A 144,179-nucleotide genomic window follows, 5' to 3' on the forward strand; every position below is an offset into this window, starting at 1 on the left:
ATAATCCAGGACCTGATGTATTTCTGTCATCACTTAATAGGTAAGGATTTTGTCTCCACTGTCCAAAACTTTATTCAACTACTCACATAGAATTTGACTCAGGGTTTGAGTTCAGGTTTAACAGCTAGGTGACGAACTACGTTGCAAGCTAACTAAAGTAGTAAATTCTTTCAAAACGAGAAAAAAACAATCTTAGTGATTCCAAACTCCTGAAAAGTTGTGTGTTGCAAGTAGTGGAAAAGCATTTATGTACTCATTCTCACATATTTACATTTTCAGAATGGAAACCATGCATAGGAGTCTGGAGTGGGCAAGGGGGAGGTTTATAAATGCTCAGGCTGCAGATTAAATAATCCATGGGATAACAGAGTTTATTCAGGTGGTTCAGAATTTAGACAGGAGAACACATAATGGAAAATGACATCACACTGAAATGAAACTCATTCAAAGATTAAAAAAAAAAAAAAAAAAAAAAAACACTGTTCAGATGCACTTCGGATTGCATCATTTATATGTATAAATGTTTTCCAACTGAAAGGACTAAATATTAAATTTTACAAATGACAATAAAATGCAAAGTAATCTCTTCAGTAATCAAAATACTTTTTGAATGTAACTGTATTCTAATTACCAATGATTTAAATTGTAACTGTAGTGGAATACAGTTACTTATACTTTTGTATTTTAAATACGTAATACCATTACATATATTCCGTTACTCCCCAACCCTGGATACCCTTTTTGTATACCTTGATGGTAATGCACAGCAGTTCACAAAATTATATGCTTTGTTGTCATTTGCAGGGAAAATGCTTATTATTTTTAAACACTGATAAAGTCTCTTAGTAGAAACGCTGATTTTAATAAAGTGTCTTTAGACTTCTTTCCATCATGAACATTTCTGTGCTTTATCAATATTTTAATGACCCAAAAACAAATAAAAGATCACCTAGTGGCGTAAAAAAATGGTGATCTGAACGAATCAGTCAACAAATATGAACTAATATTTTGTATAATATATATATATATATATATATATACACAGTTGCAATCGAAATTATTCAACCCCCCCACCCCCAAGACATTAAGGATTTACAAAGGTAAGCTTTTCTGATGACCCAGAATATCAGTTGAATGACACATTCTAAGTCAAAGTGTGAATATATAACCTAATATTTATAAATAGCAGGATTTTTTTTTAAAAATCCAACCATGTCATAATTATTCAACCCCTATTGCATGTAGCTGTTTCTTAAATATGTAAGGCTACACAAGTAATTGTTTTAAAACAAAATTAAGTCATCAATCTGCAATGGGACTTATTTAAGTTTTAAAATTTAAGTTTAGCGTTGTAAGCAAAAATGTATTTCTATGTAAAAAATGCAATGAAAAATAAGCTGTCTCAAAAACTAATAGAGGAGATTATTTCATTACACAAGAAAGGTCATGGCTAAAAGTAAATTTCCAAGGCACTTCAATTTCCAATAGACAAAGCTGGCAGCACCATTCATACATTTTTTTAAATATGGTACAACAGCAACCTTCTTGGGGTGTGGAAGAAAGCAAAACTTCACCAAGGGAAATGTTGACTTGAATATTCAAGAAGTAATAGGAAAGACCTGTGGAGTCCTGGAAGAAGGTTTTATAGACATATGACACTAAACTGAAAATGAATTTTAGACCCATGGGTCAGCAGTACATCTGGAGTAAGATGACAAGGTGATGACAAGAACGACACCATCCCCACAGTCAAGCATGGAGGTGGGTCAATCCTGTTATGGGGGTGTTTTGAGGCTGCAGGAAACGGCTATCCTGACTATGTGACTGATACCATGGATTCTTTCAGGTATCAGGCCATTTTGGCATGAAAAAAGTGATGCCTTCAGTGTGTAAATTGAAGCTCGGTGATCATTGGATTTCCAGCAAAACAATAACACCAAGGATACATCCAAGTTGTCCAAAATCTGGTTCAGGGATAGGTCGTGGAATGTCCTTAAATTGCCCTTTCAGTCCATCATTAAAATCCCATTGCAAACCTTTGTTGGGATTTCAAGGAAGCAGTGGCAGCACAGAAACCAAAGAATGGCAATGAGCTGGAAGCTTTTGCTTATGAGAAATGTGTAATAATTTTAATAGAGAGGTGTCCGAAGCCTGAGCACACTTACCTGAAACATTTATTTGCTGTTATTAAGGATAAAGGAATCTCCACATATGATTGACTTTGGGGGTTGAATATTTTTGACATGACATTTGTGGAGAGAATTTGTTAATTTTTAAATAAAAATTGGGTAAACTGAACTCTTTGTTCTCAAAATCACTCAAATGTGTATTAAAAACTGTTTACTGAGGTTTTAGTTGATGTGTTTTAATTCACATCACCAGAATGTATTGCTGGTCAGGGGGGGTTGAATCATTTTTATTGCAACTGTGTGTGTGTATGTATGTGTGTGTATATATATATATATATATATATATATATATATACACACACACACACACACACACACACACACACACACACAGTTGTGCTCAAAAGTTTCATACCCTTGGAGAATTGGTAATATATGTACCATTTTTAAAGAAAACATGAATGAGCAGGCAAAACACATTTCTTTTATTTCTTATGGGATTCATATTCAACTGTAGGTTATAACAGAATGGCACAATCATAAAACAAAACATGGCAACAATGAAAAAAAATGAAATGACCCCTGTTCAAAAGTCTGCTTACCCTTAGTTCTTAATACTGTGTATTGCCCCCTTTAGCATCAATGACAGCGTGCAGTCTTTTGTAATAGTTGTCTATGAGGCCCCAAATTCTTGCAGGTGGTATAGCTGCCTATTCGTCTTGGCAAAATGCCTCCAGATCATGCAAAATCTTTGGTCGTCTTGCATGAACCACACGTTTGAGATCTCCCCAGAGTGGCTCGATAATATTAAGGTCAGGAGACTGTGATGGCCACTCCAGAACCTTTACCTTTTTCTGCTGTAACCACTGGAGGGTCAACTTGGCCTTGTGCTTAGGGTCATTGTCTGGTGTGAAAGTCCAAGAGCGTCCCATGCGCAGCTTTCGTGCAGAAGAATGCAAATTGTCTGCCAGTATTTTCTGATAACCTGCTGCATTCATCTTAACATCAATTTTCACAAGATTCCCCGTGCCTTTAGAGCTCACACCCCCCAAAACGTCAGTGAGCCACCACCATGCTTCACAGTGGGGATGGTATTTTTTTCTCTATATGCCTTGTTGACCCCTCTCCAAACATAGCGCTTATGGTTGTGACCATAAAGCTCTATTTTGGTCTTGTCACTCCAAATTACAGTGTGCCAGAAGCTGTGAGGTGTGTCAAGGTGTTGTCGGGCATATTGTAACCGGCTTCTTTCTGGCAACTCGACCATGCAGCTCATTTTTGTTCAAGTATTGTCGTATTGTGCTCCTTAAAACAACCACACTGTCTTTTTCCAGAGCAGCCTGTATTTCTCCTGTGCTTACCTGTGGGATTTTCTTTGTATCCCGAACAATTCTTCTGGCAGTTATGGCTGATAACTTTCTTGGTCTACCTGACCTTGGATTGGTATCAAGAGATCCCAGAATTTTCCACTTCTTAATAAGTGATTGAACAGAACTGACTGACATTTTCAAGGCTTTGGATATCTTTTTATATCCTTTTCCATCTTTATAAAGTTCCATTACCTTGTTATGCAGGTCTTTTGACAGTTCTTTTCTGCTCCCCATGGCTCAGTATCTAGCCTGCTCAGTGCATCCACGTGAGAGCTAACAAACTCATTGACTATTTATACACAGACACTAATTGCAATTTAAAAAGCCACAGGTGTGGGAAATTAACCTTTAATTGCCATTTAAACCTGTGTGTGTCACCTTGTGTGTCTATAACAAAGCCAAACATTCAAGGGTATGTAAACTTTTGATCAGGGTCATTTGGATGATTTCTGTTATCATTATGATTTAAAAAGGAGCCAAACAGCTATGTGATAATAAATGGCTTCATATGATCACTATCCTTAAATAAAAGACAATTTTATTTTTGCATTATCGGTCATATTTTCCAAATCAATGCCAAAATTTCACAATTTCTGCCAGGGTATGCAAACCTTTGAGCACAGCTGTATGTATATATATATATATATATATAATACCTTTATTTTACCAGGGTTATTCTACTGAAATTAAAATCTCTTTTTGGAGTGATTTTCTCTTTTGAACGAATTCAAAAGACTCAAATCACAAGTTAAATGACATACATAGAAACATTATCAACATTATATATATATATATATATATATATAAAAGCTGACATCTACTTTATTAGCAAGTTCTACAATGGTATACTAAATTAGGTCAACATTTTTCATGATTCACATGAATAACTTCAAGCTTAAAGGAATGTTTTCAATTCAAGAGAAGATCAATCGTATCGCATAATGCTGATTACCACAAAAAATATTTTATACCCTATAACAGAAATTTCATCACACTAAAATTATTAACATGTTAACGTATTATGTTTATGTCTTATGGCTATAATTTTGAAACAATGTGTTTTTTAATGTTTACAGACTGGACCCATTTACTTCCATTGTAAGCATCTGTAACCACAAATGTTTTTTTAATGATTATTTTTTTAATTAACGAGGGATGAATTGAATTTCTTTTTTTTTTTTTTTTTGTGGTAATCAACATTACAAATGTTGTCGATTGATCTTAACTTGTATTTACCAAGGAACATTCCTTTAAGTTAAACTAAACTAAATGAAAATAAATTAAACTAAAGCAAGAGTCACCCACATTTAGCAGCCCACTTGTGTAATAGTGTGTCGATTACTTAGTGTGCGTTGTAGATACTGTTTGAACTCATCCACCCTTTAAAGCTGGCCTCCTTTTCTGATGTTACCATGGTTAATCACTGCTGCACAGAACCAGGGCTTAAATTGAGTTTCAGCACAGTGCTGATAGACATTGATATGCTAGTACCACATCTTTACATAACACTCTCCTAATATGTGTAGTGATGACAGAAATCCACTAAAAAGGTAGATCAGTTGCATGGGCTTATACAACTCTAATAAACTGAACCCCTTATCACACATAATAACTGGTCCATACAGGTCAAATTATGATGAACACAATGATATGGCTTAAGTCCAACTTCAGTCATGTTTGTGGTCATGGTAGACCTGCCATTTGCCAGGTATGGTCTCAACAGTCTGTACTGGCAGGAAAAGGCCCAGAACCCATCGGGAACCAAAAACGTCACTCATGTTGGCCCGCCAGGTACCACGGCACTCTGAAAATTGCCCTTTTTGCAGCTCACACCAGGTCTGCCCTCGGGCCACTAGTAGAAGCTGTTGGCAGCAGAAGCCAGCACTCACCAGCCCTATACCCAGCCAGACGTACAGCATTATAACCAGAAAGAACTGAGGACCTGAAATCAAACCTGGAGGGAGAAAAAGAAGGAATAGTTTTCACCAAAGGGTTAAAGAAATAGTTGAATCAAAATGTAAAATTCTGTCAGCATTTACTCAACATCATGTCGTTACAAACCTGTATGATTTTCTTTCTTCCGTGGAACACAAACTGAGGATTTCTGAAAACTGTACCGATTGCTCTTTACTGTTCAATTACATTGAATGGGCACTGAAGCTTCAAAAAGGATGCAAAAGCATCATAAAAGTGGTACATGGGTGACTGAAGTGACGATTTTTTTTGGTCCAGATCTATTAAGTTATTCAAAAATAATAAATATTCTGGGTTCAATACAAGTGAAGCTTAATTACAGCATTTATTCCACGGTTCTGGAATACTGGATTCTGATTGACCAATGGCACCATCTAGCAGTCTGATATTTCTCTGTAACAACCGCACCTCCACGTATTAGACCGCTCATCCGGGTATTGCAAGCCATCTTTCCTGCTTCTCGGATCACTGTGCGTTCTCTAAATAACTAAATAAACAACAACAGAACTCCAACGCAACCCAGAGGTGGATTTAGCCTGTTCAGCGTTTTCTTTCTTGTCACATAATTAATCCTAATCTCCGTGTCAGGGTTTATTTTGCAATAACAACCGGCTGACTGTACGTTATCCCTTACTTAGCCTACGATGGAAGTGAATGGGGGCCAGTCTATAAACATTAAAATACACTCTGTTTCAAAAGCAAAGCCACAAGATGTAAACACTACACACTTTAATATGACTCTAGTGTGATAAAATCTCTGTTCTGCATAATTTAATTTGATAAAATTGCTTATACGGATTACCGGCATTACGTCGTTAAGCTAACAAAGTTGTACACTGAACAAAAATATAAACGCAACATGTAAAGTGTTGGTCCCATGTTTCATGAGCTGAAGTAAAAGATCCCAGAAATTTTCCATACGCACAAAAAGCTTATTTCTCTCAAATTTTGTGCACAAATTTGTTTACATCCCTGTTAGTGAGCATTTCTCCTTTGCCAAGATAATCCATCCACCTGACAGGTGTGGCATATCAAGAAGCTGATTAAACAGCATGATCATTACACAGGTGCACCTTGTGATGGGGACAATAAAAGGCCGCTAAAAAATGTGCAGTTTTGTCACACAACACAATGCCACAGATGTCTCAGGTTTTGAGGGAGCGTGCAATTGGCATGCTGACTGCAGGAATGCCCACCAGAGCTGTTGCCAGATAATTGAATGTTCATTTCTCTACCATAAGCCACCTCCAACGTCGTTTTATAGAATTTGGCAGTACATCAAACCGGCCTCACAACCGCACACCCCGCGTAACCACGCCAGCCCAGGACCTCAACATCCGGCTTCTTCACCTGCGGGATCGTCTGAAACTAGCCACTAGGTCAGCTGATGAAACTATGGGTTTGCACAACCAAAGAATTTCTGCACAAACTGTCAGAAACCGTCTCAGGGAAGCTCATCTGCGTGCTCGTCGTCCTCACCAGGGTCTTGACCTGACTGCAGTTCGACGTCTTAACCGACTTCAGTGGGCAAATGCTCACCTTCAATGGCCACTGGCACACTGGAGAAGTGTGCTCTTCACAGATGAATCCCAGCTTCAACTGTACCGGGCAGATGGCAGACAGCGTGTATGGCGTCGTGTGGGCGAGCGGTTTGCTGATGTCAACGTTGTGAACAGAGTGCCCCATGGTGGCGGTGGGGTTATGGTATGGGCAGGCATAAGCTACGGACAACGAACACAATTGCATTTTATCGATGGCAATTTGAATGCACAAAGATACCGTGATGAGATCCTGAAGCCCATTGTCGTGCCATTCATCCGCCGCCATCACCTCATGTTTCAGCATGATAATGCACGGCCCCATGTCGCAAGGATCTGTACACAATTCCAGGAAGCTGAAAATGTCCCAGTTCTTCTATGGCCTGCATACTCACCAGACTTGTCACCCACTGAGCATGTTTGGGATGCTCTGGATTGACGTGTATGACAGCGTGTTCCAGTTCCTGCCAATATCCAGCAACTTCGCACAGCCATTGAAGAGGAGTGGGACAACATTCCACAGGCCACAATCAACAGCCTGATCAACTCTATGAGAAGATGTGTTGCGCTGCATGAGGCAAATGGTGGTCACACCAGATACTGACTGGTTTTCTGATCCACGCCTCTACCTTTTTTTAAGGTATCCGTGACCAACAGATGCATTTCTGTATTCCCAGTCATGTGAAATCCATAGATTAGGGCCTAATGAATTTATTTCAATTAACTGATTTCCTTAAATGAACTGTAACTCAGTAAAATCTTTGAAATTGTTGCATGTTGCGTTTATTTTTGTTCAGTGTAATATTGGATCAAACGTTTACACAGACAAGGTTAGTAAGTGATTTTTATCACACTTAGATCATGTTAACAGATATAATGTTTACATCTTGTGGCTATACTTTTGACACAATGTATGTTTTAATGTTTATGGATTGGCCCCATTCACTTCCCATTGTAAGTGCCTGTAAGGGGGTTTAGAGGAAAGGAGGAGGCGAGAACCGGCTTGACAACTTAAATAATAATTTATTAAACAAAAACCCAAACAAAAACACACAACTAAAAACACAGGACAGCTGTCTGTAATTCTCTCTCTCTCGAACTGTCGTCCCCGGCCGCCTTTATCCCTCGCGCGCCCCATCAGGCTGATTGGGGACCGGGTGTGTCTCATTCCAACCCGGCCCCGCCCTCCTCGGCTCCACAGTGCCCTATTCTGTAACCGCCATTTTTGCTTTTTTAAAATAAACAATGGATAAGTTAAAAATATTTTTTTGCGGTAATCAATATCATGCCACAAATGCTGTTGATTGTGTTGAACTTTTATTGAACCGGGAATATTCCTTTAAAAATTTAATTCACACTAAAACTATTCCTGAAATACACCCCTACTATGATGAACATTTCATCATAGCAGGGGTGTATTCAGTTCCTGAGTTAAAAGCCATTTTATTTTGTATAAGTACTTTGGAATAATCTTTTATTATTATTTCTTATCTTTAAATTGAATGGTTTCTTAAATTTTATTTACACTTTTTTTTTTTTTTTTACTTTTGACCACAAAATCAAATTCATACAGGTACAAACATACAGGTGTCTTATTCATGTGACAAAAAATGAATAAAATTAAGATAAATAAAACAGAGGACTGCTTTAGACCTTAATGTCTGCTTTAAAGTTTTTTTTTTGTTGTTGTTGTTTTTTTTTTAAATTAAATAGACATTTTGACATTTTTATGAAAAGGCACATTTTGTTCCAATCAAATGGAGTAACTCTAAGAAAACTGTGTTTAAACCTTAAAAATGTTTTAAATTAATGATAAAGTTGTGTACTCTAACATGTATTCAAGTAGTAAGGAAAGTAATCCCTTTTACTTGATGGTTACACCACTTGACATTTTGAAAGCTATTAAATTCTTCTTTTTTTTTTTTTAGAAAATGATACAACTGTTTTTCAAAACTGTATGAAACCAACATGGACACAAAGATACAATTTCTACAAACTTGACACACATTTTAAACTATATTTTAAAAAGATTTAACATTATCACATTGGACAACTGTTTTTGTCAATGACCCACATGTGACTTGTGCACTATACTCTTCTGTGTAAGAAATAGACCTAAATTTAAGTCTTTATTCTCCTTCTGTTTTCCACAGAAGAAACAAATTCAAACAGGTTTGGGACAACATGAGGTTGAGTAAATGATGACACAATTTTTTATTTTTAAGTGAACTATTCCCTTACGAGAGAGGGAAGAAACAGGTAAGTTTTAAGCCAAGCTAATCAAACTTACCAACGAAGAAGTAGCCTGTGGACAGGGGCAAAAGTGTGAGGAATGTCAATGGGTTCTCAAAGGAAATAGAGTACTCCACTGTGAGATAAGCCACCCCAATTACCAAGGAGTACAGACAACAACAGGACGTATAGATGCTGAACATAATAAAGTAACGCATGTTCCTATTCCCGATACAATTTCCTGTGAAAAAGCAATGGTGGTCCCGTTTTAGAATCACCTTCTTACACACTTTACAGAAGTGCCGTCCATTCAAGAGGTAGTGTGCGTCTATTCTGTCTGGGCAATCGGGTGAACAGACCGGAATAACTGTCTCATTGGCACTCTCAGATGGGTACCATATAGTCATAATGTAATTTCCCAGAGCATTCCCCATGAGGAACAGAAAGACGGCAATGTGGACCAGCATGGTGGGACTTAACGTCACACCTGGAGTTGGGAAAATAGTGGGCATGAACAGGAGGAAGTAGAGGGCAAATGTGACCACAGTGGCAGTGTAGAAGTATGCAGGTGCAATCATGTTGAGTAGTCGGAGTTTTACCATCCTGAACAACATACCTGGTAAATTAATGAAAGTGTTATGAATTAAACAATGAACGTGTTAAACAATTATACCATCCTGTATATTGTATAGATTGTACCATCACAATATATCATATTATCAGGACATGAGCTAATGTTCTTGGCATAAAATCATACATTTCATCTTGTTTTATTATTGCAGGAAAGTGAATAGATGGTATACTTTGACATTTTTATTATAGTATTATGCATTATTTGTGATTAAGTATTTATTAAATCCAGAAGCCCTCTCGCGTAACTTTATATTCTGTCCATTGCGGTGTCCAAAATAATTTTGCATGCTTAAAATATACCACCCTTTAAGCCATTCATAGGTTGATTTTTGCCAGTAAAATAGAAACACTGTGGTGCTTTCAAAACATTGCTATGTTTGTATGAGCAGCCTGACATGCCAAGTTCTGGCTAAACCAATAGGTAAGTGTGGGGCAGGACTATATGTTTGTCCAACCAATGGTGGATGGGGGAGGGACTGAAGGGGAGGTAGGAGTGTTGGGAAACCTGTTTGGAAATAATCATTGTTTTTGCATGCAATGCAATTTGTGCCGCAAAATGTATACAATGCATCTTTAAATTTTATACAGCACGTTATAAGTGCATTTAAAAATAATAACCGTAAAAACACCAGTTTGCTCAGACATATTCGATAAAATATGCATTGTCGCACTATAGTATATTTTACATTGATAGCTTTAACATTCCAGTTAATACAAGTTGAAACCTATGATAGATGTGTTACATTGTACCATGAAGCAAATATGCATTTCGTTGTCAGACAAAACACAGTTTCACTCAGTAATAGAAACATGTGGAATGCTTTGACGCATTTTTTTTCTTCTCTTACCCCCCCCCCCCCCCCCCCCCCATGCATTTTAGGCCTATAGCCTACTGTATTACCACAATTTGTAAGGTCTAAGACATGTCACAGCGGGTTTTAATTTGACAGTTTGTGTACATGGTTATGTTTGTGATTAACATATTTAATAAATATAAAACCTTTAGCATATATGTTTAAAACAGAAGCTTATTGTTGAACAGAATGAGGATGTTGCTCGTTTATCAGCCTACCTGACGCCGGCCAAATCAAAGGAGCCGTTGTTTTAGCGCATCCCTTCCTCGCGCAGCTTGAAGATAAACACAGCGTATTTATACGCTTATAATGCATAGAGTAAAAGCAAATCTGTTATTTTAATCTATCGCCGTGATGGTATTTATCTATTTGCAATGTCTCTAAATGGTTTAGCACCCCCTGTTGGTGTGGATACAGCCTCCTTTACAAGAAAGAAAAATACTACACTGGTTATACTTATCACTATTTTTTATTTTTTATTATTATTATTATTTTAATTCTATACTGTTATATAAGATGGTTTGTGTGTATATTTTATCTGTAAATATTTATATAAAAACAAACAAACAAACAAACAAAAAAAAAAAAACCCGTTGAATTATATTATTTAAAGCCTAATGTGCATGTTGACTGACTGGTATGGACGGACTCTGCGCACTTACACTTTTCACCAGAAGATGGCAGTGTAAATTAACACTTGTTGTAGATAAATCGATTCCTTTAAAGCTGCAGGTCTCACTACATAAATCATGCCTGAAAGGGATAGTTAAGAAAATGCTCTCATCATTTACTCACCTTTATGCCATCCCAGATGTGTATGACTTTCTTTCTTCTGCACACACACACACACACACACACACACACACACACACACACACACACACACACACACACACACACGTTGGTGCAGCTATCATTATGAGGACTCTCCATAGACATAATGTTTTTTATACTGTACAGACTATAGATTCTATCCTCTAAACCTAACCCTCACAAAAAACTTTCTGCATTTGTACATTTTCAATAAAACATTGTTTAGGATGTGTTTTTTTTAATTTTTATTTTTATTTTTTTAATTTTTTTTTTAAGCGATTTTAAATTATGGGGACACTAGAAATGTCCTCATAAACCACATTTATAGCACAATACCCTTGTAATTACCAGTTTGTAACCTAAAAAAAGTCCTCGTAAACCACTTAAACCTGCCCACACACACACACGCACACACACACAAAGAATGTGAATATATATAGACACAGGCAGCCAAAAGTTTGGAATAATGTACAGATTTTGCTTTTATGGAAAGAAATTGGTACTTTTATTTACCAAAGTGGCATTCAACTGATCACAATGTATAGTCAGGACATTAATAACATGAAAAATTACTATTACAATTTGAATTTTTTTTTTCAGAACTTCTTAAACTACTTCAAAGTGTTCTCATCAAAAAATCCTCAATGTGCAGCAGTGACAGCTTTGCAGATCCTTGGCATTCTAGCTGTCAGTTTGTCCAGATACTCAGGTGACATTTCACCCCACACTTCCTGTAGCACTTGCCATAGATGTGGCGGTCTTGTTGGGCACTTCTCACGCACCTTACAGTCTAGCTGATTCCACAAAAGCTCAATGTGGTTAAGATCCATAACACTCTTTTCCAATTATCTGTTGTCCAATGTCTGTGTTTCTTTGCCCACTCTAACCTTTTCTTTTTGTTTTTCTGTTTCAAAAGTGCCTTTTTCTTTGCAATTCTTCCCATAAGGCCTGCACCCTTGAGTCTTCTCTTTACTCTTGTACATGAAACTGGTGTTGAGCGGGTAGAATTCAATGAAGCTGTCAGCTGAGGACATGTGAGGCGTCTATTTCTCAAACTAGAGACTCTGATGTACTTATCCTCTTGTTTAGTTGTACATCTGGTCTTCCACATCTCTTTCTGCCCTTATCAGAGCCAGTTATCCTTTGTCTTTGAAGACTGTAGTGTACACCTTTGTATGAAATCTTCAGTTTTTGGCGATTTCAAACATTGTATAGCCTTCATTCCTCAAAACAATGATTGACTGATGAGTTTCTAGAGAAAGCTGTTTCTTTTTTGCCATTTTTGACCTAATATTGACCTTAAGACATGCCAGTCTATTGCATACTGTGGCAATTCAAAAACAAACACAAAAGGCAATGTTAAGCTTCGTTTAACGAACCAAATAGCTTTCAACTGTGTTTGACATAATAGTGATTTTCTAGTACCAAATTAGCAATTTAGCATGATTACACAAGGATAAGGTGTTGGAGTGACGGTTGCTGGAAATGGGGCCTGTCTAGATTTGATCAAAAATTCCCCCTTCTTATGGTTGATGTAAACATTATTAGATAATCACATGAATAAGCAGAGGTACAGGTGTGCCTAATAAAGTAGCTAATAATATATATATATATATATATATATATATATATATATATATATATCATATCATATATTCATACATACACGCACACACACACACACACACAGTGAAAAATTTCTCTCTTTTTTTTAACCCCGACCCCTTAATCTTAATGTCTGTTGGTGGAGTGTCACTTTGTACACGGTCCCTAAACAGATGGGCGCTCCCCGTGCGTGCTGGTGCTGATGCAGACAGACACAAGCATCAACCGGACATAAACCACAGGAGGTGTTGTAAAGGTAAGTCGCACTATTGTTCTATTCACATCGGTTACAGTGAGCTATACTAAATTAGAAGGAATCTAGAAGAAAATTACAGCTCAATCAACCTTGACAAATTTGAACTGAATTTGTCTGAACTTAACAGGGTTTAAAAGTGGGCGTATTGATTTAACAGTTGTGGACAATGAATATAAAAAATCGCTATTGCAGATCTGCGCTTGGGTACTGAACAGAGAAGGAACAGAGGCGGGTGTCTGAAAATACTACAGGTGTATTGATCGCATCAGACTGGTTTGTTTTCTTGTTTGTTTATCGTCGCAGGTTCAACATCACCAAGAGCCCCGCTGTTTTATTGTGCCATAGGAGTGTGCACGATGTTAATTTATTGTGATCTTCTGATATAATCATATTAAGTTATGATTGTCCTGCGGCTACTGATAATAACCGTATTTCCCAGTCATCTCATACTGACAGCAGAGAGTATAATGCCTGGATAATATATTGACAAGTCAGATGTATTTCAGATCAGAGGACGGGGGCGGATAGATTTCTCCACGCTGTTGCCAAGAAGCTTTGATGATGCTCAAGCACATATCCATAACTTTAAGATTCAGAAATGCTGGATCTCATCTTCCCTTTAAGAATCAGATAACATTAACATGTACAGATTCGTAAAACTTTAAAAAGGCAGCACTGTGAATCTCAAGAACCTGTATTTTCACCCCAAAATAAAATACTCCTTATTCAAATTACTGTAATACAAGCAAAATCTCATTCAGTTACAGTAATGCTAAAAAGTAATGATATATTTATTCTATATGGTAAAATATTTATATGGTAGTATTTAGTGTACTGTCGATAATTTATGTTAATTTAAATAAAATAAAAATCATTGTATAATAGTCATTTCTTTTCTGTAATGCAGTAAAACTTACTGTATTACAGTAATGGGAATCTCATGAGAATCATCATTACGAATAATAGGAATTACAAAAAAAACAACAGCTCAAAAGTAGGGCTGGGGAATTCATCACGTTAATTTCTACGACTAATACTTGACTGTTTCATGCATTAAAAAAATAACACAATTAATGCAATGTACAGTTAAGTTTATCTATCCACTAAAGCTTGATATGAATTGAATCTGCCCATTTGATCCTGTTATTTAAAAAGTCCACTGGAAAACGGCAACTTGCCCAACTTTTAATTACACTTATTATGTCCACTGATTTTATGGTATGTAAACATATAGCCTACTTGTATTTAAGATTTATTCCTGGAAAAATGTGTGTAAATAACTCTATCTGCAAAATACTAAACATTATAACGTGTATATTTAAATAATTAAAATAAATGATAACTTATCAATTTTTTGCAAGTTCTTTGAGACAAAGTATAAAGTAAATATATTTATAATGATATTTTTTATTGTTTCTTGTAATGTATCATATATTATTATTAATCACGATTAATGACAGACCCTCATGTTGTTCCAAACCCTTATAAACAACTTCTAGGGAATACAAAATTGCTAGGCAGAAAGTTAGGGACTTTTTTTTTTTTTTTTTTTTTTTGTCTTATGTTCCAATACAAATGCATAAACACTTTTAAAACAAGATAAATTTACCTGAGAAGCAAAATGAAATAAACAAACAAAACAAAATTATTCAATAGGAATATATATATATATATATATATATATATATATATATATATATATATATATATATATATATATATATTATTTTTTTATTTTTTTATTTTTTTTCTTGTTTTAAGTATAAACCCCACAAAATTTTATTGGATTTATTGGATTAACAAAATATCGTATGTCATTCTGCTTCTCGAGTTATTTTTACTTTTTTCTTGTTTTAAGGATGTTTAGGTATTTTTTACCAGAAAATAATAAAAATACTCAGTAAAAAATATATATATATTTTTTTTGCTTTGTGTCAGCCTCAGTCACCATCCACTTTCATTGCATTTGTTTTTCCGTATAAGTGAATTGTGACTGAGTAATGATGAAAGAATTTTAATGTTGGGGTGAATTAACCCTTTTTTCCTTTTGATTTTGGGGAGAAATGTGTCCTGTACATGTTTTCATGAGATTCACCCAGTATACAGTAGTATATTTATCACAAAGTTGTTTATGTTGATGCTGATGATCTTGTTAATCCCCAACCCCATCTTAATTCTTTGTGGGGATAAGACATATTTTTTGCTCTGACTTTACAAAACAAAATGTATTTTTAAAAACATGTTTTTTCCCCCTGCTACTATTCAGTTTTTCAGTTTTACAGCTGCAAAGAATTCATGGATGATGAAAGTCAACATATGTGGTAATACTGTAATGTATTGTTATCGAGATTGAGTAGGGACATTTTCAGTTCCCGGCATGCTTTGTGTAGGACCGGAGGGAAAGAATTAATGTAGAGAGTTAAGTGTTATTTGGTGTGTCTTTGAGTGAGATGAGTATGGAGAGAGATGTGTTAGTGATTGTGTTGGGCTTTGATAGGGGAAAACATGGCTCGAATTTTGTGTTTAGGTTGAGAATGGGTTAATGAGTTGTGAGACTGATTTAATAAAAGATTTTATATTTTTCATATGAAAAATGAAGCCTGTTTTTATAGTCATTAAGATTTTTTACATTGTGACATTATTTTCATGACAGTTACGCATATTTTACCCCTCAAATCTCATTACTGCAATGCAAAGCAATGCAAAAAGAAAAAAAGATGGTCATTATAGTATTCTCATTACCGCAATGTTGAATTTTCTTCATTTTTTTATTTTTATTTTTATTTATTTTTTTATTTTGGGGTTAAATATTTGTAAGGGTTTTTGTGATAAAGGAGGAGGCGAGAAGCGAGGTTTCCCAGTTCAGGTGGGTGCTTTAATTTATCCAGTTTAATGTTTTTACAGCTTTGCAGGAACACTTGTTGACTTTAGCTACACACAATTTCACAGTAACTTTCGTGCTCGAATTGTATTTCTTATGCTGGTCTCCCTCTCCCTCTCTACTGGCGGTGTGGCTCCTTTTATGCTGCTCTCCCTGTGCTCACTGAAATTAGAGACAGGTGTTAGACATAATTTAGCTCAGGTGTATGCACCCTTACCGCTTTCTCTCTCTCCGGAGAAATGCTTGACCATGCCCCCGCTACCACATATCCCCACCACCCGACTCAGGCCGGGGCGGCGTCCGGCCTGCCTACCACTCCCCCCAATTCCTGGAAAGGAAGTCGGCGACAGCCATCTGCGCCCCCGGTCTGTGGACCACCTTGTACTTTAACGGCTGAAGAGCCAGATACCAACGGGTGATCCGGGCATTGGTATCTTTCATGCGGTGGAGCCACTGGAGTGGGGCGTGATCGGAACAGAGGGTGAAGGCCCGCCCCAACAGGTAGTATCGGAGAGTGAGGACCGCCCACTTGATGGCGAGACACTCCTTTTCTACGGTGCTGTACTTAGTTTCCCTCATGGAGAGCTTATGGCTAATGTACAGCACTGGGCGCTCCTCCCCCCCACCACCTGCGAGAGTACGGCCCCCAGCCCCCTGTCTGAAGCATCTGTCTGTAAAACAAAAGGGAGAGAGAAGTCAGGTGAATGTAAAAGCGGCCCCCCGCAAAGTGCAGCTTTAACTTGCGTGAACGCCCGCTGACACTGCTCCGTCCACTGGACTGGGTCTGGAGCTCCCTTTTTAGTGAGATCAGTCAGCGGGTTGGTGACGTCCGAATAATTCGGCACGAACTTTCTTTAATAGCCAGCCAGCCCCAGGAACTGTCTCACCCCCTTTTTGGTCTTGGGTCTCGGGCAGGTCGCATTCGCCGCTGTCTTGTCATTTTGGGGACGCACCTGCCCGTGGCCCAAGTGGAACCCCAGATACCGTACCTACACCCGTCCAATTGCGCACTTCTTCGGGTTCGCTGTGAGTCCCGCTCGGCGCAGCGATCTCAGAACCGCCCTCAGATGTTGCATGTGCCGCTGCCAATCATTGCTATAAATGATGATGTCATCTAAATAGGCAGCAGCGTAAGCTGAATGCGGTCTGAGGATTCGGTCCATGAGACGCTGAAACGTAGCCGGGGCTCCAAACAAACCGGACGGAAGTGTCACAAATTGGTGTAATCCAAACGGTGTGGAGAAGGCGGTTTTTTCACGGGAAATTGGTGTCAAGGGGATCTGCCAATAACCCTTCGTCAAATCCAATGTTGAATAAAATCGAGCAGTGCCCAACCGATCGAGCAACTCATCAACGCGAGGCATTTGATACGCATCAAATTTAGACACCGCGTTGACTTTCCTATAATCCACACAGAATCGTACAGACCCGTCACTCTTAGGCACTAGAACAACTGGGCTGGACCAATCGCTGTGGGATTCTTCTATTACCCCCATATCGAGCATTGCATCCAATTCTTCCCGAACGATTTTCTTCTTGTGTTCAGGTAATCGATAGGGGCGGCTACGTACCACGACCCCCGGCTCGGTCTCGATGTGGTGATGGATGTGGTTTGTACGTCCCGGTAGAGGGGAGAACACATCCGCAAACTCCTGTTGCAACCTAGAAACCTCCGCAAGTTGACTCGGTGAGAGGTGGTCTCTGCAAGTGACCGGGGTGAACTGTTTATGTTTTGAACTCACCTCTGGTCCGAGCTCCGCCTTCTCGGGAACTACCGTAGCCAACGTCACGGGGACCGCCTCCCACCACATTTTCAGGAGATTGAGGTGGTATATTTGACGTGCACCCCCTCTATCGGTTCGTTTAACCTCATAATCGAGATCTCCCACTCGTCGTGTGACCTCAAAGGGTCCTTGCCACTTGGTGAGTAATTTAGAGCTCGACGTGGGAAGCAATACAAGCACTTTATCTCCCGGTGCAAATTCCCTTAGCTGAGTTCCCGTCATACAGTCGGCGCTGTCGTTCTTGAATTTCACTGTATATGTGCAAATGTATAATGTGTTTATAAATAAATTAAATTATATAATTAATTAGCGTCATCTCCTGTCAAGGGGTATTTACCAAGTGGTCACTTCATGCGTTTTTACTGATCGGATTGCTATCAGATTGAATAAGCACATTCCATTTACACTTGGCCACATCAATGTGTCTCCTCCAAGTGGATATATATCTTCAATTCCCGTGCTATATGCAAATAAAACAAGGTTAATTTCTGAGATTATGCTAATGCCGGGCAACAAATTTAAAAGATGTATTTAGTATTTGATTCCAAGTGACTTTGCTCCATGTGCGCATATCTATGTGTGCACGCTTGCAGCCACGCACTGTGTTTTTGCTGTTGGGGCTTGACGTGGGTAAGATACGTCCATGCACCTCAGCTGCGCTCATCTGAGCAGAGGTGGGTAGAGTAGCAAAAACTGTACTCAAGTAAAAGTACAATTTCTTGAAAAAAATAATTACTCAAGTAGAATTAAAAGTAATGAAGTAAATAATTACTTGAGTAAGAGTAAAAAAGTATCCAATATTCCATTACATAATACACATTTAATAATAATAATAATAATAAGAAGAAGAAGAATTTAATAATAATAATAATTATTATTATCATTATTATTATTGTAAATGTTTTCATCATTCACCCTCATGACTTTCTTTCTTCAATGCAACACAAGGGGATGTAAGACAGAATGTTATCCTCAGTCATCATTTACTTTCACTGCATGTTTTTCCCCCCTCCATACTTTAAAAGGGAATGGTGACTAAGACTGTCAGTCTTTAACATTCTGTTTAACATCTTTTGGGTTCCACAAAATTCAGAAAGAAGGTGGTTTAGAACAACATGAGGGTGGGGAAATTATGACAGAATATTAATTTATGGCTGGACTATCACTTTAAGGATAATGTCAGATTTGGACGAATCTGTAAATTAGAAGAGAAGTTTGGAAACCAGTTTCTAGTAATTATTACGGTGAAAAATGTAAACAATATTCCACAGGTCCAATCATACATAATGCTGAATAAAATGAAGCAAGATTATGCTTTATTAATGACAACCTTTACTATTTCACAGCTTTTTAAAGTCCTGCATGGATTCTTAGTTACAGTATTTTCAGTGTAGGAAGAATTAAGGTAATTAGTTATGTACAGTAAGGGTAAACTGCACCTTATCTTGGAAGCATGTTAGGCTTGTTTAAGGTCAGAGCTTGTTGTCTGTTGCCCATGAGAAAAACGCGCCACATCTGTCAAACGCAAAGTTGCTGTGCAGAGATGCGCTCCAGTAGTCAACCACGCACGCGATCGGCAAAGCAAAAGGCTTACACTTAATGCGAATGTTTACATGGATTTATAAATTAGGCAGTGTTATAAAAATTTATACTTAGAAACATAAGAGGTCATAAGAGCATTACAGAGTCAGCCTGAAAATGACCATCACCACGACACAGACAGGCTCATGTTATCACAATCACCAAAACTCACCTCACTGAGTTTTTTTAAGTTGGAGCTGCAATTCTAATCTTGAAATATCCGCTTGTCTTGGTGTAAAATGAAGGCATTGCGTGATGAATAAGGTGTTTGTTTTGAGCGCTTGCTGCTGTAGTGATGAGCTTGACTCGAGTGGCAGAGCACAGCTGTTTATTAAATTGATTACATATAAATGTATTAAAACGTATTTAATTAAAACCAGTAATGTAACGAAAGAAACATCACCCTTTGTAATGAAGTAAAAGTAAATTAGAAATTTAAGAGTAAAAAGTACCCACTATTAAACCTACTCTTAAAAGTATATTTTCTCCAAAAATGAGTAAATGTAGCGTGTTACTACCCACCTCTGCATTTGAGAATTTAGTTTCAGTTTCATCAGCGATCTGCATCAAATAAATGAAGAAAAAAGTTCTGCCTCTCCTACAACATGCATCTGTTTCTTAATTTGGTATTATTTATTGTGCGATGACAACCCTATGCAAATACGCTGTTACAGCTGTTATGTTTCACATTTTCCCTAAAAAGTTTACATATGTGACTAAACAGCCAGATGCATTTATACTTTACCGAGTTTTGTCTGGAATGCATCTGAAACCAGCTCCGGAGGATTTATATCCGTCTTGAATCCGTCTTGGAGGGCATTCACACTTAGTCTTTTCATGATCGGATAGCTATCCAATCACTAAAACCACATGAAGTAACCAAGAGTAAATACCTTTTCACACAATATTGTATCATTCCAGTGTGTTTACCTTCCCTTATGGTGTGACTAGAAGCACAATGCGTCAAGAGTGTGGGAGACCGGGGTTCAGATCCCACGTTGAAACCAGTAAGTAATCGTGTTTGCATAATCAGGGACGAGCGTGATTTGGAGGTTGCATTTTACTCCACATTTACTCCATAAAATTTTTTCTCCACTGATAGTTAGGTTTAGGTTTGGGTTGGGAGTACAGTTTATAAAATATGTGGACAGTACACCAGGAAACGGAGCTCACAATTGCCCATACGTCCAACAAAACGTATCACTTTGGCCACTTGGGGCAGTATTTTGAATATCTGTAAGCACAAACCGATTTTAGCTTAAGAAAATCAACCTACTGTCTCCGATTTCACTGTGAGATCAGTCTGTCTTGACTTGGTATCGTGAGAATCAATCAACCTAGTGCTGGTTAATTTGGCGGACTGACATAGCCATGCTGGACAACAACAGTACTTTGCTAGTGAAGCTGGTTGTTTTACATGGTTATTAAAGTGAAGATGACCACCACAGTGGTCCTTATGGTAGTCCTTTCACTAGTGAAACAGCAGGTTCTTATTGATTGAGCTGGTCAGCTAATGTAGTCTTGCTGGTTTAGGAGACAGAGCAGGCCAGTTGTCTGTTGTTAAGCGGCCTGGCTGACAAAATTACCAGACTACCATCCAACATATGCTGGTGAACAGCTATGCTAGACATTGTAAAAGGTTAAAGCTGTGTCATTTTCTTTCAGTGTTAAAATTATTTCTTGGATCCCAGCTTAATATGCTGTATTAACTATAAGTAAGCCATTTGTTGGTTGATTTCACCTAAAAGTGTATCACTGGGTCTCTGTGACGCAATCAATACATTTGTTTGAGTGGCCCATCCAGCCTGTCACAGCAACAGGGAGAGCTTTCTGGAATTTGAAAGCAGTGGCACAAAAATTACAGACTTCAGCTTTAATTTGCATTGAAATGGTGGCAAACAGCCTCATCACTGGTTACACATTCTATGCTCTCCAACAAGCTGAAATAAGTCCGTAAACCTCAGTGACATTTGCAGGACTCATGCCTCTTTCAAAAAGAAGTCATCTGTAAATCGATGGTTCTCCGGCAGTGATAAATGGCTGACATTTGCAGTCTTTATAAATGTCCAGTGTCTGTCTGACTATCAAGGATAAGACACATTTATGGCACCAGTTTTCTAGTCACCAGTCAGATTTTCCATCTGCTTTACATATAAATAGAGCATCTTGAAATGATGTTCATAGCAATGCATGATTACCGAGCCAAATGTATGAAGCAATTAATGCTAGTCGAAATGTCACTGCACTTGTGACATAATGTTGGTTGAAGCTCATAATTGGATCATGAATAAATCATCAGAATGAACACCTGCTCTTGGCTAATGTCTCCTAGTCCTTACTATTCTCATTAGTGCAGAAATATTAATGGCATCTTGCTTGCACTGATCTTTGCTGCGCCATTTGCATCATGGTGTGCAAACAAAGGTTGGATTTCACATGCAAAAGCATCCATTTCCATTAGTTTTGAAGTCACAAGGAAGGCTGTTAAAATGATTTCTACAGTATGTCTTTGTTTAGGTATGGGTGGTTTGACATGACATTTTTCACATGGCCACAGTGTCTTATGTAGAATGGCAAACAGTAATCTGCACATACTGTAACAAAGCGTTACACAGACAAGAACTGACAACGAATGAACAAAACTGGAGGGTATATATACAAAAGGAACTAATGAGGGAATAGAAGACATGTGAGGATGATGAGGAACAGCTGGTAGTGATGAGGGCAGTGCTCTATGGGAGATGTAGTCTGGGAGAACACTTCAAAATAAGAGTCTTAGGGAAACATGGTGACAGAACGTGACAATTATATATATATATGTCTAAATCGCGTTAAAGGCATCTGTATCCAGTACAACAAATGGGCTTCATTAAGTTCATTCAGCAGATTTACCTCATTAATATAGTGTGAGGGAAAAAAACAGATGTGCATAAACGTTCACAAATGAATTCTTCTTTAAACATTAAGAACAGTTGTTGGAAACAGTTTCTTGGAATTCTGCCAAGACAATTAATTTAGTCTGCAGGTGTGACTACTGTATCTTTATTTTTGTTTAACTTTAACTGTATATCATAATTTGGTTTTACAAAGTTTGTAGTAATGTTGCTAACACATTCTACTAGGTTTCTTTTTTCTTTCCAGTTGTTCAGTGATCAAATCTTGTAATACATTTCTGAAAACCTACAACAAATAATCTCAGCAAAATGTGTAATTGGCATCTCCATGCAGCAGAGGCATGAATATTTGATGGGGCATTTGGCTGAGATTGAAAGTTGATCCATCCCGCTGCAGTACAGCCAGAGCCACAGAAGCTGGAAGAGTGAGCTTTTGAAATTTCACACAGGTAGTGGCTAGATGTGGTTAGATGTAGCTGAATAATTCAGCTAGGATGCTCAACTTCTCTTCCCCTTTGCAACACAACAGTCATGGAAACATCCAACATCTGGCACGTAAACCGTTTCTGGATCTGTTTTTCAGTACTTTGTTTATCAACATCCTTTGCAGGATTTGTTGTATAAGGACCTTATAATAGTTGTTTCTAATATTATCTTTGGTGCAATATTGTCTTGTTCACACACTCTCACCCACATGCACATACAAAGATTGAGGCTGGCACCTGACCCGAGGCCTTTCACAAATAATAACACTGACTGTTTATGAATAGGCAAAAGTAGTGTCCTTGCTATTAGATAGAGGTAAAAAAAATATGAGACTGAGTTATCAGATGAATGGCCAATTTATGATAACATCTTAAAGCTTAAGAATGAAAATCTTAGCACAAAAAATCTGTTGCCTGGGACAATGGTCATTTAAACTGTGTGTACATATATATATACACTATTTTATGCTATTTTCACTGGCCTACAGGACAGGGAGGGTGTTATAAACCAATTTTATTATAGTTACATTTGCCAATCTAGAGTGATTTCATTTCACATAGAAACTTCATCAAAGCGGCAAATATACCATTTGTTTCATTATGTTTTACAATGATTTTCATTCTTAAAGTTTAAGATGTTTTACACACACACACACACACACACACACACACACACACACACACACACACACACACACACACACACACACATATATATATATATATATATATATATATATATATATATATATATATATATATATATATATATATATAAATGAATGCTATGATGACCAATCAGAATCAAGTATTCCAGAGAGCTGTGTTATACATTTTCATAATACTGGCTTGGCTGCTGCCACTTGTGTGCATGTGTGTGTGACAGAGAGAGAGTGAGTGATTTTGCCAGATTGCTGCTTAGATTTATTTATGACTAACATCCTTTCTGTCAAGAATAGACCTAAACAGAACATAAAGCACATAGACAGAAACAATCTCCACTGCACAGTTTATGTAATACAGTGCATTTATATATTTATATATAGGTGTTCAAACCTTCGCCAAAAGGACAATGGCATCCCTTTGAACAATGGCAATGAGGAGGATTGTTACAGAGCTTATTTTCAGGGCAGATTAAACTCAGGCGCACAATTCACCCCGCACCATTTGTGCTACAGACATGAATGATACCTCAAATCCTCTGGCTTGTTGAGGAGAGGTTTACGTTTCTAAGCAATTAGACTTATGATTTTCACTTGGAGGATGATGAAACAGGTGGAAAAAACCCATAGACTTATATTGAGGAAGGGACACAAGACATATATATCTAAGGCCCAGAATATGCTACATGGTCAAAAGTATATGGGCACCCCTTATCTAATTAATGGGTTTGGTTATTTAGCTATCATTACACAAATGTTTCACTTAACATAAAATGTATATTGAATCCTTCAATAAGTTTTTTTTTATATCGTAAAGGAATAGTTCACCCAAAAATTAAAATTCTCTCATAATTTACTCACCCTTATGCCATCCCAGATGTGTATGACTTTCTTTCTTCAGCAGAACACAAACAATATTTTTATAAAAATATCTCATCTCTGTAGGTCTATACAGTGCAAGTGAAAGGTGATCAGACCTTTGTAGCTCCAAAAAATCACATAAAGGAAACATAAAAGTAATCCATATGACTCCAGTGTTTGAATCCATATCTTCAGAAGCGATATAATAGGTATGGGTGAGAAACAGAACAATCCTTTTTTTGTTCTAAATCTCCACTTTAACTTTCACTTTCAGATGTGAAAGTAAAACTAAACAGGCACCAAATGCGACTTTCAGATGTAAAAGTGAACACCTATTAATTTTATGTTCATTTTTGGGTTAACTATCCCTTTAAATTAAGTTAATTGACACAACATCTGTCTGACATTGGCAACAAAAAGCAGAGCTCTATAATAAATAACTTAAACAACAGCACTGCATTTCACTACAGATTGTCATGAAAAAAAATTACATGAATTCACACAATTTCTTGTTTTTCTTGAGAAAAAATTGTTTGTCTACATTCAAGTCATTTTTATTTGTATAGCACTTTTCACAATACACATCATTTCAAAAAGCAGCTGTATAGAAAATAATGCCTTATTATCTTTAAACCCCCAGTGAGCAAGCCATAGGTGACTTTAGCAAGAAAAAAATAAATAATTCAATGTATGTTAGTGGAGAGAAAAAAAACTTCCAGATTAAGGAACCAGATTCTGCTTGGGGAGCATGTCCTCCTCTGGCTTTACGATAAATGTACATATGGCAATATTATTTAGTGGTTTATAATGACTGACGTATGTAGATTTTTACCCATTATCCCAATTTTGCATTGCATGTAAATACCTTTCGTTCTTATACAATGTGCGCAAGTGTTGTGCTCATACCTGATTGCGTTTTGATCTAAAAACCAGACAATAAAATGTCTCATGTTAACGCAGTTTTTGATAGTTATCAGCATTTTGCTGTGCATGTAAACATGCTCAGTATCGGCTGGGAGAGAATGTCTTATAAATGCAGCAGTGAGTCTAACTGCGTTTTTGCCTATGTACGGAATTGTCGCCGTAAATGAAATTACATGTTTGAGGTAGCTGCACTGGGACATGACACTGATGTTTGGCTAATTCAACAAGCTGTAACTCTTCAATCTACTTGGCATTTGCTTTCAGTGTTTAAGCTCTCATCTTGGCTATCTAGACTTGGCTAGCTGTTTAGCATGCAAATTCTTATGTCACTGCAAAATGCTGCTCTGTTCTCCTGTGAGCGCTTAACGATGCCACTCCAGGGAGAAGACTGTATTTCGCCACTTTCAATGTTGCATTGCGTGTCAGTTTGAAACACTTCTTGTGCAGTAGCCCTATTAGCACTACCAGTTATGTATTTATGTATCGAACGATGCATACAGGCATCGAATCAAGAGCGTCGTATAGAACGTTACAATAAATGTTATTTTTTTTTTACATCCCTAGTACATAGGCTATGCATCAGATGGACGCTTTTTGGGGAGTCTCACTTTGGTTACGTCACGTCTCACAGAGTAGTTTAGGTTGCTGCGTCAAAGTAGTTTAAAACTTTGAGAAACGTATCTCAAGACACCTGCATTGTGCTCTGACCAGCTGTCAAGAACGCATCCTGCATGACTGGCTCTCATTCTGTTACTGACTGGCTGTGCTGCCTACCCTAAAGTGAAGTTTATGAGACACATTACCTGTACAGCTGTGGTGGCGCTGACTGCCCCCTGCTGACTGTGCCTTGCAAACATCGACCACATTGTTGTGGTAGCTTGCATGTGCAAGCACCACTCACATTTTTCTCAAAAAAGTGTAAACATGGTATAATTTCACGTGGTATTTGCTATTCTTTGTCTTAACAAGTGCATAAAAGCAGCTTTTATAAAGTTGTTTTCAGCTGATTAGCATATTTCATTTAAGTAAGCCTTTGTCATCTGCCTCTGCAGATTCATTATGTCACCAAGTCTTCCTCAGAATCCTCTGGTAAACACTGAGAAAAATCTTTCATTTATATGTGCTCTTTAAGACCTCTGGATCAGAGACTCGAAGATCAGTATGTCAGACACGGATGGTGGGTCTCTGGTGGAGAGCTTCTTTCATCTTGGCAGCAAGCTCCCTGGATATTCTCAGACTAATCCAGCCATTCAGTCACAGCGAATCAAGCCCAGGGATTCCCATCTAATGTATGGGAGGGGAAAATTGGTATTGCAATATTTCCTGCCTAGCGGGGATTTTCAGAGTGAAGCAATAAAGACGTTTTTTTTATGTTAAATATTGCAGCCTTACATGAACTCATCAACAGTGAAGACCCCATGAAATCGCTTGAAGAATAAAGTTTTCTTTCCTGTGTTGACGTCCTATTTGCCATTTGACCATTTCAAGGATGTAAACAATAACAAAAGAATTAGAACGCTACTGACCCTGAAGCATTTCTGGTATCATTACCAGATCCTTTACAAAAGGCTCTGAGTTAAAGGGTTAAAGGGATAGTTCACCCAATATTCCTGATTTTTCAGCTGAGCAATTAATTGTGAGCATCTAAACTATGCTAAAAAAAAATTCTCTTGAGTAGATGCTCAGTATCAACAACACGTCTGGATATGTCACTTCAGGTAAATGTTTGATTGTTCTTTGAGAAAACATGTTTAAGGGATAGTTCACCCAAAAATGAAAACTCTCTCATCATTTACTCACCTTCATGCCATCCCAGATGTGTATGACTTTCTTTCTTCAGCAAAACACAAACGAAGATTTTTAAAAGAATATTTCAGCTCTGTTGGTCCTTACAATGCAAGTGAATGGTGATCAGAACTTTGAAGGCCCAAAAGGTAGAATAAAAGTAATCCATAAGTGGTGACTCCAGTGGTTAAATCCATATCTTCTGAAGCAGTAAGATACACTATATTGCCAAAAGTATTCGCTCACCCATCCAAATAATTTAATTCAGGTGTTCTAATCACTTCCATGGTTACAGGTGTATAAAATGAAGTACCTAGGCATGCAGACTGCTTCTACAAACATTTGTGAAAGAATGGGCCGCTCTCAGGAGCTCAGTGAATCCCAGCGTGGTACTGTGATAGGATGCCACCTGTGCAACAAGTCCAGTCGTGAAATTTCCTCGCTACTAAATATTCCAGAGTCAACTGTCAGTGGTATTATAACAAAGTGGAAGTAATTGGGAATGACAGCAACTCAGCCACGAAGTGGTAGACCACGTAAAATGACAGAGCGGGGTCAGCGGATGCTGAGGCACATAGTGCGCAGAGGTCGCCAACTTTCTGCAGAGTCAATCACTACAGACCTCCAAAGTTCATGTGGCCTTCAGATTAGCTCAAGAACAGTGCGTAGAGAGCTTCATGGAATGGGTTTCCATGGCCGAGCAGCTGCATCCAAGCCATACATCACCAAGTGCAATGCAAAGCGTCGGATGCAGTGGTGTAAAGCACGCCGCCACTGGACTCTAGAGCAGTGGAGACGCATTCTCTGGAGTGACGAATCACGCTTCTCCATCTGGCAATCTGATGGACGAGTCTGGGTTTGGCGGTTGCCAGGAGAACGGTACTTGTCTGACTGCATTGTGCCAACTGTGAAGTTTGGTGGAGGGGGGATTATGGTGTGGGGTTGTTTTTCAGGACCTGGGCTTGGCCCCTTAGTTCCAGTGAAAGGAACTCTGAATGCTTCAGCATACCAAGAGATTTTGGACAATTCCATGCTCCCAACTTTGTGGGAACAGTTTGGGGATGGCCCCTTCCTGTTCCAACATGACTGCGCACCAGTGCACAAAGCAAGGTCCATAAAGACATGGATGAGCGAGTTTGGTGTGGAAGAACTTGACTGGCCTGCACAGAGTCCTGACCTCAACCCGACAGAGCACCTTTGGGATGAATTAGAGCGAAGACTGCGAGCCAGGCCTTCTCGTCCAACATCAGTGTCTGACCTCACAAATGCGCTTCTGGAAGAATGGTCAAAAATTCCCATAAACACACTCCTAAACCTTGTGGAAAGCCTTCCCAGAAGAGTTGAAGCTGTTATAGCTGCAAAGGGTGGGCCGACGTCATATTAAACCCTATGGATTAAGAATGGGATGTCACTTAAATTCATATGCGTCTAAAGGCAGATGAGCGAATACTTTTGGCAATATAGTGTAGGTGTGGGTGAGAAACAGTATTTAATATTTAAGTCCTTTTTTAACTGTAAATCTACACTTTCACATTCAGTTGTGAAAGTGACTTTCACTTTCACATTCAGCCACCTACTGTAAAAAAAGGACTTTTTCTCAAAGAACATCAAACATTTACCTGAAGTGACTTATCCAGAGGTGTTGTTGATACTGTGTCTACGCAAGAGAGGCGATGAAATTGTCTCATAGTGTAGATGCTCACAATTGTTTGCTCAGCTGAAAAAACGGGAATATTGGATCGCTCCTATTATAATCAATGAAGCCATTCAGTAAAGCTCTCTGCGTGTGCACAACGCGCTAATGGGCTGGGTTAATTGCAATTTAATTCCAAGGTTCTTCTCCGGTTATTGCAGTGTCTGTATCCTTTTTTAAAGTCCATTCCCTTAAGCACCAGCAATATAAACAAAGACAGCACATTCATAAGTAGTTGGTAGTGTAAATGGACTTTGCAGTTAATTAGAACTATAGATGCAATTATGCAATTAATTAGAATAATAGAAACATGGACATTCTCCTTTTATATGCTTAGAAAATGTTCTTCTTGTCAGGATTTGAATGTACGCTCCAATAAATTATAGGGAATACAAGTATTATTATTAATTTTCATGTACTGACACACAAATCATGGCTAGTATTAATAATGATTGTATCGGCACGTACTTCACTTCTACCGGTTGATTTTGATTTTGATCAATTAAATTCATTTACTGAAACAGGAAATAATTAAACCAAAAATATTTCTAAATTCAAATGACACTTCAAACAAAAAGAAAAAATATCAAAATAACGAAATGGTAAAAAAAAAAACATACCAAATGCAAACATTTTATCCTCACAAACTTCTTTGCACCTTTTACAGTGACTTAAAAATAACTCTACAACAAAAAGTGGAAAAATACCAATACAGATTAGATCATAAATACAATAAATATAAACATAATAACTCAAATCTCATAAATGTTGGTTTCATAAGATGGCTACACAACTCTGATCATCACAGATGTAATTTGATGATCCACTATATTTTCAGAGTTTGGACATGAACTTTATTACCACCTGCTGGTGGAATCTTCAAACTGCAAATGTTGGAACTGTATTTAGACTTTGCGCTGAAAACAGACCTGCTTTTGAAACTTCTTTTCATGAAATTTCTCAGAAAAACAGCAAATTGCACTTTGCGCCACTTCATTAGCAAACAATACACCCACAGTTTGCGTGCATACACCAACGGATGGCGCAAGAACTCCCACCCATGCCCAGTTGCGCTTTGCGCTGGCACGAAATTTGCACTTAGAATTAGCTCACTCATGAAAATTGGAGAAGACGTAGCCCATGGTCATTGCGCATATCGCTTCGCTTTGCACACTCATGAAAATAGAGCCCTACATTTAATAATAAATGACTTGAGCAGCTTCATAAATTATAATGGGAGCGATCTATAGTCACTTTTAGAGCTCTACCTATAAAACTTATAATTAGTTGGCATACATTTTGTTCAACTACCAGAGAAAAGATGTGTGCTACAGGTGTTAGTACTAACTGCATTATTCTCACTTCGTTGCAGCGGTTCATGCATCCATTTGTGGTTGCTTTTTCGCAACCTAAACACTTTAATTTCCGTTAGTTCCAGGCATTCAGAGACTATCCAGCCATCAAACAACATGGTCCAAATTTTAATAATGGCATTCTATTACAATCGTTTTAACATTAATAAAGATAATCGTGTTAAAGTCACTATGAATGAAGCGGCTCCCGCTGTTGATTTGAATGAGTTTGACAACTAGCAGAAAATGTTCAAAGGGCAAAGACTTCACTTCCTTAAAACGACGAAAAGTCCTTGAATGGTCTGAGAGGGGTTTCATCGAAAAAACGACATCTGGCAGCAGGAATTGCCTGCCAGTGTCTGTTGGAAGAGTAGGAGGAATCTGCTGCTGGCAGCCACCAATTATTAGCGTCCAAACAGAGACAGCAGCCAATTGAATGACAACAGCAAACAGACCATTTCTCATTGTTAGCGGTTGAAATAATGATAACATATTTCTTCAATTGTATGTATAAAGAAGATTCGACTTAATATTGTTAGCATTGTTGCTATTATTATTTGTCTTCTATCCTGAATTAGATTATTTGAAATTACAACTGCACTACACAATGTAAAACTGAACCTAAAATTATCGAATGCAGGTTAAATAAATGTCAATGGACAACAACATATTGTCATCAGTCATTCACACAACTTTTACAGTATTCCTATTGATGTATGATATAAACTACATAACTAATTCACAGGCGTTTCTGCTCAGTATTACAATATTTAATGGTCTCAGAAAGACATGCAATAGTGATGAAAGGCAAATGTCAAATAAATGTTTTTGATTATTGAAAAAAATATAGTTTTTTGATTTAGGCTTAATTGGGACTTAATTTAACATGTTTACTTTACTGTATGCTTAAGCTTAATTAGGCTTAATTATACTGCCCCCAAAAGACAAAAATCTGTATTCAATTTTGTCACTATTGCTCAGATTCAAGAAAAATGAATATTCTGGATTATAATTTATAATCCAGTGTAAATAATTCAGTGCTGGTGTGTCATTTGGCTTTGTGTGGCAGTATAGTAAATTATTTTATACTGTTGTAGGTCTTCTATTACTGTCAAACGTATTTGTGCTTTTGAGTTGTATTGAAAACTACCCAAATGAGTGGCACCCACATATAATATTTATATTAATTGTCAACACAATGAAACACAGTTAGCGTACATAAAGTCGGTATCCTCACTGTTTCTGTCATTTTATCTAATCTTACATCATTACACCACAACTGAGATTAAAACAGTATGCTACAACAACTTCAACAACGTGGGCAGGGGTGCATTAACGCATGGGCTAACACGGGCTGAAGCCCAGGGACCCACAACTTCCATGGGGGTCCATCTCGTGGTGTCTGCCACCCCATTCTCCCCTGTCGACGTTCGTGGGATGAGCGCTTGTAAACGCTTTCAATGGGAGATGCTGTTGTAAACACTGAGACGGTGCGCAACTGTATAAGCCGTCCGTGTAGCCCGAGGTACCGTAATGCGCCCCTTAACTTGGGTAATCACATTATTCACAAAACATGGGTCATTATTGTCATGCATGACATTTAATGAACCAAAATCTGCTTAATTAAATAACACATATGCAATTAAAATTTTAATTTAAACATTAATAGCGAGTAGCTCAGAACTGTCAACAATATGATGGGCACCAAATTAACCATTTATACAAAAGACATTTAAAAATGTTGCCAACACTTTCTATAAGTAAGTTGCATTTTGAACTGCTAGCATTAAACAAGCCCTCAATTTTAGCTGTTATGCGAGTCATATGACAACCTCCAGTCGTGATTTAAAAAAAAAAATCTTTAAAGAAAATAACTGAAGTAAACCAAAGATGACAACACAGAAGCATTGGTTTATTTTAAAACATGTTCAGTTTTACCTTTGTGCTAGCACTTTCAGCGACTTGTAATGTTAGCATTTTTATTATGGAGGAAGAAACGACTTCCGCTCAAGCATACCAGTGATTGGTGGCTGCCAGTGATAAGCCCCTCCCACTTCCTGCTATTTTGGCAGGTACTTCCGGCTGCCAGCTGCCAATTTTCTCTGAACCCTTATTGAATGGTCTATTAAAACAGGATGTTATTGCAGGACATTGTGAAGGCCATCACAGTCATGAACCATGATTTGATACTTGTTAGACAGTTGCAGGTGGTATTATGGAGATGGACAGTCTCATTCTAGAGAGTATTTGATTGTACAAACATTTTTGTATTTTTAGATGAGTTATTTATAGTTTTGGTCTGTTTTACTGGAAGAAAAAAAGTGTTCATTTTAATTCAAATATCTGTTAAAGTTGATTTAATCATCTTTTATTAGTACACTAGCTTATAACTGGCATCAAAGCTTATAGACATAGATTAAAAGCCACAAAACTCTAATTGTGATTTCATGGGGTTTTTAACATTTCAGGCGTTTTATGTCAGCTTACTGCTGAATATTTTGTCTTACAAATTCACTTTAAACAACCTTTCTATCAATTCAAAAACACAGCAGTAGCCTGCACCTCCTCATTTTGGAAGCTCGATTACTCTCAGAATGCATCAAATGAATGCAATACGAATTCAACACTGGGAAACCTCATTCATATTCAGGAGCTTTGAGGATTTGAGGGCTGATTTGCAGAGAATATAAATGTAACCTAGATTTTGTGACTTTTTGCAGTCAAAAACATGCAAGTTCACAACACAAAAGGACACAAACAACAAGTAGTCCTACTGAGAGGATAAAAGCATTTTGAAACGACACTCATCTCCTTGGTAGAGCAAACAGACAGAGAAATTCAAACCTGATATTATAGATTTATTAATTGCAATTGTTTGCATGGGGCTTCAGCAGTCTTTTGTCTTTAGTCTTCTTAAGGTTCATCTATGAGTTCTCAATGTTATTTATGTCTGGCTTTTTTGCTGTCTTTGTCATACATACTCCAAGATCATCTGCTTGCCCTAGCACAGGGGTTCTCAACGGGGCGGTACCACCCCCCAGGGGGCATTCAAAGGGTGCCAGGGGGTGCTGAGAACAAATTAGTAGAGAGGGGGGCATTAGGTTACAAATGGGGGGTCATAATCAGTCATAATAATCAAATCTATCGTCAAGTTCCTCTTTGCATTAAAACATTTATCTAGACTTGGAGTATATATATATATATATATATATATATATATATATATATATATATATATATATATATATTTTTTTTTTTTTTTTTTTTTCTTCATATAATTGAAAATAAGCCTCTCAATGGCCTACAGTCCGCAGAAATCCATTCTGACACATTAATGTACACAGGCGTCAGACGGATACTTTTGGAGTGTCTCACTTTGGTTGCGTAAACACAGGGTTTTTGTCAAGTTAAACGAAGTTTGAAACTTAGGAAAACACGTCTTGAAATTCCTGCATTCAAAATTGCACTCCATCCAGTTGTTTGAGCGCAAGAACGCATCCTCATCTTGTGCTGTCCCTGGTGTCAAGCAAGCCTGAGTGTGGTTTGTTCTCTGTACAGCTGCATGTTGTAGTGATGGGTTGTTTATGAACGATTCGTTCATTTTGAACAAACCTTTTATGTGACTCAGAAGAGCGAGTAGTCTCAGAGAGTGATTTGTTCATTTTGTGTGCATTGCGCAACCTCCGTTCGTTTGTTATGTGAAAACCGCATAGGCGCTGTATAGGAAACAGAAATGACTAGTTCACCTTTCAATTCTTTTGGTCTGAGTCGTTCGTTCTTTTGTCACGTGACAGCCGTGTATGCTATGCATTGCTCACACAGGAAACAGAAATGATTAGTTCAACTCTTTAGTCATCTGGGCGAGGACCAAGATGGCGCCCTGACTAGTTGTGCTTTTAGGAGCTCTGCAAATTAGAATTAATAACTTGATTTGTAGTGCGATTTGAAGGTCTACCTCGATAATATCTCATAATTGCAACATTTACTACATAGATTAAGATGAATAGTAATACGAAAATCTGAGAAAAGGAAGAACAAGAGCATACAGCAAGTTAGGGCTAATTCTGCTGATACAGCAACCTCGGCAATACAGCAATGTTCAAACAAAGTCTTGGATGAGAATAAACATAATTACCTCAAAGTAGATGACTTAGAGGACACCATGGTCGTTGAAGAAGAATACCCCCTGCTTGCTACTCCGGGTAAGCCTGTAACTAAACAATGGAAAATTGATCCTGGCAGCGCTGACACTGCTAACATCTCTTCACATTTCAAGGAACTCTCGCTTTTAATTAATATTTGATCAGATGCTTTGGAGAAAATGGTGGGGGAGAATGCACGAGAGATTGCGAGTCTGAAAGAGTCAATCAATGAAAACACCAAACAGATTGCCGATGTGAAATCAGCTGTTGAATTTGTCAGTGCTGAGGTTAATGATCTTAAAGTTAAGCTTGGTGTAATGAAGTGAAGTTCTAAAGTGAAGAAGTTCGAGGCAAATTCATGTGAGCAAGAAAAACATCTCTCTGACCTTGAAGGATATTCATGTCGGTGGAATTTGAGAATCTACGGGATTCCAGAAAAAGAGAGGGAAGATGTTCGAGATAATGTCATCCAGGTTTGTCAACAGCATTTGCCAGAGGTTAAGGATAAAATTCCATTCACTGTTGATACACTGCTGGTCGTAGACGTCTGAACAACAACAAACCTAGAGGAATCATTTTTCAGTTCGCCTCTCGCTTCTATAGAGATGCTGTTTGGCGAGCGGCGAAGGAATCTTCCTTTCTCAGAAGAAACAACGTAAAAATTTTGGAAGATTTGTCACTGGCGGACAGAGAAAGGAGAAACAAATTGTGGCCTCTTGTGGATAAAGCTAGGAAAGAGAACAAGCGGGCTTACTTTGTTGGAGGAAGGACCTTTGTGGATGGTATGGAAATATTTCCTCCAACATGAACTCCTCCTCGATATGTTGCTCCTTTTTCTACTATAATCTGAAGCAAAATAGCATACATACTTACTGGAATTTAATATAGTCTATTGCTGTTTCAGGACCTCGATATATGAGCCAGGGTACTATGTCTGCATGGAGCTGGAGCGCCCTTGTAGGGCTTTACTGGTTGTTTAGATCAGTGTTACTATCAGAAATAATTAATAATTATTTCTGTAGTTATTAATTCATATTTAGATTAATCAATTGAATCTAACTCATTAAAACCTCATATGGGGCTCCAGTAAATGTAGTGTGCTACGTTTAGGAGCAAGTTTGGTTATTAGCAATAATTAATAATTATCAAAGATAATAATTAAAATCAATAGAACATTGATGAGAATCAATGTTGGCTTTTTAAAATCCTTTAAATCAACAATTATCAGAGATAATCGTTAATTGTTAACATCGATGAAACATTAATTAAAATTAACACTAGCTTATTGATCATTCAAATTCAATCATCAAAGATAATTATCAATTATCAAAAATCAATAGAATATTAATAAGGATTAACATTGACGGGGCACCACCCTGGAATTAGGGACTAATAACCAAATAGTAAAACAGTCTCAATATTAGATTGTTTTCTTAGGAAAATCGACATCCGAAGAATATCGATTTTCGGGAAAAAAAACAATGAATGAAGGTTTGAATCCGAGCACTGACATCCCGTCAGCATGACACAGGCGTATGCAAAACAAACCAAAACACTTCTCTTTGTAATATAACAAAGTTTATTTATGCAGTAATATCAATTAATAATTAATACAGTGTAGTCAATAAACTTCCGACTTACAACTACAAACTAAACAGTGATATGATTAGATATGGAAATAAAATAATCCTATAACACATAAGTTGTGTGTGTGACAGTGTGTGTGTGTGTGTGTGTCAGTGAGGTTATTACGAGAGAGAGAGAGAGAGAGAGAGAGAGAAGTGACAGCCCTAAAGCCGATTTCGCTATAGTGGGAGAGAAGGCATCTCTCAGTTTATCACTCAGAGACACGGTTTTACCAGCGGGGCTCGTAAAAGTCCCACGTTATTTGACTCTTTAATGGATGAACTCAGTTGCTGTCTCACCCGCGATGGCGAAACTGCACAACATTTAAATTTGGTTGGACCACAATACAGCAAAACAAGTTTGTGATAATTAATACCCTGAGTATTAATAATGAGCGGACATGGTGGTCCGTAAACTGTACACAGGTAGAATGTGTTTTCCTCCGTCCTTTAACTCTGACCCGGTTCCTTGAGGCTCGGGTGACGACGGGAGGCCGTTTCCTCGCTCTGTCGGTGGGCGGTACGGCTGTTGATTCTCAGCGGGCTGGCAGAATGTCGACTTGATTGAAGATGGAAGAGAAATCTTTAATCTCTTCACTTCTGTAGGCAAACAGATGAAGATGCGAATTGCTCGGCAGTCTCCTTCGGATCCGTTAGAGTGTTCGGTTGAACACAGAGTAATCTCAACTCATCCAGCGAGATGGAGATTGTATGGCTACAGTTTCAAGTCGGACGTTACTTCCTTGTGCCACGAGATTGCACCTGAGAGCAGCAAAGAGCTACGTCTATATTCGGTGAACAAAGTCGCTGGAAGTAAATTCTGGAAGCATTTCAGAGGTATTTCAACTCCTGATGATGTCATGTTTGAGGGACGTTCTGTTGTGTGCCTCATCCAATAGGAGTTGAGAGTTCGATCCTTTAGTGAGCAAGGCTTCATGGATTTGTAGTCTGTTTTGGACTCCCTTTGTTTGATTTTGGCGCGATTTTTATCAGTAAGATTTACGACTTGGAAGGTGGGGGCTTGAGTTAGGTTTTTATGACTGTTAGGCCTGCCTTTGTCTTCTATCTGAATACATGAGGCCCAACACCCTTAAACAGAACTAAAGGATTCGTCACCGTAGTTTTTTGGACCACAGTTGCTGTTATGGCTTGTTCTTTTGCGACTATTTTGTTCTGAGGTGGAGAATCTATATACCCAACACTGCACTACATCAGATTAGTATTTCTTTACGGAATTTGCTCTGTTCATATTTTTGCATAGTCTTAAACAACTGAAATTTCAACAGTGATAATATTTTCTTATACCTTAAGCAATTTAATTCCGATTTTTGTTTCCTACAAAATGTCATTCAAGTAATGAGGATTATAATTTCTGGAGATCACAATGGGGCATGGATTTATGGATGTCCCATGGAACAACAAACTCTGTGCATTTTACTAAATCGTTTTAAGGGGAAAATCCTGTCAGTTAACTGTGACCCAAATGGACATTATGTTTGCCTGGTACTTAAAACTTCAAATATGGTACTCATTGTTATTAATGTTTATGGGTTTGATCAGCACAAAGCAAACGAAGATCTTTTTTGCCGAATAGAAGAGCTTATACTTACATTGTTAAATAATCATCCCAACTCTTTCTTGGTTTTTGGAGGAGACTTCAGCGTGGTTCTGGACAATAGCATTGATAGATGGCCGATATAACTTAGTAACCCCAATCCTTATCTAAAGATGTTCATGCAAAGATTTTCATTGGTTGATAGCTGGAGGGAAACTCATCCATCTTTAAAGATATTTACATGGAGCAATAATTCTCTCACACATCAATCCCGCATTGGTTTTTGGCTTACTTTTAAGGAGCTTCAAAACATATTAACAGACATTGTTCCCTCACTTTTATCTGATCATAAATGCATTACTATTCACATTCCTATGTCAGTTACTGATAGATTATCTAATATGCCTTCCTATTGGAAGCTAAATAATTCAATTCTTGCATATGAGGAGGTTAGGAATAAAGCTGATGACATTATTGCAACTTTCTGGAATAAAGAAAAGGAGGAAAATAACTATTGTAGCAATTGGGAACTAACTAAATATGAAATTGTCAAATACCTTAGAAAATTTTGCAGAGAATTAGCTAAAAAGAGAAAACACAATGAAAATATTATTATTAATAAGATTACTAATCTTTTAACTAAAAATGTGGAAGAGCTTACTGCTTCTGAAAAAGCTAATCTTGCTGAACAACAACTTCAATTAGATAATATGTACAGACATAAAGCTGAGGGAGCATATGTTCGATCACGTAGAAAGTGGCTTGAGGAAGGTGAACAAAATTCAGCCTATTTTTTATTTATTTTTTAAGATTAGAAAAGCAGCAAGCAAGGAATAGTTGTATTGGAAAACTCATGATTAATGGTATAGCTAATGAAGATCAGAAATCTATTGGACAATTTTGTGCTAAATTCTATAGTGACCTATATACAGTACATCTAAATTCTGCTACCAAGACATCATTGATTTTTTTGAATCTTTTCAATAAGAAAAGCATTTGGACGGAATAGATCAAGCCTTTTGTGAGGCCCCTATTATCTTAATAGAAATAGTTGAGGCGATTAACTCTTTAAAAAATAACAAATCCCCTGGATCTGATGCACTCAGAATTCTATAAATTATTTAACATAAATATAGCACCCTTTATATTAGAGGTATGCAAGGAGAGTAGTGAGAATATATTGCTTCCACCTTCTTTATATCAAGGAGTAATTACTTTAATTCCGAAACCAAATAAAGACCCCCTATTAATAGATAATTGGCGTCCGATCACCTTATTAAATAATGATTACAAAATAATTGCTTTAGTTTTGGCGAAAAGATTAAAGCATGTCATAAATTCCATTATTGATGAGACACAGTCAGGTTTTTTGCCAGAGAGACATATATCAAACAATATACATTTAATTTTAGACATTTTAGGCTACTCATACTTAATTAATAAAGAAAGCGTTTGACACACTAGAAAATGGATTTTTGTTTGAAGCTCTACATAGAATTTGTTTTCGGGATTCATTTTGTAATATAATTAAAATGCTGTACACAAATAGCAATAGCTCCATTAAATTAAGCAATGGTACTTCACCTAGATTTTTTTCTACAGCGTGGAGTTAGACAGGGATGCCCAATCTCCCCTGTCTCATTTTAATTGCAACACAATTTCTTAGTTCATTTATTAAATCAAACAATTTAAAAAGAATCACTATTGATGATAAGGAAATAATTATTAGTCAGTTAGCTGATGACACAGCTCTTTTTTTAGAAGATTCCCTGCAAATACCGGTAGCTCTAGGAATTCTTCAATTTTTCTCTAAATCATCAGGTTTATGTCTTAACCTTAACAAATGTGAATTGCTCCCAATTAAAAATTGTGCATTTTCAATTAATGGTATCACCGTCAAAAATTGTTACATATTTGGGTATACAGATAACTAAGGATAATTCCAGAGGTTCAATACATTAATAGACTTAATTGTTGGTTACAAAGAGATCTTTCTTTGAAAGGTAGAGGTTTGCTTATTAAAGCAGAAGGTTTGTCTCTTCTAACCTATGCTGCCCAATCACTGTATGTTGATAAGCACACGTATAAAACAATAGATGGAATTTTAACTAAATTTCTTTGGAAAATCAAACCTCATTATATAATAAAATATGGGGTTGAATTTTATTGAATTTAGTTCCTTAAATAATACACTTAAAATAAATTGACTTAATTTCTTAAACATCCAACATCTATCTGGAATATTTTCCCTCAATTTATTTTCTCACAGCTTGGAGGCATTAAGTTTGTTTTAATGTGTAATTATGACTTTCAAAAACTTTCCATCAAGCTTTCTAATTTCCACCAACAGGCACTCTTAGCATGGCACCTTATTTACAAGTATAACTTTTCTCCTCTTAGATGTTATATATGGAATATTTTATTTAAAAATAGATCTTTATTTTATAATTATTGGTTTAGCAATGGAATACTTCATGTCAGCCAGCTGTTTAACAGTGACGGTCAGCTCTTCAGATATGCAGATTTGTTTGTGGAGTATAATATTCCAGTGATTCCCAGAGAATTCGCTATAGTCATGGATACAATCCCTTCTGGCCTCTGTATGTTTTTCAAAAATATTCACTCTTTAAGGCCAGCAGTTCCCTATCCTGAACCTATTGACACACCAATTGGTAATATATGCTTTACTGAAAAAAAAAAAGGAAGAAACCATAAAATAAGAACTATTTTCCTTGAAGAAATTACCTCTGCCCCTACTGTAATCTCATATTGGAACAGTTTATTTGATAAATTAAACTGGAAAGTAATTTGGTCCATGCAACAAAAACTTTTTCTTTCAAATAAGGTAAAATAAATATCTTTTAATCTAATCAATAATATTTACCCTGTCAAACAATTTTTAGGGAAAAGATTTAGGCTTTATATTGACATGAATTGCTCCTTTTGTCAAGTTGGTGTTGAGACTCCTCTTGATTTATTTTGGTCCTGCAATTATACCGTGCAATACTGGAAAGACATTAGTTCTTTTATTTCCAACAATGTCTTACAAGGCTTTGTGATGTCACCCAGAAATGTTATTTTTGGATTTTTTAATGCTGATTCAAATACTTGCTTTATTATAAATAATTATTTTTCTATGCAGATCGTATATTCACAAATGCAAATTTTCAAACTGCAAGCCTATCTTTCTGGTATTCTTAAAAGAATTTAAACATTATTTGAATACTGTATCATTTTCGGTTAACAAAAAAGCAATCAGAACATGTATTATTTGTTTAGGATTTAATTTATTCTCTGTATTGGAAAATTGTTTCAATTAAGCAAATTTTTTTTTTTTTAAAAAAACCTCTCGAGGCATCTGGTCCGAGTCGTTCCTTTTTTGTCACGAGACAGCCGTATGTGCATAGCGTATACGAAGATTCCAGAGGTGAACTAATCATTTCTGTTTTTCATAATTTGTCATTGGCTGAATTATAATTTTTTTCTTATTGGGACTATAATCTTATTGGGGGTTGGGGGGGATTTGACTATTGAAAATGTAACATTTTAATTTAATTCTGCTCAAATGAACGAAATGAACGAAATGACTTGAATAAAGATTAGTACATTTTGCTGAACGAGACTCAAAGATTCAAGTGAGTAAAATGATCTTCCCATCACTAGCGGGTTGCCTATACAGCTGGAATTTCGCTTACTGCCCCCTGCTGAAAACAGGTGGTACTTCAAGCTTGAATTGCTCAGATGGTGGGAATGTTCCTGATTATGGTAAAATATCTATATCAGAATGAACACAGTTGCTTTATAGCATTCACAAAACATTGTGTGCAATCATGTGCACATTTCATGTTTTTCTAGTGCATTTAACAAGCAAACTAATGTGTTTTCACACACAAGCTTTGGTATCATAAAGAGAAAGTAAACCAGTAGTCTGTAGCAATTCAAATGTGTTCATCTTTTCCTGTGGCACTATCAAGAGCACAAAGTAAATACTAGAGTTGGGGTACTCGAGTCCGAGTCACGAGTCCAATTTTAATGGACTTGGACTTGTCACAGACTCGGATGCATTTTTACTCAGACTTGGCTTGGAGTCGAGCCTTTGGGACTCGGGATTTTTTTCAGAGTCCAGCCGAGTCCATGGCATTTGATTTGTGATGCAATGAACAAAATAAATTAATAAAAATAACGAAACAGAAATAAATGGACACTCTGTCTGCAAGCAGTTGTAGCACCCCCTGATGTCGTAGACGTAGCCAGAGTTTGTTTCACCGTGTTGAGCAAACACACCTGCAGAGCCGCACACTCCAATATGCTTGAATGTTACTACAGAGACTGCTGTATAACATCGATTACAGAGGTGGCTGGCACAATGAACACATAAAGATGGGTATGTAGCCAATGTACTAGAAACTACAAGGCAGTTTCACACGACACGGGACCTGACAACTGGTAAAATTACACGTGCCGTTTGTGCAGACAAGACGGTACTCACATCGCGGTTTCGTCGTGGTTAAGAACCTGATGTCATCCTGTCAGTCGTGTAACTTCTTAGTGAGTGCTAATTATTACTGTGTTGACACATTATTTTCCCGAACCAGTCAGCAGATAGAGACATATTATTAGAGTACATATTATTTCTTTAGATAGGGATCATTTTAGATAATACTAAACTAAATTGAAAGGACAAATTTAAAATGAAGTTGAAATAAAAAACAAAATTTAAATTCGAAACAATAACAACTCTGGTTTTAATGACTAACGCAGCTTTCAATTTCTTTAGTCTATGTTTGAGTGGAGGGGAAAAAGCAACAAATAACTGAAATGTCAACAGAACGCAATAAAAAGTGCTGAAGGACAGTTTTGTCTTCATACACCTAAAGCATATGCTTTCATTCTGAAACCACTTTGAAGTTTGTTCAGCAGGAAACTAATAAAATATAAAGGTGTTTTTGTTACATTCATAATGACAAGTGTGTTTTCTTAGTTGTGAAAGTTAAAATAAGCTTAAAATATTGGTGTTGCGTTTATGGTTACAATTTGAATTCAGATTCATGAACAGATTCATTCGGTCTCGACTCAGACTCGATTGTTTAAAAACTCAGACTTGACTCGGACTCGAACCCAACACTAGTAAATACATTAAAGGTGCACTAAGTAAGATTTTAGCTGGCTCTTACTCGGCCCATCGGTCCCAGTAGTACTTCTGGTTTTGGACTCTATACTGACACCCATTGTCCTGGATACTGGAAGTTGGTTTGTCAAATGCAGCCGCTTTACACCGAATATGTTTGTTTATCTTCAGTTTTGTTACTTTTAGTCTGTGTTTTTATCCATGTCATACTACACACATCCCTATAATGGACATTCTTGTATCCAATCCAAACAAATAATAGAGATGTTACATTCCTTTCTATTATCAAGATCACAAGTGTGCTTTAACTGAAATTGGTTGCTTGCTTTTTATTTCACATAAGAAAATGATTTAAAATTAAACAGCTTTTATTTGGTTTCAGATATGACTGGAGTCTTTATCTGTTGTGAGTGTACGTCATTATCAACATATTCTAAATAATGCTATTCATGTCTTTATGTGTAAAACGTTTTTAATTAGAAAAACTGAATGCAACTTTAACCCTTCGAAATCATGCCATATAGGCAGCAATAGGCGAGGACAAATACAAAACTGACTCCCATTTCAGGCTCAGCTAATGGTGTGAGTTTGGTCAACATGATGACATGGGAACTCGACATGTAACTACTGAATTTTCCAGTACCGTCTCTTATCAGATGTCTTTGCAACAATTCAAATGTGTTCACCTTTTCCTGTGGCGCTATACTGGTAGCACAAGCAGCCTCGGAGACATGGATTCTGGTCCCATGGAAACCAGGAAGTATTCACATTCACATAATCAATGACGAGCATGATTTGAAGGTTGCAATTTCCTTCTTACATTACATTTTTACTCAACTGACGGTTAGGTTTGGAGTTAGGGATATGGTTAGGGCATATGGTTAATAAAATATGCATTTCTGTTGATTGTATCACATCATTTACAACTAAAAACAACTCGTTTTACAACTCACTTTTGGACCTCACATGTACTCATACGTTCAGCAACACTTTCTAGCTTGGCCACTGGTGGCAGTGATTTGAAATTCAGTAGGCACAGACAGATTTCAGTTGAGAAATGTTCAAACCTACTGTCGCTGAATTTTACATTGAGATCAGTCTGGTGCAGGACTGTTTGTCAGATCTTATTATAAATGGGGGACAGCAGGAGTCTTTGGGAAACCTGTGTGGAAACCATTATTGTTTTTCAATTCCTTTGGGTGCTGCTGGTGGCCCAGAAATTACACACTTAACCTTTTGATCTCCTGTTACTGGGGCTTCCTAGTTGTTAGGGCCCTGTCGTCCATTAGGTTAACGCTGCTATTAAGAGAGTAAAATAGGATATATTTCTTTGTTTTTGAACCTGCATACCTACTTCAGATTACTGCTTAGGTAAATGTGAATTTTAGTCAACAAGGTTTGTCCAACAGAATTCAGTCATAGAGGGTAGAACATTATGAATTTTAGAACATTATGAATTTCCTCTATGGTATTACGCTTGTGAAGATGCAATTAAGGTTCTGTCTGGATTGTACACTTAGCAGAAAGCTCACGTCGGGATTACAACCAATGTTTGTCTGCCGCATGAGAGGTGCTGTGATGTTCTTTATATTGTTTTTTTTCAGCATTTCATCTGAGCTCAGGTGGATTTATCTCTTTGCCTCTGCAGCTGCTCACCACCACAGCCACTTTAAACGCCAGTGTGTTTCTTCTTTGACCTTCTCAAAGAACTGCGAAACACCCAACACCTAGATTAAACTTTACTAACACTTTATTACGAGAAGCACTCTTTATGTATCTCATTTTAGGTTTCACTGTTTATAGTGTATTATGTTATAATTGTATAGCTCTTTAGGAAAGATGCTTAGAATGAACACAGTTGCTTTATAGCATTCAAAAAACATGGTGTGCAATCATGTGAACATTTTATGTTTTTCTAGTGCATTTAACATGCAAACAAATGGGTTTTCACATACAAGCTAAGGTTTCATAAAGACAATCATTTAATTTATGTATTAAAAGTATTTAAACCAGTAGTATGTTTTATCTAAAGCAGCAGTAGTGGACTTACTGTATGGAGCAACCTAGGCTTAAGTGTCTTTCTTAAGGGCACAGTAGTGATAGTTCATGGATCACTCTTGAGTTATCAGCCCAGACTGTCCACCAGTACCAATGTCCCTAATATTTAATAAAATATATATTCTTCATTATAAAATATATATTCTTCAATGTTCTTCATTATTAGTATATTATAGTAATTTATTGTTTAGTATAGTAGAGTATGATGTGGTACTGTACGGTATAGTACAGTATAGTAATATATAGTATAGCATGGTATAGTAAGTCTGGTATGGTTTGGTATGAACTGTACGTTGTGGTATATTATAGTAGAGTATAGTATAGTGTAGTGTAGTGTAGTGTTGTGTTGTATAGTATTGTATTGTAAAGTTAGTGTTGTGTGGTATGGTAATGTACGTTATAGTCTATTGGTATAGTATAGTACAGTGTAGTGTGCTACAGTTTGTTATATCATGTATGGAATTGTTTAGTGTGATATGGTGAGGTTCGGTACAGTACAGCATGGTATAATTAGTATAATAATAGTATAATTAGTGTGATACGGTGTGGTATATCAGAGTATAATATTTTATAGTATTGTATGGTTTCGTGAGGTACAGAATTGTATGTTGTGGTATATTATAGTTTAGTATTGTATAGTTAGTGAAGTGCGGTATGGTACTATATGGTGTGTTGTGGTATAGTATATTGTTGTATAGTATAGTATAGTTAGTGTAGTCTGTTATGTTCAGTATAGTATAGTATAGTATAGTATAGTATAGTTAGTGTGCTGTACGGTTTAGGAAATCATGCAGAGTATCGTTAAGTATGATATGGTGAGGTTTTGTACAATACAGTATGGAACAGAATGGACAGTGTGGGACGGTGTGGCATAAAGTATAGTGATGTGTTATATAGTTAGTGTAGTGTGATATGTTACTGTACGGTTTGTATAGTATTGTGTTGTAAAGTATAGTGAGTATTGTGTGGTATAGTATATCACAGTATAGTATTTTATAGTGTAGTATGGTTTGGTGGGGGACAGAACTGTAAAGAACTGGTAAATTATGTATGTATGTATCGTTTAGTATGTTATGGTGCGGTTCGGTACAGCTCAGCATGGAATAGTATAGTCAGTGTGATACGGTGTGGTAAATCATTGTTTAATATTTTATAGTATAGTATGTTCTGGTAGGGTACAGATCTGTACGATATAGTATAGTATAGTATAGTTGGCATATCTGTATGAGGTAAGCTGTGTGTGTGTGTGCGCGGGCGCGTGCACGTTTAGAGGAGGGAACTGCTGACTCATGGTCATAATTTCTTAGCCTGTGACAAATGTGTATTGGCTGTTTAGTTTATTTCTAACCCAGAGGGAGAGAGTCACGTTGTAAACATAAAGAACCGTTTAAGCACCATCTGGCCCATGGAGATGCTCATCTCTGTCAGCAGCGCAATGACCTTGATTACTATTTGCCTTTTCGTCTGTATTGTATAAAAGTAGTGAGTAACTGGAGATGTTCCATTCCTTTCTATTATCAAGATCACAAGTGTGCTTTAACTGACATTGGTTGCTTGCTATTCATTTCACATAAGTCTCCAAAACAATTTATCGCTCAATCTTGGGCCCTATTTAATGAAATGACATTCAGAAAGTGACCATATTCCCTAAAAGATATAGTCACTGTAATGCATGTCTTTTGGCATGTCACTTCTCTATAGATTTACTTCACTGGAGTTTATAATGCTTCATAGACTGCACATCTGAGTGTTTATTCATAGATGTAACAATAATCTAGAATAAAAACCTATGTAATTTCATGAGCAGATTGTTTAAATGCTTTTAAAGTTGATTAGATTACCATATATGGTGATTTTTTTAAATTGTATTTATTTTTTATTCTTTTTTATATTTTATCCCCTTTTTCTCCCCAATTTGGCATGCCCAATTCCCACTGCTTACTAGGTTTTCATGATGGCGTGGTTACTCACCTCAATCCGGGTGGCGGAAGACAAGTCTCAGTTGCCTTCGTTTCTGAGATAATCAATCCGCGCATCTTATGTGGCTCGCTGTGCATGACACCGCGGAGACTCACGGCATGTGGAGGCTCATGCTATTCTTCGCGATCCACGTACAACTTACCATGCGCCCCATTGAGAGTGAGAACCACTAATCACGACCATGAGGAGGTTACCCCATGTGACTCTACCCTCCTTAGCAACCAGGCCAATTTGGTTGCTTAGGAGACCTGGCTGGAGATACTCAGCACACCCTGGATTCGAACTCACGACTCCAGGGGTGGTAGTCAGCGCCAATACTCGTTGAGGCCCCACATATTTGGTGATTTGAGTATTTCAGTAATGGATTGTTATTGTCAATGTTTGGCTGCCTGACAGTTAAGAGTAACTTCAGGGCAGTGTATCCTCTTAAAGTGATTTCATGGTGGATTAACTGACTGATGTGACATGTCTTTGTCTAGATGTTTGAGTTGGGTAATGGTTTTTTACTACTATGGCAACCAGTAGTCTAAGGCACATGATGATCTGTAATATCAACAAACAAACCAATAAATGTTCACCCTGCTTTGTTTGCACTGTTCTGCATGTGTAAAGTTTAATGTGAAAGAGCTTGAGGGCAATATTCAAAAAAGTCATCAAAACCTATACAGTATGTTAAACTGAACACAACGGACTTTTGAGCCTCCTTGAGCTCACAGTTAGGAATCTTCTATTTTTTTTTTTTTTTTTTTTTTGCAAACTGAATGCACACACCAGTATCAATTTAAAGTTTTAATATTCATTGCTCTTGACATTTGTTGAACACTTTTGTGTTCACCTAGATGATGAAAAATAATCTAACAGATCTTCTTGTTGGAAAGAAATATCACAAATGAGATCTCTTTAATATCTCAGTTGTTTCTCCTAGACAGGAATGAGATTTAATGGATCTCATTTGTGATATTTCTTTCCAACAAGAAGATCTGTTAGATTATTTTCCATAATCTAGGTGAACACAAATGTGTTCAACAAATGTCAAGAGCAATGAATATTTCACATGTGTGTGTCCCCTTTAGAGTTTCTGAAGAGATCTCACATGACACAAAATGTGCTCAGATTTGCCAAGATACCAATGCCTGCAATCAAGTCAGAGATTTTAATACAAACTCAAATATTTCTCATCAAATTTCTCCCAAGACCAAATAATCTGAGCTATGCTCTATACTTTTAATATATGTTGAGAATTATTGTCATTTTTTGTTACAATTTCTCATTAAGGTTTTTTTTTTTTTTTTTTTTTTTTTAAAGAGAAATATATAAGAAGCAGTTAATACTGAAACACAACTTAGAAGTCTTGAATAGTTTTCTGAGCTATAAAACAGCAACTTCTGAGCAATACAATGTTCCTCTTGCTTTCTGATTGATTAATATATGACCTGCTCCATATTTTTTTTGTCACTTTGTACCAGAAACACATTTTGAGTTTTATGAACTAAAGTAAAATGAAAATTCTTAGCTTTCTCAGTCTCTTTCTAATAATATGTTTATTGTTTAATTATATAATTTCATATGATTTATTTTGTTTATTTATAATTGCATGATATCATTATTATATATAGTATGTTTAAACGTTATATAAACGTTGCAGAGATATAATAATTTAAAGAGGTCATGACATGAGTTTTTTTTTTTTTATTATTATTATTTTAATATGTTCCTTGAGGCTCACTTATAATATTAGTAAAGCTATTTGCACACACACACACACACACACACACACACACACAAAACAAAACAAAAAACAGGACCTTTTTCCACCCTCATTTTGACCCTGTCAGAAACGCTCTGTTTTGGTGCTGCTTCTCCTTTAACACTTGTCAGTAAACACCCACTATCCTGATTGGCTCTCTGCTCTTGACTGACCTGCTCTCTGCTTGCCATCTCACTGCTCACCACAACTGGGAGGGGCTACAGAAGTGATAAGGTAAAGTAGGCATTGATGTGTTGTTATGGAGGTGGTCAGATGCAAATGTCTACTACAGTGTGGAGGAAGTAGAGAACGAGTTGTTTTGGCAGCTTGGTTTCAACAAATTCTCTTTTTGCAGTGAGGAGGAAGTTTTGAGTTCTGAAACTTACAGTATGTTTTTATAGTACAGTGACCTCTTATTTGTTAAAAGATCAAGAAAAATATGATTCCTCATATCATAACCTCTTTAAATGCTGGAAGTGAATTAAGTGCATAAAACTCAAAATGTGTTTCTGGGTCAAAGTTACTAAAAATGCAACAGACCACATATTGTACTTTCAATCTGCAATTGACATCAATGAGTATAACAGCTCCCATACACTGTTATTATCTTCTCCACATCCTCTTGATTGCATTCATACTGTATACATGTCTTCTTTCCTCAGTAATGCTTTGACAGATTGAAGGGCTTCCAGAGACCTGCACCACTGCCATGGCGGTGCGCTCTGACCTGTTGGGTATAGCTCAGCCGGTGTTTGAATCCTGGCCTGCAGGAGGCGGCAGCCCTGTGGAAGAGCTGGACGTCAGGAGTTTCATGGGTTCCCTGATGGAGGAGAACAGCACAGCGGAGAGATGCTATCGCTCTCATTCCCACAGCAGTGTGCTGCAGGGTCTGCCCTTTGGAGGAGTCCCCACTGTCCTCGCCATTAATGTCGTTCTGTGGCTGGTAAACGATTCCTGTTAACATGATTACAATATCATGCTGCAACTGCAGGATAGGCACTTAAAGGAATAGTTCACTCAAAAATTACTTTTCTGTCATCATTTACTCAGCTTCATGTTGTTCTAAAGATGTATAACTTTCTTTCTTGTGCTTAATAAAGGACCCAGAAGTCCTTGAAAATGTCACTTGTGCAACATTATCCAAATCTTCTGAAGGAATACAATAAGTTTTGGTGAGAAAAAATCTGAAATGACTTCTGCCATGGCTCTACTTTACATGTTAGTGAGTGCATGAGAGAAGCTTATTAAAGGGATTGTTCACCCAAAAATGAAAATTCTCATTCAGATGTGTAAGACTTTCTTCTTCTACATGTAGGTCCGTACAATGCGATATGATAGTTATAAAAAATTTAAGTAGTTTTTTACTATAAATATCCACCTTTAACCAGCCCCAACCAGTAGGTGGTGATATGCACAAAGAATGGCCAAAAAACAAAAGAAGAAAGTGAAAGTGGAGATTTATAGTAAAAAAAGGACTTAAATATTAATCTGGTTCTTACCCACACCTATCATATCACTTCAGAAGACATGGATTTAACCACTGGAGTCTTATGGATTACTTTTATGCTGCCTTTATGTGATTTTTGGAGATTCAAAGTTTTGGTCACCATTCACTTGCATTGTATGGACCAACAGAGCTGAGATATTATTCTAAAATTCTTTATTTGTCTTCTGCAAAACAAAGACAGTCATACACATCTGGGATGGCATGAGGGTGAGTAAATGATGAGAGAAGTTTCATTTTTGGGTGAACTATCCCTTTAATGTGTTCCTGTTTTCTCGCAAGAACTTGCGCTGTTTTTGCTTTCACTGTGTTTAATTATTTTGTTTAATCACCATTGAGAAAAAGTTTCACTTATGCACTCATTAACATGCAGCAGATGCCAAGATTTTCATTGTTAAATAATAAAATTTCAGCTTTTTTTTCTCACCAAAACCTGTCATATGACTTTAGAAGACTTGGAATATGATGAACTAGAGTCGCATGGACTAGTTTTTTGACACTTTTGGGTCCCTTGTTGAAGCCTTAAAGTGTATCACTATTAACTGCTATTATATTGAAATCAGTGAACGTCAAATAATATAAAATTCTTCCTTTCATGTTATACAGACGAAGTAATAGATGCGAGTAAATGTTATAATTTTTGGATGAACTATTCCTTTAATTTTAATTATATTTTATGTACTTTCTTATGATGGTATGAATAAGGGAAGTTCAAATTATTTTGAGAAATATGTTTGTATAATAAAGCCTGTCATGAATATATCTAGGTCATATCCCCCACCCCCACCCCCCCTTGACAAAAAAGAAAGAAAAAAAGAAAAGAAATAATAGCTTACAAAAAGGCATTGAAGCCTTTTTTAAGACCATCTAGACACCCCATTCAAATAATGCAGTGCAAAAAAATAATGAAATATTATTTAAATGGTAAAGTGTTTGTATATCATGTTGGAAACCGGCTTAATTCACACGCAAATAATGTCACACGCGCACACACACACACACACACACGCACACACACACACACACACACACACACACACACACACACAAAAGGCTTAATTTTCTTTCTTATGGCTGTATATATTGCCTGGAAAATATTGTCTGTGCTCCATATCTATGACAGGGTGACCATTACCACAGACAATAATTAATTTCAGTGTTTATAAATGGATCAGAAATGCATTTACAGTAAATGCACTTTAATTGGAAGCCTAACAATCAAGTGGGCAGCACAGCATTTAAAATATGCCACTATTAAGGGCTGTGAACGTGTTTTTGTGTTACAAGAAGCTAAATCAAATAGAACAGAATGCAGGCATCTTGACACTCATTTGCAAGATGTTGAAAAAAAATATCTAGGTGTGGTGCATCAGTCAAAGATGTCCATTTAGGGGGGGGCCTGGGTAGCTCAGTGGTAAAAGACGCTGGCTACCACCCCTGGAGTTCGCTTGTTCGAATCCCAGGGTGTGCTGAGTGACTCCAGCCAGGTCTCCTAAGCAACCAAATTGGCCCGGTTGCTAGGGAGGGTAGAGTCACATGGGGTAACCTCATCGTGGTCTATAATGTGGTTCTCGGTGGGGCGTGTGATGAGTTGAACGCGGATGCCGTGAAGCCTCCACACACACTATGTCTCCGTGGCGATGCGCTCAACAAGCCATGTGATAAGATGCGCGGGTTGATGGTCTCAGACGTGGAGGCAGCTGGGATTCATCCTCCGCCACCCGGACTGAGGCGAATCACTACGCGACTATGAGGATTTAAAAGCGCACTGGGAATTGGGCATTCCAAATTGGGTAAAAAAAAAAAAAAAAAAGATGTCTGTTTAGTGCATGTTTTCATAGAAAATACAGACGGACACAAAAACGCATGTGCTGTGAACGACCCCTTACACAGTTTGGAAGTATAAACAAAATTCCAAAATAGCATGAGACATGTGGGGTACAGTCACCTACTAACACTGTCTGTGCAAAGTTATGTTCTACCTTTCAACTCATGTCATGGCCAACCCGATCTTATGAAAAGTTGTGAAAAGTCGTACACATTTGGCAAAATCATACATATGAGTATGACTTCGGTCGTACAAAAACGAATGACTTTCAGAGCAACCAGTGACAAGCACTTCCCTCTTGTCATTGTAAACGCAAATATTTCCTTTGTCCGTGTTAAAGAAAATGTATTTTGAGGCAAACTTAAACCTATGAATAAATTATAACACCTTACCCACACCCTAAACATCCAAAAAGCCCTGTTTTATAGCATGGTAGAAAGAGAAACATCTGTGTTTTGAACACTGGTTATTGAGACTGTGAGATACTTCCAGGTTTTGAACTCACATCCGTGAGCTTTTTACTTATTTTAACCCCTAACCCAAACCCCATACCTAAACTTAACCATAAAGTTGAACACTTACCATGTTTTCAATTAGAATATTTGTTATGTGTGCCATGGAAAAAAGGAATATCAGGGTTTATAAGGAGACAATGGAAGCGTATGTGATTGATTGGTGTAAAAGTACGATTTTGCCATCCCGTCATGAGACTGTGTTGTCATGACCATGTAAAAAAGCAACCCTGGTTACTTTTGCTTGGTATCCGTGCAAGGATAGCAGGAAAGGACATGGAAGTGACATCATCCATAAGCTATCCATAAAAAGAAAAAAATTACAAGCTGACTTCATCAAAATCCACCCTCAGGAGTTCGTCGAATAACTATGGGTTAGTCCGCCTAGAAAAGTAGTCCCAATGATACAAGCTACACATTTCTGCTTTTAAATCCCCCACCCTGCTGGCCTGTGAGCTTGTAACATAAGTTTATTGCAATAAGTGCTTTTCCCCTTTCGTTTATATACACAGAGGGACGAGACTAAATTATTGTCTGTTGTAATTAGCAGCAACATGCCAAATAACCCACAATATTCCTTTAAAAACAGACTCTGAAATGCTCACAATTTCACTTCGGACATTCACTCTACCTCTATTTGTCATGTGCATAGTAGATGCCTTTTTTTTTAGGTATATACATATACACACATATACAGTATTCTGTATACACTATCATAATGCACTATACCAATACATAGATTATGTATGTGTACCCAGAACACCCAAGCAACCACCAAACAATGCCATAGCAACCTTACCCATACAAAAGTTGTGAGTTCTGGCAAATTTGCCAAAAACTCACCACTGATTATTTTCACATGGAATTGAGCTTTGTGGCAAACCCTTCATTGATACAGGTTTGCCAGAGAAGTGTTTGCCAGTAGCGGCAAAATGTCCATTGTTGTCAGAGGTTTGCTGCAGGTTCACCACTACCAGTAAAGAGCTGCAAACCTCTGGCAAACATTTGCTGCAAATCGCACAGCTCATTTGCATGTGAAAATAATTAGTGGCAAATCTTGGGCAAGTAAGTGGCAAGTTTGCCAGAACTCTAGATTTGTATTTAAAGGACCCCCACAACTACAAACTCTATTGCAACACGCTAAAAACACACAGAACACCTTAGCAACAGCATAGCAATAACTTGGCAACCACCCACAACACCCACATTTTATTTGTGTGTTGCATGTTAATTCTAACACCAAAAATTACCATCATTTGGAGAATAAACTGAGTGCAAATTCTGAATCCAATTCTATAATTAGTTTGAGGTCTTGCATGTAATGTTTTAGTTGAAGTTGCTAACCAGCAAGCAGGGAGGCCAAATAAAGTCATGTAGCTTCCCAGCAGTGAGTGTTCTCAGTTGTCTTGTCATTGACCGTTCCTACCGGAGTCATTATGGGCACAGTGTGTGCATGCTGACCTCACTGTCTGTTAGTTTCCAAGACAACCACTCACCTTGTCTCTCCCCATGGCTAATTATTACTGCTGCCGGGGGGTCTATTGAGTGGCAGGGTGTGCTTACAGAAATAGTTCCCACTCTTCAAATATTGAGTGTGCTTGCTTCATATCAATAGCTGTGATACACACTGGGTGGTGCAATGCCTTCTAGGTGTATTTAGGCATATTTCCATCACATATTTGAAAATGCTATGAGCTATTTCTCTAGATTAGTATCAAATCAGGTTATCTTTCACAGACAGGGCAAATGTTTTCCTAACAGTTTTCCTGGAAATTATATTTTATATTAAGGCCACTCTAAAACATGAAACGGGGTTCTGAAAGCTTTAGTTTAATGGGTGAAACTGAATGTTAAATGAGCAAAACAATCTGGACTAGATGTTATGCATTGGGAATTGATTAGATTGTGAAAAGTGATCTATATACTGAAAAATAAGAGACTTGGTGACGTCTGCCGAAAAAGGAAAGTAGTTTTAGAGAGGAACAAGTTACTACATTTTGGTAAGAGTTACGATAACAATTTCAATTTTGCATAACATGCACAGATGAATTGTTCAAAATAAGACCAGGAACCTGTATTTAGAAAGTAAATAGGGTCAATTCTGTTTTGAATTTTATTATGTATAATGTATCCTGATTTGGGCCTTGTGTTTTAGTTCCTGCTACTCATCTTCTCTTGTTTGAGGAAGGCAGCGTGGGACTACGGCCGCTTGGCTCTGCTGATGGAGAATGACAGGTAACATCTCATAACCTTTCAATGTTTGGAGAACACATTAATACTGCAAGGTAAATAATTGAGCAAATGTGTGTGGCGTTTAAGTGAACTGAATACATAGCAGTCAGTGTGAGATGCTGGCGCCACCTCCTGGTTTAAAAACATAGTTATTAATATAGTTAACATAGTTTGATCAAGATATTTTTTATTTCATTACTACTTTATTATGATATAATATTATTGTAGTCTGCTATGTTTTTTTTTTGTGTGTGTTTTTGTTCTTCTTTTCAAACTGGGGTCCAGGGACCCCCAGGAGACGCAAGTGGGGTGCTGGGAGGGTCTGTGGAAATGTATTCTGAAAAGTGCCATACAATTTAGTTGAAAATGATTCATTTTGGATTTATGCATCTAACATTCCTCTTATAGTTTATTGAAATAAAGCATATGCTGTCAACTTAATGCAAAGTAAATATTTTTCAGATAATATTTTAATCATTTCTTTTGGCTTTAGTACATTGACACAATGAAAGCCAGCAATTTAATATTGCAAACAACATGTTGTCTTTATATTTTCATGATTGCTCCTCGCACAGTATAAATCTTTATACAGGGTCTTTATACATGAAAATATTTATCTGGATGTATACGTTAGGAACAGGTCCCTCACAAAGACATATTTGGCGGTGTTTGGCATCAAAACTTTATAAAACCCAATGTGTGATACCCCATTGAAATTTTGAGAATTAAAATCTAATTTAAACAAAGTTTAGCTTTTTTAACAATTTAAAAACAAGGAAAGTAAGGACCGAAAAAGAATACAAAATATTTAGGATTATGCAATGTTTCTGGGTCACTAATCACATTTTTAAAACTGTCCATCTTAACGTCTTTGTATAAAAGCATGTTCAGCATGCTGCATAACATGGATCATCAGGTTTTGCACAAACTTGTGGCGTTCATGCCAGTTTGAGTGCATGCTGTCAATAAAGCCAAAGGGAGAAGTAGCAAATACTAAATATAAAGAAATCATGTAATTTATATGAATTTTTCACTTAAAATGTTGTGCTTCCGAAAATGGAAAATAGATACATTTTCAAGAGTGGAGCTCCTCTGTATGCGTGATATTAATGTTTAAATAACTTGTATACCGTAAGGATCCAGTTTGTTACAGTTTGAATTATTACTAAGTCTATACCATTCACACAGTTGTAGCTTTTCTTGCCAAAAAATATTTGCAGTAATTAATACTTGTTATATATTGCTTGCTATTTTATTTGTATTTTGCTTATATTTTTTGAGAAACCTGAAAAAAAAAAATCCTCTCTCATACACACACACACAACATCCCAATGGGAGTTGTGGGTGGAATTGGATCATAAATCTTAAGGCTTATTCAGTTCCACTGCGGCAGTCTTGCTTTATTCTGCATCAGCATGAGGTGTTAAACTCTGTGCTTATGTGAATGTGCAGGTTATTCACCTTCTGTGTTTATTTACACAGTATTACATCAGCCCTCATGGGCAGAAAGAGCGCCTTCACAGTTATGATAATAATATGATATTAATGGACTTTAACTTGATTCTTTTCATTTCTTGTGATGATGGATAGACCTTTGGGTAGAAAAGTTTTTTTTTCTTTTCTGATCCTTAGACTAATTTTGTTTGACTTATTTTGGATCTGGCTTTAATAATCTGCCCGTGAACTTATCACAGACGGAAGCTTTAGAGGTATGACACATCTGTGGTAAGAGTATCTTCTAGTGATGGGACTGATTTAATGGAGGAGACTGGGGCTGACATTGGAAAGTTGTCACAAGGACCATATCACAGTAGCTATAAGGTTTTAAGTCAAAAGTCCATATATGAATCCTTATTTACTCTAGCAGTGGTTGTATATGTTGGTTTCAAACACTTTATTGTTTAAAGATGCACTCATTAACTTTTTGCTCGTGTCATCTTGGACAGTGGCACCTAGTGGTGCGGATGCAGCATCATTCAAAATCAACAGTTTTCAGTGACAGATGCCATTGTAGATATTACCTATTCACAATTAGCCATGATTAATTTAATCCAAGAGTGAAAGTGTCCAATAACAAGATTAAGTAAGTAGTATTCAGCTGGTCATGTGAAATGGCAGCCTCCATGAGGGCGCCCCTCCCCCGTGTACAATAAAACTGCTTTTGTAAGGTTACCGATATGAGTCCTCATCTCATGTGAGCGGTTTACTATTCATTTCTTATGGAGTAAAACTTTTTGTAATGGGGAAAAATTACTGAGTGCACCTTTAATTTAATATATATATATATATATATATATATATATATATATATATATATATATATATATATATATATATATATTTGGTGAATCCAGTCCTTCAAATTACAATTCTAGCATCATCATGTTTTTTTAATAGCTGTTAGGTAAACAAGTGAACACAATTAACCCACACTGGGATATTTTGCATGAAGCTAACTATATTTTAAAAGTAGATTTGAGTCAAAAGGTTGAACTAGATTTTAAATAGGTACTGTATGTAATAAAAAGGATATTTTTTGCAAATGTCAGGTTGGGGCAAGATTACAATATGTTGTAATTTTATTCATATTTAATATAGTTATATAGTTCTGTATGACAAAACAATGGTTTGATAATTTTGCATTTTACCTTTTTTGCTTTTTCTTTAATTGTTTTGTGTTTCAGTTGTTTGACTATTTGTATTGAAACCCAATAATATCTTATAATACATTTTAAATATGTTTTGCCTAAAATGTTTATTTATTTATTTATTTATTTTTTACTTTAGATGGATTTAGATTTGATATTCTAAACAAAGTTACTTTTATGAAATCACTGTGCCAACAAACAGTGGATTACCATTGTGACCAATTAAACCATATGATATGAAAACATGCCCCACAATAGGGTTAAAGGGATAGTTCACCAAAAAATGAAAATTCTCTCATTATTTACTCACCATCATGATATCCCTGGTGTGTATGACTTTCTTTCTTCACCAGAACACATTTGATGAAAAATAGAAAAATATCTCAGCTCAGTAGGTCCTTCAAATGCAAGTGGATGGTGATATGATTTTTGAAGCTCTAAAAATCACAGACAGTCAGCATAAACATCATCCATACGACTCCAGCGGTTAAATTAATGTCTTCTAAAGCGATACGATTGCTTTTGGTGCGGAAAATATAAATATTTAAGTACTTTTTAACTGTAAATCGTTGCTTCTGGTAAGCTTCACGAGAAGGTGGATCCAAGCGGACTCTCGTGTGACATATTCAGTTACCATGATACGGACGTAATCTCATGTTCTCCACTCGGTTGAGACATTCAGGTTAAGCACACAAACGCACCATTGTGAGTAAAGAAACAAATCAGTACAGCGTTCCTCCTTCTCACTTGTAAACAGCGCTGCTCTTCCGGCTGTGACGCATGTGCCTCAGTTCTCACGTGTCTCACATTCAACAGAGGTGGGTAGTAATGTGCTACATTTACTACTGTTACATTTACTTGAGTAACTTTTTGGGAAAAAAATTACTTTTAGAGTAGGTTTAAAATTGGGTACTTTTTACTCTCTTATTTCTAATGAAATTTTTGTACTTTTACTTCTTTACAATGGGTGGCGTTCCTGTCTTTACACTACTGGGTTTCATTTTAATTAATGTGTAATTTATTGAGAGAGTATTGAATGGAACATTTACGAGAGCGGAAGTTCACACAGCTGCGCGAGCTGACATAGACTGTCACACAAGCCAAGTCCATCACAGCAGCATCATGCTCTTCTAACTAAGTGAAACACTTTCTTCACTCTGCACATTAAAAAAAGAATAGTTTCGTCATGCAATGCCTTCATTTAACACCAAGACAAGCAGATATTTCAAGATTAAAATTGCAGCTCCATCTTAAGGCAGCACGCTGAGGTAAGTTTTGGGTCTAATGATAACGTGGGCTTTTCTTTGATATGGTGATGGGCATTTTCAGGGTGATTCTGTAAATATGTGCTCTTGTGACATCAGTTTTTAAGTGTACATTTTTAAATCTGCAGCAATATATCAGTGCGCTTTGTCCCGCATCCTGCATGTCATAAGCAGTATTTACGCATTTCTCCCGCACCCTCGCAGGTATACTGGAAACTTTCATAGCTACTTCGGGCTGATTAACTGTATAAATCCATGTAAACATCCACATTAAGCGTAAATGCCCTTTTGCTCTGCTTATCGTGTTATTGATAAATGGAGTGCGAACAGACTGCGTACTCTGCGTTTAGGGAGCGGCGATACTGCTGTACAGAACTAATCATCTAAATTCTTTCAGCACAGAAAACTGTAACTTCACTGCACTAAGAAATAAAAGCTATGAAATAGCGAAAGTAGGCATTCATAAAGCATGATCTTGCTTTGGTTTATATTTCAGCATTATGTATAATGTCCCTGTGTGGGACATTGTTCATGTTTTCACTGTAATAATTACTAGAAAGGTTTCCAAACCTCTCTTCTTATTGACATATTTATCCAGATCTGACAAGAGCCCTTAATGGGATAGTTCACCCAAAAATGAAAATTCTCTTATCATTTACTCACCTTTATGCCATCCCAGATGTGTATGACTTCCTTTCTTCTGCAGAACACAAATTAAGATTTTTAGAATAATATTTCAGCTCTTTTGGTCCATACAATGCAAGTGAATGGGTGCCAAAATTTTCTGCATAAAGGTAACCCATAAGACTCCAGTGGATAAATCCATATCTTCAGAAGCGATGTGATAGGTGTGGATGAGAAACAGACACTTTCACATTCTTCTTCTTGTGTTTTTGGTGATTCACATTCTTCTCTGCATATCGCCCCCTGTTTCTCATCCACACCTATCATATCAATTCTGAAGATATGGATTTAACCACTGGAGTCGTATGGATTACTTTTATGGTGCCTGCATTTGCTTTTTGGAACATACAAATTTGGGAACCCATTCACTTGCATTGTACTGGCTTACAGAACTGAAATATTCTTCCTAAAATCTTAATTTGTGTTCTGCAGAACAAAGGAAGTCATACACATCTGGTATGGAATGAGGGACAATTTTCATTTTTGGGTGAACTACCCATTTAAAGTGATAGCTCAGGCATAATTTAATATTCCATCATCATTTCTCTACACATGTTGTTCCAAACCCATGTGGCCTTCTGTATTCTGTGGAACACAAAATATGTTCTCTAAATATGAATTTTAGGGACTGACAGTCTCAGTCACCATTCCCTTTCAAAATATGGAGAGAGAAAAAAAACACATTCACTGAAAGTAAATGGTGACCAAGGCTAACATTCTGTCTATAATCTCGTTGTTTTGCATGGAAGAAAGAAAGTCAGAATTTCCATTAATAATAATAATAATTATGTAATACATGTTAAATGTGTATTATGTAATGGAATATAGGGGAGTTAACGTCCATTACGTCATTTGTGAAAGTAACGAGTTACTCACTACTTGAGCACTCTTTTAATTAGATACTTTCTTACTCTTTCTCAAGTAATTATTTATGTTAGCACTTTTACTTCTACATGAGTAATAATTTTTTTAAAGTAATTGTAATTTGACTTGAGTACAGTTTTTGGCTACTCTATCCACCTCTGCATGCCAACACGAATATGTCACACGCGCATGCCGCCGCTGACCGGAAACATGATTTAGAGTTACAAAAAAGTACTTAAAAATGTATCTTTTTAGCATCAAAAGCGATCGTGTCGCATTAGAAGACATTAATTTAACAGCTGGATGCGTGTGGATGACGTTTATGCTGACTATCTGTGATTGTTAGAGCTTCAAAAATTGGATCACCATCCACTTACATTTTAAGGAACTGCTGAGCTGAGATATTTTTCTAATTTTCTTCAAATGTGTTCTGGTGAAGAAAGAAAGTCATACACATCTGGGATATCATGAGGGTGAGTGAATAATGAGAGAATTTTCATTTTTGGGTGAATTATCCCTTTAACATGTGTTAAATGAATTAACCGAAATAACAGTGGATATGTGATACAATGGTGACATATATATATATATACTACCGGTCAAAATTTTGAAACACTTACTCATTCTTTATTATAATTTTTCTTCACATTTTAGAATAATAGTAAAGTCATCAAAACTATGGAATAACATAAATGGAACTATGGGAATTATGTTGTGACTAAACAAAATCCAAAATAAATCAAAACTGTGTTATATTTTAGCATCTTCAAAGTAGTCACCCTTTGCCTAGAATTTGCAGACATGTACTCTTGACATTTTATCAACCAACTTCTTGAGGTATCACCCTGGGATGCTTTTTAAACAGTATTGAAGGAGTTCCCATCTATGTTGGGCACTTATTGGCTGCTTTTCTTTATTATTTGTCATTATAAGTCATCAATTTCTAAAAACTTTTTTTTTTTTATTAAATTTTAGTTTTATAATGAAATAAATTAATATGGTGGCACAATTATATTTTTGTCTACAAAACTAATTTCAAACATGTAAAGAATACGCCTTCAGATCAAAAGATTTTTAAGATCATGAGAAACATTTCAGTCAAGCGTTTCAAAAGTTTTGACCGGTAGTGTATGTATATATATATATATATATATATATATATATATATATATATATATATATATATATATATATATATGTGTGTGTGTGTTTGTGTGTGTGTGTGTGTGTGTGTGTGTGTGTGTGTGTGTGTGGGCAGGTTTGGGTTGTTTAGAAGGAAATTTGTTTAGGTTACAAACTGGTAATTACAAGGGTATATGCTATAAATGTGGTTTATGAGGACATTTCTAGTGTCCCCATAATTCAAATTGCTTAAAAAACATACTAAACTATGTTTTTTTTTTAATGTAAAATGCAGAACATTTTTTGTGAAGGTTAGGTTTAAGGGTAGGGTTAGGGGATAGAATCTATAGTTCATACAGTATAAAAATCATTATGTCTATGGAGAGTCCTCATAAAGATAGCCGCACCAACGTGTGTGTGTGTGTGTGTCTTCTTTTAATATGGCCTATTTTGTGAAGTGTTATCTGTGCACTTTATTATTGTCTGTGTTCTGTAGCTTGACATCACTATTCTATGGAGAACAAAGCGAGAAAGAGAAAACCCCTTCAGAATCCAGTCCATCTGATTCAGAGACCAAGGACATGGTGAGAAGTTTTACAAAAAAGAAAAAAAAAAGAGATAAAGAAAAAAAAAAACATCCCACACATGAAATTGCTCGAGCACACTTTTCTGTCTCATGTTGATGTATTTCCTATTGAAACAGGAAGTTTGGGGAGACAAATCAAAGGGCTTGTCGCTTTTTCTTACAGAATAGTCAATAGCCTTTAATTTATGTCACAGCCTAAAGCTGTCATTGCTATTGCTTTTCAGAAATAGGTGGTATTAGGGGGCGGGACATTTGGATTCTACAGAGCATTTTATTGGACAAAATTAGGGGGTGAATGGTGAGTCGTCAATATGTTTGATCCAATGTTAAATGTGCTAAAGGTTTTGTCAACTTTTAGGAGTACACTAGCATATAGATGGCCTCAATGCAAACAGACTTGGACAAAAAGCTCCAAAACTCCATATTGGTTTTCATGGGGTATTTATAGTGGATGTCAGTAATTGTTATGTTTTATATGTTGTGCTGACACATAACGGTATAGATTCAGTAACATGTAAGTGCAAAATTTCTCAGTTACCGATGCATTAGTACAAATATGCGAGTAATATTCGTCTGGTCATGTGATCTCAACGTCTATACATTGTTATATATGACATGTTGGATTTTTATGTAAAATGTGACCAGTAATTTGCAATTAGTCCACTGTATGTGTAAGGTGAGCTTTTAAATTTGAGTGTAGAAAATTGCAGGCAGCCAAAATATGCAGAGTTTTAGGGGTTAAGAATACGTTAGTGCAGAAACAAATCAAATCATTAATAAAAAGCTTTATGGCTGCTATTATTATGAAAGCACACAAATATTTCATGTTTGTAATGTCATTCTTGTCTTCGTGGTTATATGAAGTTGCTGCTGCCGCAAAGTAAAGACATAGAGAGGCATAAATAAAGTAGACAAGTTCAATCTGTTTATGTGGATTAATCACCCAGCACCCGAGTGTTGCCCAAGAACTGATGTCATAACAAATAGTCCGTGCATTTTAAATTTCTATTTTCTTTTATGCTCACTATCTGTCCATTTATATTCTGATCTCACTCTGTCTCCTTGTTTTTAATGTGCACAACATCACAGCCATGTAAACAATATTGCATGTGTTTTACATGGCTTTTCCCACTATTTAGGCTACCCATGTTCAATTAAAGAACAAACGACTCAGACAGACACTAAGCTAACCAGACATGCTCTATACAGTACTTGTTTTTATTTAAATTTATTTATTTATTTTTTTATATGCGCCAGACCTTTTTATGACACTGTTGTCTCCCCTCCCTCCTTCTCTTTATAGGGCTTCTGTTCCTGGCTTACATCTCTGTACCACATGAAGTAAGTTTGTAGAAGTGGTGATATCATCAACAAGTGTCTTGTTTGTTCACATTATATCTCATTAATGGAATAGTTCACCCAAAAATGAAAATTCTGTCATTATTTATTCACTCTCATGTTGTTCTAAACCTGTATGAATTACTTTCTTCTGTGGAGCACAAAAGGTAAAGATTATCCTGTCTGTTCTTTTCAGTCTGATCTTCCATGTGTTTAGCTATAAACTGGAATGAACTAGTTCTTGAGTCACTGATTCAATCATATGGTTAACAGTTCACTAGAGGGGAAGTTTATCAGTGAGTAACAACTTAAAACTGTTTCTCACACAAATCTATCATATGACTTCAGAAGACTTGGAAAATAGTGCATGAGTCAAATAGACCACTTTTATGATACTACAGTATAATGGTGCTTTTTTGTGTGTCATTTTTAGAGCTTGACAACAATCATATGAAAAGAGTGGCTCCGCTGTTACAGAATCTCCATCCCCACGGCAAATAAGATGATATTTTACCTAGAAGTTGTGAGCTTGCAGTCTGAATTGAATGTGATGAGATAAAAAGAGTGTGCACAAAATAAAAAATAAAATAAAAAAAATAACACCAAACAACAGTCTTTCATTGCATTTTGATCTCTGCCTCCACTGCAAAACAAGCATTAATTTGGTACAGCAAAAAGTAGTTTAGTCCAATTCACGAACAAATGACTCTTATTAGCCAGTTTTTTTAATGAATCACTCAAAACGACTCACTATCTCACTAGTTATCGACTTGAATCAGTCTGAAGAATCCTTCACTAAATTAATTCTTACTGGCCTTTCAGTCATGTCTGATTTGAAGTGCAGCAAGAACCATTTTGTGTATTTAAAGATTTGTGAAATGTAAATTAGTCACTATACTTGTTCAAACAACAACTTGTATTTAAAGATACACATTTGCAATTTTAAGGTAATAAACTAAATATTAAAATATGTTACAATATGTAATATAGTAACCAATTTTTGTTTATAAATTATTCTTCAAAATATATGCTTTTGTGTTCTCATTAGATAGAAAGTCATACAGGTTTGGAATGACATGAGGGTCGTGTGTGGGTGTTTATGTTTTTGATTACATGTGTTTTGATATGTACGAGTGCTCCTTGCGATCATAATAGCACTCAAATCCCTCATGAATTTGTGTGGTCTTTAAAAAACAGCATGATCACACTGGAGATCGGCATGTTGTTTCCGAGAGTTACGATACCCTAGGACTGACCACATTATACCATCTCACTGACAAGCGCCATCTCCCATCAGACATGTTTACCTTCCCTTTTGGCACAACTGAAAGCGTGTTGCGTCAACCAGGAAGTAATTGCATTTGCATAATCAGTGACAAGCGTGATTCGGAGGTTGTATTTTTCCCTCTAACATTACATGTTGTTTCCACTGAAGGTTAGGTTTTGGGTTGAGGGGTACAGTTTATAAAATAAGCATTTCTCTTCACTGTATTACTACCTGTACAGCTGAAAACAACTTGCTTCACAATTTGCTTTTGGCACCCTTCTGTCGACAGTACATCCAAAAAATGGAGCTTACAGTGCCCATACGCCCAACAACACTTACCACCTTGGCCACTGGGGGCAGTGTTTCAAATTTTGGGAGGCAAAGACCGATTTTAGCCAAGAAAAGTCAACCTACTGTTTCCGATTTCACTGTGAGGTCTGTTCAAAAAGGCCACCAAACATATATTGTTAACCAAAATCAACATTTTACTTCAAACACACTGAATACTCGCATAAAGGCAGTTTTACCTTTTTAGTACTTGTAGCTAAACTGGTAGAGTGTTGCGCTAGGAATGCCAAGGTAATGGGTCCATTCCCAGGAAACACATATTTACAAAATGAATACTTTGAATGCACTGTAAATCAAATTTGATAAAAGTGTCAACTAACTGAAAAAAATGTACAGTGGCCTCAAAAAGTGTTTCAATGAATGTATTTGTTTTATGTAACAAAATATTTTCAAGAAAGATGGCACAAACACACTTTTAAGCAATCTTTTCTCAAAAATAAGTTTAATTAAGTTTTTAAAGGTTTTAAATAATAAAGCAGTACATATTTTATTCAATATGAAGACAAAAAGTATTTTGACACTTTGCGGTTGTCAAACTGTAGTTTGATAAAAGTGTAGTTCTGATAAAAGGTCTAGCTTGCATCATTTGTTTGCAGATGCCTCTTGGTTTGATATTATATAATGCAATGAAATTCATACATTTTTAAGTGTGACTTAGGTGTCCAAAAATGTCCAAATAGGTTTTGGGGCCACTGAGAATGTTTTTACAGGGGTTGTTTTTGTCTTTATTTTATTTCCCAAAGGGATGAAGAGATCCGCAGTAAATGTGGTATTGATGCGGTCACGTACCTGTCATTCCAACGTCACATTATTCTGCTCATGACGGTGGTGTGTCTGCTGTCTCTCACCATCATCCTGCCTGTCAACCTCTCTGGGAACCTCCTCGGTAACTCATTAGACTCTCAGCTGTTTGGTTACTGTTTGCTCTAGTGCTCGGCCATAAAGAATTCATGACAACAGACAAAATATGTTTGGTATCCAGGAAAAGACAGTATACTTTTTTAAACAACATTAGTTAATTCATCAGTGTACTTGCACCTAAAAAAAAGATGGACACTTTTCAAAAGATCTCATGGATTTATTTTGACAGATCTTTTTTTCATTTGTTAGAATAACAGAGAGTTAGGCTACTTAGTGCAGTGTTTCTTGTTCAGTTAGAATTTAGCCTGGGTTCTTAAATTCCCCACGAGTTTTCTTGCATTACTGTAGTGGTAATAAACCTCAGTACTCATGGGGGCAATAGAGTTACCTTTAAAAGATTGTGCCATTAAACTGGATGTGTTTATTCAGGTAAGTTGCTATAAATACATTGACTTTCACAAATTCACCTGCCCATATAAGCTTTGAGTGGTAAAGGGTAAAAATATTTGGCTTGTTGTCCGCAAAGGAGGGGCTCGAGGATTTGGCTCAACTCAAGTTCTAGTTAACACCTCTACGGGACTTCTTTAAGGAATATTCCGGGTTACATACAAGTTAAGCTCAATCCACAGCATTTGTGGCATAATGTTGATTAAAAAAAAAAACAAACAAAAAAACATCCTTTTGGTTTCCAATCCATCCTTTAAAAAAAAAAAAAAAAAAAAAAAAAAAAAGGGCAAAAAAATAAGGTTAAAGTAAGGATATTGTCGCTCAGTTCATGTTGTCAAATTGCAACTCTCACTGAAAATAAATGACTTCCGGCACTTTATCTCTGGTAATTGCTTTCAGTATGACCCCACTTAAGGAAACCATTTGTTGATTGACCTCCAAAGAGTGTTAGCATTGGGACACCTTCAAAACATTGCTATTTTTGTTTTGAGTGGTCCAACATGTCATCCTCTGGCTTAACCAATGTCATGTTTTGGGGGCTTTTTAAAACCATGGCAGATCAGGGTGGGGCAGAAGGAGTGGTAGGAGTATTTGGGAAACCTGTTTGGAATAAATCATTATTTTTACAATTCCACTTGGTGATGCTAGTGGCATGTACACCTCATCTTTAAAGCATTTCTTCCCCATATAGTTTTTGTGTGATGGAGCTGTGCCCAGCTGTGATGTTATGTTGTGAGAGCCCCCAAAAATAATAATCTAAAAATTAGTTCTTGTGCTTAAAGAGTTAGTTTACCCAAAAATGATCATTCTCTCATCATTTACTCACCCTCATACTGTTAAAACTTGTATGACTTTAATTCCTCTGTGGAACACAAACAAACATATTTTGAAGGATGTATGATGTAGGATGTTGTTATCCAGACAGTGGAAGTCAGTGGCGTCCAAAACATTCAAGGTCCAGAAAGGACATGAAAGTAATCCATACGACACTAGTGTCTCAGTGGCCACTGGCCAAATAGCATAACGCTAATGAACTAAATGTCTGCGTGTGCCTGGACCTTTTGACCTCATAATGTGTACCTGAACCAGGAGAGCCAAGAGCTTATTTAACTAGTGACTTAGACTAGCTATGTGTGGATTTATTTAATCTAATGACCTAAAATAGCAATGTGTGCCTGGCAGATCTGGCTAAGGCTTACCTTGTTAAAGACACGTTTCTATGTGTAATAGCCAAAAGCAGGCCTTACCGTGCAAGCTGTTAGAAGAAAATCCCCAGCAAACCACCTGAGCAAATATCATTTTCAGAGAAAAACCATAGCAGCGCGCTGTAGAGAACCAGCTTAACAGCAAAACTGTCAATTTAAATGTCAGACAAAGACAGAGACTCAAGTTGATTGGCTACCCGATCACTTGTCAAAGGACCAATCAGCTTACACCATGCGAGACCATTGGCTAACAGATTACAAGTTCAAAAACCTATCAGCTTGCGCCACAAGGCTTAGCTTGGGTCATTTAAAATGATAGTCACAGGTTGAGATTTATTTGGGGTTACATTTAAAATGTACCGTAGTCACCAAAAGGTTGATGGTAAGCACTAGAAAATGATGCAATGTCTTATTGATTTATAATGAGAACGGAATTGAGTACCTGGCAACCGTGTACAGCGTCAAAGAATCACTAGTCTGCACTGTTCCAATCGGGCTGGTGAATAAGGACTTAAATTTAGTTTCTCACCCAAAACGATCGTACCCCTTTAAAAGACATGGATTAAACCACTCGAGTTGTATGAATTGCTGTTATGCTGCCTTTATATCCTTTTTGGACTCCATTGACTTGAATTGGATGAAAATACATCACTGTACATCCTTCAAAATATCTTCATTTGTGTTCCTCAGAAAAAAGAAAGTCATACAAGTTTGAGATAGCATGAGGGTGAGCAAATGATGAGAGAATTATAATTTTTGGGTGAACTATCCCTTTAACCCGGTATCATTATATGACCGATAAGTACCCCAAGAATTTGAAGAATTTTTTTCACATTTTTTGTGCTGATTTGTGGGGGAAATATGAAATATACAGGGTAAAATGTTAAACACAGCTGAAAGTACTATACTCTTAATTGGTAGCTGAAAACATCAAGTTACCCAGTATATTTAATAAATTAACATGCAAGGAGCAGGAAATAGGAATAAAACTTTGTGAATGAAAGAATATTTTTTTTAATTTTGCATGCACAGGTTCTGTGTGGGCCTGCTGAAGTTCTCATTCTTAACCGTCCATTAGTGAATGTGTGTAAAAGCATCATTCAGTCCACCCTACAGAGTTTGTAGATGTTTGGGTGGCACGATAAAGGGTTTGAAGGGCCAAGTTAAATATGGGAAAGGCCCTGACTGTCCACACCACAAAAAGAGCATTGTGAAAAGCCACCGGCTTTACCTCTTGTTGATCTCAGACCTGCAAACTTTTCATACGACTTAGGAGACCTTGGTGGCAGAGTTTTTACTGTGATCCTCTAAAAGTGTGGTGATTTACTGGTGCATGTGGACGTGCGGTAAAACCGTCTGTGGTGTAGTTTAGGGGCCAGCTGGTTAGAATAGGGTGGGGGTTTTGATGCTGGCTGTTATGTCCATGTAACAGTTTGACACTGTATTTGTTAAATATAATTTGTCATAGCAACCAAACCCAGAGCATGATGATTGACATGTAGAGATGTTTTTTTAAGGGAAAGTTTCTACTTTCTCAGTTTGCACTTTACAACAAAGGCCTCAAATTTCTTTCAGAGCTTTACTGTAATTTTGACACTGGTATGTGAGAAGAACATGTCTAACTGTCTAACATGCTAACACAAGTTTTTTATTTCCCTGTTTTCCAGAAGATAGCCCTCAGAATTTTGGCCGAACAACAGTGGTGAACGTCCCAGCACAGTAGGTTAATTATTTATGGTGAATGAGCATAATCTTGTTTATTTATGAATATTTATGAAGTTGTCTGCATGATCTTGATTTCTCGTTCCCCTTCTCGCATTAGCAACACATTTCTGTGGTTGCACAGTATCTTTGCTCTGTTGTATTTTGTGATCACTGTGCTGTGCATGGCACACCACGCCTCACGACTGGAATACAGGGAGGATGAAAAGGTTGGTGAATGCACACAGCTGTTGATGTACACATGTGTATTATTAGAAAGTCAAATTCTAGACTATATGATTGATATGTCTCAGTTCTTTTCCAGAAGTACTACTGCTTTTTACAGTGCTTGCAAGGCAAACTCTGTATTGAAACCGCTTAACATACTGTCTCACATTTTGTTTTGTAGACAATTTCAGAATTAGGGATGTTATTTTTTGTTTGATAAAAATATAATAATATATTTTAATACATGTAGAATACTTATATATACTGTAGATTTAGAATAGAAATGTTTGCCTTTATTCTTTTTAGTATTTTAAGACTTGGCCATAGACTGACAAAAAGCAAATACAAAAAAACAAATAATAAATTAAATAAAGTATTCCAAAAGTAATTAGATCTAAAATAATCTAAAAGATGATATTACTGATAACAATGTTCATTTGTAATATGTAATCAGTAACAAATTACTTTTCTGAAGTAAGTATACAACACTGATTGCTTGTCAGTTTACTCAAAAATGTGCATGGGCCAACCTGAAAATAGTGTTTTTTTTGTTTTTGTTTTTTTTAAAGAAGCACAAATTATTCCATTGTTGCCATTATTGTTATTTTGGAGATTTCACATTCAAGTATATAGGAGATGTACTTAAATCATGCCTACAAAATAGCTGCCCAAAGCATTACGAATATGGCCACCAAGTGACCTGACGTGCCTTAAAGGGATAGTTCACCCAAAAATGAAAATTCTTTCATCATTTACTCACCCTTATGCCATCCGTGTATGACTTTCTTTCATCTGCTGAACTCAAATGAAGATTTTTAGAAGAATTTTTCAGTTCTTTTGGTCCATAAAATGCAATCAATGTCTTCTGAAGCGATATGATAGGTGTTGGTGAGAAACAATATAAATATTTAAGTCCTTTTTACTACAAATTCTCCTCCCTGCTCAGTAAATCTCCACTTTAACCTTCACATTCTTCTTCTTTTGTTTTTGGTGATTTACATTCTTCACATTCTCCACCTGCTGTGCAGGGAGAACAATTTCTTGCAAAAAAAAAAAAAAAAACTAATATATTGAACTGTTTCTCACCCACACCTATCATATCACTTCTGAAGAGATGGATTAAAACACTGGAGTTGTATGGATTACTTGTATGATGCCTTCATGTGCTTTTTGGAGCATCAAAACGCATTGTATTGTCCTACAGAGCTGAAATATTCTTTAAAAAAACAAAACAATTTGTGTTCTGCAGAAGAATGACAGTCATATACATCTGGGATGGCATGGGCTGAGTAATTGATGAGAGAATTTTCATGCTTGGGTGATCTTTCCTTTTAAAGGGACTTTGCTTATATGTAGAGTTAGAGATTTTAACTAAGTCAGAACACTAATTATTAAACTTTGGAGTGTAACTCATCACAGGGCTAAAGGCTTCCTCGGAGTAAAAGGCACATTTTATTTAATTTTTTCCCAAAGCACTAAATATCAACAAAAACTACCACATCACTTTGATTTTGAGGTTGTTTGAGCTAATATTTAATCATTTTTAAAATGTTGAAAAGTTATGTAGAGACTGAAAATCCCTGGAATTTTCACATTTATTTTGAGAAAAAAATACTTATTTGTCATTTTCAGTTTTGTTCAAGGTGATTAAATCAAAGGTTTTCAGTAACTGTCCAATAAGTGAAAGGATAGTATTTGGGGTAAAAAGCCCCCCTGTTGCAGTGGCTAAAGACCCCCATAAAACACATTGTTTTTCTTAAGTGGGGCGAATAGATTTCTTATGAAGAATGTTCAAAGTGGGCTCACATTGACTGATCCAATCACAATGGAGATTCATTTGTTTATAAAATACTTGAGATGTAATGAAATGCCAAATGTGATTGAAATTTACAGGAAATGGCACACCCTTTTCCGAAGTGGTTGTTAATGTTGAATAACTATTATCTTAACTTGTTACTCAAATAAAGCATCTTGCTTTCTCAAAAGTATGTACATTAGTTGACAAATTTTGCACTATAGCTATTGCACCTATACAGTATTTACATTATATCACTATAAACCCCCTGGCGGCCAAATGTGGGGTAAAAGGCTCCCTCGCCACTTTTTTTTTTTTTTTAATAGCAACCTTTTGTTATTATTTTTTTCACACAAATTGTGTTGCTCCATCAATGTTCAATAAAATGAAATGTATTTATAAATCTTGATACACTTTGTGACCAGAAAAAAAGCAAATTTTCCTTTGCGACAGACATGATTGATACCTCAAATCATGCGGCTTTTTGAGGAGAATTGTGCTATTTCTTTTCTAAACTATTAGACTCACTATTTTACATTCGTACCATTTCTAAAATGTATGTATCATTTTTTTGCTGCCTTGCAAACACTGGTATTTTACTTCATGAAATATAAATCTAGTTCTTATCTTTATTTGTTATTATCGCAGGTGGCCAGAACTCTAATGATCACTTCTATTCCCAGAGAAATCTCTGATCCCGGCCTGATCACCAAACATCTTCAGTAAGTGAAGCCCAGCAATAAAACATTGCTTGATCTCCATAGTTCCGCATATTAAGTACTAAAAGAGTAAACAGAACCATTGCTTTTCTCTTTTTTTGTATGTACACTATGAAAATATATTTTTTTATTTTGTAACCTAAAAATGTGCTTCATATAGTAACATCTAAATTAACTGGTTTTATTAAAGTCAAAAATATCATTTAATTTGACAATTAACAATAAGGTTACACAAAACAAAATAAAAGTCATTTTTAAGAGTTAGAAGTGTATATTATTATATGAATGTGTGTGTGTGTGTGTGAAAACGTAACATACCACTGTGTTTCCCCAAATTCCAAACAGTGAGGCGTATCCCAGCTGTACCGTCACTGACATCCGGTTCTGCTTTGACATACAAAAACTGATGAAGCTGGACTCAGAAAGGTCAGTCACACATTTAAATATCTTTAAATGTTATATAGCTGAGTCACACTGACATTTCATATAAACTGTATTAAACAGGGATTTCTCTTTTGTCTTGAGTGATTCCTCCGGAGATTAAGTTTTAATTTCACCAGTTTCATGTCCTTTACAGACGGAAAGCCATGAAAGGAAGGTTGTATTTCACAACCAAAGCTCAGAAGGAAGGGAGGATCATGATAAAGACACACCCTTGTGCTCAGATCTTCTGCTGTGATATATGTGGCTTTGAACAGGTGAATAACTCTCACACACTTGTTATAAATACAGAATGGATGACTGGATTTGTATAAGAATACCTGGTTTGTGTTTATATAGAAAGTCCATGTGGAATGTACAATCTGCACCTTCTCATGTTGGCCACTGGAGACCACCAGACTCCTACTGTCAGTCATGGTGCAAAATTTCACTGCAAGGAGATCTGAGCTTTCACTTCTCTTGTGTAATGTGATGTCTCCTTTACTCAGGTGGATGCAGAGCAGTACTACAGCGAGCTGGAGGAGAAACTGACAGATGAGTTTAATGCAGAGAAAAACCGCATCTCTATGAAGAGGCTGGGCATAGCCTTTGTCACCTTCAGAGATGAAAGAATGACAGCAGTGTAAGTGTCGGGTGTAAATGGTTGCTTTTATGGCTGAAAATGGAGGTGATCATTGAATTTGGACTTCATACATCTTTTAAACACTGTAAAGAATACCATAGTTCAAGAGTATAAGTAAGGGATAATGTACATTCTGACAGTTGTTATCGTAAAATAAACCAGGGTGATCAGGATTCCGACCTGAACCCTGCTTATTACACGGCTACTAACCAAATGAATAATTATAGGAAATAAAATACTGATTTGTGTTGAAATTATGTAATCATTTGAGAAGAAATAAACCGCTGAACAGCTGAAATCCAAAAGTTTGCGTCAGAGTTCTGTTAGTTTTTTTCTGTACAAATGACCTTCTGATTTATCAGTATTCAGCCTGTTACAAGACAACTTGCCAAAAAAATTAAGAAATGGACATGAAACATTAATTTGTGTTGAAATAATGTAATTATGTGAGAAGAAAGAAATTGTTGTTCAAAATTCTACCTCCGGTTTGCGTCAGAGTTCTTATTTTTTAATTAAAGACTGTCTGACTGCCCATTCTCCAGCTTATTAAAAGACTACTTGCCAAATACATTTATAAACGCATATGAAACATTGATTTGAGTTGAAATTATTTTATTAGATTACCTTTTGAGATCGCACAGTGATCCAAGTAGTAAAAATGGCTCAGAATACCCAGGCGAGCTGTCTGATATGTGGATGTGCGGTTTTTACTCAGAAATATCAGACCACTAGATGGCGCCATTGACCTATCAGAATTGAGTATTCCAGAAGGCTGTGAAATAAAAGTATTTGAACCACTTAACATGAAGCAAGCCTTCTAACAGTTGAAAAACTGAAGACTAGATAGAGGTTTGACATGCAGTTACAGCTCTCACCCCTTATGGAAAGAATAATCACAATTGAGATATATTTAATACCACAATTTTTCTCCTAGACTCAAATTAAATTAAATGGAGTGAAAACTGAGATTTGCATTAAATTCCTCTCTGTCAAGTTATTACAGTTTATAACAACTTTTACTTTTGGAAGCCTCTGTATGAAGTTGATGCACTTTTAAGCCTTTTTTAAAGTCTGTTTATGTTTCTGTAGTATTGTAAAAGACTACAGCCGAGCACGCTGCCGCCACAGACCCCAGCAGTCCAGCATTACAACAGTAGTGCGCTCGCATCAGTGGGGGGTTTCTTATGCCCATGCCCCCAGTGACATCATATGGTAAGACAAAATAGCATTTCAAAAGGATAGCCTTACATTACTGTAATTATTTAAACATACAGTAGAAAGAACTGCAGAGTGAAATTATTGGGGAAAGTAGAAGCTCTACAATAAATAATCCAAAAATATAGTGATTTGTTGTTTTATAAGATGTTTTATTTGCAGTTTTTAGAGTTGTGCTACTTGTGATCTGCAAGCTAGAGTCATGCATATTCATGAGATGCTTTTCCCCCCAGTCCATTACACTTGGATTTGAGAGATGAAATTGGATTAATTAAGTCTCAATCTGAGTGTTTGCCTAGACAGCCACAGTGAAAGCCATTATATCTCTTACATAATATGTGTTGAGAATCATATATTTGAGTGAGTGTTAGTGTGTGTGGGTGTGTGTGGGGGTGGGCTAGTGTCAGCCAGTCTTTCCGCTTGACTGGAGCATGTCTGTGCCTGTGTGTGTGTATGTTTCTGTATGTTTGTCTGAATTCAAGAACTTCCTTTTTATGGGTATAAACTCTAATGTTGTAGCTTGTTTTCTTCTTATTACAAAAATGTATTGATGCGTAAATGTTTTCCAGTTCAGCGCAGCCTGTGAGTCCGATGTTTTGCAGCACTCAGTTTTCCAACATTTACAGAATATAAGGTTTTGCTAGTTATACAGTGGAAACAATTACTTTTGTCACAAAGGAATTTGTTTGCATTTTATGGAAACCTAAATCTCATGTGTACGCCTTTATCGTGCATTGCTTTTACTTAAAGGTGATGTGTGAAATTTCTACGCCACTATCGTCACCAAACGGAATTGCAAAAATTGTGGAGTCCCCCGACCTTCCATAGGCTGGACAAACAGATCATGTCATTTTTGAGCCAATATTGAATTGCCAGACTGGAGTGCTTAAACAAACAGAGCAATGTTTTGATAGAGCCACAGTGTTTACACAGCAGGGAAATTAACCTACGGAATACTTTCTTATAAATGTATCTGCGTATTAAAGTGATAGTTCACCCAAAAATGAAAATTCTATCATTATTTACTCATCCTCATGTTGCTCCATGTCTTGAGACATGAGGGTGAATAAATGATGACCAAATTTTAATTTTGGGGTATCTCTTTAATTGGGCATAGTAGAAGGTATTTTAGCATCGAAAAATGGCACACTTCACCTTTAAGTGTAGAAAGCATAAACTTCACTAATGGAATCACTAATGCCATCATTTCAAGCCCTGTTTCCAGCACAAACCTTCGTGTTTGTGTAATAGTAGCTGGGAATCTGACTTATTCTTGGAGAGAACACACAGCTTGTCCTGTAACTGTAGTTAAAACCTTGTGTTGATTGTTGCCTGTGTTTGTCCAGGGAAAATCTGTCAGTGTGCGGTTCTCGCTGGTGGCTCCGCTGCGTCCTGCTCAACATTACGCTCTTCCTCCTGCTCTTCTTTCTCACAACCCCTGCTATCATTGTAAACACTATGGACAAGTTCAACATCACTCAGCCAGTTGAGTGCCTAAGGGTCAGTGACCATCAAAGTGCTTTTATAACCGTACGGCTGCATTCTGCCACTTTAGAACATAAACTAAAGCTTAAAGTGCGTTTTTGTGTTGTTTTCGGAGGTTTAATGTTTTGAATTTGATCTTTAACTGTCTTCTACTGTCTAGAACCCAGTAATTACCCAGTTCTTCCCCACGCTACTCCTGTGGGCCTTTTCCATCCTCCTGCCCTTCGTAGTGTACTATTCATCATTCTTTGAGTACCACTGGACTAGGTATGATACTGTTTCCACCATCTGACTTTAAACACTGCTGCACGTAGCATAATGTGAGAAGAGCAAATAGTTCTTAAAGTAGGTCCATTTACTCCAGTATGCATTAATAATCACTGGGCCTTACACATGAAACACAAGAAGAACAAATATTTGTTTAAATTGTTCGTAAAACCATTCTTATTTAAACTGACTTACATTCAAGTTAAAAGTTTAGGTCAAATCTGTTTTTTATGAATTTACACAGAAATTTGTTTCATAAGGCTCTTGTCATAATGTATGCCATTGAGACATCTATTTGATGTGTGCATTTTCATCTAGACAATGTAATTTTTACAGTGTCATCTCTAATCCTCAGTTGAATGTTATAACAACAGTCAGCATAATCAAGGAACTAATTTTTAGTCTAAACTCTTCTGCATTTCGGGACACTCCTGCTGCTTTCATCCTCTCATACTACTTCACTACTTCATCCAAACACTTAAAGGAATAGTTTACCCAAAAAATTCTGTCATTATTTACTCACCCTCATGTTGTTCCAAACCCATATGACTTTTGAGGAACACAAAATGATATAGAAACATTTTTGCATTAGCTGATTTCCAATAACAATTGATAGTGACTCACTTTAAAGCTTCAAAAAGCACCCAAAAGTGTCGTAAAAGTAGTCCATGTGACTTGTGTGTTATATTCCAAGTCTTCCGGAGGAATACAATTACGTTGCATGATAAACAGATGGCAATTTAAGTTGTTATTCACTCTCAAATCAAATCAAACCATTGATTGATTTCTCATGTAAACAGCAAACAAATCCAATATGGCAACATGTCAATGACATCAAACCTCATTAGTTTCTCAAAAAATAAGTCACACATATGATAGTAACATTTCAGACAGCTGGTTGTTGATTTTGGTTCCATTTGTATTGGACACCAAATGAAATTCGATTTGATGACTCATGAAAATTTAGGAGAGCCACTTTGGTTAAAGAATACAGAATACAGTAACTCTCTTTCATAAACAAACTATGTTTTAACAGAACCGTATTTAGCACTTCAGACAGGACTGACAACTGTATTTTGCTGCTATGTAAGCATAGCCTATGCAAATCTGCTTTAGTACAAATTTTTTCAGATATTTGTACACAAATATGATGGTTAACCCTTGTACACTTTTCAGTAGAGAACACTATTCCATCTGTTCGTGTCACATTTGACCCAAAACATCAAATGTGGAACCCCCAATTATTATTATTATTTTATTTTTTTAAAGAAATGAAATAACACTATCTTCACTCAAATAAAAATGCTAAAGTTTATTTTGGAATTGTAAGGTATTTTTTAACTTATATGCCTTTAAATTACTCAATTACTCTATCATGTTCATATAAAATAAGCACATTTTATGTTATCTTCACTTCAATCAAAACCTTTATTTTAGTAAATTGAAAAATTGTCAAAAAATCTAAATATGTCATGCATTTGGGGTCTCTAGTGATATCTGCTGGAATAAAAATAACAATGAAATGACAACTATGGCCAGTTGATGGCTTCAGTGCTCCATGCATTGGCTGATCTCTAAGCCAATGTTGTAACAAATTTAATTTCTAGATATTAATACAGTTATGCATTGGATTTACACTACCAGTCAAAAGTTTTGAAACACTTGACTAAAATGTTTCTCATGATCTTAAAAATCTTTTGATCTGAAGGTGTATGCTTAAATGTTTGAAATTAGTTTTGTAGACAAAAATATAATTGTGCCACCATATTAATTTATTTCATTATAAAACTAAAATATTATTTAAAATAAAAGAAAAGTTTTTGAAATTTATGACTTATGACCAAATAATAACTTGACTACTTTGAAGATGCTAAAATATAACACAGTTTTGATTTATTCTGGATTTTGTTTAGTCACAACATAATTCCCATAGTTCCATTTATGTTATTCCATAGTTTTGATGACTTTACTATTATTCTAAAATGTGAAGAAAAATAAAATAAATATATAATAAAGAATGAGTAAGTGTTTCAAAACTTTTGACCGGTAGTGTATATTTAGGCATTATTATATATAAAAAATTATTATTATTTTTTTTTTTAAACCACTTGTATTAAAGTGTGAGATTTTGCAGTGATGCCATAATATGCTTACAGTCAGACCTGACCATGGTGTGCAGCTCCCACACCTAATCGTAAACTTTCTCACAGTGGGGTCAGACTAAGACTTTGATCTGATCTTGAAGTGTGTGTGTGTGTTTGTGGGCAGGTTTAAGTGGTTTACGAAGACATTTTTTAGGTTACAAACTGGTTATTACAAGGGTGTTATGCTATAAATGTGGTTTTCTGGTGTCCACATAATTGAAATTCCTTAAAAAACATACTAAATGATGTTTTATTGAAAATGTAAAAATGCAGAAAGGTTTTTGTGAGGGTTAGGGTTAGGGGATAGAATCTATAGTTTGTACAGTATAAAAATCATTATGTCTATGGAGAGTCCTCATAAGGACATCCACACCAACATGTGTGTGTGTGCGTGTGTTTTCTGCATTGTGGCTGATTCATTTTTATTTGACAAAATTCAAAATAACTGCTCTGTTGTAGTCTCACCCATTCATTTCTTTGTGTTTGAGTGCGTGTTTCTGTGTGTCTGTGTGTGTGTGTACATTTGTGTGTATGAATTTGTGTGTTCTGCATTGTTTCATAGTCTCAACCATTAAGTTCCTATAGCGGGTCAAATTTGACCGGAAAAGTATGAACATGCACTGTTTGATAAAGCCATCTAGACTGTGTGTTCAGTGTTCAGGTGGCAGGTGTAGGAAAATTCACAAAGTTTAGGAAAATTCACTCAGAATAACGAAACCATTTTAATAATAAATCTAAAATCAAAAATGACCTGAACAATGATTGAGGGAAACAATAGAACGCAATGTTTTTTAGATGATACACTCTTTAACAGACATCTCAAAAACATACATTTGGTTTCTTAGGCTAATATTTATTCTTAGAATTTGATTTTAATTTGATGGCTTTTAGCAAAGATATTGCATTGTCCCAATGACCAGGATGAGAAAGTTTGTAATTTTGGTAGCTGTATTTGTAATGCAGCTTAAATCTATTGCATAAACATGTCCATATCAGAGCAAAAACATATTGCATAACAGCAGAACAGCCCCCAACCCAGTCTCCCATCCACCCATGCACAACACGCTTACACACTGTCCCTCTCTCTACACTCTCTGCTTGCCTCTCCAGTCTTGTTGTCATAGTGATCACAACAAGGGAATAATCATATGCACTCTGGCGGCATCTTTCACAGAGTCACATCAGTTCATGTGGATCAAACCCTATGTACTCTGCTACTGCTGTACCTCCACTTAAAGGGATAATTCACCAAAAAATGAAAATTCTCTCATTATTTACTCACCCTCATGATATCCCAGGTGTGTATGACTTTCTTTCCTCACCAGAACATATCTGAAGAAAAATAGAAAAATATCTTAACTCAGTAGATCATTAAAATGCAAGTGAGTGGAGATTTCTCATTTGAAGCTCCAAAAATCACAGACAGTCAATATAAACGGCATCCATATGACATCAGCTGTTAAATTAATGCCTTCTAAAGTGACACGATCGCTTTAGGTGCGAAAAATTAAATATTTAAGTACTTTTTTAAACTCTAAATCATGCTTTCGCTCTACAGCGGTACGTGCATGTAACGTAATCGCATTGGTATTTGAAACATGTGAGAACTGATGCAAGTGTGTCACAGCCAGAAGAAGAGCACTGTTTACAAGTGAGACAGAGGAACGCTCTACAGTTGCTTGGTTGGTTTTGACTTAGATCTGTATTGATCTGTTTCTTTACTCACAATGGTGTGTTTGTGTGCTTAACCTGGATGTCGCCACCGAGTGGAGAACATGAGATTACGTCCGTATCATGGTAACTGAATATGTCACACGAGAGACTGTGTGATCTCCACCCTCTTTCGAAGCCTAACGGAAGCGATGGTTTATAGTTAAAAAGTTTAAATATTGATCTTTTTTTTTTTCTCGCACCAAAAGTGATCGTATCGCTTTAGAAGACATTTACCCCTGGAGTCGTATCCATGACGTTTCTGTCTGTGATTTTTGGAGCTTCAAAAGAGAAATCTCCATTCACTTGCATTTTAAGGACCTACTGAGCTGAGATATTTTTCTATTTTTCTTCAAATGTGTTCTGGTGGAGAAAGAAAGTCATACACACCTGGGATATCATGTGGGTGAGTAAATAATTAGATCATTTTAATTATTGTTATTCTTTGCAGTCCTTCATCAAAATGTATGGCTAATATCTTACTTCACCTCTGAAACGACTTTTCTTTTTTGCCCTCTTATGTTTTATCCCCTTCCCTCCAACTACCTGTCATATAAAGACCACTTTTCACAATTCTCATAGATAAAATCAAGTCGAGCCCTACATTTTTTTTCTTGTTAAATATCCTGTTTCACTCGGAAATTCTCATTATGGGGGCCCTATTTTAAGAGCGCTAGCGTTAAGCACAGCGCTATGCCATAAGTCATAAGTGCAAAGTCAATGGGCATGGCAATGACATTTTTGTATTTTTGTGCAATCATTTGCTAACTCTAGGCACAAGTGGGTTTGGCAAAATCGCCTGCGCAATGTGCAAATGGCCTGAATAAAGTGCAATTTAATTTTCTCTGGTTATTCTACTGTTAGCGTCCTATATATAGTTAATTCCCTCAAGCACCAGCGATATAAACAACGACAGAACATTCATAAAAAGTTGCAAGTGGACTGTAAATGGACTGTATGCAATGAATTTTAATGAACTTTTGTGCATTAACTGCATCCTTGATGATTGTCGAGATATGCTCTTTTTATATGCATGGAAAATGTGATTCTTGTCAGGATTTGGATGTACGTTCTGTTAAATGACAGAGAATGTCCATATTATTAATCATTTTCATCTACTGACACGCAAATCAAAGCTAGTATTAACAGTGACTGTATCAGCACGCACTTCACTTCTACCGGTCGATTTTGAAAATTAAATTCATTTATTGAAATACCAGAAAATTAAACAAAATATTTCTAAATTGAAATTACACTTTAAACGAAACAAATATATAATCAAAATAATGTAGTCAAAAAATTATACCAATTCAAAAATGTTTTACTCTCTCCAACTTCTTCCACTGACCAGTTTTGCAGTGACTTAAAAATCACTACAATAACAGGTGGAAAAATACTATTGCAAATTTGATCATAAATGCAATTGTAAATTTAAACATAATAATAATAATTGAAAAAATAAACCATGACTTATAGATAGTTTAACACAGATCTCAAAAATGTTGGTTTCATATAAGAAGGCTATAACTCTGATCATCAGGGACATCATTTCATGTTCCACTATATTTTTATAGTTTGGACATGAACTTTATTACCACCTGCTGGTGGAATCTCCAAACTGCAAATGCAGGAACTGAATTTAGACTTTGCTCTGAGTTAAGACGTGGTTTTCAAACGTCTTAGCACAACAACCTATTTCTCAGGAAAATAGCAAATTGCACTTTGCGTCACTTCATTACCATACAATACACCCACAGTTTGCACGCATACACCCACAATAGCATAAACACTCCCACCCATGCCTATTTGCACTGGAATGAAAATTGCCATTAAAATTAGCGCTCTCACGAAAATTGGAGAAGAAGTTGTGAACGGTCTTAAAATAGAAAATAGAGCACTGGAGATAAAATGGGTTGCAAATGCAGCTTTATGTTGAATTAAACCATTCAAAATGATCTTTTCTAGTTGAAGAACTGGAAAAAAGGAAATGTTATTTAAATTGAAGACATGTTTAGGTCAGAGCAGTTCAGTTCAGTTACTCACTTGGATCTTCTGTGTGTCTCTCTCTCAGGTCCAATGAGAATCAGGTCACCATGCACAAATGTTTTTTACTGCTTGTCTTCATGGTTATTATTCTACCATCACTGGGTCTGTCCAGGTAAATATCCTATAATCTGAAAACAGAATTTATCAGCTATAACAATTTCAATGAAATCAAAAGAATAATATTGTTTTCTTATATATATATATATATACTGGGTGAGTACATAAGATAATAAAATATAAAACAAAGTGTAATTTATTTTAAAGAAAAATAGCTCAAACATAGGTTTTATATTGTACAATATTCTGTACAAACACAATAGAGGTACTGTTCAAAATAAGACACTTTCTTGTTGTCAGACCTAATGGAACATGTCAATACTCAATGTGATTGTACATCCACTAAAATGTCCTTTATTAATTGCAGATGCCACTTGGTTTGATATATTTTAATTACATTCATATAAATATATAGACGTGTGTATATTTACTCATATTTCTATGTGTATTTCCCCTTGTCGGCTCTGCAGCTTGGATTTGTTCTTCAGGTGGCTTTTTGACATTCACTTCCTGGATGAAGCAGATGTGAAGTTTCAGTAAGTTCTTTCTGCTCCCTAAATCTTCACCTGTTTATTGCATAATTTTCTTAGATCTAAAGCCATTTACCAATTTATGTCATTCACTTTGTTTCATTCCCCCAGGTGTGTGTTTTTGCCTGATAACGGGGCGTTCTTTGTGAATTATGTGATCACGTCTAGTTTGATAGGAACGGCTATGGAGCTCTTGCGTATTCCTGCACTGCTGGTGTATTCTCTTCGCCTCTGTTTTGCCAAATCTAAAGCTGAGCGCATCCACGTTAAAAGGGTGAGTGAATCTGTATAGTAAGTTATGTTTGATTAATTAAATCATACACCCGCCATTTAAAATTCCTTTTTCATCATAAAAAAAATTATTGAAGACATAATATTTAATAATAATAATAATAATAATAATAATAAATAAAAAATGTATTACAAAAATGTAATTTTATGGATATTTTCAATTAAATTTCATAGAAAATGTAATTGATCCAAAAAAATCGATGTAAAAAAGTACCGGTATGTACATACTGTAATTTCTTAGTTTATTTATGGACATTAATTTCACTCCTTATTTACTGTATCTGTATTTCTAGTGTAAAATTTTTCCTATTTCACCTATGACATATAATCTTGTTTAATAAATGTAAATTTATACTGATACTAATTGTCTTAGAAGCCCGTAATCAACATAGGCATTAAAGGAATAGTTCACCCACAAATGAAAATTCTCTCATCATTTACCCACCTTCATGCCATCCCAGATGTGTATGACTTTCTTTCTTCTGAAAAACACAAATTAAGATTTTTAAAAGAATATTTCAGCTCTGTAGGTCATTTCAATGCAAGTGAATGGGTGAATCAATGCACATTTTTTGGGTGAACTATCCCTTTAATACTCTTAATGACCTACTGTATCATAAACAGCTTTCAACCTATTTCACTTCACCCACAGAGTCAAGCCTATGAGTTTCAATTTGGTCTTGAGTATGCGTGGACCATGTGCATATTCGCAGTCAGTATGACCTACAGCATCACCTGCCCCATCATTGTACCTTTTGGTGAGTCCATAATATTAGGGTTTCTTTACAGCTGACTTTTCCTCTTAGTCCATCTTGTGCACTCACTAATTGCTGCTTTTCTTCCCAGTTTGAAATCAAATCCATTTTGCTATCATCTCCACTGTACCATTTGTTTACTTTTTTGTTTGTTTCCTCTCATTTCCTCTGTTCATTTTCCCCGCAGCTTTCTTTTTCTTTCCGTCAGCCTTCATTTCTACCTCTGTGCATGTTCACATACCTCGTTCCCATGCTCAGTCAGTATGTGGGGGCGTCAGAGCCGCATCTCAATATCACGGTGTGACTTGACCGCTAGGTGCGAATCTGCTGTAGTCTTCCAGACGCTCCGACCCGTCTAGCCGAGATCCAGACGCCCACTCCACGCCTGTTCTGTCACCAGTTACTGTTTATTTACTATATGCTGACATCCATCATTATGATTTTTCACTTAGTTCTGAATTCATTTGGCAACTTTAACTCACATGTGGGTTATGTGCACTCATATATAAATATTATACCTGAGCGAAAGTGTGCATGGAGAGGAAAACTTTATGCAAAATGACAACCCTCAAAGCAATACTTACTGTATAAACCAGTAGTTCTCAAGATTTTACACTGGACATCATGTGGCGACCCACACAGTTCCAATGGAACACATTAAAGGAATTGGTTATTGTAAAAAAGTAAATAAAATGTCTCTAAAATAAATCAATTGAAATGTATTAGTATCAATGATTTATTTGTGATGATATTTCAGATAATGTTGCTTTCTTTTGAAAAGCTCAAAAGGCTGGTCTTAATAGTTTCAGTGTTTGGTTTCTAAATGTTTCTTGAATTTTGATGGTGTCATGCTCCTGCCAGCCAATAATTCACAGCACAACCACATTGTGGTTGGTACAAACCTACATTTATCTATTTTAATTGCAAGTGAACCCATATTAAATGTAGTCTGATTCGTATTCATCTTGTGATTTGTCTTGTGTACTTTTGTTCATGGTTTTCGAGGATGAGGGAATGTCAGTCTTTCTTTGTTGTCCAATGTGTTTTACTTTCCTAGTCCTAACTATGCATGATTAAGTGGTTAGTTGCATTTTATTATTTGCATTTATCATTGTTTTTCCAGTGCTGTCCGTAACCCTTTTAGAATACTCTATGTCCTATTTCTGGGTCATGACCCACCAGAACACTTGAAAAAATGACTGTGTGTCAACTTAAAGTATTTCATAACTGTGAACTAAGAACTTTCTTTTGCAGGGTTGCTCTACCTTGTTCTGAAGCATATGGTAGATCGCTATAATATCTACTATGCCTATATACCCACAAAGCTCAGCCAGCGGATCCACTCGGCCGCCATCAGCCAAGTGGTAGTGGCACCCATTCTGTGCATGTTTTGGTTGATGTTCTTCTCTGTACTCAGACTGGGTAGGTTCACACACATTCTATGATTTAATGACATGATCTAATGTCTTTTTGCACTTTGGATCTGGTTTAATTTGCAAATAAATCAGAATTAGTATTAGCATTTGAAGTATGATAATTTGGATTTTGCTTTTTAGTGTTTCTATGTACTGTTGCTCATACTGCAGGCCAGACTCACAATCAAACAACATTCTAGCAATTTTCCCATGCAAGAAAATATATTTTCTCTTTTTGGTAGATTCCGAAATATACAGCCTCAATAGCAAAGTTTCCATCCACATTTTTCAAAACATACACTAAATGTCTTTTTCTATTTATTCTGCATAACTCCATGGTGTATCTCTTGTGCAGGTCTAATGCAGCCCATCACTTTGTTTACCTTTGTAACTCTACTGTCCTGTATTGCCTTCTCCTGCTTTGGTGTATGTCTCAAAAAACTAAACCCTGACAGATCAACAAGCTATCAGGTCAGCCATGGAAATCTTGATGTTTTGATGTCTTGTAGAAACCAATGTTTAATTTGCAAATGGTTAATTTGTTGGTGAAATTGTAATTCTCAGTTTTTGGGTGAATCTCACAAAGTATTTTTTACCGCATTACACTAATGAGATAGAGAGAGAGAGAGAGAGAGAAAATATGCTTAAAGGAGTCATATGCATTGGAATGACATGAGGGTGAGCAAAATATGACAGAATTTTCTTTTTTGGTGAACTATCCATTTAATTGTCCTGAAAATAAAGTCACTATGCAAAAATAAAATAAATAAATAAATAAATAAATAAATAAATAATAAAAAAAATATATATATATATATATATATATATATATATATATATATATATATATATATATATATATATATATATAAAATTATCTTAAAAATAGGCTTCATTTTCTTTAGAACAAATATAATTTATTATTTCCTTCTTTGAATCTGGACTGAAATGTGAGTGGGGTAAATATTTCATGAGATCGCTTTCCCTATTTAGGCTTCCTAATACCTATTTTTTGTTTCAGTTAAATCTGTATAAATGAAACACGTGTCTCTAAAGAACAAGTCTTGTTTTATGTCAGTTACACACAAGAATCAGCACATAGTCACTGTGCTCCAGCGATTAATGGTTAAGTATATGCAAGGAAGACAAGACTTATTACATTTAGTATGTATATACATGTAAGAAATGCAAATATTACATTGACATCATCACTGTCAGTTAATGCTGAACATTCCATCAATGTAATTCAATTGGAGATTTTATAACTTTTTTTTTTTTTCTTTTTTTTTTATATATATATATATACATTTGAAGTCAGAAGTTTACATACACTTAGGATGAAGTCATTAAAACTCAGTTTTTTAACCACTCCACAATCGTTTAGGACATCTACTTTGTGCATGACACGAGTAATTTTTCCAACAATTGTTTTGGGAGCAATTTCCAAATGCCTGAAGGTACCACGTTCATCTGTACAAACAATAGTACGCAAGTATAAACACCAATGGAACACCATGTGACACATTCTGTCTCCTAGAGATGAACATAGTTTGGTGAGAAGAGTGCAAATCAATCCCAGAACAACAGCAAAGACCTTGTGAAGATGCTGGAGGAAACAGGTAGGCAAGTATCTATATCCACAGTAAAACAAGTCCTATATCGACATAACCTGAAAGGCTGCTCAGCAAGGAAGAGGCCACTGCTCCAACACCGCCATGAAAAATCCAGACTACAGTTTGCAAGTGCACATGGGGACAAAGATCTTCCTTTTTGGAGAAATGTCCTCTGGTCTGATGAAACAGAAATTGAACTGTTTGGCCATAATGACCATTGTTATGTTTGGAGGAAAAAGGGTGAGGCTTGCAAGCCGAAGAACACCATCCCAACCGTGAAGAATGAGGGTGGCAGCATTGTGTTGTGGGGGTGCTTTGCTGCAGGAGGGACTGGTGCACTTCACAAAATAGATGGCATCATGAGGAAGGAAACTTATGTGGACATATTGAAGCAACATCTCAAGACATCAGCCAGGAAGTTAAAGCTTGGTCGCAAATGGGTTTTCCAAATGGACAATGACCCCAAACATACCTCCAAAGTTGTGACAAAATGGCTTAAGGACAACAAAGTCAAAGTATTGGAGTGGCCATTACAAAGCCCTGACCTCAATCCGATAGAAAATTTGTGGCAGAACTGAAAAAGCGTGTGCGAGCAAGGAGGCCTACAAACCTGACTCAGTTACACCAGTTCTGTCTGCAGGAATGGGCTAAAATTCCAGCAACTTACTGTGACATGCTTGTGGAAGGCTACCCAAAATATTTGACCCAAGTCAAGCAATTTAAAGGCAATGCTACCAAATACTAACAAAGTGTATATAAACTTCTGACCCACTGGGAATGTGATGAAAGAAATAAAAGCTGAAATAAATCATTCTCTCTACTATTATTCTGACATTTCACATTCTTAAAATATAGTAGTGATCCTAACTGGCCTAAGACAGAGAATGTTTAATACAATTAAATGTCAGAAATTGTGAAAAACTGAGTTTAAATGTATTTTGGCTAAACTTCTGTCTTCAACTGTGTATATTTATATCATCCACACCAAAAATAGATAGCACACCTGAGATGGAAATCACCTGCAAAACAAAGTTTGAATGTAGTCTGAATGTTGAGCAGTTCAGGCTGAATTACTTGCAAAAGTTTAGGAACTACGGTTACGCGTTTAGAACAAACCTCAAACCAGAATGTTTGAGGAATATCAATACAGCGCTGCCTTGCAAGCACTGTAATTCAATTATCTTGAAATGGGCTTGAAGAATAATCTGTCAAGGATGAATGTTTTGGGGAGAATTATATCTCCAGGCAATAAAAACTGATTGCTATCTTGCTTTGTTTCAGATGTCTGATCAGGCAACAGAAGACATTTTCAGTGATGCGGAGAGAAGCACTGTTTCAAGCACAACCACAGTTAATGTACCTGCTCATGTTCCCTCATCATGGCTCATTTCATTCATCACCCTCTCATTTCAAGCCCGCCTTATGAAATTAATTAATCTCTCTCCCCTCATCGCCTCTAAGGCTTCCACTCATCGTGTCAAAGGCACTTCACCTGCAGCATGTTGCATAAACAAAAAAGAAGCTCTTGAGTTAATGAAACTCTTGCTCTTCACCTACTCATCTCTCGTTCTTTTCCTCCTTTTTATAGCTTTTTATAGCGTCCGTCCTGCTGGAGCCCGAGCTGGGTCTGACTCCCATGCCCTCTCCGGCCCACCAGAGTTACGGCACCATGGGGAACAGCCAGAGTTCAGTGCGTGACGCTGAAGGGGGTGAGGAGAAAGACCTGGAGGAAACTTTGGAGACTGAACTCAAGGATGACCCAGATCCCATTTGCCCCAGCCCTCTCATGGACAGCCCCCTCTCCCTGTTCCCAGCCCAAAGCTCAAGTTCCATGCCTCATCTAAGCTAGTGGCTGATACAGAGGCATTATGCTGCAATGTCTGTCCTAGACATCCTCCATTTATGAGTAAAAGACTAATTAGGGTCATCCAAGCTTCAAACTGCTTTAAAAGCTTGTTGATGTGAAATTTGCTGAGATGGGTGGTTTTAGTTCTGAAGACTTTGATGAGCTTTCAAAGATGTACCACAGCCTCCATCTGAAGTGGATAAAAGCAAAGAAAGAGACCAGTTCATTTCTCTTGCTCGAACTATGCTTTCTACTTTTCTCAATTTTCTTGTATTTTCCTTTCCTGCGTTATTAAATTAATGAGTGTCTGGCATTATGGTTGATTGAAGCTTGGAACATTGTATTTTGAAAGATGTTTCAGTGTATTTTTTATGCATAGTCATCACATAGCTCCACAGAGAGGCAGTGCTCAAGACATGCAAATCTAATTGGTAAATTACTCCTTTTGCTGTTATTACAGTTTGTGCTTATTATTGTCTATTTTAAGAACTACTGGTATTTCAGCAGTGGTATGTAATTTAGCAACATTATGCCAAGAGGGAGTTGTTTTCATGTGTTTACTATTATTAGATTAGTATTGCAGCTATTAACACCCTCAACCTTTCTTGCCACTTTTGCATTGTGTGCCGGAGTCACCCCCCAGTTTCTCTTTTTCTTCTCGTGAAAATAGCATTTGTGCTTTGGCTGCTGTCAATTGGCACTACAGTAGAATTCAAAGTCAATGAGGCACTGATTACATCATTTTTTTTTTTCATGTGAATTATAGTCAGTCGGTCTATGGAGATGTAAAAAGAAATTTCAAAGTGAAGCTTATTACTGACTTATATAAAGTCTAAATTTAAAGAACTCTAAAACCTGCTAAAGGAATTGAAAAAGAAAAGGGCAGGTGTCAGTTTGTAAGGGAAAAAACAGATCTTATTTTGATATCCAGTGTATTAAAGAATATTCCGGCTTCAAAACAAGTTAAGCTCTATCAACAGCATCTGTGACCTGCTGTCGATAACCACAGGAAATAATTTTGTCTCATCCCTCAGTTTTCATGCGCATTGGAAGTATGGCTTTCTGGCTTTACATGGTTATGACAGGAGTTCAAAAACTGGATATATCTTAGCACAGACAAGGTCAATAAATGATTTTATCACACTAGTCTCAAGTTAGTGCATATAATGTTTAAGTGTGGTGACTATACTTTCGAAACAGTGTGTAGCCCAAAGTATTCGGTTAAACGAGTACAGGACGTGTGACGCAATTCTCGTCATCAGCAGAGTGGTCAAGCATTGAACGCACGCAGCCCAATTTTTCTAAGCGCGCATCTGTGAATGCGCAGAATGCACATGCGCCTGGAATTATTTGCACTAATTTGTGGGTCCAAAAGGTGGCAGTACTCACATTTGAGCATTTGTCGTGAAGACAGAGGATGTAATCACCTGTAAACAACAGGAGACATAGGTAAAAACAACAATAGTGAATGTGAACGTCAAGAGCGCTTGTGTGAGTAGGTCTGGAGATACCTGTAATTGTATTACTCTTTTCTAAAGGACTATAAAGACTAAACTCCTAAAGAGAAATAGTCCACTGTCTCGTACAGTCATAGCATACGTATACGCGCACCGTCGTTTTCCAAACTGCATTTTTGCACCATTGAAGGGCACTTCGCAATGGGGACGCCACTCGAAAGGTCGTTCCAAACAAAAGTAGGAAAGTAATTTTTTTCATAAAGGGCCCTTTCAGAAGACTTTTAGTGAAGGCTACATTTAAACTGTAATGACATGTTCCCTTCAGATGCCACACCAAGAGCTCTGTCTTTCGTAGTGAGTAGGGCATAGGGCATAGGGCATAGGGATAATCACTTTCGATAGGAATTCGCCCTTTGACACGCTCTCGTTCGACTGTATGCAGACGCTGAGCATTCGCGTCAAAATCGAAGTATACTGTGGGCTTATATCTTAAAATTTTATCACGGTGCAATTCCTTGCTCCATAGACTCATGCCCTATTGTGAAAGGAATAGTTCACCCAAAAATTATAATTCTCTCAGACCAAAATGTAACTCCTTTGTACATGTGGACGCGCTGTGTAAGGAATGTTAGTGAGACAAACAGACCCAAGAGCAGAGGAACAGTTCAAAGGATTTATTAACTGTAATAATGAGCAGTCACTGGGTGGAGGAATGTAGAAAATCCTGACACCGGCTGCAGCAGTGGGAAGCGATCTCCAATGGCGTGCATGTCATAGGATGAATGTGTGCGTTGTGGAAGTCAGGAACAGATTCTTAGAATCCTCCGTTGAAGCTTAGTGAGGTGCAGAACAACGCCCAGCACAGTTGAGCAAACTTAACTCCCGACACGCGGGTAGAGACGAGGTATCCTCTGTGGAAGACCAGTTGACATGCAGCAATACTGGAAGGCAACCACACATCCGACATGTGGGCAACCAACAGATACATGAGACAGGACCAACTAGGCAGAGAGAGTGAGGTTAGTAGAACAATGCTCAAAAACTCAGTCAACACTGAGCAACATTAAACATTCAACATCTGACTACATTTAACAATCCAGCCCAGGACCTGACACACCAGGGGATTAATATAGGCATAAACAAACAAGGGGCAGGTGCCGCTCGCAGCTGAAAGTAGGCATGATCAGCATTCCCATGGAAACAATCAGGGTCCCCATGGAAACGCATATTCTGCATGCCAGCGGCACCTGAAACACATGAGGGCAAAAACGTCAACATGCTTGGAACAAAACAAACAGGGAATGATGATGCCATAGTCCTCATCAGACAAAAACCCAACCTGACAAGGTGACAGGACCGTGACATCACCGGAGAGCGCACAGCGGTAATTTGCACATGGCGGTCATTAACAACCGGACCCGTATATACATATTTTAATTTGTGTTCTGCGGTAGAAAGAAAGTCAGACAAGTTTAAGATAGCATAATGGTGAGTAAATGATGAGAGAATTATATATTTTGGGTGAATTATTCCTTTAATTGCATCAAAAACACAATTTTGCTTGTTTATACAAAGTGAGAGAAAAATGGGTACTTCAGCCAAAAATTTAAATTCTGTCATCATTTACTCACCTTTGTGTTATTCCAAACCCATATGACTTTCTTTCTTCTATGGAAGCAAAAAGAGATGTTAGGCATCATGTAGAAGAAGAAAGAAGTCATACGGGTTGGGAACAACATAAAGGTGTGTAAATGATGACAACATTTTCATTTTGGGTTAAACTATTCTTTAACTTATATTAAACCTGGAACATTCCTTTAAAGGAATATTCCGGGTTGAATACAAGTTAAGGTCAATCAACAGCAATTGTGGCATAATGTTGTTATCCACAAAAATGTATTTCGGCTCATCCCTCCTTTTCTTTAAAAAAGCAAAAATCAAGATTATAGTGAGGCACTTACAATGGAAGTGAATGTGGCCAGTTGTTGGAGGGTTTAAAGGCAGAAATTTGAAGCTTATAACTTTATAAAAACACTTACATTAATTCTTCTGTTAAAGCTCATGTATTATTTGAGCTGTAAAGCTGTTTAAATTGTCATTTTTACAGTTAGGGTTTCAGGTTTTGTTGACAGTACTTTGTCATGGTAATGAAGTGGTAAAATTGGCAAATTTTTCACAGAAAAGGTTAGTAAGTGATTTTATCACACTGAAATCATGTTTGCACACATTTTGTTTCTGTCATGTGGCAATACTTTTGAAACAGTGAGTATTTCAATGTATTAAAAAAAATTGGCCCCCATTTACTTCCATTGTAAGCGCCTCACTGGAACCCAGAATTTTGCTTTTTTTTTTTAAAGAAAAGGGGCAAGTCAAAATACATTTGTGTGGTAATCAACATTATGCCACAAATGCTGTTGATTGAGGTTAACTTGTATTGAACCCAGAATATTCCTTTAGGGATAATCCTTCAACTATGTTCTGGGTAAAATTATTTACAGCATGTGTTGAGACCCAAACTGAAAGCAGCACATTGGTTTATCCTGCTACATTAGATTCAATCCCAAACTTTCCAAATGCATGTTGTTTACAAGACCACCTCTATCACATGCTCAACAGCCTGCAGCTCTTTTTAGATTTGTCAAGTGTTGCCCTGGCTTCTGTAACACTCTTAAATTTCTTAGTAAATTTTGTACTCTTGGTCTTTGCTGATAGTGGTTTTAGGATTGGAAGCGAAGTGGTGGGTGGAGGGTTTTCTTGCCAAACTGAATGTAAATGAGTTGTGATATGTTTCGTGCTCTCTTGCTGTGCCTTGATGAAACAGATCTTAAGAAAAGAAGAAAACCAAAAAAAAAAAAATGTCTGACAATCCAGCATGACCTGCAATATGCTGCATGGACTTTAAGAGAAAGACACGACAAGGAACTAAATTCAAATACACATTCCACCAATAAACAAATGAGGTGATAGATCCCTTAAATAAAGTATACATCGTAGGTGTCCATTCTTTCAACCAGAGTTAGGCTCGAAACACACTCTACACTAGTATGTGAACGCCAACGCTTGTAGCTATGCAAGCTCAATTTCACATGTACCGAAATGTGTCAGACTGCAATTCATAAAGCATTGCAAGTACGTGTTGCATTCTCAGCATTGCCACCAGGGGCACTATAGGGGACAGTAGCGTAGACTCTCTTCTACTATGATCTGTTTTCTTTTCAAGCCTGCTGTCATGCCAGAACAAAAGTTTGAAGAGAATCTTGCTGAGCAAGTTAGTCAAAGTTAAATCTTTATAGCTAGCTAAGGTCGCACACTTGCAATGCGTTGGCCAAGCATTCCCGTCTGCATTTTCATACATGTGCATTACGAATGTTTCAACAGAAACTCAACAGAAACTCTCAACAGACACAGAAACAATGGCATTTATCACACATCCAATCCTATTCCACTAATTTAACATCAATACTGTTAATCAGTTATCTATACACACACGCACACACAGGTGAAAACATACAAACATATATAAACAATCAATATTACCAGACAAACAGTGCTTTTGTGAAATACCATTTGATAATTATTTGATTTGGTTTCTTCAGTTTGTATTTGCAAGCCGTTGATGTGTACAATTGTTTTTTGTTTTTCATTGAAATCTTCTGGAATGTGGCTTGAGGTGCCATGTCATGTGACTGGGCGCTTATGACGCGGCCTACTGATGTACCTCTTTAAAATGCAGCAGCACAGCTCTTTGTAAAGGGTATAAAACTAAATTTGAAAAAAACTCTATCTGGTCTAGTGGTGTATTTGTTTTATTGTGTTAATTTGAATAGGTCTTTAAGAATATCAATTAATCACTGTATGATCATTTTTACTGGTAATTAGTCTTATGATTTTTGTGTGGCAGATTAAAAAAAATCCCATAAACCTACACTGAGAGCAGTACCATATCTTGGGTTGAGAGACATCATATAGACTTGGGGGTGGTCTTTTTGGCCAGTAAGCAACCACTCTTGAATGCCCTATATAGTACCCATCAGAACACCATAGCAACCAAAAAGTAATGCACCTTTAACATGGCAACCACCAACAATATCCAACATAGTCTCATGACAGCTCGTAATAATTAGTTTGAGATAGTGAAACTTAAGACATTGAAAGATATATACGTAAGATATAAACGACTTGGCTATAAGGGGTTAGACTTTATGGTTAGGATTAGGGATTGGGTAAGGGGTTAAACTTAGAACGCTAGTTCAAAACCTTGATGTTTCTCTTCTGTGGTACACAGCAGTGATTTTCTTATTAAAATTCATATTTAGGTTTAGGGTTTGGGTAAGGGTTAAGACTTTATGGTCAGGTTTAGGTTTAGAATGGGGGTTAATCTTTGGAAATATCATTAAAACCTAGTTTGTTGGTTTTTTATTTTTGTCTATAAGCCAACTCGTGCAAAAATCCTGTACTATTATTAAAACTTGTCATGAGACCGGGTTGACAGTATCTTAACATCATTGGCAGCAACTTTTGCAGAGACAAGCACCTCTGATATTTTCTTCAGAAAATGTAAAAATCTTGTATTATACTACAGACTCCAAAACATTGTCTTTTCAAAGTGTTTTCAGTGCCAGTCTTAGAAAATGAAGCATCGCCCCTTAATTAAATCTCCTGCAGTGCCTGAAGACAGGCCAGTGGTCACTTGAAAAGTGCTCAACGCTAGAAAACTGCCAATTATGCTTTTTCCTGCACACTACGTGTTATTACCATCTGAGTGCTAGTGTTATGAGACACGACAGCAGCACAACAACTGAAGCAGCACATGAGAAAGCTTCCCAAAGCACAGAACATGCACACTCACAATCATAATGGTGCCGTGCAATATTTGCACTCTGAAGTTCTGCTTCACTGAGCTCCTACATGGCCTATTAAAATTCAGATTTCTTACCCTATCTCTATATACAGTATAAAGACCACAAAAGTATGTATCCAAAGAAAGGAATCAAGTGATATTCCAGGTTCTCTGTTACGGAAGTTTCATATGTAAAGTTCAATAGATTGAGTGATGAAGAGAAATGGTTTTCCATATCCCCCCCCAAAAAGATGCTTGTGGAATTATATATAAAAATAAATAAATAAATAAACCAGTAAAAAGGAAAGCAGATGTGATATTTCATTGATTTGCCCTTTGAATGTCCATCTGCATTTGGTTTATTTAGCGCATTCGGTGGCTTTTGCCTCTGCTATTATTTTCCTTTCTTTTGTAGAACTGGCAGGAGTCTCTGACATTAAGGCCAAGATGTGGATACATCCAAATCTCTAAAGATTTTTCCAGAAGACACAATCAGGAGACAGAAACATTCTGCAATTCTAAACAGGGCTATTTGTTTGTACCACTGTTGTTCTTTAAGCATGGAACATGCTCATATAAGGACACTGACTCAGGATTACATACGGTAAACATGGCTCTCTTCTTACAAATTTTCAAAATGCTTATTAATAGCTAAGTGAATTTGCATTACATGGCCAGGTTTGGCTATTTTGACTATTACCATTACTACCAGGTGCATAAAATCTAGCGTACAGCCATACAATCAACATTTTTATTAGAATGATGCAAACCTTTTCTGTTCCAACATGGCAAAGCCCATGTGCCCGAAACGAAGTCCATTAAGAAATGCTCTACTGAGTGTGGAAGAACTGGAGGTGGTCTCAAGGAGCCAGGTAAGTGCTTCGATGTCCCTGAACACAGCACGGCCACGACACGGTGTCGCACCTCAGGCTCTGCCCTGCCGCGAGGCCCCACCCACCGGTACATCCGATGAGATTGTCCCCTTGGTCCCCCTCACCCAGAGCTTGGATGCGTGGCTTGCGCTTTCCAACCCGTCACGATGGTTGGTCCGGACTGTCCGACTCAGTTCGCCAGGCGTCCGACCAGGTTCAGCGGCATCCACTTCACTTCGGTGAAGGGCAAGAACACCGCTACCTTGCGCGCGGAGATTGCTACCCTCCTACGGAAGGATGCGATAGAGCCTGTCCCTCCAGCTGAGATAAAAAAGGGGTTTTACAGCCCCTACTTCATTGTACCGAAAAAAGGCGGTAGGTTGCGGCCAATCTTGGACCTGTGAGTACTGAACCGGGCTTTACACAGACTCCCGTTTAAGATGCTGATGCAAAAATGCATTCTAGCGAGTGTCCGGCATCAAGATTGGTTCGCGGCGGTAGACTTGAAGGACGTGTACTTCCATGTCTCGATTCTACCTCGACACAGACCCTTCCTGCGGTTTGCATTCGAGGGTCAGGCGTATCAGTACAAGGTCCTCTCTTTCAGCCTGTCCTTGTCCCCTCGCGTCGTCATGAAAGTCGCAGAGGCAGCCCTTGCCCCGTTAAGGGAAGTGGGCATTCGCATCCTCAACTATCTCGATGATTGGCTAATCCTAGCTCACTCTCAGGATGTGTTGTGTGCACACAGAGACCTGGTGCTCTTGCACCTCAGCCGACTAGGGCTTCGGGTCAACTGGGAAAAGAGCAAGCTCCTGCCGGTTCAGAGCATCTCTTTTCTCGGCTTGGAGTTGGACTCAGTCTTGTTGATGGCATGCCTCATGAATGAGCGCTTACAGTTGGTGCTGACCTGTTTGAAGGCGTTCAGACAAAAGACAGCGGTCTTCAGTGCACCTCAAGTCGCTGCGAGCCACTCACATCCCAGGCGACCTCAACACTGCAGTGGAAGCGCTGTCACAGCAGGTTACCCTCAGGGGAGAGTGGAGACTCCACCCTCAGGTGGTGCAGCTGATTTGGAGTCGATTCGGGCAGGCACAGGTAGACCTGTTCACCTACTAAGAATCCTCCCACTGCCCGCTCTGGTACGCCCTGACCGAGGCACCTCTCGGTATAGACACGTGGGCACACAGCTGGCCCCCTGGACTTCGCAAATATGCATTTACCCCAGTGAGCCTACTTGCACAGACCCTGTGCAAGGTCAGGGAGGACAAGGAGCAGGTCGTCCTGGTAGCACCCTGCTGGCCCACCCAGACATGGTTCTCGGACCTCACGCTCCTCGAGACAGCCCCCCCCCCCCCGGCAAATTCCCCTGAGGAAGGACCTTCTTTCTCAGGGACAGGGCACCATCTGGCACCCACGACCAGACCTCTGGAATCTCCATGTCTGGCCCCTGGACGGGACGCGGAAGACTTAAGCGGCCTACCACCTGCAGTGGTAGACATGATCACTCAGGCTAGGGCCCCCTCTATGAGGCACCTGTATGCCTTTAAGTGGCGTCTGTTCGCTAAGTGGTGTTCTTCCCGACGCGAAGACCCCCAGAGATGCACAGTCAGATCAGTGCTTTCCTTCCTGCAGGAGAGGTTGGAAGGGTGGCTGTCTGCCTCCACCTTGAAGGTGTATGTAGCCGCTATAGCGGCACACCAAAACACAGTGGATGGTAAGTCCTTAGGGAAGCACGACCTGATCATCAGGTTCCTGAGAGGCGCCAGGAGGTTGAATCCCTCCAGACCGTGCCTCGTTCCCTCATGGAGAGCCCCTTTTGAGCCCTTGCAGTCAGCTGAGCTTAAGGCACTCTCTTTGAAGACTGCCCTCCTGACTGCGTTCACTTCCATCAAGAGGGTAGGAGACCTGCAAGTGTTCTCTGTCAGCAAAACGTACCTGGAGTTTGGTCCGGGCTACTCTCACGTGATCTTGAGACCTATGGCTATGTGCCCAAGGTTCCCACGACCCCTTTTAGGGACCAGGTGGTGAACCTGCATGCGTTGCCCCAGGAGGAGGCAGACCATCCCTGATGTTGCTGTGTCCGGTGCGTGCTTTAAACATCTATTTGGATTGCACGCAGAGTTTTAGAGTCTCTGAGCAGCTCTTTGTCTGCTTTGGTGGACAGCAGAAAGGAAGCTAATCCCTGTACTGGGGTAGGTGCTCCGCATGTGGTGGTTCCCCGTAGGTAACCCCACACGACATATATCTTCTGCTAATTCGTTTCCCTGTTGGTAAACTGCGTCTTTCTTGGGCAGAGGCCCTAGTCACCATGTTTGTAGAAACTCCTCCTCCGTAGGGTAGGACCTACCATGGGACTTCTCCGACAAAGCTTGGCAAGACCATGTGACGTATTTCCACTCAAATACCCCCCCTCTTTCTTGGTGGGTCGTGGTTTCCGTGGTGTCTTCCCCTTGGGAGGGACACCCCCCCGACGTAGACCTGGTGGCCCCAGTCGGGGGGGTTTAAGAGTAAAAAATAAAGAGGATAAGAGGCCATGACTGGGCTAGCCTGTCTCTATCTTTTGGGCAGTCGACTTGTCCCCAAAGGGCCGTTCGACACTCATAACAGCATTGGGGGAGGTTACGTGTCAGCCTGGTGTACTGGCTACGAGGCACACAGTAGTCTGCCCGTCACACACCGCCAGTTCACGTAACACAGTTCAGCCAGTTGCGGTGTTTCGTATAGGGTCCCCTAGTGTCAATACATCGACACAACGTCGAGTGAGATAGGGAACGTCCTGGTTACTTTTGTAAGCTCCGTTCCCTGATGGAGGGAACGAGACGTTGTGTCCCTCCTGCCACAATGCTGAACTACCCGCTGAAATGGCCGGGACCTTTTCTTGGCTCCTCAGCACAAAACCTGAATGAGTGGTTGCATACCAGCTCCTTTTATACCCATATGTCTGGAGGAGTGGTATGCAAATACCACTCACCAATTTTCATTGGCCCTTTTATCAAAGACCAGAGGTGTTTCGGGCTCCCAAGAGTGACCCCTAGTGTCACTACATCGACACAACATCTCATTCCCTCCATCAGGGAATGGAGGTAACGCAAGTAACCAGGACATTTTTTGGACACGTAGGCTACTGTGGTAGAACCAGTGGTATTCTTTAACCCTAAAAAGGGCAAGAATATAAAGGTATGTGTGAAAATTAATTCATTGCTATTTTACAACATATTAGGGCCCACAATACATTTCTGCATTCAAAAATGTTGCTTTTAGTTACATTTTAAAGGTTGTATAAACCATTAAAATAACACTGAACCGATAAAAACATTTGCCTCAAGGTCAGAAATGCTGCCATATTACTTTTAGATAAAAATTGTGAGTTGATTTGAGCAGACTTTATAGACAAAATCACATGCTCTCAGTATTTGCAGGGGCCCCCTTTTCAATATTTTTCACAAAAATTTGGCTGACTCACTTATTGCTCCAATCACCAGCCTCTTAAATTTTAGTGCAATTAATTATATATATATAAAAAAAAAAAACGCCCTAAAAACTTTATGCAATTAATCATGCCACGGGTGTGGACGTGAAGTCTGGGCCGGTCTGTTGGAGCTGTGGGAAGCCCGGGCATTTCCGGGACCAGTGCCCGGTGATGGAGGTGGGGACATTGGTTCGGGTCCCTGACATGCCGCAGGCCGAGCTGGAACATACCGCATACCCATGAGTATTAAGGGGGGTACATACCAGGCCTTGGTGGATTTGGGTTGCAGCCAAACCTCCATCCTTTTATTACTACCCACATCAAGCTCTAATTTGCTCACAAAGTGGCAAGGGCCCTCTGAGGTCACACGGTGAGTCGGGGAAGTCGATTATGAGCTTAAATGAACGGATGGAGCGGAGCGTGGCAAATTTATGACCTCAACCTCCTAAAACTGTGGAGAGAGGTGGTTCTTGTGGCTTTGGTGATGGTGGTACCAGAGAGGGAGGAGCTCAGGCCAGTGGTGAACTTAAAAGCCAATCGAGGCATCCCGGTCATTTGCAGAGACTATCTCTCACCGTCACAAATCATGGACGTGGCCCAGTTGCAAAGACAATTCTCAGATGTCATAAAACACCATATCGAAACAACCCCAGGGGTAGTGGTACGCAGTCATCCCTACCGATTACCCGAGCGCAAAATTAATTGGTTTGAGAAGAATTAAAGGCCATGCTCGATATGGGGGATATAGAAGAATCCCATAGTGACTGGGCCAGCCCGGTGGTGCTGGTTCCGAAGAGCGACGGCTTGGTTCTGTGTGGATTATAGAAAGGTCAGTATGATATCTGGGGTTCCACTTGGGTCACGGGCAGGTGCGTCCCCAAACTGATAAGACGGCAGCGGTTGCGGCCTGCCCAAGACCGAAGACCAAATAGGAGGTGAGACAGTTCCTGGGGCTGGCTGGCTATTATAGATGGTTTGTGCCTAATTATTTGTAAGTCACCAGCCCGCTGACTGATCTCACTAAAAAGGGAGCCCCAGACCCGGTCCAGTGATTGGAGTCGTGCCAACAGGCTTTTATGCAGGTAAAGCTGCCCTTTGTGGTGGGCCATTATTACATGCTCCTGATTTTTCACTCCCTTTTTTTGTACAGACCGACGCGTTGGACAGGGGGTTGGGAGCCGTGTTGTCCCAGGTTGTCGAGGGGGAGGAGTGCCCGGTGCTGTACATCAGCCGGAAGCTTTTGGCGAGAGAGGCGAGGAACAGCACTATTGAGAAGGAATGTCTGGCCATCAAGTGGGTGGTCCTCACCCTTTAGTACTATCTCCTGGGATGAGCTTTCACCCTCTGTTCGGACCACGCCCCGCTCCAGTGGCTCCATCGCATGAAGGATACCAACGCACAGATCACCCGTTGGTATCAGGCTCTTCAGCCTTTTAAGTTTGAGGTGGTCTACAGACCGGGGATGCAGATGGCTGTTGCGGACTTCCTCTCCAGAAAGGACTATTGCTCCCTGGCCTGAGTCGGTCAGTGGGGGTATGTGGTGGTGAGGGCGTGGTTGAGCACTGGCTTGTGAATGGAGAGTGAGATCAAGAGATGAGAACGGTAGGGATCATCACCTGGCAATGATTGTCTCTAACAGCTGTTTTTCATTGCAGTGAGAGTGGAGACATGTTTTAAGAGCAATTCAGACACCAGTGAAGAGAGAGAGCCCCTTTAAGGTTGTGCTGAAAAGCGAGTTTGTGTTGTTTATAAAAATAAATACCGTTTGTGTTGAATTCGCCGACTCCTGCTTCCTCCTTTTCATTAAGAAGAGACTTTTTCACACCTACCATGAGGGCAATTCAAGTTCGAAGTACATGTAACTTCAGGTTTTTACAAGCTGCATCAGCAGTGGGAAGTCAGCGCATCTCAAAAAACTTAACAAGCAGAGCACAGCCACAGAACAAGAGCTGATCAGTGGTCATACAGGACGTGTTCTTAATACAGGGTTAAGGTTAGGGTGGGTAATGTTTAGGGTTGTAGGTGGAGGAAGCACAACAGAATTTCTAGATGTGATTATCAAAGTTTTAACTACTTTTAGCTTGACACAGCATCCTAAAAATGCAGCATTCATGATGCTGGAAACCAGTAAGATGCTCCAAAAGTGTCCGTTTGATGAATTTGTACATAGACCAACAATTGAAAATAGCACAGACAGAACACAAGAATCCATCCTTTGATTGCTGTCGACTGTATGTTCAATGACGGGAATAAAACAAACAATATATTGACTTCTAAAGCCATTTTTTGCATAGTCTCTTCAATGCTTTACTTTTCTGCCACAATAATGCAATATATTTTCACCTGAAGTATTATTTTTAATATATTATATTAATATTTATTTAAATAATTGTGTAATAGTTATATTAAATATTCTTTATTTGGGGCCTTTCTCAGCACAAATTTACAGTATATATATGCAACAAATTCAATTAATTATTAATAACAAGTATTGCCATTTATTCAATTAAAAATTGTAATTGATTGACAGCCCTAATTGTAATTATTTAGTACCATGGTGTGTGTGTGTATGTGTGTGTGTACATGTTTATGCTACATTGTAGGCAGGGTTGGGAGGGTTACTTTTGAAATGTATTTCACTACAGATTACAGAATACATACAAAATGTAATTTGTAACGTATTCCGTTAGATTACTCAAGGTCAGTAACGTATTCTAAATACTTTGGATTACTTCTTCAGCACTGTTAGATTTTTTCACTTGTTTTGACTATAAAAACTCTGCCAGTACAGTAAGACAAAATACACATGTTAAAAATACATTCTCTGAAAAACCTAAATATCTTATGCAGTGTTGTTTCTAAAACAAGATAAATCAAACTGATCTTGTTTTAAGGAATTTTAGGTATTTTTACAGGAAAACAATACAAAAATAATTATCAAGAATACGATTTTTGCCCTAATATCAAAGGTCTTACTAGAAAAAAAGAAATTATAATCTAACGTGAATTGTCTTGATAAAAGAATATGATCGTGCCAGGTAACGTGCATGTAAAATGGCTAGAAATAGCATTTTAGATAAGTATAAAGCTGACAATTTACACAAGGTTTATTTCTATTTCTTGTGCTCCAAACTTACTTCTCTGTCTGTTCGTATGAATGTAACACATCATAAGAAAGTGTTTCACCGCTGTTCAAATGCACTTTGGATCATATCATTTATACGTACAGTTGAAGTCAGAAATTTACATGCACTTAGGTTGAAGTCATTAAAACACATTTTTTAACCACTCCACAGATTTAATATTAGCAAACTATAGTTTTGGCAAGTCTACTTTGTGCATGACATGAGTAATTTTTCCAACAATTGTTTACAGACAGATTGTTTCACTTTTAATTGACTATATCACAATTCCAGTGGGTCAGAAGTTTACATACACTAAGTTAACTGTGCTTTTAAGCAGCTTGGAAAATTCCAGAACATGATGTCAAGCCTTTAGACAATTAGCCGATTAGCTTCTGATAGGAGCTGTATTGAACTGGAGGTGTACCTGTGGATGTATTTTAAAGCCTACCTTCAAACTCAGTTCCTCTTGGATTGACATCAAGGAAAAGCAAAAGAAATCAGCCAAGACCTCAGAAAAAAAATTGTGGACCTCCACAAGTCTGGTTCATCCTTGGGAGCAATTTCCAAATGCCTGAAGGTACCATGTACCTCATCTGTACAAACAAAAGTACATAAGTATAAACACCATGCGACCTCGAAACCATCATACCGCTCATTAAGGAGAATCATTCTGTCTCCTAGAGATGAACATAGTTTTGTGCAAAAAGTGCAAATCGATCCCAGAACAATAGCAAAGGACCTTGTGAAGATGCTGGAGGAAACAGGTTGACAAGTATCTATATCCACAGTAAAACAACAACCTGAGCAAGGAAGATACCACTGCTCCAAATCCGCTATAAAGAAGCCAGACTACAGTTTGCAAGTGTACATTTGGACAAACTGTTTGGCCATGATGACCATCATTATGTTTGGAGGAAAAAGTGTGAGGCTTGCAAGCCGAAGAACACCATCCCAACAGTGAAGCATGGGGGTGGCAGCATCATGTTGTGGGGGTGCTTTGCTGCAGGAGGGACTGGTGCACTTCACAATATATATAGCATCATGTGGAAGGAAAATTATTTGGATATATTGAAGCAACATCTCAAGACATCAGCCAGGAAGTTAAAGCTCGGTCGCAAATCAGTCTTCCAAATGGACAATGACCCCAAGCATACCTCCAAAGTTGTGGCAAAATGGCTTAAGGACAACAAAGTCAAGGTATTGGAGTGGCCATCACAAAGCCCTGACCTCAATCCGATAGAAAATGTTTTCTATGAAAATTGTAGGCAGAACTGAAAAAGCGTGTGCGAGCAAGGAGGCCTACAAACCTGACTCAGTTACACCAGTTCTGTCTAGAGGAATGGGCCAAAATTCCAGCAAATTATTGTGAGAAGCTTGTGGAAGGCTACCCAAAACGTTTGACCCAAGTTAAACAATTTAAAGGCAATACTACCAAATACTAACAAAGTTTATGTAAACTTCTGACCCACTGGGAATATGATGAAAGAAATAAAAGCTGAAATAAATCATTCTCTCTACTATTATTCTGAAATTTCACATTGTTAAAATAAAGAAGTGATCCTAACTGACCTAAGACAGGGAATGTTTTCTACGATTAAATGTCAGGAATTGTGAAAAATTGGGTTTAAATGTATTTGGCTAAGGTGTATGTAAATTTCTGACTTCAACTGTATAAATGTTTTCCATCTGAAAGGACTAAATATTAAATTAAACAAATGACAATAAAATGCAAAGTAATATTTTCCATCTAAATACTTTTTGAATGTAACTGTATTCTAAACACCAATGATTTAAATTGTAACTGTAGTGGAATACAGTTACTTATATTTTGTATTTTAAATACGTATTCCCGTTACATGCATTTCGTTACTCCCCAACCCTGACTGTGGGAACCAAATGTCCCCACAAGGATAGTAAAACCTGAGATCACCAACATTGTGGGGCCCAGCCAGCGGTCCCCATGAGGGAAATGACTTAGTAAACATACTAAATGATGTTTTTTTGAAAATGTAAAAATGCAAAAAGGTTTGTATGAGTATTAGGTTTAGGGGTAGGGTTAGAGGATAGAAATTATCGTTAGATCTGTATGAAATTCATAAAATGCATGGAAGTCTATGGAGAGTCCCCACAATGATATAAAAACAAGTTTGTTTGTTTGTTTGTGTGTGTGTGTGAGATAGCATCACTGAACCATGGTACAGACAGACAGATGATTATCTGTGGACATAAAGTTACAAATGGCCTTTGCCAAGATTTTTTTTGGCTCAATTACACTGATGTTTATTTTTTAGCTTGGTGAGAATTCCCTGACGGTTGCAGTGATTAATATGTTGGTGGAGTCAAATGTGTCTGAGTATATGCTGGAGATCACCTCTCTAATGACAGGCTGTGAAGAGCAGTGACTCTGCATAATAATCACTGCAGATTGGACTGGCTCTGCATATAGTCAACCTTATTATTGAAGTGTGTGTGAGTGTGTATGAGAGACAGGCGGCGAGATGTCATTTCAGTGATTGCGAAGTTCATGGTTTAGCAGTAACTACTGTTGAGATATGTTACATGGCCCTAATGTGCATACTTAATATAAATTATTTTCAAGACGAGTTTGTGATTGAGGCGATTTGAGAGACAGTGACTATTGGCAATGCAACAAAGTTGAGCAGAGATAAAGTTTATGCAAAGGAGCAGCGATGTAAGTACTAATGAGAAAAAGTTGGATACTGCAGTTGAGTAGAAATATCTACTAACAACCAACAGAAGTGAGTTTGTGACCTCCAGTGATTTAATCGCTGTCAGTGTTAAAAAACCTGGAGGCAGTTCCATGCATCCTATCTCCCCCCAAAAATTGCTTCCCCTACCCCCTTGGACCTCAAAGCAGTTTCATTTGTTGACAGAACTTTTTTGATATCCTATTTCTATTAATATAACCAAATCTACAAATTAAACATTTCTCTTTCTTTGCATTTTCAGTTAGTTTACGGTTAACATGCTAATCGACAATGATGGAGAGTAATTTATGAAAAGTAGCAACACTACAAACTTAATTACATTTTTTAGTAGTATGATTGTAGTTCAGCTATTTTCTCAGTAGTGTAGATTTTCCAATAGCAAGCAACTTTTACCAACAAGTAGTGGTGTAGTGTCACAAAACATAGCATTGCTGTTTATAATGTCAGTCTGCATACATCCTCTCTCTCTCTTTAATATGTACTGTAGCATTTGGAAGTCATAGAAATGAACCAGTAAAAAATATGATTCACTAGTATACTTTGGGAAAGTAATTTAGTAAGTTCTATTCCATTTAATGAATTAGATATTTTGGACGGTTCAATTTAATGAACCATTTAAAAAAAAACGGATTCATCAATTCACTTGAACAACTGTTGGTGATTATTTTCTGTCACATACTATTAAAGGGATAGTTCACCCAAAAATTAAAATTCTCTCATGAATTGTCACCCTCAAGCCATCCCAGATGTGTATGAATTTCATTATTCTGCAAAACAAAGATCTTTAAAAGAATATTTCAGCTCTGTTGGTCCTCACAATGCAAGTGAATGGTGACCAGAACTTAGTTCCAAAAGGCAGAATAAAAGTAATCCATAAGACTCCAGTGGTTAAATCCATATCTTCTGAAGCAATATGATAGGTGTGAGTGAGAAACAGATCAATATTTAAGTGCTTTTCTAACTGAATATCTACACTTTCACATTCAACCACTTACTGGGGCTGGACTGGGGTTGGAGCTGGTCAAAGGTGGAGATTGATAGTAAAAAGGGATTAAATATTGATCTGTTTCTCGCCCACACCTATCATATTGCTTCAGATGATATGGATTGAATCACTGGAGTCATATGAATTACTTTTATGCCTCCTTTATGTCATTTTCTGGTCACCATTCACTTGCATTGTGAGAACCAACAGAGCTGAAATACTGTATTCTTCTAAAAATCTTCATTTGTGATCTGAAGAAAGTCATACACATTTGGTATGGCATGAGGGTGTGTAAATGATGAGAGAAATTTCATTTTTGGGTGAACTATCCCTTTAAATGGCCCAGTGGCATTGCAAGGAGGGGCTTCGGGGGCTTAATTCCTCTGATGTATTGTGCCAATCCCTGATCTTTTTTTAAATATTTACGTTTCACTTTACAAATAAAATATGTTTTATGATTTTGACTTTGTTTGCCCAGTAGTCCATCTGTTCATGATGAAAAGTAATGGGCGCTGGCCATGGAAGATTACTGCTTGCGCATTAAGTTCAGCACAGAAATTGGGGCTTTTCCGAACCCAGCAATGCCCCTAATGCCCGTCCATGGAGAGAGATGCTTTTTTCTGATAGTGTAGTTATGGCATCTACCAGCAGGGGGTGATTGGCCCATGCTATCTACCAAAATCTTGATCCCCTTCATGCAGAGATGGTTTTTATGCAGCATTTATGCAGGATGTTTTCACAGAATTTGGAGGCAGCACAGAGCCTCAGAGTCGCCTTAACTCTGCAGTGTATTGATACATATATACTGGTGGATGATTAAAAAAATATCTAGTCCCAGACAACCTCCAATTTTCTCATATATGATGATGAAAAATCAATAGGTATGGTATTAATGTTGCATTTAAGAACAAGCCCCTGTCTCCAGTATATTGCATCACGTGCTTCATGCTTCAGTGGAGCTGTAGAGAAAGCAATCTTTCATACAACCACACACCTGCCACATTTGCAAGTGTCAACACAAGAGAGGGGAAAAAAAAAAGAAACCTTCATGACATTTTCCTGCTGTCTCCAAAGCAACCTTCCTGAGCAGGCAGTCTTCAGAAGGTGAATACCCCAGGGAACAGAGCACGCTGCTTCCTCCTCCTCTGAGCTTGGAATAGAACTGCAGCTGCTGTTTCCCCTTTCTGACTGCTACAGTACCTGTGCTTTATCTTCCCTTCTGTACCTGTGCAACATGACGGCTTGCTTTGTTACAAATCAGGTTGTTAAATTTAGAATGGTGGCTACATTGTATTAGTACCAGAAGTTAATCTTTCATTTTGCACCAAAGCATTTTACCATATATTCTCCCATATACTGTAAAGTTAATATGAAATGTGTTCACCAGCCATTTTACATCCATAATGTGATGTATTTCCAAGTGAAATAGGAAACTCAATGGGGGGGGGGCACTTTGAGTAATGAATCATAGAGTATGTCTACATAGTATAATGAACTCTTAAACTTTAGAAGTTTAGGAAAATATGGTTTCCATGATATGTCTCCTTTAATAAATGTATAGACAATTTTATTTTTATCTTGTCCTGGGTATGTGGGGGCACACCGCTTGTTGAGTTCTGCCATAAATGTCTACTGTATGAACTCTTCCTGGGAATTATTGCTACAGTCTGCTGCAAATTTCTTGGCGAACAACCTTTGACAACTTTAAATGTGAATATCTGATAACCATGTGACCGCTCACTGTGTGTAGTTGTGTATTTCCTGTCATTAGTGGGATCCTGGGGAAACTAGTGGAGATGTCAAGTAGAGGTGTGAAGACTTTGGCTGAGACACAGAAGGACTCTCATTAGAAAAGGGAACATCAATACCAGAGACTGACATGTACAGTAAGGTGCCACAAACTCTGGTTCCTTGCAGAGGCTGTTGAAAGAACGATATGGCTACTGAACCTACAGTTATCCATGACTTCTCATTTCAAAGTCTTTTGAACCATCTCTCTATTTTACACTTTCATAAGCTTATAGGATAGCTATAGCACAAAATAAAGTGTTTATGACTTGTATTCTTTGCTATTCTTATATTCTTTTAATTTGGTATCATAAAATAAAAAATGCAATCTCATAAATTAAAAAAAAACTGCAATTAAATTTTACCCAAAAATGAAAGTAGAATGAAAGCGAAAAGGGGCTGAAGCATCCAATGCGATAAAGCCATTCGCACTTCAGCAAATGTCAAATTTGGTTACAAGACACATAAGAAACAATGGTGTTTAGTTTAGTGTCATTGATGCCCATTTTTGGGTAAGTTACTCAAAGTAATCCATTAAAAATGACTAATTACTTCTCTGAAATTTTAATCAGATTACTTTTTGTAGATTACTTTAAAAAGTAATCACATTATTCATTATTTTAAGTAAACGTTTTTGTGTTTCAGCTCTACAAATTCAAAATAATTTAAATATTTCCTCATTGTTCATTATTGCACTCAAGTCAAACACTGCACCAGAGTATGAAATTAACTTTTTCACCCACCAGCCACAATGGCTGGTGAATGCCCAGTTTTTCCTACATGTATATACAGTACACACACACACACACATATATATATATATATATATATATATATATATATATATATATATATATATATATGTGTGTGTGTGTGTGTGTGTGACAAACTTCTTGTTCAAGCGCCATTACTGAGGCTGTACTGAATTCTTATGTATATAATGTATGGTAATTATTCATCCACAAATATTTGGAATTAAGCAATGTCAAAATAAAGTGAACCTGCAGAGTTGCATTCACAGTGTATATAAAATGCAAACTGCTCTGAGGAAATAAAGTGTACTAAACTCAGAGCACTTCCTGAGATTGTCTGTGATCATTTGCAGCGTTCTTATTTAGACAACACTATTCTTGCAGTTTTCAGATGACTGAAACAGAGAAGAAAGAGTGAGAACTCTATGCATGCGCGTGTTCCCATGACAAGTGTTCATGCTGCGCTCATGAACGGCAGAGCGCCACTGAACCTCTGAACACACAACAAATAACACATGTGCATTAAGGGCTTTTCTTCCATCTGTTCTTCAAAATACTGTACAAGCAAGTATGTTTCTTCAAACGTGCGTCTTTGAGTCTAACGGCATTTCTTATTATATGTCACTCCAAGACATCTTACAGGTCGTCCACCACAGTGGCGGGTGGATGAGCGAAATTACCCACCACTGCGCATGCAATACCAGTGGGTTGGCGGGAATTAATCTCAAACCCTGCTCAGCACCACACCTTTCTGCCTTACAATGACTTGTTAGAGACTATTTAGCTGTCACGCAAATGCAAACAGATGTACACATGACCATAAAAATTTACAGTCTGTATTAAACTAATTTTGACTTAAAAGTAACCAGATTACACTCAAAACTGTTGGCATATTTGAATATATGCAAATTAGATTTGAGAGCTGTGGCAAAATTTTAAGAGATTATTGCACCTCAAAAAGTTCCAGAAGACTTGGAATATATCATATTTGTCATATGGACTATTTTATAGCAGACTTTCATGGAAACAAAGTATCATGTAGTATCATATAGTTTACAATAAGTATTATAGGCCAGGGTTGGGCAAAATTCAAAACAAATTATGAAACATTGAAAGCTTTACATCTGGTAAATTGGAAACGAGAGGATAGGATGAGTAAAACTAGACAATTATATCCGAACTGACAGACCACTGTGACAATTATATCTGAAGTGAACGCAGTCAACCCTTTCAAAAATCCCAAAGTCACACTTCAATACACTGTCCTCAACTCCTCTTCTGTACAGTCTCAAAATACAAACACTCCACACACACTCTTTCACTGTGCTTGTCATGGTTGTCATGGTAATTTCCAATGCCCTGCTTCCAAAACACATTGCAGACCTTCTAAAAATAATTATCTGTAGTCTGTATTGTTTTTGTTTTTATATATATATATATATATATATATATATATATAATATTTTTATTATTTTATTTATCTGTCTCTCCCTAACATTCTCTCACCTCCTCCCTCACCATCTCTCCATTTTAAACTTTTTATTTTTTAGCTTTTAGGAAAGAAATAGCACAAATGTTTGCAGCTTCTATTCTTTGCTATTCTTAGATATACAGTATTGTTATAAATTTGGAATCATATAAATTCACAATAGCAATCTCATAATTTAAAAAAACCCCACTAAAATGCAATTAAATGGATAGTTCTACCAGAAAATGAACGCTTTGTCATCATTTACTCACCCTCATGCTGTTCCAAACCTATATGACTTTGGCCCAAGTAACACCTTTCATTAATATAACACTGCTGTCTTGCAATCTTGTGACCCGAATAATGAACAATATCCCATGAATTATTCCGTTGGAATACACTTGGAATATCTTGTCTCTATCCTGATATCCCCACTCTCTCATGTCTCTCTATTGTGTTCTAATCACTATGTGATTCTAATCACTGGCCTCAGTCACTATTCACTTTCATTGCAGCATTTTTTCACACAATGAAAGTGAATGGTGATTGAGGCTGTCATTCTGCTGTCATCATTTGTGTTCCATGGAAGACAGAAAGTTATGTGTTTGTACCAATCCAGGTAAAGAGCAGTAGTTGACAGACACACTGAAATACAGTATAAGCTATGTGGGAGGCAGATTTTTGCCCCTCATAAGCAAGGCAGATTGTCTCTAGACTTGACAGTCAGCCTTCAGGACATTTACAATAATGCAATATAATTGAATCTAGCAATGTCTCGTTCAAATCAGAGATCCAGCAAGCAGCTCTCACTTCTGCAGTTTCATGTGGTCTCAATATCTCATCCATTCTGACAGTGTCACATCAGAGAATAAGAGAGTGCAAAGCCTTGAATAGTATTTATTTTATAACCTTCTGACTGTTGGAATTGTGACATATGAAGAACATAGGACAAATGCTATTTCCTTATTTTTCAAGCTAGTGTGCCAGTGTAATATAAGGATCGTTCTTTGGAAATGGTGTAATTTGTGTGCTATGTGTGTCACCAAGACTTACTACTGATATAATTAACAGAATACTAAACTCAGTCACATTATTTGATAGATTTAACTCTGTTTAGTGCGTAAAAGAAAATATATTTTACATTTCTACAAATTCTACCTAAATTTTGCCTTTATTGAAATGAAAATATGCTAAATGCATTCTTACAGACAAAATATTGTTCTTGGCAAAAAGCACAAGAACACTGACTATAATGTTGGTGTCCTGCAATCATATTGGCTAACTAAAGTTATTTATACCTATTTTGCATTAGACCTTCATATTTTATATATATATATATATATATATATTCAATAATAATGTGTGTTTTTTTTTACAAGGCACGAATCTAGAAAAAAAAAAATCTATATTAACAACTAATGTTACTGTAATATTGGTGGTGTGTCTACAGTGATTATGGATCTGGTACTTTGTGCCTGAGATGGGAAATGGTGATTTCTTAAAAGTTCAGCAGTTACCTTTGCAAATGCAATGAAAATAAATAAATAAATAAATAAAATGCTGCCATCTTTTTGTTCTGATGAAAATGAGATTTAGAGAGGTCAAACATGTTGAGATGGAAACCTCATATTATATTTAAGATCAATTAATTGGTTGATTAATTGAGGCACATGTGTAAGATATTCTTTATGTCATTTTTTATTTTTTTTTTACAAATAAGCTTTAAACACACATGTTGACATAGAGCCTTGACTGATCCCGATACTTGTTGGATTGGTGACTGGCTGAGGAAAAAGGATGTACAGTGTAACTGACAATGTATCATTATTTTTTGGTTAATGAGGAGTCAGGTCATAACATCACTGTTTACTGTAGTAGCAGCTGCTTCAGTGAGGTAGACATTGAGACAGTTCAGTTACAGAATATCAAAAGAAAATCAGAGAGGCAAACACTGCACACACACAATACTCAATGGTAAATACACAGGGATTATCACAAGGAAACAATGTCACTTGAAAATGTTGTAATCATTGCACCTTTGTAAAAGATTTCCAGTACTAATAAGCTTATTCCATAAACAGGTTAATGGAAAGCCATTCGGTGGTACAGTTTCAGCAAAAAAGAAAACAGCCTTTGAGAGTGAGGCCAGGGTTGGGCAAAATTCTGAATTAAAGAATTTTAAGTTCCTTTTAAATTCAAGAGTTGGAATTTAAATTAAATTGGCCACACCACCAGATGTTGAGTTAAAATTTTAAATGAAAATGGCAAGAAGAGGAATTTACTAAAATGCAATTCGAAGGAATTCAAGACATGAATCACACAGGAAGTCAGCATGTTGTTTCTGAGAGTTTCAGTACCCCAGGATCGGCCACACTATGCCGACTCTCTGACATGCAACATCTACCATCAGACATTTTTGCATTGGTTTAAGCATGTTTACCTTTCCTTGTGGTGCAAACGGAAGTGCAATATAATTGAAACCTGTGAGCTGTGTGGGAGACCCGGGTTTGCATCCCACACTGAAACAAGGAAGTAATCATGTTCGCATAATCCAGGGGTGTCCAAACTGTGGCCTGCAAAATACTTTTTAAATAGAATGGAATTTGGCCCACTATTGAGAAATTATACGAAATTCATTTCTCAGATAATAACGTCTCAGTTACTTATGTAACCTTGGTTCCATGAAAGGGGGAATCGAGATGCTGAAAGAATGGCCTTTGACAGGCTCGGTCCGAATTCTAACAAGAGTTGCTGAACAAGAGGGCTGGAAGGTCCCGATCGCGTTTGACTGATGCCAAAGTGATTAGCAGCACAGTCTCCAAAGAGAGTATGCGTATGCTTACCACTTCTAGTGGCTCAAACGGGGAACCTGTAAGCGTGTGTAAGAACAGCGCTAAGTCCCAGACGGGGATGGTAGCAGTGCGAAAAAAGGATATTGCTTGTCTCGCACCACACAGAAATCTGCTGACGAGAGGGTGTTTGCCTATAGACAAGCCCTCAGAGGTCATGAGTGGTTGCTATGGTAGTGACGTAAACCGTAAGCGTGGATGGAGTGAGTCATGCATCCAAACGCTCTTGCAAGAAGGAGAGTATCATCTGCACAGGGCAATGTATATACAGGGGGGTTTGGTCTGAAGTATGGTGCTTAGCACCGGGTGCAACAACCATTTTGTGTCAGACAAGCCCCATTTACAGGCCAGACAAGGAGTCTCCACAGCTCTGGCTGAGGATGTCAGATCGTGCCTCAAGCTTGTGAGAGCAGATTCCTCCTCAAAGGAATTTCCCGGGGGCTTTACCACCCCCGGGACCCAGTGGCTGTTGGGCCATTTTTGGTGCCAGTTTCACAGCCTGTGTTGGATGTGTTCGTGGTGACAACTTTGCCGTCTGACCATCTTGGCGAGTGTCACACCTTTCCGATAAAACTCTGTTCTCCTCCAATAGCTAGCCTGGCTTAAACAGCGACATATCACTGAGGCGAAGGTGATTCTCGCCAAGTGTGATGAGGGACCCTCGGGCTGAGCCAGCACTGGAGAGGTTTCATCTGTAGCAAGACTAGCAGGGTGGCTGTAGCTGCACTCAATCCCAGCGCTCGCTGGTACTGATGCAATGGAAGGGTTTTCTTAGGCTTGAAACTTGTCAAGTGTAGGAGAATGGACAGGTCAGGTGCCGACACAGTTATTGAGTCGAGTTTAATTCCTAGGAAGTAAACTTGCTGACTGGGCACTCACAAGCTCTTTATCCTGTTGTCCTTGAGGCCCAAGTGCGCTAGCAAAAGGTCTCTGTGCTTGGACGCTTGTACCTTCGATTGAGCTATCAGCAACCAAACGTCGAGGTAACGGACACACCGCTCGGTCTATCCAGCATGCAGGCCTTGCAACGAGGTCTAAGTTCGAGTTGTGGCATGGCACTCTTCTGGTATGGCATCAACACAGTAAAATCAGGGCTAACCATCCTGTGTTTCTGTGGAGATCTCACACTCTAGTTCCCGGCTTATAATTCGGGAAAAGCAAGAAGTGAACTCCTGACAATTTTAGCGAGGTATGTCATTCCACTGACACCAGGCAACCCATAACCCTCCCAATTCGTGGCATGGTGCTTTTAACAAGCACCGCAAAGACCTTTAGTCTCACTGAATAGGGAAAACATCAAGTCAAAAAGTGCAACTCTGGAAAGGGCAGCACAGGCGGCGAAGCTCAGAGGCCAACACAGTAAACACCTTTCCCCTTTTTTTAATGACTGGGTTCTTTCCAGCTTAGCTTAGGAGAATGGACTGAACGTGTTAGTAGGTCATGTGTGCTGACATGGCAACCGAGTCGAGGCTTGAGCCTATGACAAATCTTCCTAAAATCTCAGCTTTCTATATCCTCTCCTCTCGCGTCTTACTCTTACAGTCTCAAAGGAGAGAGGAGCGCCTTCAGCTTTCATAACGATAGCCACTGTGCTTTGCAGTGACACTGAATGGATGTCAAAAAAATAAACACCCAAAATCCAAGGGCAGTGAAGGTAACAGAAATTCTTACCTAGTATAATATTTCATATAAAAATAAAAATACATCTTTTCCATTACAAATGTTCTTGGTGAGAGAACTATCCTTTATTAATACAAAGTGTGATTAAAACTCACATAATATTCAGCATACAGTATAAAGATGATGCAATAGTGGCAGTCTTGAAGCATCTAGCCCTTTTTTTTTTATTATTTCAATGATGCGGCCTGCAACACCTTAATTTTTTGGATCTGGCCCCCAATTGAAAAAAGTTTAGACACCCCTGTCATAATCAGTGACAAGTGTGATTCAGAAGTTGCATTTTTTACCCCTAACGTTACATTTTTACTCCACTTTTTGCCATACAGCATAAAAAATGTCAACCACACTGTTTTCAGAAAACATAATAAAATAAATATTGACTTCAACATTTGGGGTAAATTAGACCATTCTGGAAAATAAAGTTTTCTTCCACTATGGCCCATGGCTGTTAATGAAATTTAATCTATAAGATATAATGAAATTTATCTAATTTAAATACCGTTTCTACATTTGGCATTTCAAGCATTTGTTATTAACATCACCATGTTTATGGGTAATTCATACCGACAAACAAAATGTATAAGTGAAAACTGCACTTATAGCAGCTTATGAATTTCTTTTAATTTCCATTTTAATTCTATTTCTCCAAATACAAATTACAGTTCTGCATCTTAATTTTTACCTCAGTTCAAATTCAAAAACTGAATTGGAATTTTAAAGGCATTCTAAATTCAATTCTGAGTGGCACACAACCCTGCATAGTGCACCATTAAGTAATACATAAAACATAAATCCACATACACCTAAATATACACAGTAGGCTATATACCTAAAATAGGTATTCTCATATAATGTGAACATGTAAAATTTACATATTAGCAGTTTAGATATAGGTTTTTGATGAATTCACACACAGTTACCTCTACACATTTTGAGATACTTGGCCAGGACCATTCAAATGGAGAAATCTCTCATACAAAGAGGACCACATTTCTACAAACCCATTCATTTTTTGGACGATAGCAGCAAAATGGTTATCATCGCTTTTAAAACAAATTCTATACAGTAGCTCATAATTATGACAACATGTGTTCTTATCTCGAGATAAGAGTCTGTATGTTCTTAACTTACTGTATGTTCTTAAGGTTGTAATAATAATAAGCCAACTAATATAATTTACTTTTTTTTAAAATATTATTCAGAATAACTGCTAACAAAAACTGCAAAAAGACGATTAGCCAAATTTTAACAAAGATTATTTTATGCACGCTGAAGCAGATAATTTGACATGAAAACTTACTATCGACAATTCTAAATAAGTGAATAGATAATCTAGTTAATATGATATAACAGTCACTTTATGTTAAGTAACAGTCTACACAAGTATTTTGTAAGTAAGCCTTTGAGTAGAGTGCTAAACATGTAATCCCATACAATGGAAATGTAAACTTATGACATGGCACAGGTTGATAAATTAACAGTCTAAAAATTCCAAAAGCTATTTCGGATGTAACAGTTCTCGTCATTTACTTTCATTGGCAGAAATACTGATTCATGAGTTCGCCTGCCCATATAATCTTTGAATAGTAAAGGTAAATTTATGTGGCTTGCTTTCCGCAAGGAAGGGGCTCATTGATGAGGCTCGACTCGAGATTTAATGTTCTACCAGTTCCCACCTCCTCCTTGCTGATCCTGAACCCATTACAAACTCCATTAATGGTTCATAAATGGCATTTAATGGCATTAAAAAAGTTATGCTAACAATAATTTATTATATGGCTACTGATTGTTTATTTGCCTTTCAAAAAATTTAGCGCCCTTTGATACAAACATTTGGGCCATATAATTAAATATCACTATGATTATGTTCAAGTAATTTACGGAGCATCTCAAACTTACACTAAACTTAAACTACCAGTAGATAACAGAATAATTTATTTATATAAGAATATATAGAATTTATAGCAAGTTTATAGAAGAATTAATACAAATGCTGTGTAATTTAGGATTAAAGGAAAATTGGGTTGGTTTTAAATGCTTTATCTTCCAATAGATTGATTCTAAAAGGTCTTATTTTTCAAGCTGACCAAGCTCACAGGTGCATAGTCAAAACTCTGTTTTAGCACGCTCACATTAAATATCAATACATCTAAACAGTCATTTAAGATAGTTTGAGGAAATAAATTTTCATTATTATATGTATATTACATTACATTATTATATTTTCCACCATAAACTATCTATGTCCTTTCCCATCTTCAAAATCATACAGCTCATCAACCTAATTACCACTTTGTTATCCATAACTACAATCTCAGACTACAATTATACCAAGCTAACAAAGTTAGGACTGTTCAGGCAGCCAACACATTCAACTCAACTGAACATATATTGACTTTGGTGATCCCATGATCAAGCCCCTCACTCTTTCAAAGGATCTTTTGTGAAGTTACATCTGGTGGACCTCCATAGCAATAATGTTAATTACAGTATGGTGTATTTCAGTGTGAATCTTCTATCTCCTTCTCAGTTGGACTTATGTTCTCCATTCTTGGCCCAGCCTCTGGTCATGGCTGATACCACGATGCTGTACATATTGAGCCAGGCCTGACGCAGTGGTGCTGTGTATGCTGGACCCAAGCTGCACTGAAGCATATAAAGTAGGGACTCTCCAACTAACTAATAAATAAAATAAAACAATCCAGTTAATCAACCAATGGTTTGACAACTCAACTCTCTTGAACCCATTGTCAATCTGATTGTCTTTTTGACATTTGAGCGTTACGGCTGCCATTTTTTATTTATATCATCTGTCACACAAAGAATAATATTTGTATTTATGGACTCGACAGTTGCTTTTATCCGACAGTGCATTCAACTGATATATTTTATCAGCATATGGGTTACATGCTCTACCAGTTGAGCTACAAGAACACCTTAACTTTTATTTTTAACAAGATTGCTAATTAACTGATGACAAGATGACCTTATGGGTTGTAACAAGGTGTACTCACGGCAAAGGACTGGGTGTTGACCCCAACTGCCTGGTGCTTCCGGCCTAGGTTCAACAAGAAGTCCTCCAAAGTATTTAGGTCATCAAGATGGCTCACAGCTGCATCAATCACCAACATCACCTGGACAGACATATAACCATCCTTAACCCTGATTTTACATATTTCAGTTTGGACCAAAGCTAGTCAATAAAACAAAGCACTATGAGTGTTCATCCTCCTCATTCTCCTCGAATAAAGACCAGTGAACTTTGTTACCACAACTTTCACACAATGGTGCTGTCTCTGCTGAAATAACCAACATTGCTGGTCACCAGCATATGTTGTTTTTAGATGCTGGTCCCCAGCATGGGATGCTTGTGTGCTTGTTTCCCCATTTTTAATTTTTTTAATTTTTAATGGAGCTAAACTGGCAAGAATTTCTTTACCAGAAAGATCATGCTTGACCAACTTCAGCAGCTTGGTTTGGGGGTGTTGGGGGTTTGGGGATGTTGGTCCACTAGCTAGACCAGCACCAAACCAGCACTAACCAGCATTAACCAATCTTGACCAGCATGGAAATTAATACTGGTTTAAGCTGGTCTTTTTAGCAGGGATGAACTTATTATAGGGACAATCTCTCTGGGGTTACATGCCTTGCGCAAGGGCATAATGGTGGTGGGTTACTCCTGGTCATATCTAAACAGTAACCCTCGTTCAGCGGCAACTCTCGCAAAAGCTTAGCGTGCCTCATGTGAGAGTTTCGCAGAATGAGGGTAACCATCTAAACACAACACTTGCTCCCTGTGAGGATTGGACCAGCAACCTTCTAGTTAACGGCCAAATTACTTCACAACAACACACAACCCCACCAAGGCTTTCTCCTGATCATAACTGTATTCTTTTAGATCAGCCTTTTATTTTATTTTATTTTTTATTTTTTTTACTTTTCACCACACCTTTGTGACATGCTCAAGAAACTCAGGACTGGATAGGCATTCAGGTGCATCCCCACAGTTTGTGCTGTAGCTGAAGAGGGTAAGCAGTGTTGGGTCCAGCTCAAATAACCTACCAAAGACACATTTTACACATCAGTTAACACTACAGATCATTTTATCAACATGGGTCTTTAACAATGAAGGAGAACATAAGATTATGTAATACAAGCTACTTAACCTTGAAAATTGATTACAGAACAAAATGTATCTAGCTTTAAATCCCCTTGACTCTTTTTGAAGAAAGTCAGTGATATTTTTTTTCCTCTATGGGGAGTTCAAAGAGGAGCACTCAGGAAAGTGATACTTAGTAGCATCTTTTCTCAAAGAAGGTGATTTTGATGAAAATGATCTTGCTACTCCCTGTCGCCAAGCAACAAGTCAAGCCTCTTACCAAGCTGCAGAATCAGACAGTGGGAAACTGATGGGAATTTTTTAGATGGATTTAAAGAGATTTAAAAAAAAATTTAGTTTGCTTGTTAATTTGCGATACCTTATAATTTTCCATTCTGAATATTATCTGGCATACATTTGTGTTATGGCTATTTTTGGCTATTATGAATGCCAATTATGTAAAAGTGCATTATTTACATAACATAAAATTCGACTTTTTAAATTATTATTTAAATATTTGGAATTAATTTTAATTCACAAAATGCATCTTTCACACTAACAATACTATGTATTTGTAAATAAAATACAATATCACACCATCCTGTCAACTTTCTAAATAAACATTTAGACACATTTTGTTTACATAATATGACACCCTAAGTCAATGCCAGCATGCAGCATGATGGTCACATTACCTCGTAAACATAACAATTCCATGTGGCACCTTGTTCTTCCCCAGGCTTTCCCAGCTGTCCCGGATCAGACCTTTATCTTTTTCAGAGAGTTTCTCCATCATGACCCTCAGTAATGCTGCAATCTCTTGTTGACTCTCAAAAGTGAGGCATCAAAATGTGTGTCCTTCAGTTTAAGGTAGGACTTCACAAATTCCCATGTCCAGAGTTCCACTGAGTTTTGGTCTCCACGTTTGACCTACCTTTGAAAAGACAGTATATGCATACATCATCCACCAGAAGATAATATCAGAGGAGTGTGCATGAGGACCTATGGTTTAAAAGAGAAGCCTACCAAATTCATTTGAATCAGCACACAACTACAAAACTCTCAGCTCAACCATCTATTTGCTTTGCACTGACATTCATTTTTAATCGCAAATGTTTTCCAACTGATGATTCATGCTATCAACATCTAGATGACAAAGAAACCTAACTTAGCCCTGACTTTATGGTCACAATAAACTGACGCACCACACCTTCACTGTTCGAGTGGTGACCTTCTTCTTCTCTTAGTGGCTTCGACTGTGTGTCTCTCTGGCATTAGGATTTCTGTTTGTTCAGTGCGAATATGTATTTGTCAAGCCTGCTATCCTTGTGTTTGCTCTCTTTCTCTCTCTCTCTCTCTTTGCCCCCTCCTCTCTCTCACACACATACAATCACTCAGTCACTCACTTTCTCTCTTTATCTCTCTCTATCTCTCTCTCTCTCTGTATCCTCTCCCCTCTCTGTTGCATGTAACTTCATACACGCAGCTTGATGTGCATTCAAACTGAGATGAAGGGGATGAAGAAACCTTTTTTGCTGTCTTCTGCAATAGTAAAACTATGACCACATTATTTTACGATATTGACTCTTTCAATCACATTCTAATACTTCTAAATGCTGTCACATCATTGTGATCTGAACAGTAAACAAGGACTGAACGTAAAGACCTCCACTGCTACTAGTAATACCACATGAGTCATAGCTCCTCCTACAGGTGAGAGCCCGGCCTTTAAGACAATAAAACATCTCCAGGCACTGGGTGTGCATTACTAATTAAAGAACAAAAAATAATACACAAAGACAGTACAAAAATTAATATGTGATATGTAAAATAACTAAAATACCTCCACTGAATAATTGTGTTCAAACAAGCAAGCTATGTATAAGGTTGGTATACATGCTAATACACAAAGCAAAAATGCATCAATTTATTTTATCTCTTTTCTATGGGTGGTGGGTACTGTAGGTCATTGGTCTGTCATGTTTCCAAAGCTCTGGAACTCACTCCCTCAAAATCTCTAAAACACTTTTTTTACACATTTTACACTTCCCTTTTACACATTATACACTTTCCTACTCTGTCCTTTTTGTAATATATCTTTTTATGTTTTTACTTTATATCTTTTTACGGACATACGGGTATAAAAGGAGCTGGTATGCAACCACTCATTCAGATTTTCTCTTCGGAGCCGAGCGGTTGTATTCAGTGCACTGAATTCAATTCCCTCCAAAGACGCACCTCAAAACTGCTGGATTTACGGCGCATTTCAGCGGCTTCTCCTCCTCTGCACCCGTGCAGTGCAGAGAACGCCCCTCGGCACTTCGGCAGAGCAAAAATAAGAGAGTATATTCTAAAAGAGTATATTTTCATTCACAAAAAGAGCGGCACACACACCCCACCCCAGCAGCTCCCTGCACCGGTCCTTCTACCTATGGGTTTGAGGCCGCGTCGGTTAGCACTGGGGGCTATTTGGGGACATCAATGGGATCACCTCCGCTGGGTATCCCCCCACGGACCTCCCATTCCCCAGCACGCTTGCTTGCCCCAATCCGGCTCTCGCACGAGACCGCCGGCTCGTCTCAGTGTTAGTTCAACTTCTCGTTCGGAGCTTTGGGACCTTTGGGAATGGTCGCCCAGTCTCACGCCGATGCAGAAATGGTGGACATGCTTTCCCGGGCGGCCAAGTGCGTCGGGCTAGAGTGGAACCCTCCACTCTCCCCTGAACCCTCGCTGCTCGACGATTGGTTCCTGTGCTCGGGCGCTGCCCACGGCCACGCCCTGCCCCCGTTCCTTTCTTCCCAGAAGTGCATGAGGAGCTGACAAGGTCACGGGAGGCACCTTTTACTGCCCGTTCCCGGTCTTTCAGCTCCCCCACTCTCACTACCCTCCATGGTGGAGCGGCCAGGGGGTATTCGGTGATCTCCCAGGTGTATAAGGCACTCACGGTGCACTTGTGTCCGCAGAGCGCCGCCATCTGGCGCGGGCGCCTGAAGCTCCCATCCAGTGCCTGTCGGATTACATCGTCGATGACTGTGGCCTGTGGTGCCGCTGGACAAACTGCCTCCGCCCTGCACGCCATGGCTCTCCTGCAAGTACACCAAGCCAAGGAGTTAAAATAACCGCACGAGGGTAGTTCTGACCCAGGATTGATGCAGGAACTGCGCTCAGCGACTGACCTCACTCCCCGGGTGATGAAGGTCACGTTGCGGTCTCTCGGGCAGGCGATGTCGACCCTGGTGGTCCAGGAGCGCCACCTTTGGCTCAACTTGGTCGAGATGGGAGAGATGCCCCCATTTCCCAGGTTGGCCTGTTTGGCGACGCCGTCGAGGACTTTGCCCAGCAGTTCTCGGTGGTGAAGAACAGACGGAGGCCTTACGACATATCCTGCCTCAGCGCGGCTTAAGACCGCACACCCTGTCTGCTCATTGCCAAAGGCATCCTCCTGCAGCAACAACACAGGCTCTGCTGCAGCCCACCCCCATGGACCGGCTCCGGCGTGGAGCCCTCCACAGGAAGCAGACGCCACCCGTCACGTGGCCGGCCACTAAGAAACCAAGGAAGGCTTCGAAGCGCCCCTGAGACGGGCGACCCAGGGGCGAGGAGACCCACTTCTCTGGGGCTGGTCGACAGACCACTCCATCCCCCGGTGCAGAGCCGGGAGGAGAATCTTTTTACGCCGCATGCCCAGGAGGCTGCGGCACCCAAAAGCATGACAAAAGAATGGTTCCCTCATCTCCTAGGTCACATATCCGGTGCACGTGGCCATCGTCACGACCACCGTCCACCGTCCCATTTTGGCAGGTATGGCACTCCAGCGGTGGACCCCCCGCCCCTATGCGCCCAGCTGTGGCACAAACATGCCCACATGGGATTGGTTCCAGTGGACTACGGGGACAAGATTCCTCCTCCCCTCTCCTTGGCCAATCTTATGGTGGGTGGCAGGAGCCAGGTAAGTGCTTCGATGTCCCTGGACTCAGCACAGCCACAGGGCTCGAGTCCCCTCGACGTGGCACCTCGAGCTCTGCCCCGCCACGAGGCCCCACCCACCGGTATGTCCGACGTGATCATTCCCTTGGTCCCCCTCGCCCGGAGATTGGGCGCATGGCTCACCCTTTCCAACCCGTCGCGATGGCTGACACGGACCGTCTGACTCGGCTATGCAATTCAGTTCGCCAGGCGCCCGCCCAGGTTCAGTGGCATCCGCTTCACCTCGGTGAAGGGCGAGAATGCCGCTACCTTGCGTGCGGAATTCGCTACCCTTCTTCGCAAGGGCGCGATAGAGCCTGTCCCTCCAGCCAAGATGAAGAAAGGGTTCAACAGCCCTTACTTCATCGTACTGAAGAAAGGCGGTGGGTTGCAACCAATCCTGGACCTGCGAGTACTGAACCAGGCTTTGCACAGTCTCCCGTCCAAGATGCTGATGCAAAAACGCACTCTAATCAGCGTCTGGCATCAAGATTGGTTTGTGGCGGTAGACCTGAAGGACGCGTACTGCCACGTCTTGGTCTTACCTCGACACAGACCCTTCCTGCAGTTTGCCTTCGAAGGCCAGGTGTACCAGTACAAGGTCCTCCCCTTCGGCCTGTCCTTGTTCCCTCGTCTCAGAGGCAGCCCTTGCCCAGCTAAGAGAAGTGGGCATCCGCATCCTCAACTATCTCGATGACTGGCTAATCCTAGCTCACACTCGAGAGTTGCTGTGCGCACACAGGGACCTCGTGCTCTGGCACCTCAGCCGGCTAGGGCTTCGGGTCAACTAGAAAAAAAGCAAGCTCTCCCCGGTTCAGAGCATCTCATTTCTCAGTGAGAGTGTGCAGTCGGTGCTGAATTGTCTGAAGGCATTCAGACGGAGGACAGCAGTTCCACTGAAACTTTTTCAGAGGCTCCTGGGGCATATGGCATCCTCAGCAGCGGCCACACCGCTCAGGTTGATGCATATGAGACCGATTCAGCACTGGCTACAGACTCGAGTCCCGAGATGGGCTTGGTGCCGCTGGACACATCGCAGGACCATCACGCCGATCTGTCGCTGCCTCTTCAGCCCTTGCACCAACCTTGCATTTCTATGGGCAGGGGTTCCCCTAGAGCAGGTCTCCAGGTGCATCGTGGTTACAACAGACACCTCCAAGATGAGTTGGGGCGCCGGATGCAATGGGCACACAGCCACCGGCTCCTGGACTGGCACGCAGCTGCGTTGGCACATCAACTGCCTAGAGTTGTTGGCAGTATTGCTCGCCCTGCGGAGGTTCCGGCCGTTGATCTAGGGCAAGCACGTGTTGGTCCGGATGGACAACACAGCGACCATAGCGTACATCAACCGTCAAGGCGGTCTACACTCCTCTGGAGTCAGCAGGGCTTCAAGTCGCTACGAGCCACTCACATCCTGGACGACCTCAACACTGTCACATCAGGTTACCCTCAGGGGAGAGTGGAGACTCCACCCTCAGGTGGTTCAGCTGATTTGGAGTCGATTCGGTCGAGCACAGGTAGACCTGTTTGCTACCTGGAATCCTCCCACTGCCTGCTTTGGTACACCCTGACCGAGGCACCCCACGGTATAGATGCGCTGGCACACAGCTGGCCCCTTGGACTATGCAAATATGCATTTCCCCCAGTAAGCCTACTTGCACAGACCCTGTGCAAGGTCAGGGAGGACGAGGAGCAGATCATCCTAGTAACAACCTACTGGCCCACCCAGACGTGGTTCTCGGATCTCACACTCCTAGCAACAGCCCCCCCCCCGATGAATTCCCCTGAGGAAGGACCTTCTTTCTCAGGGACGGGGCACCATCTGGCATACGCGATCAGAACTCTGGAATCTACATGTCTGGCCCCTGGACAGGATGCGGAAAACCTAAGTGACCTACCACCCTCGGTGGTAGACACGATCACTCAGGCTAGGGCTCCCTCTATGAGGCGCCTGTGTGCCTTGAAGTGGCGTCTGTTCGCTAAGTGGTGTTCTTCCCAACGTGAAGACCCCCAGAGATGTGCAGTCGGATCAGTGCTTTCCTTCCTGCAGGAGAGGCTGGAGGGACGGCTGTCCCCCTCCACCTTGAAGGTGTATGTAGCCGCTATTTCGGCTCATCACGATGCAGTAGATGGTAAGTACTTGGGGAAGCACGACTTGATCAGGTTCCTGAGAGGTGCTAGGAGGTTGAATCCCTCCAGACCGCGCCTCGTCCCCTCGTTGGACTTCTCTGTAGTCCTTCAGGGTCTACGGGGAGCTCCCTTTGAGCCCTTGGAGTCAGTTGAGCTTAAGGCACTCTCTTTGAAGACTGCCCTCCTGAAGGGCAGGGGACCTGCAGGCATTCTCTGTCAGCGAATCGTGCCTGGAGTTCGGTCCGGGTTACTCTCACATGATCCTGAGACCCCAACCGGCTATGTGCCCAAGGTTCCCACGACCCCTTTTAGGGATCAGGTGGTGAACCTGCAAGCACTGCCCCAGGAGGAGGCAGACCCAGCCTTGGTGTTGCTGTGTCTGGTGCGAGCTTTACGCATCTATTTGGATCGCATGCAGAGCCTTAGGATATCCGAGCAGCTCTTTGTCTGCTTTGGTGGACAGCGGAAAGGAAGCACTGTCTCCAAACAGTGGAACGCCCACTGGGTCATTGACGCCATCGCGATGACATATCAGGCTCAGAACGTGCCACCCCCTGCGGGGTTACGAGCCCACTCTACCAGGAGTGTGGCAGCCTCCTGGACCCTGGCCAGTGGCACCTCTTTGGCAGACATCTGCACAGCAGTGGGCTGGGCAACACCCAACACCTTTGCGAGGTTCTACAATCTCCGGGTTGAGCCGGTCTCATCCTGTGTATTGGCAGGCATGAGCAGGTAAGTTCTGGGACAGCTGGCCGGGTGTACCGCTTGCGCATAGCGCCTTTCCCCTCCCTTGATGTAAAGATGTGCGCTCTTGACTCCCAGTCGTGTTCACAGACTGCGATCCCTGGATGAATTTCCTCCTTAGCCCTCTGGCAGTTGAGTTTGCAGAGAAATTCGCTGACCGGCCCTGTATGTGCGCTAATGAGCCCCTGTACTGAGGTAGGTGCTCCACATGTGCTGGTTCCCCGAAGGCGACCCCATGTGATATTTACTGCAAAATCATTTCCTTGTCGGCAAACTGTGTCTTCCTTGGGCAGAGGCCCCTCTGTCCCCGGTCGCCCATTGGGGGAGGATACGTGATGGCCCGGTGTGCTGGCTACAAGGCACACAGCGGTCTGCCCATCACACACCACCAGTTCACGTAACACAGTTCAGATAGTTGTGGCGTTTTGTATAGGGACCCCTAGTGTCACTACATCAACACAACGTCGAGAGTGACAGATAGGGAACATCCTGGTTACTTTCGTAACCTCCGTTCCCTGATGGAGGGAACGAGACATTGTGTCCCTCTTGCCACAACGCTGAACTACCCACTGAAATGGCCGGGACCTGGTCTCGGCTCCTCAGCACAAAACCTGAATGAGTGGTTGCATACCAGCTCCTTTTATACCCATATGTCCGGGGAGTGGCATGCAAATTCCACTCGTCAATTCTCATTGGACTTTTTTCAAAAAAGCAGAGGTGTTTGGGGCTCCCAAGAGTGACCCCTAGTGTCACTACATCGACACAATGTCCGTTCCCTGATGGAGGGAATGAGAGGTTACAAAAGTAACTAGGATGTTTCTTTTCAAGAAGATAACTCCACCTATGCTGACGTTATTGCGAGCAGATAAGCAGAAGCCCAGCTTCAAATCATCAGAATTTTCAGTTTTCAGGACAGTGAAGACTGGAATCATAAACCAATACGTCGCTAAGCATCCTGCAGCCTGGTCAGTGGGAAGAAGTTCTACTCTTCTTATTGCATGTACCAGCAAGAAGCACCACTTCAAGCACTTCTGTGATGCAGAGTGTTTACATTGCATTTCAGAAAGAGCAAATTTGAAGCAAACTAAAAGATTATGCTTGCTGAAACACGTCTTTAAAGATGGACAATGTTTTGCATTTGTTTTCCACCATGTGAGCGATACATCCCTGTGTCCAATGGGCACGAGTGCAGTCTTTTATGCTTGGACCGTTGAAGCAGAGCTCGTGGGGTCTGATTGTATTGATTTGGCATGCATGAAGCTGAGGGCGCTGAGCTTGCGGCTTTTTTCCACTGAGAAAGTGGAAGCCGATCCCTCTTCCTCCCACTTCGTTCCTTCCGTGTCTCCGAGGGACCACATGAAGGTGGGCTGCAAGGTAGGGTTACATAGTATGGAGATTTTGATGAGGATTTGTTGCCGGCTCAAGCTTTGTGCACTTCCAATGCTCCATATATGCCATCTTCATCCATACAGTTTCCCCGTGAAGACCTGCACCCTGAGATCAATGAGCATGGTTCAATCATGTTTGGCGGCACGGAACGAAGAGGGTGATGCTATTTCACTGGAGGCCTCGAATGTTGAGACCCGTTTGAACTCAAAGGATGAGCAGGGTGCCTGTATTTCCCCTCGAGCAGTGCAAAACAGGCAGATGTCTGCTTCTGAAGCTGAGTTAAAAGAGCTTTTCAGCCAGGCAGTCAAGAGGCTACAGCTTGAATGGCCCATCCCTGTTAAACCAGAGCACTCTTGACTGAATGAATAGTTTTTACCGAGCTGGAGTAATCAAGTATTAAGCTGTCCGGGCCATTCTTTCCCAAGCCTTACAGCAATCGCTATACACTGCAAAAACCTACGTCGCAGGTGCAGTGGCTTTCACATCTTAGGACCACGGCAAGCTTTGAGGATATTCACATCTTCCTCCAGTAGAAGAGGCAGTAGAGGCACATTTATGCCCCTCCTCTTCCATGCTGCTGTGGAAATCTAAGCTGGGGCATCAGTCCAAGTCTTGTAGGTTTACATCCACACTGCAGCTCTGCACACCATGGCATTGTTGCAAGCATATCAGGTGGATATGCTGAAGCACTTGGATGAGAATGGCCCAAACCCCTAGTTTCCTTTAAGAGCTGGGTCACACCACAGATTTGTCACTCTGGGCTACCAAGACCACTGCCCAGGCTCTTGGCAGATCTACAAGTATCCTGGTGTCTGCTGAATTCCACCTCTGTCTCAGTTTGTCAGATCTGAGCAACAGGGACAAAGCTGTCCTGCTTGATGCCCCAGTGTGTCAGTAGGACCTCTTTCATGAGGCTATTGACGCTTTCACCGAGAGGTTCCAATTGACAAAAAGGCAATCAGAGTGTTACCATCACCTACCCTGTTTCTTACCGTAGAATGGAGCCATTGCCGCTCACGAGTAAACAAGTTCAGTGGCCTGCACCCAAACGGAAGGTTGGGCTTTCTGGACCTTGTCCCAGCTGTGAAGTTCCTTCTGGGTAGCTCAAGCATTCCTGATGTTTTGACACTGGGTCATTCTTCCATGGAACAGTCTAATCCTGCTCCGAAGAATGCCTAGATTACTTCGCTGTGTCCCAGCAGTGGTTCCATGCCAGGATCTAGATCACATGTTTTTTTCTTTTGTTGACTCTTTGCCCAATGTGTGTCACAACCAAATAAAGTTAGCAAACCTTGCCACAGTTGTTCAAGCTACAAACAACTTCACAAAAAAGGGCAAATTTCCAGCTCTGACCACCTTGCTTATTCTGAACCTCACTGGTTAAAAAATTGTCCACCACATTTCAGTGGCATTCACTCCTTCACCATACTGGTGTGTTACACGTCAGTTCTCCTCACCAAAGATGTGATAAAAAAAACGTGCCATCATGTGAATAGTGGAAAGGCTTCTATAGCTTCTATAGCCGTTATTACCTGACAGCCAAAAAGAGTGTTGGCTTATGGCCCATACTGAACTTGAGACCCTTGAATCGGACAATCAGGAAGTCTCCATTCAAGATGGTGACTCAGAAAGAGATCTTTTCTCATGTCTGCCCTCTGGACTGGTTTGTATCCACTGACCTGAAAGATTCATATTTTCATGTGCAGATTTCCCCTCATCACGGGCCATTCTTGAGATCCACCTTCGAGAGGACTGCAAGCAGAGATCAGTTGCTTATGCATCTGGAGCCGTTGGGAACAACTAGCTACCAGGGTACCTCAGTGTTTAGTGGGCTCCTCCTCTTCTCCATTTACATGACATCAGTGGGATCGGTCATTGTTAAGTTGATGACACACAACTCTACCTCTCATTGCTGCCTGACGATCCAACAGTAGCTGCACGGATATCAGCCTGCCTGGCAGAAATTTTGTGTTGGCTGAAAGAACACCACCTCCAACTAAACCCAGCAAACATGGAGCTTCTCGTTTTTCCAGCAAGCCCAGCAGTTCATCATAACTTTACCATCCAACTAGACTCGTTAACAATTACACTATCCAGGACAGCCAGAAATCGTGGAGTTGTGTTTAAAGATCATTTGAATTTTACAGACAACAATCGCAAGAACACTTAAATTATTCAGATTTACTCTGTATAACATTAGGGAAGATAAGACCTTTCCTATCTGAGCATGCTCCACAACTCATTATCCAGGATCTTGTTATATCTAATAGACTGGACTACTGCAATGCTCTTCTGGCAGGACTTCCTGCATGTACAGTCAAACCTCTGCAATTAATCCAGAATAGGCCAGCACGATTGGTCTTTCAACGAGGTCAAGAGACCACGTCACGCCTCTCTTTATCAAAATGCACTGGTTGCCAATGGTTGCCCGCATCAATTTCAAGGCATTGATGCTTGCTTACAGAACAACCACTGGCTTGCTCCTATCTACACTTATTACTTCAAGTCTGTGCCTTTCAGAAGCTTACGATCATCGGGTCAGTGGTGCCTTGTTGTTGCCATCTCACACAGGCAAAAAAAAATCACTTTCCCGCACCTTCATTTCAACTGTTCCTCGCTGGTGGAAAGACCTGCCAAACTCTCCTCAAGTCTCCTCTGGAGTGAGTTATGTCTCCTATCCATGAATACCTCGCATGATCCCGACCACCTGAACAGGGGAGCATATTTACTCATGTCCACCCTCAAAGAGTTTAGATGATATGAGATATTTTTAGGGTAGCCCAGGTAGCCCAGGTGAACCCGATAGCTTCCCAGTAGACCACGCATTGTCGCCTCTGACTCATAGTCTAAATAGTGATATTATTTGACTAACTGGGGCCCCAAGTCAGGAAGCAGACAGACTGGCTTAACCACCCATCTGCTAGTTACCTTGAGACGTCACACAGTTCACATAAATTACAACACATAGAGACTGTATCACCTAGATATCAGATAAAGACTGTGACTGTTCCCCTGAACTGCCAAACACAAAACCCTCATTAAGTCATTTAGAAAAAAAAAATGACTGATATAAAGCTTGAAAAGTAACAAAATAATTTGAAGATAAACATCACATAAAGGTAGGGCTACATAACATTAGATCGCTTTCATCCAAAGCACTAATTGTAAATGAAATTATTGCAGTTCATAATTTGGATTCGCTCTGTTTGACCTGCCTTAAACCAGATGAATATATTAGTTTAAATGAGTCTACTCCCCCAGATTATTGTTATAAACATGAACCTTGCCTTAAGGGTCGAGGAGGAGATGTTGCTATAATTTACAGTGATGTTTTTGGTGTTACTTTAATGTGACATTGTCAGATATAAATAAAAAATGTTGTCTCTTGCTACAGTATATAGACCACTGGGGCCATATCTGATTTCCTTAGAGAAATTGCTGATTTTCTGTCAGATCTAGTAGTTACTGTGGATAGAGCTTTAATTGTTGGTGACTTCAACATTCACATAGATAATGAAAATTATACACTGGGATTAGCATTTATCCATAAACTCTGCTGGGGTCAGACAAAATGTGACAGGACCAACTCATCGCCATAAGCATACGCAGTGTTGAATAAAGTATCCATTTGTCATACTTAAGTAAAAATTTAAATTACCTTCATAGAAACTGACTCAAGTTAAAGTAGCTCATAAGTAAAACACTGAAGTAAAAGTAACTGATATTAAATCTACTTAAGTATCAAATGTACAAGTAAATTGCATTAATTACAGCACAGCTAGTAATTATACCCATGGCAACTTAGTTGAGTGACGGTGCCATACTGGAGTCTATATTAGGAGGAGTTAACTCAAGAACTGCTCTGACCAATTCAGTTAGCGAGTAAATGTACTACATATCCAGTGCAAAATAGCAAAGTAAACAATATGAATTAATGGTGCGTTCATGGCATGAATTATTGTATTCATAAGATGAGCGCAAAGGAACAACCATAAAGACTTCATTACTAGTGGGATTTTCTTTGAGCTCCAGTTTCCATATTGAGGGTGTGTCAATGAAAGAATCATGGCAAGAATCATGCAAAAATAGTAAATTATTTAAACATAATTCTGTTTAAATTGTGGATTTTGACTGTACAGATTAGATTGCATGCATTTTTGTACAATAGATGAAAAATAAAGCTTGCCAGAAAATAAGACTCATTTAGCTAGTTTATGAGGAGTTAGGCTTGTGCACCAAAACATAATTTACCATCAGTATGTGTGGCTGCACAAGAATAATAAAATAAGAGATAAAACATCAATTAAATTCATTAAACAACATGAATCATTTCATTTTGTTGCATTGGTACTAAAAAGTGAAAAAGTGATAAGTGAAAAAGAGGGGGAACATTTTTTTTAAATTGGAAAGCGCCCTATTATCTTCTCCTAAAATCACTTGAACAAATATTACATCACAATTACAACTTCTGAACACGCAAGTATGAACTTCAAGTCAAGTCAAATTTATTTGTATAGTGATTTTCACTACAGGCATTGTTTCAAAGCAGCTGTATAGGAAATTATGTTATAACAGAAAATGAATATAATGCCAATATTAGTTATGTTTAGAACAAATATCCTATTAGTTCAGTTAGGAAACTCTATGCGGTGCAGGTCGATATGCCCGGTTTCAGACACGCCTCTTCCCGAGCCAATCAAGAGTTGTTAACGCTGGTCAAATAATTTACTAGCAGGCACTCACCTCAACCGCTTCGACTAGTCCAACAGCTGTGGTAAATGGTATTCTCCCTCCACCTCCCCCTGTCTACATCTGCTTATGGGGTGTATCTGTTGTGTCAGCAGCAGCTGCATATCTCAACAGCAGCAGTGCATTGTGTACAGTGTATCGTGCAGTGTGTTAAGCAGCAGCAGCTACTTGCATGAGCAGATCTAGTCTGCCAAGACCAAACCTACTCTCAATAACATTAACAAACTATTTTGTCAAATCTACTCGAGTTGTCCTAACTGAATTAGAGGTTAAAATTAGTAAACTAAGTGCGTGCTGTGGGTCAATGGTTAAACAAAATGACTTTGTATGAACTATACGTTTTAGTGTTAAAGTCCTTTAAGTCATCCCGAATTAACTGAGGAAATACACATAGATGCATTGTCCTTTGATTTTGGCTGATTAAGGCTTTTGTTAGTGGTTAATTCATTTTCTAAGTAGTTTATTTTTTTAGGAGTGTTGTCCCTCTTAAGATGATATAGGTATCATTCAGCAAGGAGCAACGCAGTCCGGCTGGAAGCATATGGCAGGTAATTTTGGTAAACTCCATCCTGAGTCCATGCTTCAGACAGTGGCTCATGAAGAATCCCATGTCTGAGTTTGCATCAGTTCATCCTCTGAAGTCCAAACTTCCCAGGAGAACTTGAACACAGCATAAACCACAACATAACTGAAATAGTCTTTATACTGGTTGTGTTGAACATGTGAATTTGACATGATTAATATGAAGAAAATAAAAAGTCAACAACAAATTGGAACATTGAAGGAGGGACCTGAACCATATTTTGTGACCAGAGACTTGTGGGTGTGCTCTTTTCATTTGGGCCAGTAAGCAACCACCCAGCAACCACCCACCCTAGCAACTAGAGAACAACTTAGCAACAGCATAGCAACAACCTGGCAACCACCCAGAACACACTAGCAATCACATACTGTAGCAATGCACCAAAACAACTAGCAGAGCACCTTGGCAACCGCATATTATGCCCACGCAGAACACCCTATTAACCACGCAATAGCAAAAAGTATTGAGAACACCTTAGCAACCACCCAGAACACCCTGGTTTTTCTTAGGAAAACACAATTCACATTATCTTCAGAAAATTAAGACTAAAAATATTTCTCCTGTTAATATCCATTTCAGGTTAAATATGTAATGAACTGGCCATGGAGACAGTGTTAGGATCCATGTGCAGGAAGTTTATTAAAAGAGACAAGCAAACAATCCAAAACAGCAGGCAGAGAGACGTAGTCAAAGCAGGCAGATAAATCCAATAAACCAAATAGACAGTCCAACCAGGCAAACAAAACAAAGGGTAATCCAAAAAGCAGTAAATCCAGAAAAACAGGCAATGGTCATAACATGAATCAAGAAGCAAATGGCAAAACGCTCGGTAAGGCAGGGTAAACTGGCAATACTTCACAATGGAACTGTATGGCTACCCCCCCCCCCCACACACACACACACACACACACGGTATACAGGAAATGAGCAGTGAACAAATGGGTGAAGATCAGTATTCGGGAGAGGGCTCCCTCTGGTGGTTGGTAGGATGGGTAACAACCTCAGATGTTACATAATCCCCCTCCCCACACACAACTCCTGGTGTTCTTCTGCTGGGACGTCCCCTTGGTCGTGGTGCTGGACGATTAGGATGGGCTTGGAACTCTTGGATCAGGGACAGATCCAGTATGTCCTTGGCACCTACCCACGATCTCTCCTCCAGTCCATAGCCTTCCCAGTCCACCAAGTATTGCATCTGGCTCCCTCGTTGCCTTGAGTCAATGATCTCTTTGACCATATATGCTGGTGCTCCATCAACCTCCAATGGAGGTGGAGGCTCAGGATTCGTGATTCCAGGGCCAGACGCCGGGTGGACCGGTTTCAGCAAGGACACATGGAATGAAGGAGAGGATGCGGTAGTTAGCAGGAAGCTCTAATTGGTAATAACTGGGTTTATTTGATGGATAATTCTGAATGGACCCACATACATTGGACTGAGCTTCCTGCAGGGTAGCCCCAGCTTGAGATCCCTTGTAGATAACCAGACCCTCTGTCCAGGCTGATAGTTGGGGTGAGGGCGCCTCCGCCAGTTAGCCTGAGAGCGTTGTGCTCAGACTACTCGCTGTAGCCGGACATGTGCGCTGTCCCACACCCTCTTGCTCCGCTTAATCCAGTCGTCCACCACTGGCACTGTAGATGGTTCTCCTGATTAAGGGAACATCGGAGGTTGGTAGTCCAGCACGCATTGGAAGGGGGTTAGCCCCGTAGAGGTATGAGTGAGGGAATTCTGTGCGTATTCTTGCCCTGGGCTGAATTCGCTCCACTTATACCGTTCACGGCTACAGTAGCTCCGAAGATATCTGCCAATCTCCTGGTTTAAATGTTCCACCTGTCAGTTGGCTTGGGGGTGATAGCCTGAGGTGAGACTCACATTGATGTCCAGTTGCTTACAGAATGCCTGCCAAACTTGGGACATGAACTGTGAACTTAGATCGGACACGATGTCTTCTGGTAATCCAGAGACATATACTTGGTGGAATAGAACATTAGCAGTTTCCATAGCCGTGGGTAAACCCTTGAGAGGGATAAGTCTACATGATTTTGAAAATCGGTCGATAATTACCAGTATGGTGGTGTATCTGTTGGAGTTTGGCATGTTGGTGATGAAATCGATGGACAAGTGGAAACACGGTCTTTGGGGTATTGGCAGTGGTTGGAGTAATCCCATGGGCAGTTCCCTGGGGGTCTTAGATTGTGCACACACTTGACAAGACTTCACATAGTTAGTAACATCACGAATTACAGATGGCCACCAGAAGGAATTATGTACCAGAGTGATTGTTCTTTGGATGCCAGGGTGTCCTGTCCTCAATGAAGTGCGGACCCATTGGATAGTTCTCAGACGTAGAGCTTGTGCTACAAAGTGCTTGGTTGGGGGGCAGTCAGGTGGTGACGGTTCATGCTGTTGTGCTCATTAGATTTCTTCCATGATATCCCAACTATTCGGTGCAATGACAGATGGTGGTAGGATTGATCCAGGATGAGGTTGGATGTGGGGTGGATCATGCCTGCGTGAAAGTGCATCTGCTTTGCTATTCTTGCTGCCAGTGCGGTAAGTGACGGTAAAATTTAACCTGGTGAAGAACAAGGACCATCGGGCTTGATGTGGATTCAGTCTCTTGGCTGCCTTGATGTATTCAAGGTTCTTGTAATCAGTGATAACTTGGAACAGGTGGACTGCCCCCTCTAACCAGTGATGCCACACTTCGAGTGCTGCCTTCATGGAAAGCAATTCCTTGTTCCCCATATCATAGTTTTGTTCAGCAGAATTTTACTTTCTGTAGAAAGATGCACAAGGGTAAAGCTTGCCTGTGGTTCTGTGATGTTGTGACAGGACCGCTCCAATCCCACAGTCAGAAGCATCTACTTCAATGATGAAAGATTGGGGTCAGGGTGTTTCAGTATAGGAGCGGTCTTGAAGCTTGACTTGAGGGAGATGAAGGCTTGGTATGTGGCATCGTTCCATGGAAACTTGTTGGGTTTTCCCTTGAACAATGACGTGAATGGTGCTGCAATGATACTGTAGTTTCTGATGAAGCGGCAGTAGAAATTGGCAAAGCCCAGAAACCACTGTAGTTCTTTGAATGTGGAAGGTCGAGGCCATTCGGTAACTGCTGTGATTTTAGAGACATCCATTTCTACACCTTGGTGGCTGATATTGTAACCTAGGAACGTTGTATGAGAGATATGAAACTCACATTTTTCTGCCTTGACAAATAGCTGGTTTTCCTGGAGACGTGATAGGACTGTTCTGACATGCTGGATATGTTGTTCCTTGTTTTGAGAGTAGATGATCTAGTCAATGTAGGCCACCACACACACACTGATTCAGTAGGTCTCTGAAAATCTCATTGACAAAAGACTGGAAAACAGAGGGGGCCTTAGCAAGTCCATATGACATGAGCAGATATTCATAGTGCCCCCTGGTGGTCATGAATGCAGTTTTCCACCCATCTCCTCCGATTATGATGAGGTTATAAGCACTTCTTAGATCGAGCTTAGTATAAATCTTTGCCTCATGAAATTGTTCAAGGGCTGAGAGGATAAGTGGCAGTGGGTAACAGTATTTCAAGGTGTCAGTTCAGGCCTCGATAGTTGATACATGGATGTAGATCTCCATCCTTCTCCACAAAGAAAAAAACCTGCAGCTGTTGGAGAGGTGTAGGGATGGATGTAACCGGATGCAAGGGCTTCCTCAAATGTAAGTTTCCATAGCTAGTGTCTCGGGGCGTAACAGTGGATAAGATTTGCTTCTCGGTGGAACTGTATTAGACAGAAGTTCAATGGTTCAGTTCCATGGACGGTGAGGAGGAAGTTGATTAGCTTTGACTTTACTAAAAACTTCATTGAATTCTGCATACTCCTCGGGAATCATGGTTAATGTTTGGAAATCAGGGCTTTCAATGCTGGTGGTAAGACAAGGCATGGAGACAACAACATGGAGACAATGTTCATGACAGAAACTTGACCATTGCATGAGCTCACCCTGGTTCCAGGATATAGAAGGGTTGTGGATGGCCAGCCAAGGATGACCCAGGATAAGAGTGTGATTGGGTGAGTTTGACATATATTGAAATGTTCTCCACATTAAATAGTCCAATCTTGAAGATTGAGAACAGTCTGTTGGGTTATACCAGTACCAATGGGAGCGTTGTCAACTGTGGCGATATTAATTGTTGGAATGCATTGAATGGTGGGTATATTGAGTTCTTGTACGATCTCTTGATTTGAGATTCACAGCAGCCCCAGAATCCACTAAAGCTGTAAAAAAAAAAAAAAAAAAAAAGTGATCACCAATGGAGATCTCTACAGGCAACAAAAAAACTGAAGGATAGGTGATACAAAATTCATGGTACTCACTTTCAGCTTTGATTCATGGGAACTTGATTTCTTGTGTGGTCATGCAACATTGAGATGACCTGGTTCACCACAGTAATAGCAAAGATTTTCCATTACATCGACATTGGCGTTCCTCCATAGAAACACGGACGTAAACAACTTGCATAGGTTTGGGTGATTCAGTGGATGCCTGTGCGGAGACTGTAGACTTAGAAGCGGAGTGAAACTGGGGCCATGGAGCATTACGAAGCAGGTTATCCATCTTGATAGCCATGGTAATTAATTCTGACAGAGTAGAACCCTCACCCTTGCATGTCAGTTCCGCCTCAAGTTCTTGGTGAAACCCCTCATGGAAAACAGTTTTCAGAGCAACATCATTCCACCCACTTTGAGCCGCTAGCATCCAGAACAGAATTGCATAGTCTGATGCAGATCAATGACCCTGGTGTAAATGAAGCAGCTGAACAGAGATATCTTGACCACCCACTGGATACTTGAAGACTTTGTGGATCGTTTGACTACTTCGTTCAACAGAGGTCTGAATTTGAGAATCTTTGTCCCAAACAGCAGTGGCTCAATTGAGTGCTTTACCGGTAAGCAGAGACATCATAAAAGGGACATTTCTTGGCGTCTTGATAAAATGATTCAGGTTGGTTAGAGAAATAGACATTACACTGTCGTAAAAAACCCTGGCATTTCTCAGCAGAACCATCAAACTTGTCAGGAAGAGCAATGCTTACCGGTTTAGCATGGGGAGCTGGCAGTGAGTGAATGTAGTGAGTCAAACATTCGTTGGCAGCTCGTAGGTTGTTCAGCTGGTCTTGATAACCCTTTAAAACCTCACACTGGTGTGCAAATGCAGCCTGGATCTGCGAGACTTCCGCTGGATCCATGGTAGGCGAAGTATTCTGTAATGAACTGGCCATGGAGACTGTGTTAGGATCCATGTGCAGGAAGTTAATTGAAAGAGACACAAGCAAACAATCCAAAACAGCAGGCAGAGAGACGTAGTCGTAAAGCAGGCAGATAAATCCAATAAACCAAACAGACAGTCCAACCAGGCAAACAAAACAAAGGGTAATCCAGAAAAATAGGCGATGGTCATTACATGAAACAAGAAACAATGTCAATGGAAAAACACTCAGTAAAGCAGAGTAAACTGGCAATACTTCACAATGAACAATGGAACTGCATGGCTATATATACATGTGGTAAACAGGAAATGAACAGTGAAGAAATGGGTGAAGATCAGTATTCGGGAGAGGGCTCCCTCTGGTGGTTGGTAGGATGGGTATCAACCTCAGATGTTACAATATATTTGGCAAATGTTATTGTTAGGCATTTGTTAGACATGACCACATATGGTCATTATACACACTGTACCTTGGTTTAAGCATTTGTCTTGTCACCAAGACAAATTCCTTGTATGTGTAAGCATACCTGGCAATAAAGCTGATTCTGATTTAATGTAAAAGCTAACTGCATTGATTGACTTGATCAATCCAAGGCAGGAGACTGAGACCTCGCACACTTCATAATAATTTCACAATATTCAATAATGTTCAAGCCAAAACATATCAAATTAATTCACTGTCAGAACATAGAATAAAACGTATATGAGCATTTTCTTCTCTTCCCCAGTGGAGACAATGCAACACGCATTGTTTAACATGCACTTCCTTGAGATTTTGATTCACAAAATGAATCATTCAGACCACTTTTTGAATCATTTTGACATATTCAAAGGAATCAAATTTAAAAGATTCTACTTAAATGATTCTTTTCCTCATACATTTACAGCTAAGTTATCTTTTGCGGTGTTCAGTCCTCTGCTTTTCTCCTTATATATGCTTCCCCTGGGAGACATTCAGTGCTGTAGCCATATAGCCATATAGTCAGGGGGCCCAGATTACCTTGCTACAGCCCTGGAGACATTATCAGGAACCATGGAATTAGTTTTCACAGTTATGCTGATGACACCCAACTTTATAATTTTTTGAAATCCGATGAAATTTCACAATTCTCCAAGTTAGCAGAGTGCATCAATGATATCAAAGGTTGAATGGCTAAACTTTACATACATAAATCAACAAGGAAGACTAAGGTCACACCCAATGCTGAACTTGGCAAGTCCATTTAACTTGTGGAGTGAGTTATGTCTCCTATCCATATGTGCCACACATGTTCACGGATTTACTGTCACGTCAGGGTGTCAGGAAGGGGGAATGGAGACTCCGATCTCAAACAGTTTAGATGATATGCAAGGTATTTGGGGTAGGACAGATGGACCTGTTTGCCTCCCCAGAGACCATGCATTTTTGCCTCTGGCTCATAGTCTAAATCGTGATTTAGCATTTGACTAAGTGGGGCCCAGGTCGGGATGCAGACAGACTGGCTTAACCATCCATCTGCTAGCTACCTTGAGATATCACAAAGGTCACATAAACTTCAACACATAGAGACTGTATCACCTAGATATCATACAGAGACTGTGTCTGTTCCCCAAACACAAAACCCACATTAAGTCATTTAGAAAAAATTTGATTGATGTCATGCATGAACATAACAAAATAATTGAAGATAAACATCATATAAAGTTAGGGCTGCATAACATTAAATCACTTTCATCCAAAGCACTAATTGTAAATGAAATTATTACAGATCATAGTTTAAAGGGCCTCTGCTTTTCTCCTTATATATGCTTCCCTGGAGAGACATTATCAGGAACCGTGGAATTTGTTTTCACTGTTATTCTGACGATACCCAACTTTATTTTATTTTTTTTAAAACAAATTTTCACAATCCTCCAAATTAGCAGAGTGTATCAATGATATCTGTCACATGTTGTGGTAGAGAAGATGATGAAGGAGAGGCGAGAGGCAATGGATCTATTTGCAGGCTTTAATGAAGATGAAGGAAATATAGAACGTGGCGTACCATAAACTAAATAAACAAACTATCACAAGTCTTACATGGACAAGAACTGACAAACAAAGAACAAAACTGAAGGGTATTTATACACAAAGGGACTAAATGAGGGAGTTGAAGACAGGTGAGGGTAATCAGGAACAGATGGAGGTGATAAGTGCAGTACACTATGGGAAATGGAGTCCAGGGGGAAATGGAAAAATAAGAGTCCACAGAAACAGGAGGGAGACAAAATGTGACAATATCAAAGATTGGATGGCTAGAAATTTCCTTCTACTCAGTTCTGACAAAACAAAGGTACAAATTATTGGAACAAAAACCTATAAAATAAGCCACCTAAATAGAATTTGACTCTTGATGGATGTACTGATATGTCATCTTCTACAGCAAAGAATTTAGGTGTTATATTTGATAGCAATCTGTCTGTAACAGTTCATGGATAAGCAAGGAGGAGGCGGGAACCGACTGAACAGTAAGCATAAAGTTTTAATGAGAAACTTAGAACAAACATAAGTCTCCCCTTCGCAGTTCCTCCAGCTCTCGGTGGCTGGCAGCGACCCCTCTGTCCCCAGTCATAGCATCAGCTTCTGACACCGCATCAAAGTAACTTTACTTTGCATAACCTTGGGTGCCTAAAAAGAAGGAATGAGACACTGCGTAGCTGTTCCACAGCTACTGTTTTTTCGCTGTCATGAGACGAGATAAGCTCTTCTTCCCTTCAGTTAGCAAATCCTGACAAGGTGAAGCTGGGCTTCCGCTTATATGCTCACGATGTCAGCATAGGCGGAGCACAAAGCTTCACCAGCCAATCAAATTGATGTAATGGTATAAGTCAGGGGTTTTTTTTAGAGAGAGAGAAGGGCAAGGACTCACTCAATATGGGCTTTATTAATAATGAAAAACAACTGAAAAAAACAATGTGAAGGGAAAAACACAGTCTCAGGACAGGATGTCAAACCAACTGGCTGGGCTGGAGAGGGAAAGCCCCACAGGCTGTGCTGTCCAAAGCCAACCAGGCCAGGACCACTTTCCATAAACAATGAACTGGCACAAGACAGAGAACACAGGGAGATTAAATAGGGTAGCAAATAAGGAGGCTAAAGGAAGGCAGTTGTAACTGATAAACTGTTAACGAAGCAAAGTAGGGGGTGGGGTTTTACTCAAGACTGAACTGACAGGAGTGCACATGACAATACAAACAGAGACCATGTGCCCACAACAAACAAAGGTAAAACAAGACAAAGAAAATGACGAGACATGAGAACACATGGCAATGAAAACCTAACAAAGCCATGTGTTCACACAACATAACACAACACATGAGTGTCAGGATCCAGCCACAAAATTATAAACTAGACCAACAGAAGTGACGGGATCCTGACACTGATGACAAGACAAGAAAACACATGGCAATGAAAACCAACAATGCCATGTGTTCATACAACATGACACAACATGACACAAACATGGGTGTCAGGATCCAGCCACAAAAACTATAAACTAAAAACACAAAATATTATTTATTTATTTATTTATTTATTTTTTTTGTCAGGTAACCTAAAAGTGCTTCATGTGGTAACATACATTAACTTGTTTTATTGAAGCAAAAAAATGTACTTTAATCTGGCTAAATCAACCTGACAAATTATTACACAAATTAATTTTTATAGGTTAGGGTTACCATTTTTTTTTCAGTGTATGTTATATCTTTTGTTTTCATACTATTGAAGTTTTGTCTTAACAAATTTGTTTTTGTATTTGTCTTTTCTTTTTCTTTTACAATTTTTTTTTTTGTTGTTTGTTTTTATTTTTATTTTTTTTGGTGCTATTTTTTCAACTAGTGTTTTCCCTTCATCTAATAACTGATAATGTAACGTGTCCCTGAGCTTTGGAAAGGCACTATATAAATAAAACTGATTCCCTATCTGTCACTCACTCGACATTGTGTCGATGTAGTGACACTAGGGGTCTCCCTTGGGAGCCCCAAACACCTCTGATCTTTGAGAAAAGGCCAATGGGAATTTGCATTCCACTCCCCCGGACATACGGGTATAAAAGGAGCTGGCTCGCAACCAGTCATTCAGATTTTTTCTTTGGAGCCGAGCGGTTGTGTTCAGCAAGTTGAATCCTCTGCCGTTCCATTCACCTCTAAGAAAGCTGCTGAATTTAGGGTGCATTACAGCGGCTTCTCCCCCTCATGCACTGGTGGAGTGCAGAGAACGCCCCTGGGTGCTTCGACAGTCTAAATGAGTATATATTCTTGCGATAAAAGAGTATATTTTCCCTACTAAAAGAGTGGCGCTGACGGAGTGCGTCTTTTTAAAGATGCCTTTCCATCTGTGTTTATTTCCTGGTTGCGGTTGTTACCTCTCCATTTCCGATGGCCACGATTGCTGTCTTACATGCTTGGGAGCTGCCCACGCGGAGACAGCATTCGTGGACGGGTCATGTTCTCACTTCGAGAACATGACCATGGCAATGTTGCGGTCGCGGCTTTCCATCGTTAGAGGGAAAGCCACCCCAGCGGCTCCCCGCCTCGGTCCTTCTACCTACGGGTTTGAGGCCACGTCAGTTAGCACTAGGGTAGATTTTGGGACCCCAATGGGAGCCACTCTGCCGGGTAACTCCCCAAGGACCTCCCATTCCCCAGTACGCTCGTTTGCCCCGGTCAAGTTCTGGGATGAGACCGTCGGCTCATCTCAGGGCGAGTTCGTGATCTCATTCGGCACTCGTGAAGTGGATGAGCTCTCAATTGCAGCATCAGAGAGCAGGCTGGTCCAGTCTGATGCTGATGACTCTACTGGGCTCCCACCTTCGGGTGCGGTTGCCCAATCGCAGGCCGATGCGGAGCTGACGGCCATGCTTGCCCTGGCGGCTGTGAGCGTTGGGCTGGAATGGAACCCTCCACTCCCCCCTGAACCCTCATGGCTTGACGATTGGTTCCTGGGCTCGGAGCGCCACTCACGGCCACGCCCCGCCCTGGTCCATTTCTTCCTGGAGGTGCATGAGGAGCTCATGAGGTTGTGGCGGGCACCTTTCACTGCCCGGACCCGGTCTCTGAGCTCGTCCGCTCTCACTACCCTCGACGGTGGGGCTGCCAGGGGGTTCTTGGCAATTCCCCAGGTGGATAAGGCAGTTGCAGTGCACCTGTTCCCGCAAAACGCCGCCACCTGGTGGATCCGCCCGAGACTCCCATCCAGTGCCTGTAGGTTTACGTCGTTTCTGGCGACTTAGGCCTATGGTGCCGGTGGACAGGCCGCCTCCGCCCTGCACACCATGGCTCTCCTGAAGGTGCACCAAGCCAAGGCGCTAAGAACTGCACAAGGGTAGTTCTGACCTGGGATTGATGCAGGAGCTGCACTCGGCAACCAGCAATTCTTGGCAGTTAAGCAGACGGAGGCTATTCAGCATATCCTGCCCATGGCGCCAAGATCCCACACCCTGTCTGCTCGTCACCAGGGGTGTCCCCCTGCGGCGATGATACCGGCTCCATTGCAGGCCCCGGCATATCGACACCCGCAGGAAGCTGACGCCCCCATCTCATGGCCTGCCGCCAAGAACCCGAGGAAGGCTTCTAGCCGCCCCTGAGATGGGCGACCCATCCTGGGTCACACACCCGGTGTTTATGGCCATCAATATTGTGATGGCCAGACACCACACATTTATGGCAGGCACGATGCTGCGGAGGTGGGCCCCCCGCCCCTGCGTTCCCAGCTGTGGCACAACACACCCGCCAGGGTGGTTGTGACAGATTACGAGGACGGTTCCCCCTCCCCCGTCGCTGACTGGTCCTATGGTGGGTAACCGGAGCCAGGTAAGTGCTTCAATGACCCCAGACTCATCACGGCCACGAGTTTGGGGTTCGAGCCCCCTCAATGTGGCATCTCTGGCTCCGCCCCGCCGTGAGGCCCCACCCGCTGGTACGTATGACACTATTGTCTCCTTGATCCCCCTCGCCCAGAGCTTGGGGGTGTGGCTTGTGCTCCCCAACCTGTCGTGGCAGGATTTCCCTTAATGCAAGCACCTCATGCGCATCGTGGTTACGACAGACGCCTCCAAGCGTGGCTGGTGCGCCGTGTACAACGGGCACGCAGCCGCGGGCTCCGGGACAGGGCCGCGACTGCATTGACATGTCAACTGCCTCGAGTTGCTCGCAATGTTGCTTGCCCTGCAGAGGCTTTGGCCGTTGATCCAGGGCAAGCATGTGTTGGTCCGGACAGATAGCATGGCAATGGTTGTGTACAGAAGCCGCCAAGGCAGCTTGCGCTCGCATAGCATATCGCAACTCGCCCGCCGCCTCCTCCTCTGGAGTCAACAGCGACTCAAGTCGTTGCGAGCTACTCACATCCCACGCAACCTCGACAGGTGCCCTGGCTATGAGGCATGCAATGGTTTGCCCGTCTCGCACCGCCAGTCCACGTAACACAGTTCAGCTAGTTGTGGCATTTCGTATAGGGACCCCTAGTGTCACTACATCGACACAACATTGAGTGAGTGACAGATAAGGAACGTCCTGCTTACTTTCGTAATCTCCGTTCCCTGATGGAGGGAACGAGACATTGTGTCCCTCCTGCCACAACTCTGAACTACCTGCTGAAATGGCTGGCTCGGCTCCTTAGCACAAAACATGAATGAGTGGTTGCCAGCCAGCTCCTTTTATACCTGTATGTCTGGGGGAGTGGCATGTAAATTCCACTCACCAATTCCCATTGGCCTTTTCTCAAAGATCAGAGGTGTTTGGGGCTCCCAAGGGCGACCCCTAGTGTCACTACATTGACACAACGTCTCGTTCCCTCCATCAGGGAACGGAGGTTAAGAAAGTAACCAGGACGTTATTAACTTCTGACACATATGTCTAAACACACAGGCTGTGTGAGTACTCAAGCTCCAGATATGTCAGTGCTAGCAGCTAGACTGTTTATTGCTAGAACCTGTCTCATCTGTATTGCACTCAGCATGTTTTTAATAATGCACTCAGATGGGTTGAAGGAGCAAAACACTTGATACTGACTGCATCTTTTTGTCTTATAGTAGCTCAGAGGTCCAAAATCTACTTTTGAATGTCATTTAGAAGTTAAGAAATTGCTGTTTAAATATTTTTCTTTAA

At 39.0% G+C, this 144,179-nt stretch overlaps 3 protein-coding genes across 7 annotated transcripts; 1 reads left to right on the plus strand and 2 right to left on the minus strand.

Annotated features, from left to right (window-relative positions):
- Positions 1-4,664: 4,664 nt before the first annotated feature.
- Positions 4,665-11,095, minus strand: LOC127411348 (palmitoyltransferase ZDHHC22-like). The gene is made up of 3 exons (XM_051646865.1): positions 10,949-11,095; positions 9,302-9,859; positions 4,665-5,453 (listed from the first exon to the last, which is right to left on the minus strand). The coding sequence occupies exons 1-3, from the start codon at positions 11,043-11,045 to the stop codon at positions 5,167-5,169; spliced, it is 942 nt and encodes a 313-aa protein (XP_051502825.1). The 5' UTR covers positions 11,046-11,095; the 3' UTR covers positions 4,665-5,166.
- Positions 11,096-13,329: 2,234 nt separating this feature from the next.
- On the plus strand, positions 13,330-91,271 carry LOC127411310 (calcium permeable stress-gated cation channel 1-like). 4 transcript variants are annotated; one of them, XM_051646799.1, is made up of 23 exons: positions 13,330-13,404; positions 49,204-49,484; positions 54,541-54,620; positions 61,697-61,784; positions 63,090-63,127; positions 65,483-65,625; positions 68,920-68,971; positions 69,075-69,183; positions 71,625-71,698; positions 72,041-72,121; positions 72,273-72,393; positions 72,625-72,758; positions 73,848-73,970; positions 75,320-75,473; positions 75,619-75,725; positions 81,651-81,737; positions 82,153-82,218; positions 82,324-82,486; positions 83,156-83,261; positions 84,513-84,680; positions 85,029-85,144; positions 87,568-87,636; positions 87,875-91,271. In XM_051646799.1, exons 2-23 carry the CDS (start codon positions 49,251-49,253, stop codon positions 88,133-88,135), a joined length of 2,574 nt encoding a protein of 857 aa, XP_051502759.1. In that variant the 5' UTR covers positions 13,330-13,404; positions 49,204-49,250; the 3' UTR covers positions 88,136-91,271. The 4 variants fall into 4 exon arrangements, with proteins under 4 accessions (XP_051502759.1, XP_051502758.1, XP_051502756.1 ...); XM_051646798.1 differs by having other exon boundaries at positions 87,568-87,642; positions 87,875-91,270; XM_051646796.1 differs by having other exon boundaries at positions 87,568-88,120.
- Positions 91,272-111,313: 20,042 nt separating this feature from the next.
- On the minus strand, positions 111,314-119,506 carry LOC127411362 (neuroglobin). 2 transcript variants are annotated; one of them, XM_051646885.1, is made up of 5 exons: positions 119,456-119,506; positions 118,941-119,179; positions 118,096-118,204; positions 117,161-117,280; positions 111,314-116,825 (listed from the first exon to the last, which is right to left on the minus strand). In XM_051646885.1, exons 2-5 carry the CDS (start codon positions 119,039-119,041, stop codon positions 116,673-116,675), a joined length of 483 nt encoding a protein of 160 aa, XP_051502845.1. In that variant the 5' UTR covers positions 119,042-119,179; positions 119,456-119,506; the 3' UTR covers positions 111,314-116,672. The 2 variants fall into 2 exon arrangements, with proteins under 2 accessions (XP_051502845.1, XP_051502844.1); XM_051646884.1 differs by having other exon boundaries at positions 119,451-119,506.
- Between the last annotated feature and the right edge of the window lie 24,673 nt (positions 119,507-144,179).

The sequence above is a fragment of the Myxocyprinus asiaticus genome, chromosome 20 (genome assembly GCF_019703515.2).
Source record: "Myxocyprinus asiaticus isolate MX2 ecotype Aquarium Trade chromosome 20, UBuf_Myxa_2, whole genome shotgun sequence".
NCBI lineage: Eukaryota > Metazoa > Chordata > Actinopteri > Cypriniformes > Catostomidae > Myxocyprinus > Myxocyprinus asiaticus.

Coding starts and splice junctions, on each gene's coding strand:
- LOC127411348 (XM_051646865.1), bottom strand. CDS start 11,045: ATGCATTATAAGCGTATAAATACGCTGTGTTTATCTTCAAGCTGCGCG. Junction 9,860..10,948: donor TTTGATTTGGCCGGCGTCAG/GTAGGCTGATAA, acceptor TTAATTTACCAG/GTATGTTGTTCAGGATGGTA. Junction 5,454..9,301: donor CACAGGCTACTTCTTCGTTG/GTAAGTTTGATT, acceptor TTCTCCCTCCAG/GTTTGATTTCAGGTCCTCAG.
- LOC127411310 (XM_051646796.1), top strand. CDS start 49,251: ATGGCGGTGCGCTCTGACCTGTTGGGTATAGCTCAGCCGGTGTTTGAA. Junction 72,759..73,847: donor GATGAAAGAATGACAGCAGT/GTAAGTGTCGGG, acceptor ATGTTTCTGTAG/TATTGTAAAAGACTACAGCC. Junction 82,219..82,323: donor GAAGCAGATGTGAAGTTTCA/GTAAGTTCTTTC, acceptor TCATTCCCCCAG/GTGTGTGTTTTTGCCTGATA.
- LOC127411362 (XM_051646885.1), bottom strand. CDS start 119,041: ATGATGGAGAAACTCTCTGAAAAAGATAAAGGTCTGATCCGGGACAGC. Junction 118,205..118,940: donor GGAATTGTTATGTTTACGAG/GTAATGTGACCA, acceptor TGTCTTTGGTAG/GTTATTTGAGCTGGACCCAA. Junction 117,281..118,095: donor TTCTTGAGCATGTCACAAAG/GTGTGGTGAAAA, acceptor ATGTCTGTCCAG/GTGATGTTGGTGATTGATGC.